Consider the following 121,896-nt stretch of genomic DNA (forward strand, 5'->3'; position numbering starts at 1 on the left):
ACAAATTATTTACCTAAAACTGTAACCAGAATACTTTACTTATTAATTAAATCTAATCACATTACTAATTACTTTTAATTTACTTTCAAAGAAAATTTTCACAGAAATTTGTTCTGCTCAACAAATTCTAAATAATGTCTATATTTCCTTGTTTATTGTTATTTTCCCTTTAGCTGTTACAAAAACATTAACAGATGAACAATTTAACATAATTATTGTTTTAAATGTGTTCTACATAAAATGATTATAGAAATATGTTTTGGTGTTCACATTCTTTGTGCATATCCCCACCAACTGGGCAGGAAGGGGAATTTAAGGGGGAAAGAAAGGACTTAAAGTTGATCTGTTTCTCACTCACATACTTGAAGACACGGATTTAACCACTGGAGTTGTATGGATTACATTTATGCTGCCTTGATGTGCTTTTTTGAGCTTCAAATTTCTGGCCACCATTCACTTGCATTGAATGGAGCAACAGAGCTGAGATATTCTTCTAAAAATCTTTGTTTGTGTTCAGCAGAAGAAAGAAAGTCATACACATCTTAAATGGTATTAGGGTGAGTAAATTATGAACTTTTGTATGAACTATTCCTTTACAAATATAGTCAGAACAGTGTAGTGTCAGCCTATACAGGCGAGCTATTGCACAGTAGTGATTACCATCCTCTGTTGCTCTCCCAGAGGTGCTGCAACAGGTGCAAGTAAGATCCGACCTTTTCCCAGCTTCTCACTTTCATTTAATCCTCCATGCCTTCTTGTTTCTCTTTGTTTCAATTCCTTCCTCCCCACTTTTGGCCTTTTCCGGCAAAATGACTAGTCGAGATTCTCCCGCACGCTCTAGTCCTAACACTTGCCCCTTCCGATCTGCCGCTGCTATGGCAACGCGTGCTCCCTGTGCAAGTCAGACTCGGGTCGCTCTCAACCAGGGAAATCAGACTAATAAATAGCTTTATGCTAATGTCCGGGGCAGTTGGAGAGTGTAGCTGCCAATCCTAATACACTTATTAAATTTTGATCAGATGTTGAGACACAGAGGGCACTCTGCCGGTCTCTGCCCGCTCTGACGACATCATCCTCTTGCTCACTCACTCTGTCTCTCACCCACTCAGATTTTTCAATTTACTCTTCTTCTTTCATGAATTGCGGGCCCTTGAATTATTGGTTGCAGCCCTTTTGAAAAGAGCATATGTTGTGTTTTGGATGCTGGTGCCCTGAATGAGATGCTTGTGTACCTACTGGGCTAACTATAGATCAGCTAGCTTCACCAGCACCAAACCAGCATAAACCAGCCTGGACTGGCATTATAACTGCAGGGGGTTCTAAGTGCTTTGAGCAGAAGATTCTGTTCTGAATCAAATACTCAAAACCTCCTCTGCCCTGAACTTGATTTGCACTTGAGTATTCTGGTTAATGTGTGCTGCTCTCACTCTTCTCCCCTGTTGGGATCCACAGCTCAGTGAGGATGCACCAAAGCTAAAGGTTTTCCATAAACTTCCATGCTGAGGATCTTAGAGGTTCTCTGCAGTGTCACAAAGGCTGAATACTGATCAAGCATTCCACCAAGACTAGTAGCCTATCTTTACCTCAATTGAAAATACACACCATTTTCTAACAGCAACGACAAACTACAGATTCTAGTGAAACATCTGATGCAAAGCAAAATGTTTTAAGGAATGTTCTGGGTTTAATACAATCTGACCTCAATCAACAGCATTTATGGAATAATGCTGATTTCCACAAAAAATTATTTTACTCATCGCTCATTTATATAAAAAAAGAAAAAAATTCAGTTAGAGCCCCATACAGCCCCACTTTATAAATATATGTGAACATTATACAATTATAGTTCAGATATTCTAGCATATGTGTACATTTTCAAATTCCACTATTTGGAAAAATAAAAATACGTAACATACATGAAAACTGCCTTTTCTTTATTTTTTTAACTATTTGTTGCATATGTAGTGAAAACCATTTATGAACATATATTTCATAATTGTGTTTTGCATACATTGCTATATATGAGATTTAAGTATAGCCATAAGACATAAACAATATACACGTTGTACACTAATATCATGTTAGCACATTGTGTATGATGTTTACATCTTGCTTTGCTTAATTTTAAAACAGTGTGTATTTTAATGTTTATGGACTGGCCCCATGGATTGTGTAAAATTATTAATAATAGTAATTACTTCCCTCTCCAACATAATTTGAGGCATCATGTCCGTAGCACAAGTATGAGCAATAATAACAGTGATACTTGCCTTTGCAAGCACCACTAATAATGCATAAAAGTACGTGTCGCAACTCATTTAGTCAAAATAGTTTCAAAATTCTTTCAAATTCATTTCTCAACTCTGTCTACATTCTACTCTGTAGTCACATATAGCTTGTCTTTGTGTAATTATTCAAAGGCACAGCATGAGAAGATTATTTTACTGTTGTTGTTTACAGTCGCTGTTGTCTCTGATCCGCTGCGGTCCAGAGAGTGATTATGAGTTTGATTATTAAAGTGCATATATATTACAATGCATGGCACAGCACAGCTCTGTACTCATTATTAACAACACAGTATGTGTTAGATAGTGGGTGTGAGTGTGCATATTTGAAAAGGGAGAATTTTTCACTGGCACATCGCCTTATACACAAACACACACACACACACACACACACACACACACACTACTCCCTTGAGAGGGCCGATATGTGTGTGCAAGCACCCAAGCAGGACTGACACTGCTGCCCTCTAACGACTTAATTAGTGTTTAAGTGTGAAATACACATTGATTGGCTGGGAGGAGGTTCACTGCAGGCCTCCGCTCTCTATATATTGAGAGAGAGAATCATACACCCGGTCCTCTCTTTCTCTAATCAGTGGTCTCACTCTTAGCTATACAAGTTAATCAATCAATACTCTCTGCAGTCACATCTTGGCAAAGATTAAAATAGCAAAATGGTGGGAAAATCCATGGTCATAAATCATAATAGACCATGATGAACTGTCTTTACGCATGTCTGCTCTTGCTATCATTATACAGTACATGTCACACAGAATTGGAATCATGATGTTTGGTTCAAATATGTAATTTGGTGGTTGACAAATAATAAGTATCCTAAAAACCTCCAAACATATTTTCTTTCCTCTGTAAAACACACAAGGGCCCATTACCTTTACTGGTGCAATGACAATGAATGGTGACTGAGCCTATCATTCTGCCAAACATCTACTTTTGTGTTCCATAGAAGAAAGAAATTCAAATGGGGATGAGAAGAAAAATGAGAATTAGTAAATTATGCTTGGCAAATTGACTTACAATATCTTCAAAACAGCATTATAGACATATGAACAGCAATCAAAACTCTTTCTAAGGCAAGTTACTCAGTAAACATTCAGTGTTTTATCTAATGTTGCGTGCCATGTCCTCGTCAATGTAAAATTATTTCCTCTAATCTCTCCAAAAAGAACATCTAATTTGTTAAACCGCTTGTGCACATCAGTGTGCCTGCATGAATATTCATGATGGCTCTTTCCGAATGGTCTACAATGGCACAGACAATGGAAAAAAAACTTTGCTTTTTGCAAACTACCCAATTTGTAATATGCATGCAAATGCATGTCATTCTATAAGTCCACCCATTTATCTCAGTAAACACTGATTTGAATATGCATAAATGCAGGGGCACATTACTACACATTTTCGAGCTGGTATGCAAAACTCAATTTTGTGCACCATGTATCTGTCAAATGGGGGGGGGGGGTGGTGTGTCATCCATTATAAGTGTTGAGCGGGTGGTGGGTGGGTTGGGGTTGATGTTGGAGGGGTCGAGGAGGCTGATTGCACCACCTTTAGCGAGCCGCTGGCGTCTCACTTTACATGGCACACCTATGCATTGCATACTTGCATATGTGTTTTTTGAGCCTCTGGATAAATGCATGTGATTTTCATTTGCATAAATGTCTGCAAATGTCCAGGAGTATGTGTGCACTAACTCAATATGCGTGTACACGCAAGGCACTCCGTTATGGCTTGAGTTTTCACCCTAATTTGAATAATAAAGCAGAGGGCAGATGCTTATGTGCCGTGGACCGGACTGCTCGGCCGCAGTTATTGCAAACTTCTGTCACTGACTCATGTCAGCCACAGAGAAATAAATGAACTCGGCTCTATCTTACGATGAGAGGGTGGGTTTGAGGTCACGACCCCACTCTCTGATCCCTCCGTCTTCGACACTATGAACCCCACACTTTCATTGAATTCCTGCCTGCTTGAGTTCCCCCAAAGGACCTTACAACAAGGAATGACACAGCGCTTAAGTCAGCTGGAAGGACATTATTTTTCTCTGCCACAAATAATTTAATTATAGTATGCTCTTATTGAATGATCTAATACATGTTGAGAGTAAAGTTATCTGCATACATTGTGAAAGAAAGAAAGAAAGAAAGAAAAGAAAGAAAGAAAGAAAGAAAGAAAGAATGAAAGAAAGAAAGAAAAATTTGTCAAACTGGTAGGTTGATTGACAAATATTTAATATTTACTGTATGAAAAACAGCACATGACTGCTGTCATCAATCATACTTGAGCTGCACTTTTCAAAACTTTTCTCATATACACACATACAAAATACAGAATCACACAAACATTTAAATTAAAAACAATTATCTTTCACTCGTTAATAATGGAGTATATGAAATTAATTCAGAGAATGTAAGGCAAATAGCATGGGAGTGGTTAATTTTGTGATATGATTATCAACATTTAAATCTCTTCATCCACTCCCATGAATGCAATATCCTTCCCAATCTATGACCCTAAAGTCCTCAGAGTGAGCGAAGAAGTTTAGAAGATAGGTTGTTTGATTTCTTTTGCATATGCATACGGACACAATTGTATTGCTAGGTCTTTGGAGAACCCTCCTCTCCTACGCTAGTCACCTTCACTCATGCAGATGCAGCCAGCCACTGATTTCCATGCACGTTTTGATATGTACATAACTCTGCATATCATCCAGAGCCGCAGGGGCTATTTAAACCCAGGATTAGCTTGTCAGTGACTGGGAGGGGTTGTGGAGGATATAGGAAGAATACGTTTGTGTCTGATTAAGCTTGAGGTAGCTCATCTGTCTGCCCAGGAGCAAAAATGACAGTCATTTTCTGCTACACGATACATCGCTCCTCACAATGTTATTCATAGCCTGACACTTTGAAGGACTGATATAGGGGAGAGAAATCTCTTCAAATAATGTGAGAGACAGAGAGATGGAAGAAGAGAGGAAATAGAGGGGTGACAATCGGATGGATGGATGGATGGATGGATGGATGGATGGATGGATGGATGGATGGATGGATGGATGGATGGATGGATGGATGGATGGATGGATGGATGGATGGATGGATGGATGGATGGATGGATGGATGGATGTCTGTCTGTCTCTGTCTGTCTGTCTGTCTGTCTGTCTGTCTATGTTCTCCACCCATAAAAGATAACAGGATGGATAAAAATCTCCAGTATGGAGTCTCTTTATCTGATGTTCTCTTAGTCTGCGTATACAAAGCCTGACCAACTGGCTGCACTGGAAAAGGTCAGATTTAATGATGGGTGGTTGAGGAATTAACCTCTGTCAGTTTAAAACTCTAAATATGTGTGCCTGAACATGTGTGTGTCTGAGCATATATGATTAGTGTGTTAATGATGGTGGCAGCCTTTTGAATGGGCACATATGTGGGTCTGATTTGCATTGCAGGTTGTCATAGTTATGAATAAACATAGCTGGCTGTGTATCTATGCTGTTCCATTTAAAATGCATGCCTGACAACAGAGGAGAGAAGGGTTAAAATGGCTGAGAAATCTACCCAGCTTGGAACAACAGACCCAAAATGGACAGCACACACAATTCTGCCCAAAAAATGCCAATGCTGTTGTTATATACTATCCAGGCCATGCATTATCCAACATGGTTTAAGTGTCTTCTCTAGATCATATCAGAACTAATCTTTCTAATAGCATTTGATAAAAGTTATTATCTAGACATGACAGCCTCAGTTCACAGAGTTAATGATTGACAGACTGGGCAAGGGATGTATTGCTAGTTCATTTTGATTGGCACATGAGTTTTGTGCAAAACTCTATTCTAAAGCATCACTTTATTAATGAACAAATGAGCAACCAGAACTGTAAACATTCCTCATATGTATTTCACACATAGGTCTGACAGATTGCACACAGTAACTAAGATATTTGAACTATCCAAAATTACCATTGTACTGCAGTTATAGTTAGTACTTTTAAAACATCATAAATTAATAAGGGATCTTCTTCAGTCTAAAAACAAATTTTAGACTACTGTTTTTTAACAGTAGTGTTTTTTATTCTTTTTAATAACAGTAGTGGCTAATACCAACTTACCACTGTTTTACTGTTATAACTATAGTATGTATTAACTATACATTAACTATGTAATAACCATGTTATAATTGTGAGGTTTTGCCACAACCTTTGGCTACCATGCTATTTTTTAAGGGATAACTGAGTAGCATGAATAAATTATGTTAACTTTTTTCCTTCTTTTACAGTTATCCATTCATATAAAAGAATGTTAACATCTGGAAATTGATTAAGATGGCAAGCACCAAACCGTAATAAATGTAGGTGGTTTGCTGCATTAAGATACATTGTGTTAACCCCTAGGGAGCAAAAGACCCGTGAGATGGGGGAGGGCTGAGCCCACTTGACCTCTCTGAGCACACAAACACATACATTAGCACAGCAGGATTAGAACACAGCCCTGTTACCCCCGACAACAACACAGCCAATTAGAGAACATGAGATCAGCCCCCTACTGGGGTCTGTGGATTAATAATGGACAAAAAAGAAAATTGGAAAAAGGAAATTGGAAAAAGAAAAAATACAGAGTAGACTGTTATTGGAAGTTATGTGCTTTGCCATTGCTTTTGACATGGAAACATTGGGGTCCCAATGGCAGCATAAAAATACTTTTTAGAACTAAACATAAATAAAATATGATATATATATATATATATATATATATATATATATATATATATATATATATATATATATATATATATATATATATATACACACACATTAAAGAATAGCACAGTATGGAAGCACTGAATTGGCTCGAATCAAACCTGCCATCTGCGTTACTAAGTTATACAGCCTCAAACATAGAGTATCATGTTTGCAAACAAGCTAATTGAGATTTATAGAGCAAGAGAACAGCCTGTCATTCTGTCTGACATACACTAAAACTGAGAGGCCTTATAAATGTGTATATTAGACACATTCACACACAGAACGCTCAATGGAACACTGCATTGACGTGAAACCACAGGATTTCATTGGAACCTCATCGGCATGGCCTCAGGTGCAATGCGGTTACTCACATGACAAAACTCATTTGCTGTCACTATTCATTATAAATTCATGAATATATATTCATTGTCAGATTAGTCATTGAAATAAACTGTCATGACAGGCTAGATTATCACCGAAAATGCCATTTTCTTGCATTGGGTCAATTACCATTCTGAAAAACAGAGAGTGTTATGCAAACCGAATCATAGGTGGTTGGACATTCACACTCTCTAGAGGTGAAGTGGATCTTTAAAAGGGCTGTTTACAATTTCTGTTTTGTGAGTTTTAAAAACTCAATATAGTGGCCAATATAATAGAATTAAATACCTATAAAAGTCACAATAATTGTAATATTATCGGGATTGCCAGATTTCTGCTTTATAAGTGATTTATCTCTGAAAAACAAGGAAAATTAATGTTCCCTTTATCAGGAGTGTAATGCACCTAGATTTTTAAGGGGACAACAGTGGCAGTCCAGATTTACTCTGCACTCCTGCTGAGATATGATATGATGAAGGGAGAAAAAAAACAAACATTTTTAAGCAGAAAAAGATGTGCCAGTTTAGTGGAGCAATTGAAACTTGTTCACCTTTCCCCTTGGTGCTACTGATTGTGCTTTGTGTGAATAATCTCTGAGGCACTGGTTCTGGTCCCGTGGAAACCAGGAAGTAAACTCGTTCATGTTAATAATGCTGAGCGTGATTCTGAGGTTGCATTTTTGCTTTAAAATAAAAATTTTACTCAGCTGATGATTAGGTTTATGATTTGTCATTGGGTTAGGGTGTAGGGTTTATAAAATGTGCAACGCTGTTGACCGTTTTCATTTACAATAAAAAAATCTACTTGCAGTCACGGCCGCGTTATGCCGAACGATAAAAACAAGACATAGATGGACACGTTGATCATCTATGCAATACCACAAGAGAGCCCAATAAACTTTGTCTATGTGAAATCACCATTATTTCCTGGATCTGTTATCAGGCACTTTATTGAATTACCCCCATATTCTATTAGTTTCAGAGAGTTGACAGGCAGATGAGTACTACTCTCATAGAATTCAGCACATCGTATTGGTGACTGCAGTGGACAAGCTTAGTCATCAACACTGATATGACATACACAAAGATAGAAGAGGCTATGAAAGAGCAGGACCAGGTATAATACTCTCTCATCTCTTGGCACAAATGCACACAAATAGAAGCACTCAAGTACCCATAGACACTTACACACAAACACAATGTTTTGATGCTGGCTCTTCCTGAACCTAATCATTTTTTGTGCCATTGCCACAACTTCTGTATACCACTATAGTAAAAGAATTAAAGGTATAGTTCACCCAAAAATTTTATATTGTCATTATTTACTCAACCTTATGTTGTTCCAAACACAAAAGGGATGTTTGGCAAAATGACAGTCTAAGTCACCATTCATTTTCATTGTATGGAGAAAAAAATACAATGAAAATGAATGGTGACGGAGACTGTCATTCTGCCTAACATCCCTTTTTGTGTTCCACAAAAGAAGAAAGCTATACGGTTTTGAAGGGTGAGTAAAAGATGAGAGAATTCATTAAATCATTTTTGAGTTATCTTTCCCTCTAACTATTATAAATAATACAAGTGCACCTCTGTCTTACAGTTACATTTTAAAAATGCTATATGAAACAATGAATAGCACTAGTACAAAAGTAATCAGTTTAGGCAATGGCTAAATATTCATAAGGATCTCAGCAGGCTCAAACACACACAGACGGCCAAACAAAAATGTCCTCAACAATACACACACAGCATGAGGCAAAATTCAAGTCATATTTGTCAGCAGATGGAGAGATGGGCAGAGAGAGGAGTGAGAGAGAGCTAGAGAGAGAGTATGAGAGAGAGAGAAATAGAATGTGTGTGTGTATGTGTGTGTGTGTGTGTGTGTGTGTGGGTGGGTGGTTTACAAGGACATTTTTCTAGATTACAAACTGGTAATTACAAGGGTATTATGCTATGAACATAATACAATTTAACAAAATGTAAAAATGCAGAAAGTTTTTTATGAGGGTTAGGTTTAGGGGATAGAATCTATAGTTTGTACAGTATAAAAATTATTTAAGGATAGTCACATCAATGTGTGTGTGTGTGTGTGTGTGTGTGTGTGTGTGTGTGTGTGTGTGTGTGTGTGTCCTTTCAATCAGTGCTGTGTTGGCAGTGTTTGGGGAAAAGGACAGGGGAGCATTGGTTTTGATCATGTACTATTCAAACTCCCTCTCTCTCTTGCACAGTCATAGTGGGAGTGAGGGTCTCAGTGGTGCTAAAGTCTCAGTAGTCAATGCTCACCAAATCAGATAAAACAACCAGAGATAAACTTCTTTTCAGAGCTACATTTCAAAAGCAAATTTACCTCCTACATGGCAACCTATGAATAGCCCTCCTAAGAAAAAAGATCCTCTCGCTTCTTCTCTCTCTGTCAATATCCCTCTTCTTCCCCCTCTCCCTCTCTCTCTCTCTCTCTCTCTCTCTCTCTCTCTCTTTCACACACACACACACACACACACACACACACACACACTCTCTCTCTCTCTCTCTCTCTCAATCTCCACAGCAGCTGTGGATAAAACTGTACATTGCAACTGACCAGGGAGTCCAGAGCACATTTAGTTAACCATCAGGAGATGAAGAAGAGACAGAGAGGAAGACATACAGACAACATGAAAGGATAGGAAGAAACAGAGGAAATGGACTGATTGCAAAAAAGACAAAACAGACAGAAAAACTTAGATGTTTTAAAAAAAATAAAGAATATAATAAAATAAATGGATGGATTGATGGAAGAAAGAATGTTTGAAGAGAAAATAAAATGATGGATGGATGGATGGATGGATGGATGGATGGATGGATGGATGGATGGATGGATGGATGGATGGATGGATGGATGGATGGAAATATAGATGTTTAAAAAATGAAGAACTTTTAAGAAAGAAAGAAAGAAAGAACAAACCTAGAATTTCTTACAAAAGAAAGAATATAGAAATAAATTCTAAAACCTTTATCTTTTAAAAAGCAGTAAGTGAGTCAGTCTGTCTGTCAGATGACCTTTATCACAGAAAGAGATTTGGTGAGATTGAGACAATAACCTTGAGTGTGACGAGTATGAATGGAGGCGTGTCTGTTTAGGAAGAATGTGCTATTGATCTGAACAGTGTGACATACATGAAAGCTCATTAAATGGGCATCAAGGTAAAATAACCTCCTCCCAATTACCTTAACACAAACACAAGCTCACTCAGCTCTCTGTCATTACCTTGTCTGAGGATAAGAAAACAGCGGGAGATTCTCATTACACACACTTAAGTGCCAAGTGCCAAATAGACTTTGACACATTCTATGACAATGCAAGAAATACATTCATACCAAGTCATTCACTCAAGAGCAAAAGTCAGGAAAAACTGTCCGTTACCACTATAGAACATTTTCATAATGAGAAGATTATGAAAATGCCCCTTTTTGCCCCTATTAGGCATTTTATATAACATTTTGAAGATTTCAGTATATTTAATATTTACGATTCTTTGCAGATATTCAGTAGCATCTATGTTTAATTTATTACAAAATTAAGTTAGCGTCCAGTCAATACTGTATGACACTAAGTGTGTTTGGTATTAATATGGTATAAAAAATACACTTTTTCTGTGCTTTTCAATATTGATGAAACTTATAAATATTTCAAGCCCAAGTTCAGAGTGTTTTTTTTTATGATACATTAACTCTGTTAGAATATGTATCTCTTTTAAATGCAATTTGTGGAAAAGTGAACCAGCAGAGAAATCATACGAGCAGTATTACCAGTAAGCCAAATAATTACCACTAATGTCACCAACTAGCAAACACAATCCTTCTAAACTCAAATAAATATATATAAAAAAAAATCATGAATCAAAACAATCAAATATTTATTGATGCTTCACATACTCTGTTCAATTTAGGGAAACTTTTTTAGAGGATCTGAGAAAGTTTAATATCCCAGATGCACAGTGTAAGATCATGCACATATCTCAAAATTAAAGCCAGTGTTATAGCATTAAATTAAGTTTAAAGAAGTTTTAAGCATATATTTTTATAAGATTTCTCTTAAAATCAAACTGTGACACTGACTCTTAAGTCTACGACGATGATGCATTTAAAATCACGTTCTTGCATCCTCACCACTGAGTCCAGTGAAGTTGGCCCAGTCCAGTAGAGACGAGTTGAATGACGGGATAGAAGAGATGTTGAAGAACAGGTCAGTTCCATTGGTGGCATCACGGATGGTATCTGTGAAAAGGTTCATCTGTAATAGTGTCTTTAACAAGTATCGCAGCATTTCTGCTCTAGCTGCTGAGGGACTCTGCCCCTCTCTTTCTGTTATCTACTCTTCTGCCCCTTTTATAATGTGCTTGATGGTCTTTTCCTTTTCTTGAGTAACGTTGAAAGCAGATATTTGAGTCCTTCTGTCTTCCAGGTTGCACTGAAGAACAGCGAAGTCTAAGCAAAGTCCTTTTTCTCCAATTCAACCCTGTTGAAAAATTCAAATCTTGCTTGAAAATGACAAGAAAAGTCCAATTTAGACATTCAGAGAGAAATAGAAACTTTTCTAATTAGTTGTCAGGACTCACGGGGTGTCTCAATGAAGGGGGCTCCCCTCTTCTCTTTCATTCTATTGTTGTCCTCCTTTTGTGGAATGTGTTCAAATTCGTCTTCCTCTTTTGTTCTTTGTTCTGAAGTCACATAACTTCACACGCGTTTGTCCTTCTGCACAAAAACACCTCGCTGGTGTGAAAGAATCTGGCTATCTGATGACCCTACCAAATGGCTGTTCTTTTTCCCCACCCCTCCCACTCTCCCTCGCTGTCTCGATCTCCTCCTCCCTCTCGCTCTCTCTCCATCATCCCTCCCTCCTTTTCCCATCCTCTGGCTTCCTGTGATGGTGTGATTGAGTCCCCAGAGGTCACCGAAAGAAGGGAGAGCAGGTGCTGTTGGCAATAAAGGTTTAATTATTGGATTAATAATCATCCCTGGAGGCATAGATAAACAGGACAATACACTGTCCCGCCAGTGGATATGTATACATGTGTGCATACATTCACGCAGACGCAAACAAACAAACATGATGCAGCACAAACTCCAGCCGTCTGGCAAGATAGTGAAAGCTGATGCGTCAGTTATTGCTGCATTGTCTTTTCAAAACAAGGAGCCGACTGTGAACTTGCACTGTGATATGTTCTCCTACTACAGTAATAGACTTTTTCCACCAATTTCAGGAGAAATCTCAGAAGGTTCCATTGTGTTTGAAATCCAAAAAGAGTATGGTTTGATATTTTATCCAGAGTAAAACCAGAGTATCATAGAGACTTGTGAGATGTAACGGCAGAATGTTAGGAACTAACAGCCTTTCTTATGGAAAAATATGCAATGAAAGTGAATGGAGACTGAAGTTTTCAGTTAATGATGACAGAACATTTTGAGTGAACTAACACCCAAAAAACAAAGAAAACAAATCACTTGTGTACAACCCCATATGCACAGGACTGAACACTGTCATTCCAGTGAGGAAAAGCTGTTGTGCATGTTCACACAACACTCAGCAGGAGGGCGCTGGGATCGTTGCGTGTGCATGCATGTATGTATGTGAATGTGTGTGTGTTAATTTGAGGTGGTCTCACTGGACTCATGTGCTATGTATGCAGCGGTTGACAGGATCAGTGTGCTGCCCATTAGTGTGGCCCTTCCCCTGTTCGCCGCGAGACAAAGGGATACACCCATGGTACAAAGTTAGCGTGACGACCCCCATCGAGCACTTTCAGAGAGGAAGTTTTCAGCCCAGCCCCCATTTCAGATGGTGATGTTTTGTATTCATGGGGTAGCTGTGCCAAAGGCTTCAAAACGGGGTGCCAATCTTCACAGAGTTAGAGAGGATTTGAGGGTTCCCAAGAGTTTGCAGGTGGTCTTAAACAAAAGCATAGTTATAGTGCTATTGTACAGAAATGGTATCAGGTTGTACTTTGATATATTCCAGGGTACTGAATGATTATCATACTTATATATACCATGGTATGTCCTTGGTACTTCAAGGTACTTCAAAGAAATCTAAGCACAGTTTGTTATAGTTGTGATCTCATCTGAAACTCTAGAGGAGACACATGAGATTACTGTGGTCTTTTTCTCAATGGACAAATCTGTGAAGCTGGAGACTTAAGCAAGTCTCCATTTGCTCTCCATTTAATGTCTTTGCTCTCTAGGAGAAAATATCAATTGAGATATTGAAGAGATCTCATTTTTTTATTTTTCCTCTTTGGACTGCAAGCCACATGAAGAAAAAACTGCCTTTATATTAGTAATCTTTGATAATTGAAATAGCAGTTTACTCTGAATGTACGTCAAATAAATCATCAGCTTGTCAATAGATATTATATACACTGAATGCCGTAGCTATGGAATTGGAAAGACTAGCCTTTCTTAACCCAATTTTCTCAGTAACAAACCAAAAAATGATACAGTAGTCATTCTTTTTGGTGTCAAACTTAAAAGATCTGAGTGATCTTAAAAGGCAGCATAAAATGACAATGCTAGCATGATCTTCACAGAACGCTGCTGCAATGTGCTCTGTCATGAGTCATTAGTCAAATAACCCAATATGACATAAAGAATACAGCTTTATGTCATAATACATAAAAACCTAAATATGCATGTACAATATGCAAAACAGATGATTTTTAACACCAAACAGCGCTGAACAATTTATTTGAAGCATAAAATATGATTAATAAAATTCTCAGAACTGAAGTGCCTTTAGTTACGGAGAGCATAATGATCTAGTTATGGTCATAGACTCTCCTCTGTGAACCCTAGTATGCAGAGTTATTGCTTTCTTATGGGCAATAAGCCATATTATAGTGCCAGAAATTCAAAATCTTTACTGAGGAAGTTTGTTCTCTTTATCTTCTAACAATAAATAGTTCATTTTTGTTGCATCATTCTAATTAAACTACATACAGTAGATGAGTTCAAATTAATCTACAGACTGAGTATACAAATTATTTGATACATGTTTAAGGTCTAAAGCCGAATACGGTAACTGTTAGAATTTAAATTCATCTCAATGGCAGTTGCCTGGCTGGCGCATATATTCCTGGAAGTACACAATTTCAGAATTTGGGGTAAAAAAATTATAATAAAATAGAATAACATTTTATGCAATAAAAATGGTAATATAATAATAACGTAAATTATAATATAATTACAATATTTATACTGTATGTTGCTTGCAAACTAACCAGCCAAACCTGGTTCACACCTGACCCCTTGGTAAAGACATAAATATCAAAACAAGCAATGCAAAGTCCTCAATATGGAATTCAAGGTCCAAAGCGTCACAATCCAAAAGGAGTTGTGGCAAAAGCAAATGATCTAAAACACAACACCTGACATAATTACCATCTGCTCTTAAAGAGCAACATGCAGGTTGGACACCCCTATATAGCATAGTGTATGTTGATGATAAAACAACTAGATTTTCTGAACTGGAGTAATATATATTTAGCCATTAACGATATTTTGAGATAAATTGTGATAAAATAACTTCCGCGTCTATAAAGCACTAACCGGAAGTGACGATGGGCGAGGGAGTCTGGTCAAGTTCAAGCTCAGGTTACAATGGATGCGAATGAAGAAACCGAGTTCTCCGGTGTGGCCGAACATGCCTATGATGGCCCACAGGCCTATAATTATGAGCAAATTAAGAGTTAAAATAATTAAAAGTAAGACTTACTCTGCTAAGTCCTCGTTTTCGTTGCACAGAATGTCTGCTAACGTTAGCACTTTGTCCTCCAGTCCAGCCCGCGCCAAAATCCGGTGTACATTTTGACGGTGGACTTGATTCCATCGAGTGCACCGAGGGAACAGCATCAGTAATCAGCCTCACGTGGTCCTTACTCCGAAATCCCATCCGAGACTCCAACAAATCTCCAGGTCGATAATTCTCCAGAGTGAAATGTGCGCCACAAACGACCGAGTGTGTGGTAACAGACGCGGCAGTGAAGTCTGCTCTCTTCACCTGCACAAAACGCACTCAAGACCGAAAAGCCTTGTTTTTTCTAGAAGGAAAATGATGGACACGATGTCCTGACAGGCTGGAATTCGTGCAACCAGCACAAACACAATAATTTACCATTATGGCTTCTCTAAAACTTTCTGTCTCTCACTACTGCTCTAACTACATCAACACCCACAATGAGAGCTGACCGCGAGCTCTTTTGTTTGCCTCGCCCTACGTCACATGACGCGTTGATAGCGGGAAAGGCGTATTCCAGAGCCTAGCACATTTTCATCAAAATCTCTACATCAAATGAGATTTCATTAGTAATTTCTACATATGTGTTTTTAAAAGACCTCTGCAGACAATATAAAGTATTAATTCAGTTATAAATTCAACCTGCATGTTGCTCTTTAAACGTTACAGGTGTGGTGGTGGTGTAGTGGTCTAAACCACATAACTGGTAAACTGGTAATCAGAAGGTCGCTGGTTCGATCCCCACAGCCCCCACCATTGTGTCCTTGAGCAAGGCACTTAATCCAGGTTGCTCTGAGGGGATTGTCCCTGTAATAAGTGCACTGTAAGTCGCTTTGGATAAAAGCGTCTGCCAAATGCATAAATGTAAATGTAAATGTAAACAGTAGAACTTTATTTAATGCCATTTACCAGGCTGTTAGCAGTGGCACCTCAATGTTTTGAAGACAGATAGAGGTTCAGTTTTTTTGTTCTCTCTTTCTCTCTATCTCTGGCTCTCTAGAATCCTTTATAGTCCTTTAAAAAATGGTCCCTAACAGTCACATCACGACTGGAGAGCTCTGTGAGAGAAATCGATACTCCGCTTAAGACGACAACTGCACTGTTTTCCCTTTACCAGCTCAACACCGTCGCAATCGAAGACTCATTATCACAGATTCTTCCACTCTCTCCTTGGACTCTACAACAATCAGTCTGACTCAATTAAAAGACACATGGACCGGCACCTCATTGATAAAGCTTTACACTGCCGGAAGAGCAGAGAGGAGATACAGGCTTTGTTTTCTTGAAAGACTGTTTGATTTTCTCTTCGTGATGAAGGCTTTAATTTGTTTTTGTGTCACGAATTGATACCATTGAACCATAACCCTACCGCTGTTTTTATAATCACAAGAAAGAAAAAAATTATCAACAGAATGTACAACAGATCTACTCAACTTTGAAAAAGTCAGGGGCCACATAGAAGGATACCTCTCTTTTGTGGCATATAAGATGGTTGTGAAATCCAAGAAAGGTAAGGATATTTAACATTTTCAGAGAGTCAAAATGTCTAGTTGATTCAACTACCTCACCAAAACATTCAGCTAACATTCAGCACATATTATCTTTTTCTTCTAAATGGGAAGATACAAAATATTACATGTAGCAAAACAGAAGGTTATAAACATGATTTAAGAGCAGAATAACCAGTGGGCATGTCGACAAGCATGCTCACACTCTTATAACAAGCTGACACATGCCATCTTGCTCATCGAAAATATAGTTGCATCTGGTCGGTCTGGGGTGTTGACATAGAGAAGGAATGGTCTCAAAAGACCTTCAGCTAAGATTATAAAGATCACCACCAGCATGTCAAGCTGTGCCAGGGCTGTCTGGAACATCTGCGCTCAGGTCTGGTGGCTCTCTGCTGGGATGCTTATGTTAGAGTCCTGTCCTGTCATGAAGTTTGGGCGATGCGTTGGACCTGGTATTGTTTGGCTGTAGCCGAGAAGAGGGAGGAACATCTGATGGATTGGTGATCGTGGGGAGCCCAGAATCCAGGTGCAGCCACCAGCTCCCACAGCTGGATGTGAAAACTCCAGTAGGGTAAAACCCCTTTTGTAATTAGGCATATCTTGGCTTAGGCACAAAAGGGTTCTGACCTTTGATTGGGAAGCATTTGGTCGTCTTCATCATTAGGCGGCTCTGCCCATATGCCAAGAGATATAATTGGTCCTTTCCCTCTCAATCCAGCTGGATACAGACCTGAGCAAAATGTTCGTTGTCTCTCGAGAGGGAATGCCACACCGCAGCAAGGTCCTTTGCCAGTTTCTGACTTCACCAGAGAACACTAGAGTAAACATCACTCCTCAATTTCACGATTATGCTCTTATGTTGACAAGCACATATCCTAATTCCATCTTTTGTGGACATTGAGACAGGGAGGCAGGACGGGGTGACAACAGCAATATGCTTGGGTACCAAGGGACTGTTTACTACTAGGTGACTTGGGGAACACAAGGGTTAAAGGTGGCGAGAACTTAAACAGACACTTTGCTTCAGTCAACAAGGATAACTCTACATAAACCCTGAGCAAACTCTGCGTAATCAAGCAACAAAGGAACAATTACCCGTAACCCCATGGATATTAACTTGGAAAACACGCCCCATGATTCATGCCTTTCAGACATTTGCATTCTCATCTATTTTTTGTGCCTCAATCCCTCATTTTACTTTAATTCAGCATTTTTTCATAAAAGCTAATTTGTGCAAAATGCTAAACACTCATTTAAATATGCATAGAGCACCCCCTTCTAAAATGAGGTGATAATTTAAAAAACCTACAGACCATGTCTGGCTCATGTCTGAGTCTCACAGAAAGTCTAAAGCTTTGAGCTTAAATCTGCAAATAAATGGCTCCACATTCGCAATTTTAAGAGACCTTACAGGTACTTACAAAAGCCCCTCGCTCTGCTTCAGTCAGTGTATCTGGGTTTGAGCAGAAGAGAGTTCATCTCAATCATGACTGGTGTGACAGAAGAGGGCTCCGGATTGATTGTTGAGGAAAGATGAATTCTTTGTTTTCTCTCCAAAGAGAAAGGGAAAAGAGGAGCCTAGTGATTGGCAATACTTTGGGAATAATCCCTTTCAGTGGCTTGCTGAGAAGAACAGACCTCTGCAGGTTAATTAACCTTGCAGAAAATCAATGCTAGTCTGATCAAGTCCCTCGCAGAAGAGTTTCGACTTATTCGCAGTGCAATTTGACAATGGAACTGCTGTTGTAATTGAGCAAATCCTTACAAAGCATTTCCATGCATGTGAGGAATCCTATCTTGTTTGTTCTGTTTGTAAGTCTGCAATAGTGATCAATTGCACACAGGGAATTGAAACAGCCCAGTAAAATGAGATCTGTTTCGAAAGCGTGTGGACTACATGTACATCAGTCTTATATGTTGCACACTTGAAATACAAACAAGAACACTATACAGCAGTTTAACTTAACACTCGGCCCTGAAGACATTTTTTGTGGTCTGCGTGATGTCATCATTGTGGAAACGCCAACTGCAATAAATATGTCTTTTTATCATGTTAATAAGGAGCAGGTTTGGGCAAAAATACCAAATTTACCATACAATAATATAATTGTATCAACCAGTGACAATTACTGAATGCTGTATAGTTTATATACAGCATATGTGAACATGATTAAAAAAATCCAACACCAAGAAGAAAACTAGAATTTACTCTGCACACTGTGTCGCAGTCACTTCCATTGCATAAAGCTTTGTTGAATTTATTGGGAGCTATTTCGTTTTGACACATTGTTGCAATACTCCGCTAGTGTCCAGTGTAAATACAGTATAACTGTAAGTTGTATGGAGTTGCAAAGCACCATTGCAACTTAGTGCATTATTATAAAATTCAACTATGCTTGCACAATATATTGGTGGCTGACATATCATTGGCTGATTAAAGGGAAAATCCAATTATTATTATTTCTGACTGTTTGCGTCTTCTCTTCTTTTCAGGCAATCTCAAGGGTGTGCACACGCCTGAGCGCGGAAGATTGTGCTATAGCCAAGTTAGCTTGTCACGTTGCATTTTAAAACGTGAAAGGTTGCAGTTTTTCATTTTCTGTTTGTTTAATGAAGTAATAAGTGAAGATGCCAAAAAAAATGTGTTTGTTACATATGATGCACTCATGCTGTCACACCATTATTTATTGGCTATTTTACAATGGCTGTGGCTCATCCAATCATATTTTACTGTATAAAAATGCTTTGCTGTTTTGAGTTTTGTTTTATCTCAAGTGTTAATGTGAAGCTTTTTTTTTTTTTTAACTGATGCCAAACTTGTTTTGTTTTTATTATTAATTTCTATCTTTAAGTTTGCATCCATCCAGTTCCAAATAAACAAACAACAACAACATCAAAATAATAAATTAAAGGATCTTTTATTTATAAATTATTTAATTCGATGGATTCTCAAAAATAGTCATTACAACAGTATGTGGTTATTTAATGTATAAAAGGTCTCTGAGATGTATATTTAATTGTTGAAAAAAATATCCAACAAATTCCACTACTATAAGTTGACCTAAACACCCAAAGTATATGAAAATATTACATCATTAGTTGATCCATAGACCTAATATTGGAACCTGCCTATCTTTTGTTCACCAAACACAGAGACAACAAACCGCCCTTCTAGTATGTAAGAAAAACAGTGTATGCACATTGTAATATGAGCACCATGCATCACCAGTCAGCTCTGTCCAGGGGCCCGTCCCCAACAGCTGGGTCCCCTCCACAGAGCTGTCAGGAGGGGTAGAGTAACAGGTAGCATCCCCAGGTGCTGGAGCTTCAGGGGGGTCGCTAACCCATTGCGCGCAGCGCTAGCAAAGCTGCGCTTAATTAGCCGAGAGGGAGCCCCCATTGGCCCATAATGGGCCAGTTTGTGAAGCCGGAATGGGGTACACTGAGGAAAAGATGAAGAGATGTGGGGGCTTTCCTAAACCCTTCTCTGCATTATGGATTTGCCCATCTGGCCAAGTGAGCACAATCCCATCGCAGGACGAGTTAAACAAAGACCGAGGTAGAGGGGGGGGGCGGTTCCGAGATCACAAGCTAAATTATGGTGGCCGTCAGTCAACTATTGTGTATCTGATGGGCTGGGTATTCACAGCTGGGCTGTCCAAATTGTTCTTTTATACTCTTTTATAACCCTTTATTGAAGCCAGAAGGGTGAGTGAATGATTAACAGACAGCACAATGAGTTTTCTAGTCTTCAGCCTTTCCGACTCAATATATTTAACTTATTTTTTCGTTCCCTCCTTCCAAGATGCAAATGTAAAGGGATTGCTTGGTTAACCATGTCCACAGTGATCACAAGCTGAAAAATTAAAAGTGGCTGTGCAGACTATGAAAAGCCTTCTGGTGGTTTTGGTAAACTCACATTTTTTTTTCTTCTTTGCACTCTGTTTAATTTAGTTTCACACAACAATGAAATTAGTCAATTAATACCACTGCCGGGAGAACACACAATTATATTTGGACAAATAAATGAATACAATTGAATGAACAATTAAACATTAAAGATTTTGCAGACAATCACACACAAAAACACACACGCGTGCGCGCACACACATGCACAACAAATCAAGAAACTAGGTCTATTGGGTTAAGTTCATAGTTCACACAAATTAAGATTCTGTTATCATTTTCTCACCCTCATGTCATTCCAAACCCAAATGACATTAATGAGAATATGGTGAAAGTGGAGTTGGAGCTTTCAAGCTTCGTAAAGGCTGCAAAAAAGGTCCATATGACTTTTTTTAGTTTTTAAAACTGTTGTGCTCATTCATTGTAATTGCACGGAAAAGAGCAACCATTACATTTTTCAAAGTTCCTCCTTTTGTGTTCCACTGAAGAAAGGAAAGTCATACAGGTTTGAAATGGCATGAAAGTGAGTAAATGATAACAGAAATTGTATTTTTGGGTGAAGCAGTCCTTTAAATGACAAAGTTTGACTGATGTAAGTATATGGATGTGGCGTCTACTCATGCCTTGCTTTTTTAAGTTTCATCTTGTTCTGTCTGTTGTCCATATTGCTGCCACTCTCAACCTCCTCAGAGTACAAGCAGTAAGCCAGCTTAACTATCCTCTCGAATGAGGCTTATCCCCCTCCCTAAACCCACCCCTCCAGGCCCCAGCTTGGTGAAGTTTGGGGGCAATTATAGAGGAAGCAAGAGGCTCTTTTATTAGTTAAACAAATAAAGGGACATTCTGGTGGGACGCCATCTCCTGCTGACATCCTCCAGGTAAAGACTGAGACCTGCCATTTCTTTTGCCTCAGATCTCTCGCTCTGAAGCGATTAAGACCCTGCGTTGAGACTGCAAGCTAATGATGTTCAGAGGAAATGACCAGGTAGTCATTAAATTTCTTACAGATCTGAGGAACTGCTTTTATTTATGGCTGTTTTACTTCAAGAAAAATCAAGTGTAAAATTCAGCAGTTGCTTCACAGGTACTGATTGTAAATGTGACCAACATGACAGACCATAGTGCAAATGTCTTTAGTTTAGTGGCTTTAGTTTTGAAACAGTGGGTATTTATTTCCTGGCCTCATGTACATCCATTGTAAATAATTTACTCCAACCACGATTTTTGCTTTGAAAATGTAATAAAAACTGAGGGTCGACATAAATATTTTTTTCTGTGGTAATCGATATCATGCTCCAAATGCCATCAATAAAAGCTTAAATTGTAATGAACATGGAACGTTCCTTTACTGTCATCATTTTATAACAGGAAACTATTGTCCCCCCTCTTTCACAAACACAAAAGCTGACAAACTGATTACAGAATAAGAACATAACCAGGGTGAGTGTTGTTTCCCTGAGGACCTCGTCGCACTCCAAACACAATGCTTATTCCCTAGCCCACTCTCACACAATGAGGAGAGCCTTGTAATTAGGTTCACATCTTTTCATTCACATAATCATCACATCCTTGTCACAATTTGACGCACAATCAACTTTCTGAAGAGGCCTGAAGTGCACAGAGCCGAGCTGTGTGTCCCTGCATACACAATCAAGCTTATGTTTGCCAAACACAATTAAAAGTTTGCCTCAAATACGTATTCTGTAAACTCACTGTTGTAATGTTATCTTTTGACTTTTCTAGGGAATAGTAAATCTGGACTTGCTGGCTACTTTCACACACTTGCAAAAGCTATATTACATTTTAGTCACGATGCTCAGTGTATTTTCTTTGTCCTCTATTTGTATCAATTTGCTCCTGTCAAAGAATAACAAAAGCAGTGTTAGAATACCAAATGTAGAGAGGGATCTACCTTATCCAACTCATTACATCAATTCTTTTTCTAATAAGACCCTTTATTAAGGCCTTGTCCTTTATTTGCACTCCTTTGCAATTCATGTAAAAATGTATCCCTTCATTTCTACAGTAAAATTTCCTAAAGGACAAAACTAATTTAGATTGTCCGTAGAGGATCAGGTGAATAATTCCTTCAAAAACAGTAGTTGTAAGGTTGTAAGTAAGGTTGTTCCTTACCAAAAATGTTTGTTCTGCACTCTCAACAGTTTTTGCTTGTACTTAGTTTAGAAAAAGTGGATTAATGAGGGAAAACTTACAACAATACTCATAAAAATGCCACATCATTTGTATGCATGAACATGTCTATTCTGGAGATGCATTATAGGTGTTCATATAATGTATGAGGCCTTTAATTGCCCAGCTGTTCTCACAGGACGCATAACTGAAGGGAATCCATGTGCTCTTTATTAGTGAATTTTAATATTTGGGGGGGTTGACATGGCACTGGCTCCCTTACCAGGGACATTGCCTGTACATTTGTCCTGCTTTATGGGGCTTGTGGGGTTATTGAGTTGAATATGCATGGGCTGGTATGGTCCGGTCCCAAGAGCATCAACCAATGACAGAGTGATGGACGAGGATTCCTGGCATCATCTAGGGGGGTATCAGAGAACAAAGACAAGCCTCCCCCAGACCACCTGACTTTAACATGGCAAATGAAGGGGCCATGTTAATGAGGGGCATGCCAGCACTGGGAAAGAGTTCCAGAACCAAGAGATGGAACTCTGTGACCCCTCCAAGAAGACAACACAGGAGAATTCCAGGTTTTGAGGTCAATATGGAATTAACCCTCAACCAAGAAAAAGACTTGGTTGAGGGTTTTAACAAGCTAGAGAGCAGAGCAGGGCAAAGGTGATGTCTAACTCTAAGGGGAGTATATAGTAGGTTGACCATGCAATGGAGTTGCATGTGAAGATTGAGAGTCCTGCAGTGCCAATGAGTGTTTTAGAATGCTGGCACAAGATGGTGATGAGTCTCATGGATATTAATAAACTGATTGTGAATTAAATGTGACAATCACCTTTTTTATTGCAGTAAGATACGTACAGACCTCTTCAAGTCTCAGTTTCTAACACAAAACCGAGCGTCTACTCAACAAAAAAGACATCACTCTATCAACACTTCATATTGCAGGCCTTTTGATCAATATGCCTACAAAAGGCTGATCTGCCAGTAAAATATGGCAAACCAAGTAAACATTGACTTTTATAATCAACAAAGAGCACCATTATGTTTGCTATGCAATTAGATGCTTTTGAAATAGGGCAGTATTAGACAGTGAATGAGACCACAATGAAAACCCAAGTGCTCCCTGACTTTTCCTAACAAATGGGAGCAAGTCTGCCAAAGAAACAATAAGCAGGTCTTCATGCCACTTCATGGCAGAACAGCCTGATAGTGTGAATACTGACAGGATTACTGTAGCACTCAGGGATAGAGACACAACCCCCTCAGTTATTTTAGGAGTAAAATAACTGAGGAGTACCTGCATTAGAGCTTCTGAGACAAGTGTGCTTCTCATCTGTGACTTTATTGTTATAGGCTATCAGGCACCGATAATGATTAATTTATCCCCCAAAGATACATTTATTATATCCAGCTATGCACATTTCTAAGGATCCTGGACGGAGACCAGCCCTGGCAGCACCGTTAAAGTCGAGAGGTTGATACAGAAACCGGGCAGTTACCTCTTGCTGAGGCAACTTTTTGCAGGGGTTTGCTCAAGGACAGAAGAATTAATAGTTTGAGATGGGGGAATAGTGCAGCTGTGATTAGTGGACTAGCTAACTTTATGAGTTGACCACAGTTGCAGGAGGCTTGGTTGCACAGCCTGAGAGGGAAACCACAGTTGCAGTACCAGGGCAGCCTGATTGCACCTATGGATAGCTGAATGAGCAAAGAACACTACAGGTGCGATGGTTTAGTGCAGCTTGGAAGCAGGGTAGCAGATGCAACATAGCGGCAGTGCAGTTGTGCTGGTGAGAGTTGCAGTTATGAAGCCTAGGCTGATCACAGCTGCATAAGAGGTTATCAGTAGGGCTTTGAAAAAATCAAGTTAAACAATTACTTGACAGAGGGTCTTCCATAGCTTGAGAGAGAGAGAGAGAGAGAGAGAGAGAGAGAGAGAGATAAAGAGAGAGCTTACGGTGGTGAAGCCCCTATATGTTCAGAATGAGGGAGCGCAAAATTTGATTAAAAGAGGTGCCCAGGAATGGACTACAGACTTTTTTTTAAAGAAACGAGCACCTGATGAGCTTGTTTGATGTGCATAGGATCTAATTGGATGTAAGAATGGAATGAGTGGGATGACCATCTGCCCAGCAATTTAATCTGATGTTCGAGTAGACCTTTTTATGCTGCTGTAGTAGCTATGCCTATACGGAATGAATGAATGGAGAACAAATTAGCTAGGATGCCTGATTTCAGGAGAATGGATTTGAGGTGCTTTCTGAACCAATGTCTGGAAGCTGGCTGTTTATTATCATTGACGAATAATGGTTCAGAAGGACAGTTGGTCAGAGTTTTCCTACATGACAGAAAATATGAAAGTGAATATTGAAGATATAAATGTAGTGCCCTTGCTTAATTTGATCGGTTTAACTTTGTTTGATATGAAAGTTATGGTATCCTTGTCTAAAATGTGTAAGTTAGAGATGGTGGGGTTCATATTGGGATCGAATTTAGAAGGGCTGGTGAATTCGGAGCAGTGGAGAAAACCAAAGGAAGTGAGGACAAACATAGAGTCCATGGTTATTGTGGTATTTTGAGAGTGGTAATCAGAGCGTAACGTAGTGAGGCCTTTGCTTAAATGGTCCAGAGTTGGTGGTTGTCTGATGTCAGAGCGGGAGGGCTGAGCTTTTTGGATGCCTTTGATAAGGAGGGTTATCTATGGCTGGGCATGGGTTGCCATAGATTAATTTGAAGAAATGTATGCAGCTGATGTACCTCTTAATTGTTCCTGTTTGGAAGTGTTTCAGATGGTGGAGAGAGGAGACGAACAAGGAAATTGAAATTAGAGAAAAATCCTTAAAATCCATATTGTGCTGTGAGTGAAACAGCTTGAAGCATTTCCAGGATGTAAGGTAAGACTGTAGGGTTCTGGGAGAGACAGCAATCATAATGGTTTTGATAGACAGGTTGTGGAGATATTTGAGGGAATGATTTATTGGAATATTATATCTGAAATGGGAGGAACTGGCGTAGGATGGATGTCTGCCTCAGGAACCAGGATTCTGAATTTCTGTAAGGAAAAACAGGAGACAACATCAGCAATTTGAATCTTACATCCAGGAATGTGTTCTGCTTTAACAATAAAATGGATGCATGCCGCTGTCCAGATCAAACGTCTTAATAGCGGCATTCATTTGGGAAGTTATTTATGCACTGACTTGTTGCCAAATTATTGCAGAAGAAATGGTTTGTGATATCCATTCTTCCCCCCACAATAGGGCTGCTACTCTGATTATGTAGAGCTCATAGAGAGCAGAAGAGACTGAGGACAGAGGGAGGACGGAGAGATCTGCCAAGTACTGTAGATGCGAACCAGCAGCCTTGGAAAAAACCTGAAACCGACGAAGGGGGTCAATGTCGGTGTAAAGACACAAATCGCTGTGATGAGAAATCGTCATAGAAAAAGGTGAGACCATTCCATTGCTTGAGGACTGTAATCCATAATTTATTTTTGTGCGGCAGGATGTGTTTAGGGCCTCTAAGTCACTTAGAGCAGGTACAGAGGACGCGAGAGAGAGCAGGTGGGAAATGAAAGGGTGGCCGTAAAAATAGAAATTGGGAGTGACAGGATGAGGAGGCCCAGTGGCAAGCAGGCTGGAAGGAAGGAGAACCAAGGCAGAGGCCATCATAGGAGGCATTCTCATGCGGGGGTTGACGTCTGGTGCAGGCAAGAAGGAAGAAAAAGCATGAGGAAGGGAGGTGTTTAGGAGAGAGTTAGAGAGGGGTGCCATGAGGATAGCAGTAGAAGGTGTTATTTGATTTACTGTAAGAAAGGTGTGTGAATGGGAGCAGGCAATTGCTGGCTGTTCAGAGAAGAGGAAGTTTATACCAGTGGTGATTTGGAGCATGGTAAGAGAGGCTTCGGTCAGGTGGAACGAAGTTGAAAGTATTTTGGAAGCAGCAGGAAATGAGAGAGGACGATTTGAAGGGGAAGAGATGGTAACCTGAGATGGAGTGGGCATTAATGTGGTATGTGGCATCAGAAGCTTAGGGCTGTGATGTACAGTAGTTGAATCCAGAGTTGCATCTTGGTGATGAGACATGGCAGTGGCTTTGGAAGTGGAAGGAGAAGTGGAAGGAGAAGAATATTTTTGTAATTATTTGTGGCATCTGAGTTTGAGGTGGATGAATGGATATTTGAAGAGCCGCTTTTACATAAAAGACATAAATATTGAACATTTGAGCTGTGATCTGCAGGAAAAAGGGTTTGAAGACCCTTGTCTGGACTTGGGAATCAAGAGAGGAGATTGTAAATATATGCTGATGACATCTTCGAGAAGAAAAAGATGATGCCCGGAGAGGTTGACATGGTTTGTTGGAATAAGGGCAGGGCTAGAGGCCAGAAGAATGTTGCTGGAGCTTATATATCCATGAATATGCATTTGATAGGATTAGATGAACAAACTCCTCCCGAACTTACGTTTAGAACTACATTTCTATTCTATTTTTTAGCTTAATATCTTACTCTTGTCTTGCAACTCATTAAAATATAAAAAAATATAATCAATAAATTGTTTTGTTTTTTACAGGGACTCCCATAGTGACTTTTGGGGAGTCATGCATGCCTCGTATTTAATTATTCAGTTCAAACAGAGTAGACAATTCTGTGTTTTAGCAGCTACCTGACAATTTCTGCAGCCCCGAAGTCTTTTCTCTCTCACCTCGATACCTTCATCACCGTATTATGTTACTAATACATTAGAGTTTCTGAGTGCCGGTGCATTGGCATGGTCAAGATGAAGTTTATTCAATAAACGTAGTCTGGAGCAGAGTTAGCGAGTTACAGAAAATAATTGATCTGAGAAAGACCATGAAGCAACAGTGAAACTATCTGAAGCACAGCTAAATCAGGTAAACAATTGCCCTGTTTACACCTGGTTTTAAGAAGCATTTTTGGTGATCCAATCACATGTGGTTAGCGCTAAATACAGGTATAAACGGGGTCTAAAAAGTTTTGTGATCCAAGCACAAAAAACACATACAAATGTGGTCAAAAACTCATGTGATCGCGTTGCATTTTTGGTGTAAACGCTAATCCATCCTAAATGTGTCCCGGCAGCAGCAAAGTGCCACCCCTCACCTGTCAGTTAAACGCTGTGCTAAAACAAGAGTTTAAACTTCTACGAGCTACCTTTAAGGAAAAAAGCATCCAATTGGAAAATTGCATGAGAATTTCAATGTGTCCGATATCAGGTTTTAGGGACACTTATGAGAGGCACATATGAAACTCAGGTTAATACAGGCAATCCATTAAAATAACGAATAATTCTGCTTGAAATAAGATTAAACTTCAGCTGCATCTGGGAGAAAGAGCATGACACTTTTTTCAGGCTTTCTTTGTCTTTTCTGACCTTCTTTATCTTTGTTGTGTCATGCAGTAACACACTGACATAGGGATTAAATAGGATTCTGTTGTCATAAAACAGAATCCCTTCCCTCCAAAACCGATCACAAGTGGTTACAGGAGACGCATTTAAAAAACCAGGTGTAAACGGCAAAGTATCTCATGTGAGATCCACATGTGATCGGATCACTCGAAACGCATCTTATTACCAGGTAAAAACGGGGTCTATTTTTGTGATGTTTGTGGTCAGATAAACATGTGCTGGCACTAAGTCTCTTAGAGGAGGAACAGAGGATTTGAGAGAGAGCAGATGGGAAATGAAAGGACGGCCTTATGAAATAATGCACATTTTAAAGTTTAAATGGCCGAGCAGGGAGAGTTGGCTGCGAATGCAATGATTCTGTATTTTTCTATCTTAACACTTTAGAGAAGAGAAGAGAAGAGAAGAGAAGAGAAGAGAAGAGAAGAGAAGAGAAGAGAAGAGAAGAGAAGAGAAGAGAAGAGACATCTAGAAATTTGGAGATTTGGATTGGTAGAGATTTTTTTTCTTAAATGTAGTTGCTATAGGGTGTTCACTGGCACAAGTCACAAAGCTCACCCCTCAAGTCTCTTCTGTGATATTTTAGATAGGGCTTGGGTCCCTCCGTCAATGTAAATTCATGGAAGTTTTCTTCTTTGCCCATTTTATAATCCACTAGGCATTAATCATTAGTCGTATCACTTAGGAAAGTATTGCACACCTAACATTTACAACCCATACAGCTTGAGGTATCATTTATGTTTGTAGCTCAACTAGTGCAGGAGAGTTACACACTAAAATGTATTACTTAAGAGTTAGGTGTTTGTTTAAATCCATAAGAATGTGCAATATTAATAGGCATACTTGTCTTAGCATGCACCACTAATAAAGACGGAACCAAATAAAAAACAATAAAATTGTTAGTTTGAGATGTACTGTTGTTTATAGTATCTGTGTATAGTTTGCAGTGGCATTACTGGGTGCTGTTAATCAAAGGCAGGGGAAGAGGAAGAGCCCTGTTGGGCCCCACTGCAGCCCCTCTGTTTCCAGTGCCTTTTAATTAGACTCACAGCAGGGACACTGTGCCCACACACATGCCTCCCTGTCTCACTCTTTCTCTATCACTCTATCATCCGCTCATCCCCTCCTCCCAGTATATGAGTTACTGTCTGTGGGCCCCAGTGGGGCCAGGACATAATCATAGTAATGTGCTCCAAAGGCCATTTCCCTGCCATGGTCTGTCACTAACGAACATCAAATAAGAAAAACTGTGACAAACGGTCTGAATTTCAACCCAAAATGAACTATATGAACACCAATGAACTTTAAATTAAAAAAGAGGGAGTTCTTTGAGGATTTAAATATTTTTTGAGTATAAGAGACTCAAATAATTTGTAATTTCTGTGTCTCTAGCAACACCAAACAAAACTGCACAAATAAAGACGGTTTACAAATGTTTCCTTAACACTTCGCCATCTTTCATTGGTTGTGCAAACAGAACGTCCCGCCAAAATCTCATGTCATTGGTTGAGCCAATGTGGCTAATTCAGTATGATTGGGATGCTCAAACAAACAGATCAAAGTTTTGATAGCACCACAGTCGTCTCTTCCTTATTCGGATGAGACATTAAACCGAGGTCTTGACTCTCCATGGTCATTAAAAATCCCAGGGCACTTCTCGTAAAAAGAGTATGGGTGTAATCCCGGTGTCCTGGCCAAATTCCCTCCATTGGCCCTTCTCAATCATGGCCTCCAAATAATCCCCATCCATAAATTGGCTCTATAACTCTATTCTCTCCTCACCACCAAAAGCTTGTGTGTGGTCAGTGTACTGATGCACTATAACTGCTGTCGCATCATCCAGGTGGATGCAGCACACTGGTGGAGGTTGATGAGAGTCCCCTGTAGAGACCCGTAAAGCACTGAGTGTAGTGTCCGAAAAAGCATTGTATAAATGCAACATTCATTCATTCATTCATTCACAAAGCTATGTTGTTTAATTTTTAGGGAAATCAATGTACAAACCTTTATTTATAGTTGTCTCTGCATATTAAGTTGAGATAGGAGAAAATATTTTAACACTTCACCTTCAAGAATACCTGTCTGTTTCTGTATAACGGGCTGCTTATTGAGGAGATGATAGGAAATGTTGCTGGCCATCTGCCCAGTCCCCTACACGCTGACATTTGGCTGTAGACCTTTAACCCTGCTGGAAAATATCATGGCACAGTGTTTTCACCCCAGGACAATGACCCCTGAACCCAGGAAGACAAAACAGACCTGACATCCCCAATATGGTTTGATTAATTATGTTTCTTAAGAAGACACTGGGTTAGATTTGACATCTCAAAATCAAAGATATTTAAGTAATTTTTTTACAGCTTGAGAATTCTGGACAGCGGCTGTGTCCACCTGAGTTGAGCCTAAAATGCGCAGGAAAGAAAATGTCTTCTTTAAAATCTCAAATGTTTCTCCCAGCTGTGAGATTAAATAGAGAGCTATTTGAAACTTTTGCTTCTCAGGATTTACTCCTATAAATTAATACCTTCATAAACTAACATGTGTCTTCTCTAGACATTCAGAAGATATCTTAGCATTTTCATAAACGTCAAGATAACACAGAGCATGCAATCAAAATTCAAAGATTTCAATATGAACTAAAACATTTCTCTATCTGACCAATGGTATCCAAACATTTACAGCTCTATACAGCTCTATACTCTCTTGTTGTTCAGCCACAGTATCCAAGCATACTATCATGAGTAGTAATAAAGAAATTCTAACTGCTGCAGACAGCAATATACATTAACTGAACTCCCTAAGCAGAGAGAGATAAGACCACAAAGACACACACATTCACCATGTAGCCTCTCAAGCTTCTATTGTGGTTATCAATCAAGAGTGCACAAAGTCAGAGGACAGCAAGTGAGCCAATTTCCACATTCAGAGTGTTCTCATTATGTGGCAGCTGAAAGGTGTCGACTGAATGAATCACCATGCAGAGATTTAGAGAACCGATGTCTGACACGGCATGCTGTGATGGATTTCATACGCCTTAATCACATGCTATGAACTCAGTGTGCCATTTCTCCCACTCTGTAAAAATTATTGAGTTCAAAATTCTCATTGAAATTAAAAATATATCTTTGTTCTTCTATTTAGACTTTATACAATATCAAAGGGATAGTTCACCCAAAAATAAAAATTATATTATAATTCACTCTCCCTTGTGTTGCTTAAAACCCGTATGACTTTCTTTCTTCAAAGGAACATAAAAGGAGATGTTTGGCAGAATGTCAGCCTTAGTCACACCACTCATTTTCATTTGCATCTTTTATCCATACTATGAAAGTGAATGGTGACTGAGAATGTTCCCTAACATTCTTCCTGACATCCTAACTTACATAGAAGAAAGAAGGCCATATGGATTTGGAATGCATGAAGGTTTGTAAATAATGACAACACCTAGCAACTGCATAGCAACACACTGAAAACTAAACAGAACACCTTAGCAACATCATAGCAACACCCTGGCAACCACCCTCAACACCCTAGAATTGTGGTATGAGTTTTGAATGTTGGTCAACTATTTTTCAATAATCAATGTTGTTGCTGAAATCTAGAGATCATATGACCAATATGATTCAGAAATATGATCAAATACAGTTTACAGTGCAAACTAAGATTTTAAAAATTATTTTATATCATATTTACTTAAAATTCACTCAAAAATATTTGCATTATATTCATTATACATTGACAAAGCTGTCAACAAATTTTGGAATTGACTCTTCTGTTACCCAAGCCGGGATGGTTATTGTCCAATGTTGATAAATTCAAATGATCAAATCCACCCATTTATTGGCCTGACCAATTTATTGGTCTATCACTACTTATCCAAATAAATTAAGCTACAGACAAATGTGCCACAATATGCTTTGGCCATGCTGCCTTGTGTTCTGTTGAACCCCTGCTATAATGAGCAGTGACAGAGCCATGGGATATATGAGTGGTCAGTGCAGCTGCTGGGGGTAATGGTGTATTGAACGATGGACAGTGCTGAGGTCAGGGGCCGGTCCCCACGAACCATCTTAGGAATACAGCTGCCTCACACCTGAGCCGCAGTGGCCCACCTCCCGCCCACACCACCATCAGGCCAGTTCATCACTCACCAACTACATCAATACAAACCAACAAATACTTCAGTGAACTCATATATCAAACTCATCGCAATCTTGATGCCTTTATTTAGTCACCCTTCACAGTTATTCAATCTGTCTGAGCAGTATAAGCATTAATTGTGTATCAAAGGGGAATGTGAACAAAAATCAGAAGATGGAAGTGCATTTATGGGTTGTAAAACCTTCTAAACATCTTCATAGGAATAACGATGTTTTAGGTTGTTATAGTGTAATTAATTGGCTTTAATGAGGCTACTTGTGCAGGAAATGCTCCCTAATAAATACTTCAGCATTTGAAGTGCTGGTCATAGAAAATCAATGGAAATGGGTGATTTTCTCTCCAATGATTTTGCCTAGTCTTATTTTATATGCAAATGAAGAGGCCTGAAGAGTTGAAGGGATAACGGGATAATGAGCATATAGCAGCCATCCATAACCCATCACTTTAACAACATAATTTTGAAAGTACACATTTGTGTCAGTTTAAAATGCACCTGACCATTTATATATTATGTTTGTGATTTCAACACAGACCTAAGGACTTGGCTGTGTTTATCTTGATTGGCACCATCTAAAAATTTGATTTGTACATTTACTGAAGAGCGGTGCTTGACGACGTCAACCACTATGTTAAAGTGTTCTGGGTGGATGCCAGGGCATTGTTATGTAGTTGCTAAGGTATTCTGAGTGGTTGATATCATGCTGCTACAGTATTTGGTTGCTTTGTCCAGATAAATTTGAAAACAGTGTTTTCATTTTAAATCACCTTCTGTGATTGGTTGCTGATCCATACTGAAGTACTGAAGTATCTGAAAACGCTTAAATCCCCTTTCTGCGTACACGGAGAAAAGAAAAAGTAAGAAGCATAGCCATGAAACACAATTGTCCTCGTGTTCTGTGGCTGGACAGCAATTTGCAATTAAATTTCCCGACTACAATAAACTTAATGACTACTATACATCATTGTTTTCAAATAAACAATGTTTTCCCAGTCACTACAATGCAAATACAGTGTTTTCAAATGTATCCACTTGGAAGAGCGTTTTCGAAAAGCTCTCAAAAATGCCGTCTCAGTGTGGACGGAAGGCCAAAACTTAGAGAAAAATGTTTTTTTTTTAGACTTAATCCACATTGAAGTGTGCATAGTCTAAGTGGTTGCTAAGGTGCCATTGGTGGTTGCTAGGTAGTTGCTTACTAGTCCAAGTCAAAAGGACCCACTCTCTCTGATCCCTGCATGAATTGGGTCCCTCCATTTATTTAAGTCTTAAGGATTTTTTACCTGTGTTATTGTCTGCCAAGTGAAAATAGATAGTCAGATTGCTTAGCAAAGTAATGGCACACCAAACATATTTTTTCTGGAAAATAGTCCTTTTGTCTTGCACAATATTTCTTGGAAATAGGCTCAACTCAAAAAAAAAAAATTACTCTAACAAAGGATAAAATTACACTACACACATGATTACAGAGTTAAGTCCGAAACATAATTCACGCAAGTACACAAACGCAAGCGCTTGGCCAGCATGTGGTCATGTTGTACATACATTACATTGTTACTCTGGCGGTTACAAACCTCAAATCACAAGGGGTTTCATAGATTTTTTAGGCATGACCACGAAACAAGAGCTACATCCAAAACCAGAAAAATGCTGCTTTTCAAACTTTTCGTGGACCAGTTTCCTTAGAAGTTCCATTCATTAAAAACAGTTGTCTGTTAAGCCATTAATTGATTAGGCAGCAAGTCAGCTGCCTACATTTTCAGATGCGGCCCAGATGAGGTAAATGAGTCGATAATTGATGAGTGAGGAGAGACAAGTTTGTTTGAATGGACTGAGGACAAAAAATTTGTATATATTTTCGAAAAGATTCAAGTCCAATTGCTACATGAGTCCGCCATGACAGTTGTTGATTGAAAGAAGAAAATCAGATCTAGTACCCCTTGCAGCAATGCTGAGAATGCAGCACAATGCGTTGTGTTATGAATTGAGCGCTGACACATTTCACAATGCAACAATGCATGAAATCAAAAGGTGTGTCTATGTTCACATACCAATCATAAAAAGCTTTGATAATAACATTACATTCAAATGCACACTTGTATCCAATCATCCTATAAAAGACAATCTTTTCATAGTCCATTCAACATGGAAAAGCAGCTAGGTGAATCTTAGATGATCTGATTATTAATGTTTATTCCTACAATTTTTGTCTTCTAATTCCACAGTACAAGGTATGGTTTTGATGTTTAATTTTAACTGATTGCAATTTTAATAGGCTTGTTAAAATGAAATGACATCACATCAGCCATAATGTTGGAGTTATTTAAAGTGTGTAGCTCTTCTGTTTCATTTGTTTTCCTTTATTATGTTTTTATTTATTGGTAGCCATGTGAAGAAATTGAATGTAATTTATCTATAGTCATAAATTGGACATGGCTACACCAGCTTTCCGGCACACTCTCGTGTTAGAGACATGAAAACAAACATTACGCAAGAGAGTTCCTGGTTTTGTTCATCGTTTGAGAATTCTTTGGTTAAATATAAAATTTTACACAAAATACTTATAAATTCCATTAAATACTGTAGGTGTTCAGAAGAGTCCTATGTTAAAATTGAGTGTTTGTTATGGATAATCTTAAATATGCCCTTTAATGATAAAACATAAAGATACCTAATATATATCAAACATTTTCAAAGCCAAAAAGGGACACTATACCCACCACCAAAAGAATATACAGTATCTGTATATTTATCCAACATATTTATCCCTTGCCCAACTCATAGACCTTCACTCATCACAATAAACAACAACTCTCTTGACAAGCACCAAGCGACTGCAAACACCAACAAAATCTTGCCATCAGTCTTGAACTTGGATTCCCTCAGTACAAACCTCACAATACTGTTCCTTTCACCATCACCCAGGCGTGACATAGCTTTGGCCCTGACCCTCCTCTGTTATTGCACTTGAATATCAACCCCCCCATCATTATAGCCTGACTCATTATCCTTGGCCGTGTCCGTCGTGCTCTAATGAGACAAGTCTTTAATGTAAAGTTGCTCTCCGTTGAGGGCGTGCTGATGAGGGTGCACGTGTGTTTTGGTGCTGCCGATGAATTACCTTGGCGTCTGACTGAGGGGAGACACCTGGGCCTCGGCGCTGGAGGGGGGTTAACCACGGGTATGGCCCTCCCATGGGGGCAGGTCTCAGCTGTGAGCAGTGCTGAGGTAAATTCTCATTGGGACGGTGGGTGGCCACATAACAGGCCTCGTCTATATCTGTCTGATAGGCATGAGAGGCTTTTGTTTGAAGACATGCAGGAGAATTTGGGATGACGGACTAACATAATGAACTAAAGGACGCTACCCATATGAATTTCTCTGGCATGTGGTGTCATTTTAATTTGTCTGTTTTGGTATTCATTTGGCACCGTGAGGATGTAGGAGTGGTTTTCCACTCAAGGTATAGTGAATGATCACCAACTTACATAAATCAAATGGTTTGTAAACAATAAATGGGTGTTTTGCCAACCAGAGGTTGATTTTATGTGGTATATGAGGACCACACTAAAAATGTCTTGTAAACTTTTTATCATATCTTTATAATTTTATTTTTGTAACTTTTCAAATGACTTTTAGCCTTTTGTTTTACCATGACCCAGACTTGCAATATTTATAATATGAACATCTATCACAATATATAAATTACTAAACTTTAAAACTATGATAGTTTAAACAAAGTGTCAAATAATAATTATTATAACGCATTATTGCTGAAATTATTAAAAATACAAATTTTTACACAAAGAATTACTGTCCTCTGTTGTAGCAACATTTCCACCACAACCAAAAATGTTGCCGCTTATAAGTGTACTTTGTTGACTTCATTTTAGCCAAAAACATTGAGTGTCATTTTATGCCAAAAACATTTAAAATGTAATTTCCACAACAAAATTAAACAATACATAATTAGGATTGTTGCAGAAATAACGATTATTTGGGCAGTGGTGGTTCAGTGGTTGAGGCTCAGGGTTACTGACCAGAAGGTTGGGGGTTCAAGCCCCAGCACCACCAAGATGCCACTGTTGGGCCCTTGAGCAAGGCACTTAACTCCAGGTTGCTCCGGGGGGATTGTCCCTGTAATAAGTGTAATGTAAGTCGCTTTGGATAAAAGCGTCTGCCAAATGCATAAATGTAAATGTAAATGTAACGATGTGGTTAAAAAAAAAGGCAAAATTATATTTTGATCCATGGATTAACACTATTTGACCTTGCCAGTGGGCAAATGAACCCTTAAATGTATTCCTCAGGTCAGTACCTCATCGTTTTTTGAAGTTATATTGGATGGTTGTTTTCCTAAAGCACAAAGGCAGAAAAGACAGATCTACTGTACTTTTCATCTCAGAACTGAGCTCAGAGAAGTCGGTGGTGCTTCTGAACAGTGTTGATGTATGGCTTCTGCTTTGCATATTAAAGCCTTATTTTGCATCTGCATATGCAGCGGCGTATGGTGCTGACTGGAAAAGGTTTATCAAATTATTCCCAAGCCCATGTCGTGATATCCATTACAAAGGCATGATTGTTTTTAAGGATATTATGCACATTCAGAAATATTTTCAGCCTTTTCCTTCACGCACCAAGAATTGACTTTTAACTATATTGTGCATTGTAGTGGGTGAATTCCCCAATTGGAAAAGGGATTGTGTTATTTTCAAAATGTCTTGAAAATGCTTTTTAAAATTTGACACTATCTGGGCATTTTGTAGATACATTTGTGTTAGATATACCTACTGTGCCAGCTCACTAAAAACCCAAAGTATGTTATTGTGATGAGGCAAAGAATGGGGATCTAAGTGCAGCAGGCGTGGGCGTTGGCTCGTTGGTCGTGGCAGGGGTGGGCGTTGGCTCGTTGGCCGTGGCAGGCATGGGCGTTGGCTCGTTGGCTGTGGCAGGCATGGGCGTTGGCTCGTTGGCCGTGGGAGACATGGGCGTTGGCGCGTTGGCCGTTGCAGGCGTGGGCGTTGGCGCGTTGGCTGTGGCAGGCGTGGAGGGACGAGGCATGGAAGGCTGGGGGGTGACCACTGTGGGAGGAAATTTAAAGCCCTCTTCCTCTACACCCACAGTGAAAGGCAAGCTGCTAACTCACAGAGCCTCCTCCACTAACTCGACGAGCGTCAAGTGAGGATCCGCTGGAGGCAATAGCTCCTTTAGTGCACTACTGAGACCCGCCCTGAAGAAAACCAGCAAAAAGTAGTCTGGGTTGTGCACTAAATTCACCTGCTCTAAAAACTCACGGACGTGATCCTCAACCGGACGGTCCCCTTCCTCGAGAAGGAGAATTCTGACGGCTGCTAGATCCATTTTGGGTCAGTTCTTCTGTGACGAGGCAGGCAAAGAATGGGGATCTAAGTGTAGCTTTAATAAAACAAAATATAATCATGGTAACTCAGAATATAACAAAAAGGCAGGAAACCAGGCACAGAGCATGACAACACATGTGAGAACTGACCAACTAACCGGGGGAAACAAGGGAACAAACAAGGGAACAAAGAACACCTGTGAAAACAATCAAGGGAAAACCAATCATAAAATTAAACTACAAAGGACTACAAAAACTAATAGGAAACAGGAACCAAAGAAGAATTTCAAGATAAAAGCACAGAAACAAAAGACAACAGGGAATATGTGACAGTTTTAATGTTTGGTGCATTAAAGGGTTAAATAAACCAGTGATAGTGTGAAATTGTCTTTTAAAAGATTTTGTTTTCTATTAGTCAACAGGTCCAAACGCCCCTATAGTTTATTGAAACACCCAAATATTTTGAGCACATACTGTATGTATTTCATTACGCTGATATCATTGAACCACTCTATTTTTTTATATCACAGACTTGCTGGGTCAGTTATAACATGGGTTACCCCATTAATTAAATGCATTGTTGTTTTTTTCAGTATGGCTTCAAATAATATTATGAATGTTCACAATGCATTTTCATAATAATTTTATAAAAAAAAAAAAAAGAATAAAGATGCAGCTGACATATGCAGGGGGCTAAAGAGAATCTGTTTATCTCTATATATAGATTGTGTAAATATATATAGTGTAAATATATAAATAGTATATTAATAAATTCTTCAATAATTTCTTAAGGCATAAACATGTTCCAGCTCCTCTTTAATGCCATGCATATCACATCAAATGTGTATAGGAAAAAAATCAGATATTTCAGTATTTCTGTGAGTTTTACTAAGGCTTTAGGTGAAAAAGAGAGAAGTCTACTTCATAATGAAAGCCTTTAAACCAAAATGTGCTTTTTCTCTGAAATGGAGTCTGCAGGTGCTGCCATCAGCCATGCCACTGAGTGAATCTAATGATCATTCATTCACTCTGCAGTGATAATGATCTGATCTGAAGCCAGTTGAGGTAGATTAAATGAAACATAATTTAAAGAAGAGTGCAAAAAGCACATTGATGACTCAATTGAAAAAAAAAAAAAAAGAGTAAAGCTTCCAGCAGTATCACCAGAGTTTGTACTTTGGATCTCCATTTCATTCAGAATAGAAACTCTCTTCCATCATGTACTATATGGCAACTTAGAGTAAAAAGATAAACTAAAAGTTATAGACTTTTAGGGTTGTTTTTTGCTAAAAGTGAAAGTATGGAAGGGTGTTGCAAAAAGAATCTTGGCACGCATTGTGAATGTGAATGGACAAGTTGCTCATCTGTGACCTTGTAGGTCAATCTAACACCCATCAAGAACAAAATTGCTGCCTGGCAACAGTGGCAACTGTTTATGAAAATATCCTCATCTTCAAAACACGCTTAAATCACAATTTGCTCTAACTGACTGTGAATGCCTGTGTGTAATTTTGTTAGTGTGGGATACACTGAAATATCTCTGCCCATTAGACATTATGCAAATAAGCACTCTGCGCTTTATGAAATGCAAAGGCATTTTGACTGCCAATCCTAAAAGCAATCTTGCAGATGCAAATTCACTTAAATGCTTCCAGCATCTTTGCTAAAATACTAAATTATGAAATAATAATCATAATTATTTTCACATTCTCAAAGCCCCTTAATGTTTCAGAGTCATTAGAATTTCTTTCAATTCAGCCATTTGAAGGCCTTTTGTGACTTCGGTGATGATAAAAAGTGCTGGCTTGATATCACCAAGAGGTAAGTTAAAATGTGATCTGACTAAGAAGACTGTTTCTCTTCATGTTGGCAAGGCATTTTGAAATGCCTCTGGAGTGAGCCAAATCAGAAGGCCATGGTACTGATCATGGGCAACCATAACCATCCCCTCATTAAGCTGGTATGGCAGACAGTGCATGTATGTAGGGTATAATATGCATATATATTAAGAGATTCCTATTTTAGATTTGCATTCACAAATAGTATGTCCAGTGTTGTAGTACAGAGACAATTTGTACAATATGGTTTGTTGTGGCTCTTTATTATTCCTGGTTGAGAGATTCTTTATAATACATATTGATGAGAAATGAAGTCCTTAGGCTAAATTCATCAACAATTGAATCTTCCACATGAGTTTGCTTTTAATTTTTAAAATAATAGCAAATATGACCTGATCTATTTTTCTGTATTACTGTATCTTTTTGTAACATAATTGTTTATTGTGTAGCTTTATAGAAAAAGAACTGATACCCTTATCAGGTAAGGCAAGGATTTTTTGTGTATAGCTGCAGTGAGTGCGGCTGTATCCTACAGATTAGGATTCAATTTCAATGTCTATAAGATGGTTTATCTTTGCATTAACATATCGTCTTTCTGCTACTTTTATAAACTACAAAGGGTGTAGATTCCAGGGGGGATGGGAGGGAGGTAATACCCCAATAATCAAAACAAGCAATTATTTATAACACGATCAATGGAAATATGGAAATGCTTCACGTGTCTGGTTAGGAAAGATCTTTGTTTTTTTTAAAGGTTACACTATCTCCTGATCCGTTTACATCTAACCTTTATCAGACATCAAACACAAAGAAGTTGTCAAAAAAACACCCAACTATGGACAGAAAATGGTGTCAGAACAGTTCACCACTCTTTGGACAGGTCATAACCTCTGACCTTAGATGAACAGCAGGTGAAGCTGCAGACCAGTAAATATGTTTTCCCTATAGAATGACAAATGTAATTTTTTTCAAAAATTCAGTTAAAAAGCATAATTAACTCCTTATGGGACACTTAAGGAGTGATTAATGCAAGGAGATGTGAGTAGATAGCTGGGTCTCTATGAACAACAACATTTTTAATTGCAAAGAATTACAATATACTGTATAGTCCTATATCAAGAATGTTTTTTTTTTTTAAGAGAGCATATATTAAATTCCTCTTGACTATTTTTTGCTAATTTTTCTTTATTTCTTATGTATAAAAAATAAAGTGAATGCCAATTTTTTGCTTTGAAATTGCCAAGTGGCTCTAAACTACAAACTGGATTTACCAGGATTAGCAGCCCCGCCTAGTGGCCAGAAAAGGCTATTGTTTCTTTAGCGTAGGCAATAAATACAGTATGTATGGTAGGTTAAAAATATCTATCATCTCTACAGGAGAATATATTTCACTAAGAGTTTTTTTTTTTTAAGTATATAATGATTATATATCGCATATATTGCAAATATATGATACTTTTTTAGAATACTAGCCTAATATAAAAGAGACTTTTGTTAAATACTTTAAGTGTTTTTACCTCTCTTTATAAACTAGGCTTATAAGGATTTTTATGAAGGTTTACATAACGACCGAGCTGTGAAACAAGCTGTCAATCGAGCTTAAAGCCCGCGCGCTCGCGCGTCCCTCACGCGCCTCCTCCCGTCCCCCTCCCCTTAGCAACAGAGGAAAGATGGCGTCCCCCAGTTACGCCGAGCGTTCTCCTGATCTGTCAGTGCCGCTCAAGATTCCCAAAACCGAGATTCCCTCCCCAGAATCCGAAGATCTAAGTGACAGCAACCAATACCATTCCAACCCCTCCACCCCGAACAGATTCTCTCCTCTGAACGTCGGGGTCTCGTTTTCGGGGGGCGTAGGCCGGAGTGGATCGGCCTCTGCCTCCAACAGCTTCACTGCCTGTCGAGGCATGTCGTGGACACCGTCTGAAACGAACGCCCTCATTGCCGTGTGGGGCAATGAGAGGCTGGCGGAGGCACGGATGCAGCAGCTGGAAGTGGCCGGGACGGTGTTTTCCGGCAAGGCGCCTGGACCAGCGATGTACGAGCGGGTGTCCAAAGCGCTTTCAGAACTGGGATACGAAAGGACCCCATCCCAGTGTCGAGAGCGGATGAAGGTAAATAAGTCACCTGAACACATATCTGCTAATTATATATGATTATAGAGTTGTTGTCATGTTTATTTGGCAGTTTGTCACTGCACCACAGTTCTCAGGTTAAGCTGTCAATATCAAAACATCAGGTAGTTACTGTGGCATTGACAAGATTATCGCAGTCACTTAATAGTTATGATCAAAGACTGTCAATGATTGTCACTAGGTTGTTTGATGGGGAGGGCTGTCTGATCTTAAGACCTTTCTGACAGTGAATATTGGCCTTATTAACAGGTAATTAGAGTGTGCACTCCATAATCAACATAAAATATTTCAAGGCTTCATTCTCCTAACTGCCCATTAGCTTTGTTGATTACCCTCTGAAAAAATCTCTACTTTACCTTTGCATAGCGAATGTATATCTCACTTTTGGATTGTTGAATTACCAATAGTGTCATCTTTTATTATTGTGCTTTGTGCCCTAAACCGATGGCTGTCACTTGGTAATGATCACAGACCTGTTGTCATGTTTATATGACACTTATTGTTTATAGTGGCACTTATTGTTCATTGTATGTGGTTAAGCTGCTAAAATCAAAACATCAGTCAATGAAAAAAACATTATTCTTCAATAAACCCCATCTGGTGAAATATATACAGTATGTACTCATTGAGCACTTTATTAGGAACAATAAAAAAGTGTCCGACATGGTCTTCTGCTGTTGTAGACCATCTGCCTCAAGTTTCGACATGTTGTGCATTCTGAGATTTTATTCTGCTCACTACAATTGTACAGAGGAGTTGCCGTAGCCTTTCTGTCAGCTCGAACCATTCTGGCATTTCTCCATTGACCTCCCTCATCAACAGGTCGTTTTCATTCACAGAACTGCCGCTCACTGGATGTTTTGTTTTTGGCACCATTCTGGTAAACTATAGAGACTGTTGTGCATAAAAATCCCAGGAGATCAGCAGTTACTAAAGTACTCAAACAAACCCATCACCAACAATTATGTCATGGTCGAAATCACTGAGATCACATTTTTCCCCATTCTGATAGTTGATGTGAACATTAACTGAAGCTCCTTACACATATTTGAATGATGATATGCATTGCACTGCTGCCACACTATTTGCAGATTAGATAATTGCATTAATAAGTAGGTGTACCTAACAAAGTGTTTTTGTTTTGCTATCTTTAAGAATTTGATTCTGAAATGCAAGCCTTTATGGTCCTCTGCAGACGCTTAGACGGTGCTATAGCCGGGTGAAGGAGCATGGCATTGGGAAAAGGAAGAGTAGTTACTCCATCGAGCAGCTGGAGAAGGTGTTTGGGCAGGGAGGCTGGGATTCTCAAAGCTGTCAACCTGTACTGATCAACAGCAGTGGGTTGTACCAGGAGATGGAGTCAGATGGCAGTACCATGGAGGACTATTCTCAGGAAGACTGGTGCAATCAAGACCTTTCTGCCGCCTTCAATGTGGGGGACATAGAGACAGGTGAATGCAATAAAATTATCAGTGTGTAAATGAGTGAAAACTGGGTTTGTGATAGATAGCTACATTTTATCCATCACAGTTTAAACTTTACCTAAGTTAGAGGTTAGACCGTTCCGTAATGTATTATCTGTTATGAAATAGCACACTTTTAAAATCTGATAACATATACATTCCAATGATGTCTTCCACAGAAGAGAACCAGCTACCAAAGCCCAAAGTTCTTCAGATAAGACTGGAGCCATCTGAGCATGCTCAGTAAGTACACTACAAAGGATTTCTCATTTAATGTTGTTAAAAAACATAATATTGGCCTTACCCTGATCACTACAGTAAGTAGTGATACAATAATGATTTAAAATTCAAAGATGTCTGGTTCTACTTGGTGTGAAATTTCAGGCTTACATCATTCATCCTTGTGTGTTTATGTCATGTCCGTAAACAAAGAAAAGAAGGTATGTGCCATTATTCTCTCGGGATTCTATGAGGAGATGCATTTAGTTTTTTCTTTCACCCGTTTCATGGATCATGCGGGTGCTCTGGGAGAGATATGCACAGCTTTTCTCTGCTTGATTTTTTGATGGCAGCAAGGATTTTGCTCTTTTCAGGCAGCTGTTGGATCTAGACATGTTGGTTTTGCAGTCCAACAAAGCACATTGTGTTAAGGAGTACCTTTTTTTAGTTCACCGGCTCCATTTGGACCCTTGATTTTCCCCCGTTGGTCACGCTGGGGAACAAGTTGGTCAAGGCAATGCTTTTGTTTGCGAGGGTGATAGACAACAGACTTTGTGTCTCGTTAAACTATGAATCTTGGTTAGCAAACATTACCCCCATGTTTTGCATATAGAAACGAGCGCTGTTCAAAGGACCGCAGTCTTCTAACCAGCCGAAGCCGGAGTTTATTATCGAGTCGAGTTTGCCATTCTTAGCGCCTCGAAGGCTCGAAGTTATGTCTGTCTTCCCCTGTGAATAACGTTGCGAATTAATGTTGACCAAGCTCTCAACTAAATCCTTTATCCAGTGTGCAAAAGCACTTTGTCTCAAGCACTACACATTGTTCCCCCACTGTATATGCTAGGACCAGTTTAGTGTCTAATCCGTTTTTCAATACACAAATTTAGCTCAGTTTCTCCCATAATTTGTGCTGGCGAACGAGCGTTGCATATTTTCAGCTTGAGTTTTGCCTCTGCCTTCATGACCAAGGGCCTCAGGGCACACGTAATATAACTCAATGTACAATAAAAATAGGTCTACACATGAGCCTGACAGGCTTGCTGTGTAATGAAGGGTGAGCCCCATTCAGTGAACGAAATTGGACCGTATAAATGTATCCGTTTTCCCCCTGTTTGCCCTTTGGTCAGTATCGGGAAGAGTTCGCCGTTTTACAAGCCTCGAAAGCCAGACAACCAGTATATAGTTTATTTTCCCCCTACAGTTTGTGCTGGGGAGTGAACATGGAGAGATCGCATCCCGAACTCAGCCTCTCTCTCCATCACCAAGGGTCCCAAGGCATGCTTAACAGAATTTGATGTTCATCTAGCACAAGTGTACATAAAACACACACTCACAAGCACCACATACTGTCCTCCCATAGGAATTCTGGGGCCGTTGTGGCTGACCAGCTTGTTCCCAATATCCCCCATATTTACAAACTGTTCCCCACTCAAAATGCCTGGGAAGGGGTTTTATCAATGAGCGGCCCTGCTGTATACACACATAAAATACTGGCAAAACATTATTGGCTTTTATTCAATAGGCCGCAGAAGCAAAGGCACAGGGGTCTCCTTCCATTGTGCCGCTGATTATAGAACAGTTGTCAAATGTAAGCCAAGTGCGCCATGTTGTGAGAGCCATGCATTAATTCCTCTGTCTGCCCATCTTGCGGATTGGCAGCAGTTGCACAATGTTTCGAAATGAGTAATTCGAATAACAGAGCATGTTATATCATGGTGACTTGTGTCTCATTTTGGATTTGAGACATTTGAGTTTCACTCTAATGAAATGTCAATTCAGAATGTTGATGCAAAAACAAATAATACAGTATAGCCGGGGACTGGTTTGTGACAATAGATTTGAAGGATGCTTATTTCCATATTCAGAATTGATTTTGCATCCTTCCGTCCGAACATACTCGGGCACCATGCACATTTAGCGAAATGCATGGTTACAGCTCTGACGCCCTTGAGGCTTCAAGGCATCCACATTTTTAATTATCTCATTGATTATTTGTTGTTTGCTTGCTCAGAGAGTCTGGCTGCCCATCACCGAGATTTGCCATTTGAGCGATCTAGGGCTGCTATGTGTCTAGGTATGGAGCTAGGCTTCAGATTGTGTTCTGTCATTACGCCAGTATCTAGCGATGTTCAGAGTGGGGTGTATTCTCCCTGTGAGAACGTTTCACAGGCTTTTGGGGCTCATGATCGCGGCATCCGCTGTCATTCCCCTGGGCTTGTTACATACCAGATCCATATAGAGAGAGAGTTGCGACAACTCCATTGACTCCAATGGAACGTTTTTTTTACAGCAATGGCGGCTCGTGGAGCCTCTCAATAGTTCCCGGAAGTAGCAGCAAACACATGCAGAACAAACCGTTTGCAATGCACTTTTAAACGGTGAGACGTTTAAAGAATAATATTATCTTATTCTGTATATTATCAGTACATCTAAATAAAAATAACTTGTAAATTAAAACCTTATAGTTGAGTATTACTCATTAAATTAGGAGATAAGGGATGTTATCGGATAACTAACAGATTAGGCAAGGATTGGAGCTGGATAAAGTTAGTAACGAACACCCTATTAATTGTAAAATCTGTTCTCTTGATTCAGTTTCATCCATCGTTTTTAAAAAAAGTAATATCGTAATATATTATTACAATTTAAAGTAACTGTTTTCTATTTTAATGTATTTTAAAATGTAATTTACTCCTGTGATGCCAAGCTGAATTTTCAGCCTCATTACTTTTGATCGGCAGTTTATATACGAGTATGCTTAAGTTGTTTTAAAGCTGAATATATTGTGTATATGAATAAGTATTGTAAGAATTATACATTAGATATATAATATTTATAATACATAAATAATTATATTACTATATATAGACTTGTAAGAATTGTAAACAATAAGCTTCATTTCACAAAATTTTACATTTACGTAACTGCTGCTATTAGTTAATAGTTCATTGACCCATTGTGCGGTGCGAGCTGGAAATCACCTGTCACCAGCCTGTCTCTGTACTATCTGAAAAGTCATAAATATGACATTAGTTACCATGAGATTAGTGAAAACAATGAACATGAGGTAACATAAAAAGGCAACAGAAACCCTAGCCTGAAATAAGTTGTGGCAAATAACGGTAGCTGAACACTAATCCTCAAATATTAGCTGATTTGATCTTTAAAAAAACAACATCGCTGTAACAACATACTCATGCTACATACATATGTCGGTGTGTTACATAAATATATAAAATAAATGCATTTATTGACTACTAATTACCAGAAATCGCAGTTCTGTCACTCTACTCTAACAGTTTGAAATGCCCGCCAAAGAACTTCCTGGAACTATCTGAAGTCTACGTGAATCACTTGACGATCAAGCATTTAGAACTTCCGTTGTCGCAACTCTCTCTCTATATGGCTCTGTTACATACAAGACCTTTTTTCAGTGCTGGATGAACTCCACAAAGGGACTTAAACCACTGAGGCATGCGCTTCGTCCCTTCAGAGTGACGCATGGTTGCAACCAGGCTCTGCTGCCATGGAAACAGACCCGCTTTCTGATATCGGACATTCCTTTGGGACAGGTGTGTCACCGCTAAGTGGTAATCACAGACACCTCCTTCGTGGGTTGGAGCGCTGTATACGATAGCGGATGAATTGACGCATACAATGTCTGGAGATGTTCACATCGTCTGGCACATCTTCCTTCTGTGGGCACAGAACATGGTACTGCCTCCCTCTGGTTTTCTCTCTCGCCCCCAGCACCGCTGGGTATCAATGCGCATTTATGGAAGTTGTGAGTGTGTCCTCTTAATGGACACACTTTTGAATGATGGTTTATCCCACGTTGTGGTTGATACCATTCTAAATGCTAGAGCTCCATCAACAAGGAGGCTATACATTTAAGTGGCGTATTTTGCCTTGTCGGTACAGTGCTGGAATTTGTGCAAGGGCGTTTTGAACCATGGACAATGCTTAAAATCGATGTTGCCGCTACAGTGGCTGAACATGCGCTTATCAGTGGAGTCTCTGTTGGTAGATATTCTCTTGTCTCTCGTTTTATGTGCTAGGTACGTGAGGCTTAGAACTTTTCATCCCATCTGCATCCCTTTATGTGATTTATCTGTTGTGTTAGAGTCGCTATTGGATGGCCCGTTTGAGCCCTTGACATCAGTTACTGGTTCGTGTTTGAGCCTTAAAATGGCCCTGCTGGTCAGTTACAGAGTCAGTGATTTGCATGCCTTGTCGATCAATCCCTTGTGGATGGATTTTGCACCAGGGTGTTCAAAGGTTGTGTTAAGACCTCTTTGGGCTATTTGCCCAAGATTATTTCTACGTCATTTCACTTACAGATAATTAATTTACAGTCCTTCTCTCCTCCACCATTTGAGTCAGAGGAGCATGAAAGGTTACATATGTGTGGAGCGGAGGGGGGCGGGGCCGGTCGGAATATCGCGCGCCCGGTCCCCAATCAGCCTGATGAGGCGCGCGAGGGATAAAGGCGGCCGGTGACGATGGCTCGAGAGAGAGAGAATTACGGACATGTCCGTCATGTGTGTTTGTTTATGTGTTTAAGTTTCTCATTAAAATATAATTTATGTTGACAAGCCGGTTCTCGCCTCCTCCTTTCCCATCCTTTAACTGTGTTACATTGGTGCTGAAACCCGGGAAGGAGGAGGGATGCCCGTCGCAGAGTCCTCGACACTGCCGTCCACCCAGGGGAGCGCCGCTGCCATCTGCCGGGTGACGGAGTAGCCCGACCGCCCGGATGCGGGGTATGGCCGTCGTCCGCGGGGCAAGTGGGGACTGGATACCCCGACCGCCTGGAACGAGGGAGCCGCTGCCGGGGGCGGAGGAGTGCCCTGCCGTCCCCAGAGACGCGGAGGGGTCGAGGGAAGACCGCCGTCCGCGAGGGGAGGAGGGAAGAAACTCTCCGACCGCCCGGAGCGGTAGAGCCGCTGCCAGGGGCGGAGGAGTGTCCCCATTTGCCGCCAGAAAAGCGGAGGCGCGTTCTACCCGCTGGGGGTCGGCGGTTTCACTCCGGTTCGCCCGGTGTTGGAGCGGCTGTCGTCCGCCTGAGTGTGGAGGAGTGTTCGAGGACCACGCGACGGTACATCAGAGAACCGGTAAGTGAGCTTTTTCTCTCTCTCCTCTCTCTCTCCCTGTCGCACCGTGTTGGCCTTTTCCCGCACCTATTTTTTTTTTTGTGTTGTTGTTGTCTTCCCCTCCTGTCTCCTCCCAGGGCGAGGAAGGCGGGGATGACCACGCGGGACGCAAGATACACCCCGCCCCAGGGATAGGGGGGGTGTACGTCATGCCGGTGGCACCCCGGCCTGAGATAACGCCGGGAGGAGTGTGGAGCGGAGGGGGGCGGGGCCGGTCGGAATATCGCGCGCCCGGTCCCCAATCAGCCTGATGAGGCGCGCGAGGGATAAAGGCGGCCGGTGACGATGGCTCGAGAGAGAGAGAATTACGGACATGTCCGTCATGTGTGTTTGTTTATGTGTTTAAGTTTCTCATTAAAATATAATTTATGTTGACAAGCCGGTTCTCGCCTCCTCCTTTCCCATCCTTTAACTGTGTTACAATATGCTTTGTCCAGTTCTGGCGCTGCGAGTTTATGTTGACCGTACTAGCCAATGGCATAAATCAGATCAGTTGTTTGTGTGCTGTATTGTTCCCATAGCATTCATACTCAGCTCGAGTTCCTATGAAAGGAAAAATTTCGATTACATACAGTATGTAACCTTGGTTCTCTGAGTGGGAACAAGATGCTGCATAGCTGGCCATACTATCTTGTAACTGCATAGGCTCATGCCTTCTTGCTGAAAATCTGACTCAATGGTGCAAAATCAAGTGCCTTTATGGAGCCTGTGACATAGCTCCCTATGGGTGTTGCTTAAGCACCATCAGCCAATAAATTGGTGTGATTGTATAAGGGCTTCAGACCACATGCCACTCAGATGGTGTCCCATAGCATTCATAAGCAGCATATCGTTCCCACTCAAAGAACCAAGGTTACGTATGTAACAGAGACATTTTCCTTTATCAGGTTAAGATCATAAATGGTTTAAACATAAACCAATCGGCACACATAGATTTTTGTCCATTACTCCACTCGAAACACATTTACAGCTGTCTGTTTACGTTTTGACTTGAAAAGTTGAGAAAATCTGATGACTTCAAATCTCATGTAAACAGTTTTCTTGCATTGTCAGATTTTTTTGAATGAGCTGATTTTTGGTAGCGTTAATTGAAGTTCCTCTGTAAGTAATTTCCTTGCAACTTCATGCTCAACCACAGATGTCAGTAGAGAGCCCAGAATTCTGGAATGTACCTTCAATCCAAGTTGAGCTCAATCGACAGCATTTGTGGCATAATAATGATTACAACAAAAATGTATTTTGACTCATCCCTCAAAATCAAGGTTACAGTGAGGCACTTGCAATAGAAGTGAATGGGGCCAATGAAAGTGAATGTAGCAAATTTTTGGAGGGTTTAAATACAGAAATGTGAATCTTATAATTTTATAAAAGCACATGCATTAATTATTCGTTATTAGTTAAAATTTGTATATTATTTGAACTGTAAAGTTGATTAAATTGCCATTTTTACAGTCATTTTAGGATTTTAGGGTTTGTTTATGTCATGGTAACAAAGTTGTAAAATTGGATATAACTCTACACAGGAAATGTTTGTAAGTGATTTTATCGCACTAAAATCCATTGTAAGTGCCTCCCTTTGTTTTTTTTTTTTGTTGTTGTTTTTTAAGAAAATGAGGAACAAGTTGAAATAATTTTTTGTGGTAATCAAAATTATGCCACAAATGCTTTTGATTGAGCTTAACTTGAATTGAACCCGGAACATTACTTTAAATACATATACTGCTTTTTATAATTTCCATTTTCATCACTGCTCTTTCAACAGACAGGAAGTGATGCAGAATGTGATGCGCATCCTGGAGTCAGTGGAGATCAAATGGGAGCATTTTCAAACATGGGCTGATTTCTCCCGCCTCCACCTGTCTAATAAGCTGGCCATCTTCGGTGTGGGCTACAACACACGGTGGCGAGAAGATATCCGCTACCACTACGCAGAGATCAGCTCGCAGGTACCTCTGGGAAAGCGACTACGGGAATACTTCAACCCTGAGAAGGCCGAGGGTAGGGTTATCATGAACAAGGTGCAGAAGATGAACTGGAAAAATGTGTATTATAAATTCCTAGACATCACTATTAGTGAAGCTCGCTGTTTGGAACTGCATCTGGAAGTAGACTGGATCCCGATTGCACAGACCAGGGTGACAGGTTGCAGTAACGGTTCGCAGTACCTCCTCCCAGGGGGCATCCCAAAAACATATGGCCTATATGCAATTGGCTACAAGGAGATGAGTGTGTCCAATTCGTCTAACACAAAGGACAAGTCCTCCCCCTCACAAGAAGATGAGGTGGATCATTGTGAGAGTAAGAAAAAGGAGGAGAGGACATCAGCCAAAGCCACTTACTGTTACCTCGGCATTGCAGAGGAGAGGACGATACAGCAATGTCTGTTCCAGCACTTTCAGACTTCAGGCAAACACTACAACAGTGGGGTGCCCTCAGCAGTAACCAGGTTCCTGCATGAGAACTGCACAGGCCAGGCCAGAGAGGGCACCCTTTCTGGATTACCCATCTACATTAAATTCATTGAGGTGGAGCTGGACTTTCTCTCTGCCGGATCTTTAGTGGAATGTCTAGAGACTGCAATAGGTTATTCGTTAAAGTTCAACAAGAAGGAAGAACTGTAATGGATACATTTGCCAAAGCCAGTATACTGAAACATAGACTTATCTTAAAGGGGCAGTTTACCCAAAAATGACATTTCTGTCATCATTCACTCACCTTGATGTTGTTCCAAACCCATATGACTTTCATTCTTCCTGACTGAGGCAAACATACTGACTAGTTTGTCTTTTTGTGATAGATGGAAAAAAGAAAGTCATAGAGGTTTGGAACAATTTGGGGGGTGAGTGAAAGATGATAGAATTATCATGTTTGGGTGAAATATTCCCTTAAACTGACCTCCAGAAATTCTTGAATTTAAAAGTACTAATGTGGTATGTTGGGCACAGACAGCTCCAGTAGCAAGGGTATTCTCATTTGCAACGGCAATTGTCTCTATCAGGGAGTGAAAGCTTTTGGTGGTTGATGTCGATGATATCCAGAGAGTTAGGTCTGATTATTTTCAGGAATGCCTTTTTTTAAAGAAATATTCTGGGTTCAAGTTTCATCGGCAGAATTTGTGGCATAATGTTGATTGCCACAAAATTAATTTAAACTCTTTCATCATTTTCATTTTTTAAAAAAGAAGCAGATATTGAGGAAACAGTGAGGCACTTACAACTTTGTTGCATTGACGACGTAATGCCGGAAACCCTAAAACGACCACAAAAACACTCATTTAAATGACTTAAAAGCTCAAATAACATATGAGTTTATAATTTACTAAAATTATATGCTTCACATTTCTACCTTTATTGTGGCAATCAACATAATGGCACAAACACTGTCAATTAAGCTTAACTTATTTTGAACCCAGAACTTTCTCCAGCCAATTAGACTGAGATCCAATGCAGAAACTGTATAAGAAAAATAATTTGCAATATGAGTAATATAAGTATAAAGTCTATCTACATAGAAGTATATATATATAAACATTCCAACATTTCCAATTATAACATTCAAAGAATGTTTTCATAAGCAGTTGATCAATATTTGTTTTTATTTGGGAGTTCACACAGTGTCTATGTATGATTGTTTCAGTCACAGTCTTGTTTACATGTTTGGAAAGATACAAAATAAATGAATGAAATGGCAAACTGTTCATTTCCTTCCCATTTACAAATTATGTCTAAATTGTATTTATTCCTGGGGGTTTTGATTTTGAACTTATGCTATTTTCTTATATTGAAGCGTAGTTGCAGGGTTGTTGTGTAAGTAAGTGATTAAAAACATGGTTAAATATTTAACTGATCTTTAATAAATAATTTAAAATAGCCGAAAATGTAAATCTTCAACAGCACTGTGAAGGACTTGAGCATATAGTGAGTTATTTCTACAACAGGTGGCAGTAAAGATCTGTGGGGAAACTCAGCTACATTCTTAAAAAGTAGTGTCCATTAATGCCACATTCTAGAGAAGTAAATTATGTATTAGATTACTTAAGGCCCTATAAGTAGTAGTGCATGTTGAATGTTCCTGTCAAACATTGATAATTGGCCATAAGTGCATTTTGTAACCCATAAACTTGCGATGCTTTAGTTCAAGTAACTTGGATGCAATGCATTATTATGCCCTTCAAATCAAAAGGCTTTAACTAAAGTACTTTGAACCTTACATTATGGTGTTTTATTTAGTAGAGCATGCGCTTGCTTTATATAACACTGCATGTGTAAACCTTGCATTGTAAGGTTGTTAGAAAGCTAGTTGGAGAGGAGTGCTGGTGTTGGTCAAGCATGTGCAGAGAGAATCAATTATTTAAACGCAAAGTCTAATTTCCCTGCTTAGCCAGTCATATGAGATGAGTATTTCCCTTGGCCAGGAAAAATCCCTATAGAGGTTTGAACATTATTAACCTAAACTCTGTGGAGGTTGTTATACTTGTTAATGTTACAAACAGTATTTATTTATTTCTCTAGACTGGTGCATATATGGTGACTAAATCATGAGCTTGTAGAAAATATGTCACAGAACGTAATAAGTTGATCTTCAGACAATGCATATTTATTTTGCTATGTTCAAAAGCTATGCAGCTTTAAAGGAATAGTTTACCCCCAAAAAATACAAATTCTGTTATTATTTACTCACTCATGTTGTTCCAAACCTGTATGACTTGTTTTTTCCATGGAACACTGAAGATGTTAGGTAGAATGTTAGGGACTGAAAGCATCATTCACCATTCACTTTCATTGCATCTTTTTTTCTAACAATGAAATTAGTTATATAGGGACTGAGGCTGAGGATCTCCTTTTGTGTTACACTGAAAAAAGTAAGTAATTTGGGTTTGGAATGACATGAGTGAATTTTCATTTTTGGGTTAACTAAAAACATGATCACATGGAAAGTCGCAATGTTGTTTCCAAAAGTTCTGGTACCCTAGGATCGGCCACATTATGCCGACTCATCGAAAAGTGCCATCTCCCATTATACATTTTAGCATTGGCTCAAGCATGCTTACCTTCCCTTGTGGCGTGACCGGAAGCACATTGTGTAAGCAGCGAGGGAGCCCTAGGTTTGCGTCGTATTAAAACCAGGAAGTAATCGCGTTCGCTAAACAGTGATGAGCGTGATCTGGAGCATGCGTTATTTCCCCTAATGTTACATTTTTACTCCACTGATGGTTAGGTTTAGGTTTGGGTACAGTTTATAAAATATGAATTCTTCTTCACTTAACTCACTTTTGGCTCCCCTCCATGGATATACACCTGGAAAATGGAGCTAACGAGTGCACATATGGCCAACAAAACTTAGCTTTGGCCACTGGGGGCAGTGTTTCTCATTTCGGAACATCAATTTCAACTAAAGAAAAGTCAACATATTCTTTCTGAATTCACAATGAGATCCATCTGAAACTAACCCTTCAACTGGTATTTACTCAATCCTCTTGGTTTTAGATGCTTATCTTGAGGTTGTTTATAGATGAGCTTTTTGTTCCTCCCATTTTACAGCTCATGCTTACATAATTACTCTTTCTGTGCAAACCTGTTGGGAGATGATTGGAGCATGAGATGATAGTGGCTGTGTGAATTTGCTCTGTGTGCACCTGTGTGAGTGTCGGCAATGACCTTTGGGCTCACATTGCTTGAACAGCTGTAAAATGGCCAGTTACGATAGAACAGAATGACCTCCAGATACATTTAAATTGCATTAAGATGCTTTGTGATGTGTCATTTTAAACTAGTCATTTAGCCATTTTGAAGAGTATAAATGACCCCTTTGTCAGAGAGTGACATTATCACATATGTCCATGTAACACTTGTGGCTTAAACTCTGTTACTGTTCTTTCTCTGCCATACACCCCAGCTCCCTTGTTATCCTTTGAATTTTTCTGAGTACAATTCACCAGGGGTGGTAGAGTGCATTTAAGATATTAGCTTTGACTGCAAAAGCACATAAGCGTATCCTTGTAGCCCAGGGTCTAATCACAGAACTGAGTTCATCTGCCCCTAATAATCCAGCAGTCCGTTTGCATCCACCTCAGCCCTGTTTCTATGGCAACGTGCCATCCTAAAGAAACACGAGTGAGGAGGTATTCACCTCCAACAGCTGAGGCCACTGTAGCGCTGTGACAAGCCCCACTTCCCGTCATGTTGAATTATCATTTCCATAGATATTAAAGAACTACAAACAATAGTGCTGTCTTGTCTTACAGAAAAACACACATGATGGCTATTCTTATTGGTCCTTAGTCGGGTCATTTAAAGAGTTAATTAGAACTAGGAAAGTCAACCAGGGCAACCGACACTGTGTGGCATAGGGTGTCCTGTGACCATAATCATAATGTTATTTTTTAACCATGACAATGTACATGAACTACTGATCTGTATGTTTTATAATATTTACTAATGACTTCTAATGACTTTTGCTAATGACAGTTATTATAAAGTATTTTCCATTTTTGTAGTTACAAAAAGAACACCATAAACATATAATAATATCTATCAAATAATGGTTATTTGTTTAAAGGAAATCTTCAAGGTTCTTACAATACATGTGAATGGGGACAATTCTTAAATGTTAAAACACTCACTGTTTCAAAAGTATAGCTAAGATGTAAACAATAGGCTATGTGTGTTAACATTAATTTAGTGCTTACTAACCATTTTTGTGTTAGTTATTTACAATTTTACAACTTTGTTGCCATGTTAACGCAACATTGGTGAAATTTCGAAGCTAATTAGCCTAGAACAGTAGTTCATCACAAAACGATTATTTAAATATCTTTACAGCTCAAATAATATAAAAATTTTTAACAGAAGAATTAATAGAAATGCTTTTATAAAATTAAAAGCTTTTAAACCCTCAAAAAATGGCGCCATTAATTCCAATGTAAGTCCCTCAAGTAATCTTCTCTTTTATATTAATTCATTATAATTGTTTCCTTTTTTTTTTTAAAGACTAAATACATTTTTGTGGTAATCAACATTATGCCACAAATGCTGTTAATTGATCTGAACTTGTATTGAACCCGGAATATTCCTTTAACATGGTTATTTGTTCATACTGTATATTCCATATGTGCTGTATGGACTGTACTATTTTGGGAATATATTCTTTATTTCTATCTATCTATCTATCTATCTATCTATCTATCTATCTATCTATCTATCTATCTATCTATCTATCTATCTATCTATCTATCTATCTATCTATCTATCTATCTGTCTGTCTGTTCATACATTCCATATTTAAAGGGATAGTTCACACAAACATGAAAATTCGGTCTTAATTTACTTAACCTCATGTCTTTCAAAACTGTAATGGCTTTCTTTCTTTCATGGACCACAAAAGGAGATGTTTGGCAGAATGCTAGACTCAATCACCTTTCACTTTTACTGTATCCTTTTTACATTCAACAAACTAAATGGTGACTGAAGCTAACATTCTGCGAAATATTTTGTTTTGTATTCAATGGAATAAAGAATGTCATGCAGGTTTGGAACAACATTATGGTGAACAGAATTTTTTTTTTTTGAGCTGAACTACCCCTTTAATGGCCATAGTTGGAGCGTGTTCAGCCACCTGTTGCAGACGTGATGACGTAGTTACTGCTTACGAGGGGGCGTTCCATTCGAGTGCAGGTGCAATAGCTCACTAGAACATTACGCACACAGTCCCAACAGCAGATATTGTTTACCTGACTCCTCCAGCACTCTGTGAATATCGGAGAGTATTGTGTAAAGAATCTCCAGCACCGAGGAAACCAACTGGGATATTCGGCACGTTTAACGAACACTTTTTCAGTCCAATATCACCAAATACTGAAGAGTCAGAAATGATTCTCAGCTTGAATGTAGCGCCGCTCTTCTCACGCTGAATATCGCTCGTTTCGAAGAGGACATTGTTTAAGAAGGACACTTGAAAGAGCCTCTTGATTTGTTTGTAGATAACCGTTATCTACTTCGCGCGCGCAGTGTTAATACGGGCAAACGCACGCGCAGAGCGGACACTTTTCACATGCTGAGCCATGGAGACAACAACTTCTGCAAAACTTCACACCTGCCTGTCAATATTCACATTGCTATGCTTTATTTCAGGTAAGCGGCTTTTACACCACTTTATGAATTGTTTCTGTGTGTGTAAAATAATTTAAATATTTTACATTTTAATAAAATATGTAGAAAAATGTCACTTCAGCGTCATTTCAGTTGAGTCCAATGGTAAACAACGGATTATAATCCAATATAAACTTTTTTTTTTTTTTTCTTCTTTTTTTTTTTTTTTGAAATATTAGGGAAACGTATGTTCTTATTTGCAGATGTATAATAATCTCAGAAATGTAACTTAAAGACACTTCACAGTTTTATATGTGGGACAATAAAATATGTACCGGTGAATAAGCCTATAAATTGAACGTATTTGGGTAACACTTTACAAAAAAGTGGTATTCAACAATGAACAGTTATTATTTACAATTTGTATACATCCATTTAATTTTTATTTTATTCAAATGCTGTTGTCCATTGTCGGTTCATATTCGTTCATAAAGCATTTATTAATATATACAACTTTAATAAAAAACAAAAATCAAATGTATTAGTTTATATTGAAATTAACATTAACCAAAATTAGTAAATGCTGTACAAGTATTGTTAATTGCTAGGTCATGTTAAGGAATGTCAACAAATACAATTTATTGTAGCCTAAATTGAAGCATATCATTTAAAATGATTTTAAAATATGCCCTCTATTTTCTTCCCACTTGGAAAAATGGGTCACTAATTGAACCTAAACCACACGTTGGTATGATTTACAAAGAAACTATGTCCCGCATTTGTGAATTGACACCTCGTCTGCAGGTAGAATTGCATGCCCTCATAAAACACCATTATCAAAACAACTCCCATGAGCTCATCATACTGGTTTCAGCTGCTTTTTTCGGCAGTAATGTAATTGTCCATTCTTTATTCTGTGTGTTAATTACAAACAATTGATATTGTTTGGATTTGTGTGATGAAGACAGATTAATGCTGTAGCAGTCATAAGTCACAGGATGTGTCTGCCTGCACTGATGTAGGTGATCTTTGTTTTCACGTACAGTACACGGTGACACATACACATTCGGTATGAACACTTGCAGTTGCGTCCTCTTTTCTACCATAGCCAGAAAAGAGGGAAATGGGTAAAAATGATGTGAAATTGGTTAACAGCAGGATTTTACTATGGCTGTATGATTAGACACTGGAGGAAAAAAAGGGACACAATTATAAAACACAATTCTGTAAAAAGTTTAGCGCTTTGAGTGATTGGCTGCTAAAAAGGACAGCCAAGGTATATTTCGGGGTTCAATACAAGTTAGCTCAATCGACAGCATTTGTAGCATATTGTTGATTACCACACAAATTGATTTAGATTTGTCTCTCGTTTTCATAAAAAAAAAAAATAAATACACAGTTGCGTTTGAATCAGAGTGACTTGTGGGGATTTTGTTGAGTTCCCCATAGACTGACACGGGTAACAATTTCCTTTTGCTCTTTGTCTTAATGTTTTAAAGATCTGAAAATGCATGAAGACCATAAAATGTGGTCCATCAAACTCGTGACAAACCTCTCATTATTTACATTAGCTCAATTCTTGACATTATTAACTGGCTGCCAGCCAATGTGTGATCACTGTAATAGTTGGATTGGATGTGATGTCAAACTCATTTCCCTGACAAACCCATTTCTACTACTAGCTGACGATTCACCAAGCCTGATGGAGTGGAATAGAGTTAAAAATAATTAAATAAAAACAGTATTGCCGGTCGCTATGTTAAGCCAGGTGGCGGGGGTACAATTATTTCATTAGAACATCATGGGTTACTGTAATCCTTGGTTGGTCTGACAGAATGTACAAGACAAAGTATTGCTTTTGGTTAAAGTCCTAGTTAGACTTCTTTTGGCGACGCTGGCTTGAACAAAGTAATTTCAGGCCAAAGGTTTTGTTTGTCTTGCATTTATTAGATATGCGTATAGAAGAACATGGCAACAACTCCAATAATACTGAAGCTATAGAACACAAGTTTCTTCATGTTGACAAAAACACTTGATGTACACTATAAATGTCTGATCATCATTCAAATATATCACAAGCACACTTTTAAGCAAAATGTAGGGAAAAGAAGTCTGTTTGTTTATTTATATATATTATACATATATTATACATACACACACACACACACAGATAGAGTTGAGGTTGGCATCATTAAATCTACATTTTTAAACACTCCACAGATTTAATATTAGCAAACTATATTTGGCAAGCCATGTGACTAAAATGGTCGCAAATGCAACCAAATATTAGTTATTGCAACAATCATTTAAAATCGAGTCGCCATTGGCGACAGTCGGGTTGTGTGCGCTCCTATGCAGTTTCGCCAGTGTGTCTCGCACTGCTTTTCACCCATTCTGTTTCTGATGAGCTGGCTGCACCGCATGCAATAACAAACCCAGAATGAGAGCGTCATGAACAAATTACTCTTTTTAATTTGATCTTTTTCATGAATCACCCGAAAAGAACGGAGGGTTTGAACTCAGGAGCTCAGGTTAGCAGTTTGAATCAGATTCACTTTCTCAGCGAATCAGCCGTCAGAGAGCTCACAACTGGGAGTGCAGACATTTCAAAATAAGAGTCCCATGTGTATTTCGGGTTCTTTATAATTAAACGTCCCGTATTGCGTACCTATTTCTTTACTTATGGTAATTATTGATTGGGATTGGAGTAGCATATTAAACTGCATCTGGGATTTCATTCAATTTGCACTCATGTAGTCTCTGTGTCTGGGCCATACGGCAACAATAAAGAAAGACTAAGGCAATATATAAAAATGGATTAACATATATATATACACACACACAAACCGCTCCGCCACAGTATTAAAACCACCTGCCTAATATTGTGTAGGTCCCCCTCGTGCCGCAAAAACGGCGCCAATCCGCACCTCAGAATAGCATTCTAAGATACTAGTCTCCTCACCTCAATTTTACAGAGCTGTTATCTGATTTATCACAGACTTTGTCAGTTCGAACCAGTCTGGCCATTCTCTGATGACCTCTCTCATCAATAAGAAGTTTCCATCCGCAGAACTGCCACTCACTGGATGTTTTTGCCACCATTCGGAGTAAATTCTAGAGACTGTTGTGTGTGAAAAGAGATCAGCAGTTACAGAAATACTCAAACCAGCCCATATGGCACCAACAAACTTCCATGTGATTATCTAATGAGCCAATCGTGTGGCAGCAGTGAAGTGCATTAAATCATGCAGATACAGGTCAGGAGCTTCAGTTAATGTTCACATCAACTATCAGAATGTGGAAAAAATGTGATCACAGTGATTTGAACCGTGGCGTGATTGTTGGTGCCAGATAGGCTGCTTTGGGTAATTCTGTAACTGCTGATCTCCTGAGATTTTCACACACGACAGTCTCTAGAGGTTATTTTATTTGTGGTTCGAACAGACAAAGTCTACGGTAACTCAGATAACCACTCTGTACAATTGTGGTGAGTAGAATATCATCTCAGAATGCTATTCTGAGATGCGGGTTGGCGCTGTATTGGCGGCACGAGGGGGACCTACACAATATTAGGCAGGTGGTTTTAATGTTGTGACTGATCTGTGTATAAAATTGAGCTTTTGACACTTAGGACTATTGAGGGACTTGCACACAACTATTACACAAACATTAATTGTTGCTCAAGAAGACAACACACTACTATATGCAAACTATACTTTATGTAAATATCTGTAATATACATTTTGAAGAGCAGTACTAAATAAAAAAAAATGTTATCTCTTATATTGGTATAAATTATGAAAGGGGTGTTAAAATTTATGAGACAAAAGGGAATGCAAACTTATCTTCTCAACCATATATACTGTTTATTAAACATTATATTAATGGGTTATCAGCTGTCTTCCTTTGCTTTGGCTGTCTATCTAAATCTAAATCGAGCAATTCTGTGATTTGGCGACTAAAAATAGCCATTTGGCTCCTTGATGTTCCAGTTTAGGAGCCAGTGGCTTTTAAGTCATTTTTTTTAGTCTGGAGCCCTGTACTTTGTGCATGACACAAGTAATTTTTTTCAAACAATTGTTTACAGACAGATTGTTTAACTTTTAATTGACTATATCACAATTCCAGTGGGTCAGAAGTTTACACGCACTAAGTTAATTGTGCCTTTAAGCAGCTTGGAAAATTCCAGAAAATTATTTCAAGCCTTTAGGCAATTAGCCAATTAGATTCTGAAATGCTAATTGGAGTCAATTGGAGGTGTACCTATGGATGTATTTTAAGGCCTTCCTTCAAACTCACTGCCTCTTTGTTTGACATCATGGAAAAATTAAAAGAAATCAGCCAAGACCTTTTTATTAAAAAAAATAATAATTTGTGGACCTCCACAAGTCTGGTTCATCCTTAGGAGCAATTTCCAAATGCCTGAATGTGCTAAGTTCATCTGTACAAACAATAGTACGCAAGTATATACACCATGGGACCACGCAGCCATCATACCGCTGTCGAAGGAGACACATTCTGTTCCTACAGATGAATGTAGTTTGGGGTGCGAAAAGTGCAAATCAATCCCAGAAAAACAGCAAAGGACCTTGTGAAGATGCTGAAGAAAACAGGAAGTCAAGTTTCTATATCCACAGTAAAACTAGTCCTATATCGACATAACTGTGCTGCTCAGCAAGGAAGAAGCCACTGCTCCAAAACTGCCAAAAAAAAAAGCAAGACTACAGTTTGCAAAATGTACATTGTGACAAAAGATCTTACTTTAACAAAAAAGTATGAAATGAAACAAAATGTAACTGTTTGGTCATTATGATCATCTTTATGTTTGGAGGAGAGTAGGATAGGGATTGTATGTGTGGGTGTGTTATGTATCAGGATGTCCCATATACGGAAGTGAGAGGAGTCTTTCTCTCTCTGTGCTCTGTCCCCAGAGGAGCATGTTCCGTGCAGGCCAGGGTCATGAGAAAACCATTGAATGACTTTCCCAACTCTCTTCTTGGCCTATTGACATTCTTGGAAAATACACACACAAATATATATATATCCTCTTGGTAAAGAGGAGTGGTTTATACATCATATGGTTTGAGCACTTCACTAGTTTTTTCTGCTGAATATTTATATACATGTTTTTTTTCCTGCTCATCTACCACCAATTGTCCTTTGATGTGTCCGTGTGTTTCTGTGAACAAAGTTCTCAGATACCATAACCTAAGAATGGTGTGTTTATATTAGGGCTGTCGATTAAATGGGTTAATTCAGTGCGATTAAATTTTATTAAAAATAACACGTTAAAATTTTACGCAATTAATCGCAATGTCACCGGACTGTAATAAGGAAGATTCCTGATAAATGCAAGCTTGTAGTACCACCTGTTTACTCCAGAAAAAACTTAAGCTGTAAGGGCAACGCGCAGTTTATAGTGAATGTTTCGTTCTTGCGTTCAAACCCCTTGATGGAGCGCAAATTCGAACTAAGGGATCTCAAGATATGTTCTAAGTATTAAACTATATTTAACTTAACACAGTGACTAAACATTTTATATTTTATATATTATATATATATATATATATATATATAATATACATATATACAGTATCTCACAGAAGTGAGTACATCACTCACAATTTTGTAAATATTTGATTATACCTTTTCTAGTGACAACACTGAAGAAATGCCACTTTGCTACGATGTAAAGTAGTGAGTGTACAGCTTGTATAACAGTGTAAATTTGCTGTCCCCTCAAAATAACTTGACACACAGCCATTGATGTCTAAACTGCTGGCAACAAAAGTGAGTACACCCCTAAGTGAAAATGTCCAAACCCTCCCTGGTGTCATGTGACTCGTTAGTGTTACAAGGTCTCCGGTGTGAATTGGGAGCAGGTGTGTTAAATTTGGTGTCATCGCTCTCACACTCCCTCATACTGGTCACTGGAAGTTCAACATGGCACCTCATGGCAAAGAACTCCTCTGAGGATCTGAAAAATATGTATGTTGCTCTACATAAAGATGGCCTAGGCTATAAGAAGATTGCCAAGACCCTGACACTGAGCTGCAGCATGGTGGCCAAGACCATACAGCGGTTTAACAGGACAGGTTCCACTCAGAACAGGCCTCGCCATGGTTGACCAAAGAAGTCGAGTGCACGTGCTCAGCGTCATATCCAGAGGTTGTCTTTGGGAAATGGACATATGAGTGCTGCCAGCATTGCTGCAGAGGTTGAAGGGGTGGGGGGTCAGCCTGTCAGTGCTCAGACCATACGCCGCACACTGCATCAAATTGGTCTGCATGGCTGTCGTCCCAGAAGGAAGCCTCTTCTAAAGATGATGCACAAGAAAGCCCGCAAACAGTTTGCTGAAGACAAGCAGACTAAGGACATGGATTACTGGAACCATGTCCTGTGGTCTGATGAGACCAAGATAAACTTATTTGGTTCAGATGGTGTCAAGCTTGTGTGGCGGCAACCAGGTGAGGAGTACAAAGACAAGTCTGTCTTGCCTACAGTCAAGCAGGGTGGTGGGAGTGTCATGGTCTGGGGCTGCATGAGTGCTGCCGGCACTGTGGAGCTACAGTTCATTGAGGGAACCATGAATGCCAACATGTACTGTGACTTTCTGAAGCAGAGCATGATCCCCTCCCTTCGGAGACTGGGCCGCAGGGCAGTATTCCAGTATGATAACGACCACAACACACCTCCAAGATGACCACTGCCTTGCTAAAGAAGCTGAGTGGGTATATATATATATATATATATATATATATATATGTATGGGCTGTCATGGCAGTGTGTCAGTTTTGTCTGTATTGTGCTCATTCAGGGTGATGGTGTGTTGATGCTTGAACTCTGTTCTTCTCTGTCTTGCAAGAGCCAATATAATAACTGACGAGTTGAGAGAAAGTAGATATGGAAGTTGGTCCGTAGGTCAGACTCTAAAACAAGTATCATACAGTATGAGAGATGCTTACCTAATGTCACTGATATGAATAAGTCAATCTCAGTTGGAGAAACGGATGAAACCAATTTATTTTAAATAATATAATTAATGCTTCTGTATTACCATCAAAATATTGATTTGCCTTACTTTGCAAATCAGCATCCTCACTTACCATCTTTTTTGACGAAGCATCTATTTTTTATAACCTAGCATCAAAACTGTTGAAATGAGACTAAATGAATCCTAAAAATCCAGTTAATTTAACTCAGGCCAGGAGTAATCTTGGTGAGCTCGCTGAGCTTCTGTAGAAGTGACAGAGTAATTACCACAGCTGAAATCCAGTGTAATCTCATATGGCCAGTCAGTTTGTCCAGGAATCATACGGTCCTGAAGTGCAGTGACAGCATCTCACTATCTGTTGGCCTGCATGCAAGTATGTTGTGTTGTTCCATTTCACCTGGAGTTCTTACTTTAGTGCATTACCATTCATATTTTGTAATTTTCAAAATGCACTATGATGCATGGCCTCTTGTGGCTTATTGCTTTTATAAATGTATACAGCAATATGGTAGAAGACTCCAACAAATGTTCAATTAGACTTTTAAATTAAAGGGGCAGTATGTACGATTCAGAAACCCTTGTTATTAATGACACCTGTGGCCGTTAAGTGAAGCCAGCTACATGTTGCTCGTGCACACACTCCATAGGGATGCGAGCATCGGCCAAAGCAATGACATAACGTACAAATTGACAACGTGATACACTGGCATCATGTTGATAGGTGAGGTAGCATAATTAAAAGTACACAGTTATGATTGTTTTAATACAAACTTTGAGTCTGTGTACTATATTTGATTTTCCAGTGCTGGAACAGGGCTAAAACAAAGTGCAGATATTGGTCTGACTATGTGAGACTGTAGTTTGAAGTAACCATTTGTCTTTGCATGTCTTTAACCTATGTCTGCGTTAGCTAGCCAGCTTTATCAATAGCTGTTAGCTAAATTTGGTGGATGATGACAGTAGCTGTTTATAAAATAGACTGTACATTATAAATATGTTGACACAGTTTAGTATTAATGTGATTCCATCACAACTTTTGATGTATCTATGCGCTATTGTTTTATAATAATAGATTGTAAATATTTTCTGTGTAATCAAGTTAAGTTACACTAATGTATTATCTTGAACATTGTCTAGCATTCATTTTATGTGTTATTGTAGTTTACCTTGCTGAATAATTACAGATTAACATTGTTTATGACAGTTACTGTGCAGGCAAGATCAAGTTAGCTAAAATTACACAGATCAATCCTTATGGCACTATATTTCACATGCTTTACTGTTATGTAAGCTTACCGTTCAATAAGAATAACGCCAATTTAGGGTCGGTTTTGATCCCCATAACCGAACAAAGTTCTCTCCAGGAATCAAATGCCCTGCTGATGTTCATCTCTAGTTTTCGCTCGACCACGATCACATTTCTGCTTAGCCAGACTAGATTCAGTAGGTACATGTTTTTTTTTTTTTTTTTTTTTTTTTTTTTTTGATAAGATTTTCTGAGTTGTGTAGGAGTCAGTGTTGTGCTGGGAGCCGGACGTTTGCTGGATTCCATCTCTAAGATGGCGTTACCTTGTGCAGTTTGTTGTTGCTGTTGAAAAGCGGAAGAGAAGCTATTACTGTCAGAGAAGCTATTACATATCCTTTGGATTTGTTTGGCAAAAGTGAGCCGCCACCTTCGCCTGAAAATCAGTCTACAGTAGTGCTGCACGATAAATCATATCGCAATCGCGATGTCATATGATGGCAAAATGCTGCGATTTTTATTAAATAAATAAGTGCATGCAATAATGTGACAGCCCATTCTCTGAGAGCTGTTTGCCCATTTTCTACACTGCTAATAAAAAGATGACCAGTCAGTCGCAGTTTAGGGAGTGGCACGTGTGGTCATGTGAGTTTCCGGTGTTCAGCGTGGAAATCAAGTGTAGATGGATGCCGCACAGACCGACACTGAACTGGTGGCCAGAAAAGATAACACAGAAACACAGATCACGGCTTGGCAATATGTCTTTATTTCATCAATAATTAAAGTTAATATAATATGGGAGCGTGGCATGTAAATAAGCTCAAACTCCAAAACTGTTCTGCTTCAACCAGTTGTGGAAGAGACCCAATCTGAGCGGGAGTCAAGACCGGGAGATTTAAAGTTCCGCTGGCTGATGCGCACTCTAACGCTAACAGTTTTAGTGGTTTGAGTGAACCACACTTTTATATCCAGTTTCCTTTTCAAAAGAGTTTATACAAAGTACATGTTACATCCTGCTTAAATGTCCCTGTTTGTTTGGAAAATCTTATTTTCGTGAAAATTGTTATGTTCTTATTTATTGTTCTATTTTATTTAGGTGTAATATTGAGAAAATAACAAGTTTGCAGTCATGCAAATACATTATTTTAATTTTGTAAAAATATTTTAATTTGAAAACACTGTGCATTTATAGTTGTTGTTAGTTTGTATGTTTGAGTTGAAAAATACACATTTCAGCATTATCAGTAATCTATTTGTGCATTTTCCTTGATAACCAAGCAAGTTGACTCATGATACCATTTGTTTATTATATCGCAATCGCATATCGCAATATTAACCTCAATAATCGCAATATGACTTTTTTCCCAAATCGTGCAGCCCTAGTCTACATGCTTTAATTGGCAACCTAGGAAATCCGGGAAGGACTAATTGTTTTAAGTTGCGTTACAAGCCGGTCACACATTGGCAAAACAAATATATTACATATTGCACCTTTTAAAGTAATTCTTCCTTTAACATTGTTCATTAGCCTAACTGTAGGCCGTTCACAGCTGCCAAGCAATTTGGTGCATTAATCTAGAATTCTGTTTTGTTTGGTCAAGAATGTGCATATATTGACTATTTTACAAAAGCTTTTAAAATGCACCATTCAATCAGATTTTATAGCCTGAACTGTCCTTTTTATATTACTCTTTGAACACTGAGACTAAAACCTAAACTAGAATTACTGGCCTAGTTTAAAATAAATAAATAAATAAATGTATAACAAGTTAATATTGCCGTTTTATGATACATATGATCACATTCCTTTGACGAATATACCATGTAATTATTAGGGCAGGGACGATACGCTTATCTCTCGATTCATAACTATCACGATACTTGGGTGACGATTCAATACGAATTGCGATTCTACAGGTATTGCAGTTCGATATTACAATTTATTAAGATTTTTTTAACACTAGGCCATGGTAAAAAGTTGAATCCTACACTTATAGAGACTGTATATGATGAGTCAGATTTACAAAAACAATGCATCACATCTTTCTGAGTTATATTTCAGGAGCATCATACAGTAACTGTATATTTGGTAAATAAAATACATTTTGAAGGAAAGTGCTACAGTTGATGGTATAATGGCTCCAATGTGTAAACCATGTTTCGAAAACCTGTATTTTCTACCACTCTATATGGACGAAGGTCTTTGCAGATTGACTTTGTGAGGGGTTTTGCTTTCTCTGAACCGCTGGGTAGTTTATTCATTGGCATGCTGCTGCTACGGGTTGTTTGGCTAACTCTACGTTTAGCTCTGGATGGTGTCGAGCAAGATGGGCACCCGTGTTGGTCGTATTACCACAATACGATAACAGTGCATGACAGAGTTTGCATACCGATTTAGTCATGTCTAGCTATGCATTTCCATGTAATGTGTAAAATCAAAAGTGTTTTCATACATTGGATTTAAAATGAGAGGGTGCAGATCTCTGACCGATTTAATAATTTTTTTTGCTTTCTCGCATCTGCTTGAAATGGATATGAAGTCACGTAATACTTGTAGATGACAACAAATACATTTCGCCCACTGCTGGAATAATTGCTTTAACTTCTCTCCACCTCGTCTATAAGCAAAGACTAAAATAAAGCAATTGAATATTAATTATATTGATTCTGGAATAAAAAAAAATCGATTTCAAAACGGTTAAAAATCACAATAGTTAATGTTTCCCCCCACCCCCCACCCCTAGTAATGATCTGTTTTACAGATTTTATTTAATTTGGGGGAGACATTCCTATTTAGGTGAGCTTGAAAGAACATATCTTGAACCGCATAAAATAACAGCATATGAAAAATCGCTCCTATTTCCAAAGAACAAAGGCTCATATAATGAGCATTTTGTTTTAGGGATAGCCTGTGTGTCGTAATTAATTTGCATTCACTCTTGTGGAAAAAGTCATTAAGCACACACTGTTACCCAGATGCCTGTAGAATCACTGAGGGTTCTGTTCTTGTTGAGGCTCGGTCACTGATCAAGTGTTTTTTGGGTAAAGTGAGTGGCCTTGGGGTCACTCTCTGCAGAATAAATGTATTCTGCTCATAAAAATACAAGAAAAACAACCTCTTTCTTCAGAGAAATGGTGACATACACAAATAGGATTGATACAATGAGAAACAAAAAACATCCAGACACAGTCATTTTGTGACCTTTGAGAACATCACATGATTACATACTCATACCTCAGACTTCAACTGTGGGGTCCTGAACCTGTGTTTACATTCTGGTGTATATATAACAATAATTTTGGTGCAGTTCTCATCATAAGCTGTAATTATAGGCTCTCTGAGGGAGTGTTAGGATCATTGGCGCACACCAGTGCTTCGAGAGGCTCGTCATGAGGCAGATTAAGACCCAGCTGCTCCCCTCACTAGACCCACTGCAGTTTGCGTATCGTTCAAACCGTTCAACGGACGATGCCATCACCACAACCCTCCATCTGGCCCTCACCCACCTAGACAATAAGGACTCATACGTTCGAATGCTGTTTATAGATTTCAGCTCAGCATTCAACACAATCATTCCCCAGCACCTGATTGGAAAGCTGAACCTGCTGGGCCTGGACACCTCCCTCTGCAACTGGATCCTGGACTTCCTGACTGGTAGACCTCAGTCAGTCCAGATCGGGAACAGCATCTCCACCACCACCACACTGAGCACTGGGGCCCCCCAGGGCTGTGTGCTCAGTCCACTGCTGTTCACTCTGCTGACTCACGACTGTGCAGCAATGCACAGCTCGAATCACATCATCAAGTTCGCCGATGACACGACCGTGGTGGGTCTCATCAGCAAGAACAACGAGTCAGCATACAGAGAGGAGGTGCAGCGGCTGACGAACTGGTGTAGAGCCAACAACCTGTCCCTGAATGTCGACAAAACAAAAGAGATGGTTGTTGACTTTAGGAGAGCACAAGGTGAACACACTCCGCTGAACATCGACGGCTCCTCTGTGGAGATCGTCAAGAGCACCAAATTCCTTGGTGTTCACCTGGCGGAGAACCTCACCTGGTCCCTCAACACCAGCTCTATCACCAAGAAAGCCCAGCAGCGTCTCTACTTTCTTCGAAGGCTGAGGAAAGCACATCTCCCAACCCCCATCCTCACTACATTCTATAGAGGGACTATTGAGAGCATCCTGAGCAGCTGCATCACTGCCTGGTTTGGGACTTGCACCGTTTCGGACCGCAAAGCCCTGCAGAGGATAGTGAGGACAGCTGAGAAGATCATTGGGGTCTCTCTTCCCTCCATCAAAGACATTTACAAAAAACACTGTATCCATAGAAGCAACCAGCATTGTGGACGACCCCACACACCCCTCACACAAACTCTTTACCCTCCTCCCGTCTGGCAAGAGGTACCGAAGCATTCGGGCCCTCACGGCCAGACTGTGTAACAGCTTCTTCCCCCAAGCCATCAGACTTCTCAATACTCAGAGACTGGTTTGACACACACGTGTCCTGAGTTGCACTTTAATTACTGTCACTTTATAACTGTCTGCTACCTCAATAACTGCTATGTGCATAGAACATTATCTCATAGTATGTTATGTTTACATTTTTAGAAACTGTCATCTTTTTGCACTACTGAGTACTGGTCGGCGCTGCACTGTCTATTGTCCTGTTCATTGTCAGTAATTTGTTGTACTGTCCCATACTTTGCACATGTTTGCACGTGCACTTTATATAGGTATATATAGGTAGTTTATATAGGTATTTTATTTCGTTGTGTAGTCTCATGTGGTCCTATGTTGGTCCTTTGTTGTTTTTATGTAGCACCATGGTCCTGGAGGAACGTTGTCTCGTTTTGCTGTGTACTGTACTAACTGTATATGGTTGAAACGACAATAAAAACCACTTGACTTGACTTGACTTGAAGCACTAAGACTTCATTACATTAATGATAGCTCAGAGGTTTAGGCCCTCCATCTAGCTAGATTTATCCTCCCATCAGGTTTTTGCCAATAAGACGCATGACCAAATCTATTTCACAACCCCAAATAAAATTAACAGGGATTGATTTAATTTACATGTTGTTATTGCTAAATTCTCCAGTCCATTGATGGGCTACAGACCACTTGATTTCACCCCCACAGATTCAAACCTTCATGATTTACAGGAAAAGATTCTACATTTATTCAATCAATGGTATCAAGTGGGTGGGTTATGTGTCCTAAAAACAGATTTAGTTTAGCCAATAACCACTAATGGGATTTCCATGAAATCTAGAGAAAACATCAGTTTTGGCCGCTGAAGTTGCAGCATCCATGAATGGCCAATGCCCCACATGCGTAGTAGCACTCTAAATAGGGAGGATTGATCCAGGGGGCCAAGCCTCAGGCATTGACCTCTTCTTTCATGCTTCTTTCATTAGCAATGAGGGTTAAATGCTCAAATTAATGTTTATGTTTAGATTCTAAGCCTGTTGTTTAGCAGCATTGCATCATGTGCCAAGTTTGAACACACAAAGGAAGATGAGAAAAGGTGGCTTTGTTGTGGGCAACAATTGTGACAATTTTGTTTGTATTAAACTTCAGTTTTTACTTTGTCAAATCTGACAAAGCTGTAGCTCAGTTGGTAGAGCGGGTCGGCCACTATTCACAGGGTTGGTGGTTTGAATCCCACATGGTGGCCCACATGACTCCACATGCCGAAGTGTCCTTGGGCAAGACACTGAACCCCAAGTTGTTCCCAATGGCAGCCTAGCACCTTGCATGGTAGATCTGCCACCATTGATGTATGAATGTGTGTGTGAATGAGTCACAGTGTAAAGTGCTTTGAATACCGATTAGGTTAAAAAGGCGCTATATAAGTGCAGAACATTTACAATTTACCAAAAAATAGACACTTAAACCAGTCTTAAAAATGTCTGAAACAATGTCACTACATTACATTACAAAATTGGCATCTTCAAAAAAAAAACATAATCTTTTCTCTGAACTAACATATCTGAGCCATTTTTGCAATAACTTTTAATTAATTGGTTGAAATGTCATTTTTAGTGGATGTATGAAGTCAGTTCCCTTCATGTTTACACAGTTAGTATGTTCCACTAAGTTCCACTAATATTGAGATTGCAATTATAGCTGTAGCAGTTAACACATTTTGAAGTGTCTTTCATATTTCCAATGTAGTTTTGTCCACTGTGTGCAAGAATGCAAAGACAAATCAGAAAAATCTAAAATATTCTGTAACAAAAACCTTTTAATATTGTTGCATTGCTCACTTTCAGTTTATCAATTTTTCAAAATTTGAATAACGCTTTTGTTTTCATACAAATAAAGTAATTTATGAAAACAGTTCACATATTAAAAATATGGAATGCAGTTGTCAAACACAAAATGGGTATTTTAATGTAAATTCCATTTATTGCAAACATAATAATAATAATAATAATAATAATAATAATAATAACACTTATCAAGGGAAATAATCAACAATTATGATTTTTGTCATTATCGTTCAACCCTATTGAAATGTTGCTTAAAGTGTGCTTCTGCTATCTTTCTTTAAAAAATGAACTGACATTTTGTTATCTAATGCTATTATTTGTCTACTTTCTGTAACTGACATTGACATTTGGTGAGAGTGTTTCTTTCCTCATTAGTGATTGATCATTACTGTCATTGATTGTCTCGCTTAAATCCTTCAGTCATTAAGGTGGATCCTCTTTGGCTCATTATTTTTGGCTCTCATTTGTAGAATGAATGATGTTTGGATTTTTTTTTTAATTGAAAATCTTATTGCTTTTCATTTCATTATCTGCCAGTTGCCAATGCAATTATAAGTAATCCATATGTTTCCCCCACATTTCTGTCTGTAAATATAAGCATATATAATATTTCTATGATGATTTATGATAATCCCGCCTTCTGAGGGAGCCCAGGGGAGATTATGCATCTCTGCGGCATATCAAGCCTTATATCTCACACACTACTGCTTGCATCAGCTACATCAAGCATTTTGGATGCAGGGTGTGGTGACATGATTCAGTATGTGTTAAGACAAGCAGAGACTCCTACAGTTGAAGTCAGAAGTTTACATACACTTAGGTTGAAGTCATTAAAACTTTATTTTTTAACCACTCCACAGATTTCATATTAGCAAATCATAGTTTTGGCAAGTCGTTAAGGACACCTACTTTGTGCATGACATGAGTATTTTTTCCAACAATTGTTTACAGACAGATTGTTTCACTTTTAATAGACTATATCACAATTTCAGTGGGTCAGAAGTTTACATACACTATGTTAACTGTGCCTTTAAGCAGCTTGGAAAATTGCAGAAAATTATTTCAAGCCTTTAGGCAATTAGCCAATTAGAATTTTGAAAGACTAATTGGAGTCAATTGGAGGTGTACCTGTGGATGTATTTTAAGGCCTACCTTCAAACTCTGTGCCTCTTTGCTTGGCATTATAGGTAAATCTAAAGAAATCAGCCAAAATTTTTACCTCCACAAGTCTATGGTTTATACTTGGGAGCAATTTCCAAATGCCTGAAGATACCACGTTCATCTATACAAACAATAGTATGCAAGTATATACACCATGGGACCACACAGCCATCATACCTTTCAGGAAGGAGATGCATTCTGTCTTCTAGAGATGAAAGTAGACTGGTGAAAAAAGTGCAAATCAATTCCAGAACAACAGCAAAGTAACTTGTGAAGATGCTGGAGGAAACAGGTAGACAAATACCTAGACATGTAGCTGCCATACAGGACAGCTGCCTGTAGTTCTCTCTCTCTCTCCTGAACTGCCGCCTCCGGCCGCCTTTATGCCTCTCGTTGACTTGATTAGCCTGATTAGGTGCCGGGCCTGAGGCCATCGATATTCCAGCCATTCAGAGTTCCACAATTCTCAGATCTTGCAGTTGAGCGTAGGCTTTCGATTGACACCAACCTCGGCTTTGCATCACAATCAAACACACACTCTTAATTTCCTCAGCATGTTGCAATGTCTTTCTCTGAGCTCCACCACAGATTATTTTGTCTGTATTCTGCCACTACAATCTCTGGGGTTGCAACTAATTTTTATGCTTTATCTTACCCATATATTTATTTTCTAATGTATATGGGCAGCACTACATGCGTACTTCCATTCCCAGTTTGCTTTTGACATTTGTGGAAACACTTAAATAATAGCCAGGGTCCCCCAACAGAGAATGGTATTGAAAAACACATTAAAGTGAATGAGAGAGATGTCCTTGTCTTACCCTGTGCCCAATCCATTACTGGCAGTCACTGTCATTAGCCATTCATTTCCACTCTCCACTCAGAAATAATCAGTACAGGAGGTGCACCAGGGAGTTCATCATCTCTCCATCAGTTTAAAAATAGCCAGAGCTGTCAGGAACAGGCCCTACTTCTTCCCTCCATTATCGATAATTCAGGGTCCTAATTACTGTGTGATACATAATTGAGCACTTGACGAAAACTTGAGTGATCATTTAAACAGTTTCACCTTTAACCTGCTGCCTCTCAGAATATGGCATACTTAGAGAGGTTCAGAATGCTAATGAAATTAGGAATAATTGAAAATTACAGCACCTATCTTCCAGAACACACTGTCTACACCACACACAACTGATGTTATGCCACATTAGGCTGGTTTACACTGGAAGCGTAGAAGCGAACATTCTAAGATGATTGAGTGCACAGAAAATCATTTATCAGCTGTAGCAGCAAGAATGTGCTGCTTATCAGAAATAGAACAGGGTGCCCGTAAACTGTAGCTGTGTCATGACAGTACAGTTGCATCCAGTGATGGAGCAGATGGAGGGTGATGGGTCCCTTGTGTCCATAATAAATGTTCTCTACCAGTACAGCACCTTTTGAATAATATTTTGTTTCTAATCACATTTATAGTACGGTTTAGCAACACGCACATAAAAATAATGATATAATAATGAAATGTTTATACCAGTAAATATTGTAGGTTGTAAATATTGTAGGATGCAGAGTATTTTCTCATTTAAATGCTACTCAAGCTCACAGCTGATTGGTCTGTGCTTTCCACACGTTTTTTTGAGCATTCACTTCGACGTGTCCAGTGTAGACAGCCTCAAGCCTCTATGGCACATAGCATAAATGGACGTGCCCAGTGTAGACATGGTGTAAGAATCGTCTAGGCTTCTGAAGATTAAAACGCTATTCTGCTGACAAATCTTAGTTATGTACTCACCAGATATTTATAATTACAGAAAATAATTATGACTTTTCATTACTGTGGAGTATCAAGAGAATTGATGCTGACATCAGTGCTCTTTGGAAGGATTAGTTTTCTAAACAAATTTTGAGGTACAATTTCAGTATTTACATAGGATGTCTGTCATTTAATGCACTTACTTTGTGCATGTGATGGGATGCCAGCAGAACCACCAAATGTTATTTTACTCTAGAGTTAAAGCCAAGTCCATAATGAAGGTGCACCAGACAGTGCAACAAAAAACATGTCAAAATGTAAAAATATGCATTGTGAGAAGAATTATCCACAGAAATTTCTTTCTGGACAGAATGGACTTTTTCTGAGGATGCATTAGTTAACTGAAAATAAATGTAATAATAAATAAATTATTTGAAAGAAAATGTAAATGAAAAATATATTTGCAGCATAATTTTGCACGAGAAAAACAGATGTTTGATTCGCACAGAATTAAATTACAAAGTACTGTACTTATATGAAGCACGAATTTGCCTAATCTGCTTAGCCTGACAACGGAAAAATAGTTATGTCTGAATGCTGTAATAGGCCACGTCTGCACGTTTTTTTTTTTGTTTGAAAACGCACTGATTTTGCTACGCATCTGATCCACATTGGAACAGTGTTTCCTTCACCAAAAACGGCGAATTTTTAAAACATTTTCCATAACCGCATTTTTTTTAAATGACATTAGGACGTTTCAAATTTAAACGGATTAGTGTGGACATGGCCGTAGTCTATTGGGGCAAGTATTATCAGGGGTCAGTGTTTTTGCTGAAAGCGGCGTTCTGAAATGTCATGCAAACAAGACCGCTGATTTCCTTACGCTATTTAAGGGATTAAGAAAAATTCCTCTTTGTCATGTAATGAGGAAACAACGTTCATATTGAAGTCTTCCCCGGATACCATGTTTGTTATTTTCACAAGCATCGTGGGAAAATTGCGTAGCTGTGGAGAAAGCGAATATCACAGCTCATGTAAACGCATACACCAATTTCGAGCCTTAAGCAGATTTTTTGCTTTCTCGCCAAATACCAGCAGGCACTGTCTCGCATATCAGCGAGTATTGAAGTTAGGTGTCTATTAAAAACAGAGATCCTGAGCTCCAGATTTGACCATTTAATTGTGCCTTGGATTAGGGTTGGATTATACAGGCATTGCGAAGAATCAGCAAATTAACTAGTGGGTTAAATCCGTGAATAGGACAAAGCGTAGATACTGTTTGTGTGTGTGTGAAGTGGGGCATACGTCATGAAATGTAATATGAAAGGGTTGACAGATTATTGCTTTCCAATCCCCCCTCCCTTTCTTGAATCTGTTCTTGGGACTTTTGGGAGCACAGCTCTTAATCTAGGATCTATACATTTTTAGAAAACGGAGTTGGCTTTCTTGACACTGAAATCATCATAAATGTGCACCTGGGGCTTTAGATATACCGTCTTAACCATCAAAGCCACAATATCCTCTGCTGTTCGAAATAGCCTTACTGAATATTACATCTTGTGCAGGTTAATAACTTGGAGGTGACACTGAATTCATTCTCCACAGCTTTATAAAGACATGAAAGATTTTAAATGAGGTTGTAGAGGATTACGGCAAAGCAGGAGGATTGCATACACTGTAGTACTTTGCTTTCACACATTAAAATGTAACTGGAAATGTATACCATCTTTGGAAATCCTATGCATGGAAATCAGGGATACATGAAGAAATACCATCAGATTCAACGTATTAAGCTTTCAGCTGCCGCAAATTAGCTAAAAGATCCATTTTTTTAACTAGTTTCTTTTTGAAGCTCCAATGTTTTGGCCATGAGTGATAGTTTGAGTGAGGCAGGCATTGTAAAACCTGCATGTTGGTGATAAGGTGTGGGCCTGAGAAGCAAATGGATGGCCAACTCCTTCCCTCAAGTGAGTTTTCCATTTCTAGTGGCAAAATGAATGTAAATCTCATGCCACTCAAATCTCATGACTAACTGAGCAGTGAACATCCGCAAAAAAGTCTTCAAGTAGAACATCTGAAACATTATTTATTAATGCAGCAAAGCTGACTATGGAAATTGCATACCCAAGTTATTTGGGCATGGCGTCTAAGCACAGTACATAAGTTTGTCCTGGGTTGTCTGATCAAATTGTCACAAAGGGGGGAGAAAGGCAAGGCAGAGTGGTTGCTGACTGTTCAATCGTAAGGAACAAACAGACTGTGACAATCGCCTCTCATTTGGTCACAGCGTTGTTGTGGTTCGAATAGCAGTGCTCTCAGCTCTTTCAGGCAGAGGAAGATGCACACAGCATGCCTTGGAATCATAATTTCTCAGAACCCCTTTTATATGATGTTCAAAACAAAAACATTTGTTTTGTCTGAAATGGCAATAGAAAAATAGCTGGTTTATAAACGCTTGCGTCAGGCGACAGCTGCGTGATGTGTAAACTGCTTGCAGGAAGCACTTTTTAAAAGATAATAACATTTTAATTATCAATTTGTTTTTACACAAACATATTGATTTGCCTCCAGAAGACATTCATTGATCAACTGGAGTCACATGGATTACTTTAATGCAGCCTAAACGTGACTTTTGGACCATCAAAGTGCTGGCACCTGTTTATTTGCATTATAAGGACCTGACAGAGCTATATCATCTAAAAAAAATTATTTGTGTTCTGCTCAAGAAAGACAAAGTCATACACATCTAGGTTGGCATCAGGAAAATATGAGAGAATTTAAATTTTTAGGGTAAACTATTCCTTTAAAGAACTAGCTATGATACTGGAAGTGTGCCCAGGCCAACAGCGTTCTAATTCCTTTGTTATTATTTACATCCTTTAAAAGGTCTATAGGGTCTGTTCCAAAACCTAGTTGGCTTCCTCAGGATGCTTTATTTGAAGGCATCACAAGCATGCTCCCGACATTTCGGTATCTTAATTATGCTGCCTCTTAAGACATTTAATTTTGGCCAAATTCGAAGGTAGCATTGTACAGTATGTATCCTTCCCTGGGAAGGTGATCTCAGTATGCACTGCGATGAGCGCAGTAGAAAAATAAGTTCAAGATGACGGACAAAGCGAGAGAAAATGTGATGATAAACTTAAAATCAGATCTAAAATTTAGGGGGGCTGGAGGGAGGCCAGGACCCCATAAGACCTTAGGGACCCCCCACAAGAAGTCAAAAATAGACTGGGGGGGATGTCTCCAGATATTTGTATTTTATTAAATTTAAATATCATAAATACCATTTAATTTACGCAGTTAGGATACAGTACATTTTGTGAAATATTTACAATAATCAGGACCCATAAAGTGCGAGCGTTTAACTTGAATATGTGAGTTTAAATTACTGCTTGCAAATGTGGATCAATTAATTGGCCGCACCCGTATCATCGTCCATCGTGATGGCTGACAGACATCACGATGTTTAGCCGACATCGCGATTGCCCCCATGGTTTCCATGGTGACGCGTCATGCTTGGCACGTGATTCACCACAGCCAAAATAGCTCTGTTTGGGAACACACACACAAAGGTTCGCAAAAGGCTCACAAATGTAAGAGTGGAAAAACTGGTTGGCATTCGGGCAAACCTAAGGCTCTTTGAGCCTGACACAGAGCCATCCTCAACAAGGCTGGAAAGTGACACTGAAGAGGAAGAGTTGGAAGTTGAGGAAGTGGACGTGCTGTTGGATGTTGATGAGGCCCACGAAGAGCCCACTGACTGAGCAAAACTGCAGAGGATTGCTTGAAGGAAGATTTGCATGTTTAATGGGACGTTTTTGAGGGAGTTTTTTTTTTTTTTTTCATTTAACATTTTGAATGGGACTTTGTGGGGATTTTTGGATGGGGGTGCATTTTTGATTGAGTGGGGTTGGGGGATGAGTAATATTTAACCCAATATTCCTGTTTTTGTTCTTCCATTAAACAAGTGATCGTTCAGTAATATAATTAAAACTTGTTCTGTTCTACTTACAAATAAATCTGTTGAAATATCTGTTGAAAACATTTTGCATGGATGTTTTCTTATTACTTCTGTTTATATTTATGCTTGGATATGATACAATGATCGATTACATTACAATGAATTCCCAGTTAGTTCCCCTAAATTCCCATTAATTCCCATTATTCCCATGGAAAGTTTCTAATATGGAATATTTCCAAAATTCCCCAGCTTAACTTCCCATGGAAATTTACCGGAAACTTTCCGGAAATTTACTGGAAATTACCCGCCCCTTTGCAACCCTAATCAGAATACAAACTGCCTAATGCATCTTCCCTCATGTAGCAAATACTTTAAAAATAAATACTTTTAGGCGCATTAGTTATTTTTGCATTAAAAGAGCCTTTTTTTCCACTCTCACATGGCTGCCAGTACTGTCTTCTCCCTATCTCTCTTTCTTTCACTTGCATGTAGAGACCGATGGAGAGATTTACAATGTGAAGATTGTTTAGCAGAGTTCCTTGCTTGTTTTTTACGTGTCAGAATGACAGTGTTTTGAATCTGACTGATTGATAGAAGTCTTAAAAATCTTGTGCTCGCATGCAAGATTCTGAGGATTGAGTCATACTAAAATATGCGATACCAGTAAACAGCATGTCAGCGACCTCGTCTAACGCAACGTGAAAATCTGAAACAAAAAAAAAATTAAAAACAAAATGTCACTATAAGAGCCTCTTTGCACAACTGCGTGAGGATGATGTGCACCAAAATTATGGTATTCTCCTTATACGCAGGTGTGCTGGCTGTCACGTGGATAAATGCTAGTGGGTTTGTTTTTCTTGGATCTTCAATAGTCATGAAAATTCTATAACATCTTAACCACGCACTGCATGACTGCAAAAACCTCTTAAAATGGCATACCTTGTTGATGCTTTATAACGAGACCATTAAGCAGCTGCGTCATTGTGTAATAAACCAGTAGAAATGTCAACTGCTAGAAATGTATCAAGTATCATGTCTATTGTAGTTATGCATAATCAATGGCAATGCAAATTTCCCAAATTCATTGTATTATAATCATCATTTTGCATTTCTCACGGCCATCGATGATGGTGCTCTCTCACACAAGCACACAAGAAATTACATAGTGTGTGAGGAGAAAGAATACACATTCATGGGAATGATATACTGTATGTGTAGTGGTGGTGGCGTAGTGGGCTAAAGCACTAAACTGTTAAGCAGAAGGTTGCCGGTTCGATCCCCACAGCCACCACCATTGTGTCCTTGAGCAAGGCACTTAACTCCAGGTTGCTCCGGGGGGATTGTTACTGTAATAAGGGCTCTGTAATTTGCTTTGGATAAAAGCGTCTGCCAAATGCATAAATGTAAATGTGTAGACTTGCAGTGTGTGTGTGTGTGTATGTGTATGTATGTGTATACACACACACACACACACACACACACACACACACACACACACACAAGTAGAGGGGTCTTCAAGGTAAAAAGGTTGCGAACCACTGGTCTGGTGCATATTTTCATGAAAAAACAGTAAAAAAAAAAAAAACAGTATATACAGACTAGGGCTGAAACGATTAGACAACGTTATCGACAACGTCGACAAAATTGACATTGTTGAATAGTCGTTTGATCTCATTTAACGTAGCTTCACATTAAACTCTAATAATGACGCACGAGCAGCAAAGCAGCTCGCGCCTGACTGAGGAGAGGAAGAAAACGGCTCCCAGTAGCACTCCAAACCTTCCAAACTGCTTCAGGTGATGTAGATCACAAAGTATGAGGAAATTATAATGCAAAAATACAAAATAAGTTAATACAGAAGCACTCTTATTGTGGAATAAGTGGAGCTAGAGCTGCCGCTCCGCTGAAGCAAAACTTGCGTGTCTTTTAAAGGAACACCCCGGCATTACATCTTAAATGCAGTTATATTTAATGCATTATAGCTTTTTAAAGTTAAAATAATACAGAAGCAGATCATGTAAATAACTACAAACTGGCATTTCTCTGTGCGGTCAGCGTCTCTTCCATGAGTTGCACGAATATCCCGATCTAAGGGGGAGAGCACATTCCAGCGGGGACGCTCATCCCTTGTTTTTTTGTGAGTTATAGATGGATTGAAGTGAACAAAAAGGTGAGAGGGGGGTAGTCTTCACCCCATTATAGACTGCAAAGAATACGTTTTTAATCTTTGTTTTGTATATTTCAGATACATTCTCTTAAAGCAAGTCTAAATATTTCATATGTTGCTTCAAGTTTTAAGGATTTTTAGATAATTTTTATTTGTAAAACAAGATAAAAAATACTTGATAACAATAGGATTTTTTTCAGTGAATTTCGTTACTGAATTAATCTTTAGTATTTTCTTTCATTTAATTCAGTGAATGTCATTTAGAGGTATTTTTAAAAGATGATTTTGTCCTCTTTATTGTTTCTACACACGTTTAATACAACCTTTTAAGTCAGGTAACAAGCTAAATAATCGGTTAAAAGCTAATGATTAATTGTTGCAATAATAGCCGAATAATCATTCTAATAATTGTTAGATTAATCAATTATGAAAATAATTGTTAGTTGCAGCCCTAATACAGATGCAGAATTGCCTCTTTGTGGTAGTTTGTCATATAAAATATATTAACATTTTATATCTCATGAAAACTCATTAAGCATTATTGCATTATACAACTCTTAATAGAGAGTTAAAATGGAAAGTACATTAATGTTGTCATGAAAGTTTGAGTTGATAGATTTAAATGTTGATGTAGCTACTAATCTGTTAAGAATTAGGCCTACCTACAGTATGTTTGTTAATGGCAAATGAAAGTAAAAGTGTCATCAATATTTAGTATTAGTAGTTTATTAGTGGCTTAAGGAGATCCATCAGTTTAGTGCCTGAATAATAATTTCAAAAAGGTTTATCAGAGTAGGTGTCCTTTTGAATTCTGTAGTCATTTTAATGCATGCTGGTGTATATGCATGCTCTGTTGTGATACTTTACCAGTTACACATAAAAAACTGAACTCTGACTGTGCCCCTGAATTTTGAATCTTTAAAATTGTAAATGTCCCCGACCCCACTTCCCAACTCAAAACCTCAAGGTGTGTGGACCCCCCATAAGATTGGGGGGGTCCATCCATTAATTAAAAAGTATTGATAAATACGTTTAATGTGATACAAAACAACTATTTTACCCAAAATGTGTGTGTGATATGGGTATTTATCCTCATTAGAGGATCGTATTGTTCCTCTTGCATCACCTGTATTGAAATCAGTTGCGAGTTGAGTCTCCCGTGTGCTGAGCGTAAGGAGCACTATTCGAATGATGCAAGGAGTTGCTGTCTATTTAGAGCATTCCAAATTGCTCTTTTGATGCTTCATTTCAGTTAGGATGCTGCCATAGAAAACGGCTATCTATGTAGGCAGGAGACAGCAAAGCAGCTTGCTAAGTCTTGGAACAGATCTATAGTATAGTAGATTTGCAATAATCATAATGCATTAGTATCATGTTATGTCATTAGTGCGATAAACTGTGTAAAACGCTGTTCAGTTTAAATTAGTTGTAATTTATGCGCTCTTGGACCTTCGGAAAAATTGTTTTTTACTTAGGATAACCCAGCCTATCTACTAGATTTGTTGCTAACAGTTTACCTTAATACACTGTGTTATGTAAAGCACCTTATATCATCATAGCAGCATTTTGCAAATGTTTTCTTTTGAAATACAGAATGAAAGAACAGAAAAGCAGCAAAAGGGTGGGAGACAGAAGCAGAGGCAGAGAGATAGAGCCAGCATTAAGGAAGAGACAGCATTTAGGCCTTTCCTTTTTCTGACTCTCCAGCTGCCTGGCAGTCCCTGATAAGCTCCAGCAGTCCCTCACTGAGCAATTCCACTGCTCCCCGATCACCACGATAACGCCACCACATAAATAAATGAATTTCTCTGCCCTCATGAGTGGTGACTGAGTAATGCAGAAATCACCACAGTGACTGAACATTGGAGAAGCTTGTGTATCTCAGGTTCACTGGTACTAAAACTGTTCTGTCTGATGGATTTGTGGTTTAAAAGTTGACTTTCACTGCTATGGCGTGTGTAAAATATTTGAATCTTTTATCAGTTTTTATTAGAAAATTGGCACGTTAAGTCAGCCTTCAATAAGACGATTTCTTCTACCTGCTTTACAGAATAATATTTCTATCATGATGCATAAACATGCAACAAAACAAAATGTCACTGCAGATTATCATGGTCGCTGTTTGGAAGGTTTGGAATCTAATCTCCAAAGTTTCAAGGAAAATGTGACCGTTAACCTGGCCTCCACCCATCCTTCCTGAAAATGGACCCTTGTTGGAATGAGAGCACTGTAAAGGAAAGCTTTGTTGGGACTCTGTGGCAGTGATATTGTTTACTGTCCCTTGGGGTTCACTAACGGAGACCGGTTAGACAACAGGCAGAGCTATGATCTTCAGACACACAGTAAATGTGTTCTGTAGGCTATGAGACAGAAAACATTTTTATTGGTTTATCTGGCCAGGTGGAATCTGCAGACTTGTTTCACATTTTCTTTGCTGATTTTTTTTTTAGGGGAAAATCTGAGGGACTTGTTCAGTGAGGGACTGCTGGAGCTTATCAGGGATTGCCGGTACTTAAATAACAGAACTGAGAGTACTATACTGTTATTGACAGTTTTAAGCATAAACTAATTAGAATGTGAATTCGGCAACAGAATGCAAAACATTTTGCTGCTGAAATTAGTCTGTTCTTACTGAAATTTGAATCACAATAGAATCTCCAGTGGCTGAAGCTGGAAGTTTCATTGAACAAATAATTGCGTGTGAACTCCAGTTTGCAGGTTAAATGTCCACAGAGTGGTGCCAAAAGTGGGTTGTCAACATGACTACTGTGTATATTTCGTTAACGCTACACCCTATACCAAATCCCAACACTAAAAATATGTAGAAATGATTAAAAATTGAATTTTAGAGTGATTATTCAACCTCAGAATCGTGCTCACTATTGTTAATGTGAAGGTGATTACGTCCTGGCTCCCACAGGACTAGAACCCCTGTCTTGGAGATTGCTGATGTTACATGTAATCAGTAGTGCAGGAGGGAAATGTTTTCACACTTGAATTGATACAAATATGTCTGAAGGGATGGTGCTTGTCAGTAATTCAGTTAAATAGGGTTGATTTCAGGTTTCATGAACTTTCAAGCAACATATCGATTTTCCATGTGATCATGGTGAACAAGTTAGCCAAAATATTAAATGATTGAATACAGAAAGGGCAGGAGTGTGTACGACTTTATTAATGACAGCCAGTCAATTTTGCATGATGGCGCTAGAGAGTTCTACCAAAGTCCCTTTCAAGGCAAGTCAGTCCACTCGGCGGCCATCTTTGGAATGCTGGTAGGCAGCTATTTACTATGGATCCAAGTAGAGGTCTACCGATTAATCGGCCGGCCGATTAATCGGCCGTTTTTGTTTGCATTTTTTACATAATCGGCATCGGCCAATATCCACGCATATCAAGCCGATTATTAGGCAGGCGCATCTGTGGGCAGCCTAGTGTTGTTGTGGAACACGTGTTCGATGCACGCTGCCCCTAGAGTCATTTTCCAGCAGAGTGAGCAGACCTCAAGGAAGGAACTAAGTTCCTTGGAGAAAACAGTAAGGGTTAAATTTGTATAACTTTAGATTTAATTAAAAAATTTGATATGTTACTGCCAACTTCAAGAAAAAAACGTGACAAACGCGATATTTGACATGACGTTCGGCTACTTTGGATATTGATAGCGTAGTTGAAGTTGCATTATCACAGCAGAAGGGTTGCTATCACGTCACAATAAGGAAGCAAGAATTTTGCAATTACAGACAGTGAATCTGAGACTTTTATTTGTTCTGTTTGTGTGTCTTATATTTGAGAGGGTTGTCACTCAATGCAGATAAATAAGTAATAAAAATATACCAACGCACTATAGGCTATTGAAGGACTGGCTTTGGTAAGCTCGGACGTTATCGGTTCTGCTGTCGGTACTGGAGAAATTAAGAAAATACATTCTTTATTGCTATAAAGAGAATGTTATTTTATCTCGCCAGCCATTTCTATGTATAATAATATGAAACCATTTGTCTGTGATGCAATTTAGCTATTCACTGTCAGAGAGAGAGAGAGAGAACTCGCTCACGCGGTGCCACAGCGAGCACAAAACGAGCCCTGCTTAATGAGTGACAGAACTAAACATTCAAACATAGCCTGGTTTAGATCTGTGATTATTAGTCTGATTTTATTTTAGATTTCGCCTTCCAAAAATTATAAAAATAATATTTATTCATAAGCCGCATTCTGTCTTGCACAACTTCCTTCCCTTCACAGCGGTGCACTGACATTTCTCCCTAAAACTCAAACTTAACGTCAGAATCAGCACGATCGGTGATTGTTGTAAAATGCTACTGTTGCTAAATTGCGGGACGCGTTTAATAATAAAAAGAGCGCAAGAGATACCGTTCCCAAGGCGGCGCGCGCTCCGAAGCACACCGCAAAGAGACGAGCAAAGTATAGACTACTTTGGGTTTCATGCGTCTAAACGATCAACTATACACAAAAATATGTCAAAACGACAGGTTTGGAGATTCACTTAAACACAGTTTATGTCTTAAATGGACGTAGTTATGGAAATAGTTGGGGAGAAAATGTGCTGCATCAGGAGCCTATTAGATCTGAACTCGGTCTTAAAGGGGAAGCTGTCTATTAAACATGTGACGATTGAGCCATTACTGCGAATCAAACAACAAAAGGCAAAGAGAAAATCACTTACAGCTCTTGAATGAATAACTTCTGCATTAATGAGCATTAATCTATCTATGATAAACTATGCAGTATTATTTTACAATTGATTACTTTATTAGATTTCTTTTTAGACCACACCTGAACAGTAATGTTAGATTTTCCTGAAATAAAATTATATATATATATAAACAAAAAGAACCGTTAAGAATACCGTTAAAGTACCGGATCGATAAGCAGTATCGGTAAGATAGTAATACCATTAAAACCTTAACGATACCCATCCCTAGTTATGCCTGTGCTTCTCTTGGATGCTCTGAATATTGGATTTCGTGTCTGGATTGCCCCTTAAAGTTGCATTTGGATCTCAACCTTTGTGTCTCGGAGCAGTTCGTAACACCTGCTTTGTTTATTTAATATATTTGTTGTACATTATTTATACAATATGTTTTTACATTATACATTTTTAATTTTAAGTGTACAAGTGCAGATTGGTCAAGTGTTCAATAAATGTATTTGTTGAGAAATGTTGTCTATCTTAAGTAATTATTTGTGTTACATTTTATCTTTCAAATAAAAGGTTCAAATAAGAGGTTAAAAACAAGCACATATCAGCCAAATATCGACCAAAATTAATCGGCCATCGGCCGACCCGGATTTCAAAAGATCGGCCTGAAAAAACCAATATCGGTCGACCTCTAGATCCAAGCCACATATAAGTTCAGCTCCTATATATTTGAATGGGAAAAGACGGATATCTCCAAAACGGTCGCTCAAAATTACAATAAAAGAGCGTATTTCAAATCAGCAGGAAAATCTAAAAATGGTGTCACTTCTTTAAAATGATTATGATTAAAATTAAATTTTTCTGGCTGGTCCAGTCAATGTGCATGTGCATTCATGAGTTGACTGACAGGCAATGCCTCTATCTGAAAGGTGATTGGCCTGAAAAAAGTGGTCTGTCTTGGGCTAAACATTCTTTGGTTCTACATAAATGATTCCATGTGAATATCGACCTGACTGTGTCAGTAGAACATTCTTCGATTGTGTCCATCAGATCATCAGTTCATAGATACAACAGTGTTTCATTCTCTTTATTTCTATAAAGGTCTTGTTAGTCTGATCCTCTTAACACAATTAGCCTAGCTGCTTGGACACTAGTTTGTTGCTAATTCTGTGTTCTCAACTTCAGATTCAGTCACGAAGTGACTTTACCATTTGTCTGGTCATCAGCACTGTGACTGTAATCTCCACAGGTATTTGTGCTTAGATATGTGAGGAGCCCTCTTGCATCTAAAGACAGCCTAGAGCAGTGAGGAAATTATAGGGAAGAGACATGGCTTAGAGACTGCCAGAGAAGACAGAGCCCAATCTAAGTTAATGCAGTAGGAGGTCATCGGGGGGAAAAGTGTGGTTGGACATCCAGAGACTTATCTCACCTACAGCTAATCATCTTAAACACAACACTTACAAAAGGTACACATGTTTTCTATTTTTCACATGAGAAATTTGGCACACGCAAAAACTCCACTGCTTAATTTCATGTCATTTCGTAGAGGTCAGACTCTTGGGAGCATTGTAGTATGGATTTCAGACAAAGAGAGATGCAAGTGCTCTGTGTACCATGTCAGTCAGAGCAGATCTGAAGCCATGAAGACCTTCACATTCTGTCTACATGGCCACTCAATGTCTGTGGCTTAGTGTCTGAACTCCAGATGTGTTGAACCATGGTGCTCATGTTGCAGGTTTGAATCTGGCCTGCATTAAGACTGATCCAATTCCCCCCTTCTCGGCACATAGCTTCCTGTCATTTCTCTAATGCGGCTTTCAATATAGTTTTGCAAAATGCCCAAAAGATAAGTTAAACCACCCATCTATTAGTATATTATATTAATTTTTGTCAAAAGCCAAGTCCCACTCTCTAGTACAATATTTTGTTTATAGTCGTGAACAAGACTTATTCTATATTAGTGTGTGGAACCCCAATTAAAAAAGGTTGGGATAGTATTCAAAATGACAATAAAAACAAAATGAGTGATTTGTAAATTTTATTCTCCCTTTGCTCTATTGAAAGCACTACAACTAAACATTATATGTGTTTACCTTGTGAATTTCATAGTTTTTTTTTTATTTTATGTACAGTAATTTCAAATAAGTTGGGGAAGTCGAGAGTTTACCACCGTGAATCCACAATTTCTACTAAAACTTATTAAGCATTTATGCACTGAAGACACAAGTTTAAGTTTAAAAAGTGGAATTTTCCCCCATTCATCCATTAAGCAGGTCTTCAACTGCACAATTGTACGGGGTCTCCGTTGCCGTATCGTGCGCTTCATAATGCTCCACATATTCTCAATTGGCGATGGTCAGGACTGCAGGCAGGCCAATCTAGCACCCAAACTCTCTGCTTATTCGGCCAATATGTGGTTTGAAGATGTCCTGCTGAAAATACCGGAACGTCCCTGGAAAAGACTGTGCTGGATGGCAGTATATGCTGCGCCAAAATTTTTACATATCTGTCTGCATTAATGGTGCCCTCACAGATGTGCGAGTTACCCATGCCATGGGCACTGACACACTCTTGGCCCATACAGACACCGGCTTTAGGCCCTGACACTGATAACAGCTTAGATGGTCCTTTTACTCCTTGGCCCAGAGAACACAATAGATGTGTTTTTCAAAAACTATTTGAAATGTGGACTCATCGAACCACAAAACATGATTCCAATGTTCTACTTTCCATCTAGGATGAAACCGAGCCCAGAGAAGTTGGCAGCGCTTCTGGACAGTATTGATGTAGGGCATCTGCTTTGCATAGTAAAGACTTAACTTGCAACTGTGGATGATTTAATTCATTCTGCCAGTGCAACATTGTGTGATTAAACGATGGCAAAATGCGATAAATTGTAAAACTATATGCGTTTAAAACCAATCAGTTTATGAAAGTTTTTGATAATTATTTATAATATGTTGATATTTATTGCCAGCCTGTAATATAAAGCAACATAATGTAGTATTTTTGCATAGTTAAAATAGCTGGAAGTGGCTGATACTGGAAGTGGTCCACATTCAATGTTGCTAATGGCGGCACCATAGTTTTGCTGAAAAATAAGGTGAATATCAGGGCTCCAGACTGCAAATAAAATGGTCACAAATGCATCCGAAAATAATTTATTGCGACTATAATTTCAAATTGTCACCATTGGCGACAGTCTGGTTGTGTGCGTTCATATGCCGTTTCGTCAGATTTCATCTTGTGAGTTATTGAATACATCTTTTATAGTGCTTACCAGGTGTCTCGCACCGCTTTTCACCTGTTCTGCTGTGATGACGAGCTCGCTGCACCACACGCAACAACAAACGCAGCGTGAGAGTCATGCCCAAATGACTCTTTTTGAACTAGAACGGAGGGTTTGAACTCAGGTTAGCAGTTTCAATCCGATTCACTTTCTCAGTGAATCAGCCTTCAGTGAGCTCACAGCTGGGAGTGCAGACATTTCAAAATAAGAGTCCCATGTGTTTTTCTGACTTTTGTAATTAAAAGTACTGTATCATATATGAGATCAAGCTTTTGACACTTAGGAAAATTGAGGGACTTGTTCACAACTATTACACAAGGTGCAAACATTCATTGATGCTCAAGAAGACAACACACTACTATATGCATACTATACTTTATGTAATTATCTGTAATGTATATTGTAAAGAGCAGTATTAAATGAAAAATAAATCTTTTATCTTTTCACTTTTATATTTTACATTGCCTTAATTAATCTCGTCAATTTGTTATTAGTCTTAAATGGCCCGTCTCAGCTTTTCTGGTGCATGTTGCAATCATCCGATTTGAAATTACTGTACATTTAAAAAAATATATAAATGTCAAAAATTGTATGATGTGTAGTTGTAGTGTTTTTAATTTAGCAATGGGTGAATATATTAGAAAGCACTACTTTTTGTTTCTATTTGCATTTTTCATACTGTTCCAACTTTTTTGGAATTGAGGTTGTAATATACAGTAAAAGAGTTAAAAGGGTAACAGTTGTGCACAGTGTGCTTTTTTGTAGGTTGTAGTCTTTGTTGATCAGTGGCCATTAACATGCTTTGTTTTATGCTGCATTCATGATGTGGGCAGCAGTGGAATGTTTGTTCCCACTCATCTATTATTTTGGAGTCTCTGAATCATATGACACATTTACTTTAAGACTCATATGTACTGTTAAAGCAGCATTTCAATTTAATATATTTATTAAATAAGCATATAACCCTATGTCTCCATGTGTTAAGTGGCCCACAAATGCTGCTGTGTCAAAGGAGGGAGCTTGTGTGCAAGGGATTTAACAAACAGGTTACCTTTTGGGATTTCTAGATCAGATAGACCATTTACGCTGATTGGTCACCAGCAAGCTTTGTGGCTTATCTTGCTATTTTCTTAATTCACACAATGTAATTAGTTTGTTTGCCGCTGTGTCTTTTCATTCTAATCATACCAGATTGAGAAGTTTAGATTCTCTCATCTGTTTCAAGAAACATAGCAGTAGAGAACATATAATCGATTTATATGCTAATAAGCTCTCATTTATAATTTTTCCCTCTTGTCTTTCATATTTTTTCAAATATCTTAGTGATAGTTCACCTAAAAATAAAAAGGACTTAAGCATAATGACTCATTCACCATTCACTTTCAGTGTATCTTTTTCAGTATAATGAAAGTGAATGGTGACCGAGGCTAACATCCTGCGGAACATGCCTTATTGTGTTGTTCTTCAGAGCAAAAAGTTATGGGGATTTGGAACAACATAAGGGTGAGAAAATTATGACAGAATTTACATTTCTGGGCGAACTATGCCTTTTATATCTAAATCCTTGCATAATCCTTAATGGCAAATTTGTGGTTAGCTTAATTTTGCTGAAGTGATATGTGCATGCCTCAAAGTCTACTGCTGTGTCCCAGTGGCTCAAACCCTCTTATTATGTGCAGTATTTACTCTGGAGATTGAAGGAAATGTTGACTAAACACTCATAAATTCAGCATTAAGGGATCAAATCCAATAGCCAAGATGAAGTGTCAAAGTTATTTGTTGGTCCAGTGGGCAAACTTGAAATCTCATGCAGTTACCCCAAAATGGCATTCTGGGTATTAAAAAACATGTTTTGCATAGACTTGCTGGCAGCCCCTGTGTGGAGGCTCAGCCAAAAATGACATGAGCAGGTTGCATTCTGTGCAACCAGCCGGTTTTCTGAACACCCCAACCTCAAATATTAAACTTCAGCACTTAAAAGGAATATTCTTTGTTCAAGACAAGTTAAGCTCAATCGATAGCATTTGTGGCATAATATTGATTACCACAAACAAACAAAAAAATTGTATCTGCTCCTTTTGTTTTGTTTTTTATTATAATTTGTGTTACAGTGAGGCAAGTGAATGGGGCAAATCTTTAAATGTACTTATACTAAAAAGTATAGCCTCAAGATGCAAGCAATATGCATGTTAATATTTTTGTGAGTAATTGTGAGATTTTGTGAGTAATAAAATCACTTACTAACCGTTTCTGTGTAGAGTTGTATGAACATTTTCAACTTTGTTGCCATGGCGCTGTAACGTCTGTGACAAATAGCTAGAAGTAATTTTTCCTAGTACAGTAGTCCTCTGCAAAAACAACTATTTAAACCACTTCACTGCTCAAATAATACACAAAGTTTAAGAATTATTAATGTGTGCTTTTATAAAATTGTTAGCTTCACATTTCTGCCTCTAAATCCTCCTTAAATTGGCCTTCATTTGTAAGTGCCTCACTTCAACCTCGATTTTAGTGTTTTTTGTTTTATTATATATATTTTTTATATATATAAATAATGGAGGGAAGGGTCAAAACACATTTTTGTGTTAATCAACATTTATGCCACAAATGCTTTCAAATGAGCATAACTTTGAACCCAGAATATTCCTTTAAAGGGGTCATATAATGCCATTTTTGTACAAGTTAATATGAATCTTTAGGGTCTAAATGAAAACTTTGTAATATGCTTTTATTAAAAATTCTTATTAGTATTTTAAGATAACACTAATTTTACCTGCTCAAAAACAGCTCTATTTTCAGCACGCCGTTTCAGAGCATATGACTTTAAATGATAATGAGCTTTGGTCACCCCGCCCCTCCGTTCTGGAGTTATTCTCCGTATAACTGTTTTTTTGACATTACTTCTTAATCAGTAACATATTCTATAGTAACATACAAGTAAACCAGGTGTAACTTAGTGTTACCATGTTAACTGTAACACCTGCGTACACAGTTTTTAATAACACAATAACCATAACGCATTGTTCATTATAAACGTGGGATTATGAATTATATTGAGAACGTCGTAACGTTATGGAAAACATGCCGTAATGTACCCTGTGTAAACATTAGCCACATTCATTGTGAAGCATGCAAGCGATTTGCAAAGATTAATATAAAGGTTAATAAAACGTTACACTTACTACTTCTGGAGGTGCAGAGGGAATATAAATAGTTGGTACCGAATCTTTTTTCAGCAGCAGCTTCTTAGCAAAACCGGCTTTATACTGACCCTCGTTTATAAAGCAGTCTGGTGAAAAATGATTCGCGCAAACATGAACGCATTGACGTTGCTCGTGGGGAATATTCCCATCGTAAACAAAACTCAGCCACTGCGTCTTCAGCGGTTCAGATTTAGGAACATCAAAATGACTGCTGTGTTCGTTATTACACCTAAGAACAGAACACAACAATCGCTTAGGCGTCATTCTGCTCCAGTGTATCAACAGTGATGACGGACTATGATTGACCGCTCGCTCACGAGCGAGGGCGGGTCTGTGTTGAAACACTGCTGTCAATCAACAATCCTGAGGAGGCGTCCGACCGTGTGACGCCACATGGTCGAACGGCTCGATTTGAGGCAGGGGAAAATATATAAGGAGATTAAAACAAAAACACTGGATGGATTTTTATCATAATAGGATGGTTGTGTACAGGCACAGCCAACACACATTTCAGAACAATCAACTTGAAAAAGTGCATGTACCATTATTGTTTATTTTTGTCCTGGTGGATGCAGTGCATTTACATTGAAGAAGGGACTTGAACCCTATCTTAGGGACAGGGATCTGTTGATCTTAGTTATAAAAAATTTGGAGGTGTAGGGTCCGTCATGGTCTGGGGCAGTGTGAGCTGTCATCGGACTGAGCTTGTTATTGCAGCAATCTCAACACTGTGCGTTACAGGGAAGACATCCTCCTCCCTCATGTGGTACCATTCCTGCAGGCTCATCCTGACATGACCCTCCAGCATGTCAATGCCACCAGCCATAATACTCGTTCTGTGGGCGATTTTCTGCAAGACATGAATGTCAGTGTACTGCCTTGGCCAGCGAAGAGCCCAGATCTCAATTCCATTGAGCATGTCTGGGACCTGTTGGAACGGAGGGTGAGGGCTAGGGCCATTTCCCCTAGAAATGTCTGGGAACTTCCAAGTGCCTTGGTGGAAGAGTGGGGTAACATCTCACAGCTCTGGTGCAGTCCATAAGGAGGAGATGCACTGCAGTACTTAATGCAGCTGGTGGCCACATCAGATTGTGACTGTTACCTTTGTTCAGGGACACATTATTCCATTTCTGTTTTCACGTGTCTGTGAAACTTGTTCAGTTTATGTCTTAGTTGTTGAATATTTTATGTTCATACAAATATTTACACATGTTAAGTTTGCTGAAATTAAAAGCAGTTGAAGGACTTTTTTTTTTTTTTTTTGCTGAGTTTATTCATTTTATTGATATTTGCCTTTTTATCATTAGATAAGACAGTTAAAAGTTACAGGAAACTATTGAGAAGAAACTGAGAGTATGAAATTCCATGAGCACTTTAACATTATGAGCTCATACATGTCTGCTGCTGATATTGTAGAAACTTAGTAGTAACACAATGGCATGTTTACATGGGTTTAACATGTTTATACAGGAAATACACTTTGAATTTAAGCTTAGCAGGCAAGTGGGCAGTGCTGCAAATAAAGGTTTAAAAATTATTTTAAACAGAGATTTAAATGTTTAAAAAAATCTAAATATTGCATGTTCAAAAGTAGAACACTTACACATTCTAGCATGAGACTAGTGTAACAATCATTGTAAGTGTTTTACAGTAAACTTGTTTTTTTTTTTTATCCAAATTAATGTCTGTGGAAATCGACAAAATGCTACTGATGCAATACATAGAAATTGAAAATAACCTGGAATATTCAGCATAACATTGTTATCTTTTTTATTTCTCACTGTAGGAACTTTGCCAAGGGTGGTGACACCCTTGTAATAATCATTTTTTCATAAACAGGTCCTCTGTGTTCTCTCGGGGACCATGTTTTCATAGCTCATTGTTTTCAAATGAAATAGTTTTCCTTGTCTGAATGCTTGCTCTGTGCTCATTGGCTGCTTTTTCCCTTTATTAAAGCTGCCACCACAAACATTCTCAATGTGGAATATATGTACACATCTTGAAAGTTTGATCATAGCCATGACCTCAGCAGAAGGAAACATGACCGGCCGCAGGATGTGCATCCTTGTGTGCATTTGTATGCCGATGTATGCCACAGGATCTACATCCTCTCGGCTTCTGTTTGTTTCTGATGATGGTCCTTGGGTTAATTAGCGCTCCGTTGGAAGCTTCAAACACAAAACAGAGATGATTAATTACGGACAAACACAACATCTCGACCTGCCATCTTCATGCCCAAAACGTTTGTGTGCAGTATTTCAATGCAATGACCTGCGTCTTATCCACCAACCACAAACTACAGCCACTAAATGTGCTGAAATAGTGCTGAGCCATGAGTATTTAAATTAAGTGACTGTTATTCTTGTATGTTTGGCTTTTTAAAGCATATTCACAAAATTCTGCACCTTTTGCCTGCAACAATTAATATTGCGCTATTAAAGTCTGCAGAAAACAGGCGGTAAACTGAATTTAATTAAAAGCAGATGATTGGTTAAATGTTTTAATGATCATGACAGAAAATATTTGAGAAGTGTAATTCAGTAAACGTTCTGCATATTAAAGAGGCGATTCACATGTCTTGATCACAGTGGTCGAGTTATGCTATACAATGCTATAAAGTATGACAAATAGCAGTAGCTGTATCTTCCATAACAAGTACACCGAACGGACCCACAAGACCCCGTGCAAATAAACAACGCTCTCATCATTAGTAAATTGCTCCCCAATATCTCAACATATTGTTCTCTGCATGTCCAAAACCAAATGTTCTTGTGGTCTCCCCAGCCACCCCTTCATCCTACCATGAGCTTTACTCATCAGTTATGGCCGTGTGTTTTTAAGACGGGTTTAATAGTGCAATTGCAGTGGCAGATCAAAGCCGGATGTGACCGTGTATGGGAATGTGAAGTCCTCACAGAATGTAATGTAATCCATCCCCCATGATGCAAAGCCTGTCTTGTGGTGCAGCTAATTGTATTGCTTGTTAAGATATGCTGCTCTAATTTTGGCTCAAACGTGACTTTTTCCACCACATATGAAAATGTTTTTAAGCAGCATTGTTGGTACTTAATGTTTTGGTGTTATGAAGATAAGGGACAGAAAAATGACACAAAGAAAGCTTTGTGTTTTTCTAACTGATGGTATTCACTGCCATTTGCTATAGTTGTACCTTTAGGACAGTTTCTCCTTGGATTGGCTGGTTCTTAATTCAGCTTAACAAACATTTGTTTTATCGGTTCTCATGTCAAATTAAGATTAATGCTTCAGCCAGCCAACCAAAAAACCTTTATCTACTGTTGTGGTCAACGTCCAACGTATTAAGAGCCACATTTAAATGCGAGTCTTAATCGAAAAGTCCATACTGCATCTGGAATGCAAACCAATAAAAGGCAAGGTTGAGCTGCTGGAATCCAAATGAAGTTGTGTCTCTCCGTATCTTCCTTACATGATGGAAAGTATTGCACTAATTTTGGATTGTGCATAGATAATGCTTTTAGTCTTGTGAATTAATCTGCACTGTGTTCTATTTGATTTAGTGGACCACAGGTCTATGGTAATTACATTGTCTACACAGTTCGGTAATTAGTTTTAGTTTTAATTGGTCTTTATCAGAGTTTTTGTTCACTCGATTTTTTTTGGGGTGGGGGGGTGTGTAGCTTCATAGTTTGAATGTTTCAGCAGTAGGCTTGAAATGTGAGAACCAGTTTCTTTTTATAAACCAGAAGCGTATGATTTTCATGACAAACAAATCATATGAGCCGGTTGTTTTTAGTGAATCAAAACTATTCATCAAGTCCAGTGTAGTACTATTCCAGAACCAATGACTCTAACGAACAATTTCTTTTGAATCTACAGTGGGCAACATATAGCACTACCACTAATCCCCAAACATATAACTCTAATAATCTGGTTCTTTTTAGTGAATCAAAAACCCACAGCATGACCAGTGTAGTGTGGCTCCAGAACAAATTACTCTAATGAGCTGGCTGTTTTAGGGAATCAAAAAACGCTTGTACATCAGTCAGAGTGGTAACTGGATCAATTTTACTTGTTGACAATTATTTCAAAATGAAATCAGAACTAAAGTTCTAAAAGAATCATTAATTGAAACTTTAAGGAACCAGAATTGGAATTGGAATTCCTTCAAATGTACAACCTATTGAACAGACTATACTTCCTTCCAAAATAACTTTATTTTTCTTTGTGTCAAATTATAATTCATGCAGCACAGCTTATCAATGCATCAATGAAAGTTTGAAAACAATGGACCAATCCGATAGGCCAGGTTAAGGGAAAGTAATCTTGATTCGATCGATTGTATCAATTCTTTACAGATGCAAAAATCTCCTAAATGTCTTATGTTGTCTTAATTATTTATAACTGTATTCTATTATGGATTCTATTCTATTTGCGCTCCATCTAGCTGTTTTGAACGAAGAACACACCATTCGTGTGCACCTACTAAGTCTGCAAATCATTCATCTCACATCACAATGTACTGCCAAACACCATTGTGTTCCCACATATCAACATCAACGTCTTTCATAGTGCACTTCTGGTGACACCAGCAGTGCTGTGGGGTTTGATTAATACTGCCTTAAACACAGGGAAGATAGCCAACATTGCTTGCACTGAATCAGATTAAAGGCATGAGGTTTGTGTGTCACGGATGATCACAATTCGCAGCTCCTGTAAAACATTCGGTAATCCCAGCAGAATTCATCATGTTAATCCAATGTCTCCAGGACAGATTGCATCACTTGCCACCTCTCAGTGTTGTATAGATTTGTCTCTCAGCTGTAAGTCACTGCATAGGAAAGATCAGATCTGGACCAGAGGAGCATCCTGGCTGTAATTAAAACATAGGAAAGAGAGAGACTTTCATCACTGAAGTTATTTCAGGATCTTAGATATGGAGTTTACAGGTGTGTGTGTGTGTGACCCTGCTTCCTCCTTAACGTGCTTTTCACTAATCTTGGAGTGTGTCCCAGTCTTTGTCTTATCTGGCCCAGCTTGCTTTCCTGTCTCCCTGTTTTAACACAATGTATGGCAAACAGGAAGGGAAAAAAACAGGAAGGCACTGCAGGATTTTAGACTAAATGCTATTGAACAATTTGCAAGATGAATGGGACAAATGCGTCACAAACAAACTACACGAAATCAATGCTGCAGTTGAAAATTGATGCATTTTCCACTTCAGTAATTGCTGAACCAGATCATTTATGCCGCTGCCGACATTTCCAGCAGCCATCACTCCAACACCTTATCCTCGAGTAATCATGTTAAATTGCTAATTCGTTACTAGAAACTCACTTGTTATAAAACACTGCTGAAAGCTATTTGGTTTGTTAAATGTTTTTGTGTTGTTTTGAATTGTCACAGTATGCAATAGACTAGCATGTCTTAAGGTCAAATTTTAGGCAAAAAATTTCAAAGAAAGGCTATCTCTAGAAACTTCTCAGTCAATTATTTTTTGAGGAATGAAGGATATACAATGCTTGGAATTGCCAAAAGATTTCATACAAAGGTGTACACTACAGTCTTCAAAGACAAAGGACAACTGGCTCTAACAAGTACAGAAAAAGATGTGGAAGGCCCAGATGTACAACTAAACAAGAGGATAAGTACATTGGAGTCTCTAGTTTGAGAAATAGACACCTCCCATGTCCTCAGCTGACAGCTTCATTGAATTCTACCCGCTCAACACCAGTTTCATGTACAACAGTAAAGAGAAGACTCAGGAGTTCAGACCTTATGGAAAGAATTGCAAAGAAAAAGCCACTTTTGAAACAGGAAAAACAAAAAGAAAAGGTTAGTGTGGGCAAAGAAATTGGTGTCATTGGTAAACAGATAATTGGAAAAGAGTGTAATGGATCTTAAACCCATTGAGCTTTTGTGGGATCAGCTAGACTGTATATATATATATATATATATATATATATATATATATATATATATATATATATATAAAACATAATATAATCTAAAATAGCCTATTTTTAGGATCATTAAGATTTGGTGCATTGTGGCATTATCTTCCCCATTTCGTATTGCTATAACATGTCTGCATGGTTTTTACTTTTGTAATTCTTGTTATTCTCAGTGGTGATTCTTATTAGATTCTGACTACTGAAATAAGATAATAATTTGTCATACAATGATTTTTTTTTTTTTTATTAAATCGACATGAAGACAATACTACTAACACTTATGCAATTTATAAACACTTTTACATTTTGATATTAGTGTTAATAATTTTGTTTTATTTTTTATTAATCTTTATGGTCCAAAAAGAAAATATTATTTTTTTATATTTGTTTTGGGCTGAAATATGACCCAAACATGTTTCTTATAGGTTTAATTTCCTTTTAATGCCCCATTTCCCACCTGTTATGACTCTAAATCATTGATCGCCATATAGACATAACTTTGTCAGTTGTCTTGATATAAAAACTGTCCTGTCCACATTTTCCGATCCATAGGACTGTGGTGTACTTCTAAAGTCAGATTTCTTTCTCTGCACCCTCATTACTGCCTCAATTAACCTTGAGCCGCTCAGCTTCACTAAAGCCGATTGGAGAGACACTTATCAATCCTTTTCATCGTTACATCCACCCACGCACACACACACACACAGACAGATGTTGTGGACAACAACACAATCTTGCCCCTGCAATTAAACTAATGGCTTATAAATATTTCTCAAATGAACCAAACAGAGTCACGGTTTGATGGAACTGATGTTATATCCACTCTAGTACATTGTCTGTAATTACACAAAGTGGTGGAAAGATGGAAGAAGAGAGAGGGAGTCTTTGCATTAGAGATGGGGTAAAGAAAAAAAATAGAATTGGTAGAAGCAAAGAGGAAGAGCGACAAAATGAGGCAAGGGAATAAGTCTTTTCTTATCAGATGAGTGTACTTCTTTTTACATTCTTTATGTAGAGGCACTTTCCACTAATACTGTACACTGGTGTCCCATGACTAGAGCCCAACCGGGCTCTAGTCACCAAATCTTTCGCAGATATATCGGTATCGGCGTATATGTTTACCGATATTCGCAGAGATAGGAAAACTTTTTTTCAGAACATATAATGCAGAAAACAATGCTTTAGAATTGGTGTCATAATGTAGTTTGTCCAGCAGAGCTTGCTCCGACTCCACAGTTTACAGAGCTGAGCTGACAGTGTTCTGGTGACGATGGTTCTACAGACAGTGCGGAGTTAAGCTGTGCGGTGTTAAGCGGTGTCTTCATGACAAGTTGCAAACTAGTTTGAAATACATACTGGAAAGTTAATAAACAATGACCCCATCATTTTCCCTTTTCAATATAACTAATATAACGTTAACCTTGTCCCTGATAACCATGCCACTCATGTTTATCACACCTGTTTGTGTTAGCCAGCTATAGTTTGTCAGTGCAGTCAGTAATGTAGCAGATTGAAAGGTAAACATCAGAGCATCTTATTGCAGCTCAGCAGACAACGGTGCAGTGTTGGATTGTGTCTGTTGAGTTTTGATTTCACGCTACGTTGTTACCTAGTTGGTAAGACGCAATGCTGGAAAGTAAATAAAGTCTATATTTTGCTCTCCGTGATAACAAGCTTAAAGCTCACTACCAAACCACGAAGCTAATGTGTAAACATGTATTCACCAAACTGTTTTGTTCAGGATTCACAGTTTGGTACCCCCTTCAACTGAACAATTCCAGTCCTTGCATTTACAAAATTTTATATTTAAAAGTCTGGTTTTCCACCATTTGAAAGTTTCCCCTGAACTTGTATAGCAGAATATGGTGCAAGGCCGCTGTTTATCTGTTGACTCAGCAGGTGTAAATGATTCTTGTTCTACAACCTGCCCCTAGTTGACTGGCAGAGTTAAAATAGTCAGCATTTGACTTGATACTAAACAGTACTACTGTATAGTATCACTGTATATATTTTACATTTACATTTACATTTATTTGTTTGTATTTATTTTATTTGTATTTATTCTTTATTTAAGTGGTCATCAACTGACTGATACTGAACATACAGTACTGATGTTTTTAAGCTATTTATTGTGTTTTCATTTATTCATTCTTTATTTTCTCAGTGTTCATTTCTAGAATTTGTTGACAATGTATAATAATAATAATAATAATAATAATAATAATAATGTAAAATATTCTTTGATAAAAATATTTGTTTAAGAAAGCAGCCTTCTGAATTCTTTTGCATAGTCATATCGGTGCACAATCCACATAGAAAAGGTATGTTTTCATTCCTGATCAAAAATTAGCTATATATCAGTAAAAAATTTGCTATAAATTAGCTATATAGCTATATACCACCATATATCGGTAATCTGTGAATTTTCATCCTCTAAAATCGGTATCGGTCTCAAAAATCCCATATCAGTTGGGCTCTACCCATTACTTTTTTGTAAGTGATTTGAGGTCCAACAAAATTTCCATGTTTTTTTTTTTTTTTTTTTTTTTAATGAGAACCATTAGATATGTAAGATGAATAAAATTAACCTAAAATGAAAAGTTGCCAGATTAAAACATGCCAGATGTCAAATCTAATGCACACCCCTTAAAATAGTCATTTTGGCCTTTTCTACAGAGGTCTTGACCTTCTCAACTTCTAACAATTAGTTAAAAGCATAATGTCATCATTTTGACATAATCTGTTGAACTGATAATAGTAATTGTATTAAAAACTATTTCTAATTAACCAATTTTAACTACAAAAAAAGTATTATTTAGCTATGTCCTACATTTTGTAAGCAACCCTATTACTGGCCATTTTTCCCCCCATTACAAAAATATAACATTTCTTAACAAAAGTACGTAATCCCACAAATCAGGGATTTAAAATGTAGTTAGACATAATATATTAAAACCTAATACAATTTATAGACCATAAAGCAACTCATTTAATATTTAGTTTCTCCTGTGCTTGACAATCAAATTTTTTTGAAGGTTAAGCACCTTTCACTGACCTTTTGTTGAAAAAGTAAAGAAGTGATGTCATTTTTAGGAGTATCAGGCCTTTTTTTTTTACCCTATATGGACAGCATATTACACTGCTGATGTGTGTAAGAGTGTTTCCTCTCCTCAGTATTTCAAATTTCTGAACCTCAGACAGTGATTTGCCCTGAAGGCACACAAATATGATCCTCCCCACCACATCCAAAGTGTTATTTGCTAAACCACTTCATAAATGTTTTACCAGTAAAATGAAAGAAATCACTCAGATCCTTATATGTGCATCAGAGTGTACACTTGTTTATGTCCCCACCCCAGTCATCAATTCTGGGGTCCATCTGATTAAGGCTTTATAGTCAAGATTAGATTAGTCATTTTCAGTTGACTCATTTTGTCAGTGCTTCTGTAATCATCGTGGGTGTTACCTTGTCTTAAATAGGCTCACAGTCTCTGATATGTAAGACCTAGGGCAGGAATGTTTTTACATAACTTTGCAGCATAGATAGAGGTCAAACAGGAAGCGCTGGCCTCCACCCGTTGCATGACATCCACGCAAACTTGAAATGCATCAAAGCGCTTTCCCAAAACCTTCATCAGAGCCTTGTGACAACCACAGAAAAATAATAGTATAATTGGTGCTGTTCCTGCAATTAAACGTGCTCTCCCTAACTCAGTCTTATTAAAGGAATGTTCCAGGTTTAATATGAATTTAGAACACTTAAAAACACTTCAAATGGAAGTGAATGGGGCAAGACTATAAACATTAAATATGTTTCAAAAGTAAAGCCACAAGACATAAACAATATGATGTACATTTTAACATGATGTTAGTGTTCTAAAATTGCTTTCTAACCTTATCTGTGTAAAGTTATTTCCAATATTAAACCTTTGTCGGCATAACAAGTTAAACACTGTAACTGGTAAACGTCATAACGCCAGTAAATCCATAATTTTATTCAAACCACATATGTTTGCATCCTCATTTTAAAACACAATGAACACTATGTTTACATCTTGTGGCTGTACTTTTAAAACGCTGTGATTGATAAACATCTCTAGAATGTTTGTGGGCTGTCCCCATTCATTTCCATTGTAAGTGCCTCACAGCAACCTCAATATTTGCTTTAAAAAAAAAAATTATTCTGTGGTCATCAACATTATGCCACTATTGCTGTTGATTGAGCTGAACATGATTGTTTAATCATGTTTCGTATGATTCACTCATGAAAGTTACATTTAAGCTAGTTCATACTATTTGATTCAGTTAATTGTCTCAAAATTGACCAACATAGTACATGAATGGGAACATAGGTTCTTTTTCAGCAATGGACCTCTGCATCTGCGTTTACCATATGAATAACATGGATGTGTATTTTTACCCTTCTTTTTATGTTTTTAACTTGCACAGGATTCATCAAAAGTCCTGTATTGTGTCACCACAGCACTTTAGCATAATTGATTTACACACATAATGGAACTACTTGCTGGATAATATCTCTTGATTTGATATGGTTCTGCTGGTATTTCAGAATTTAAGAATCAGCTAAATCTTCCACATTGCAGTTAGTTTTAAGTAGGTGCATTGCATAGAAAGTTTTAATTAATAGACTGGAGGTTTCTAGGAAATCTATTGCATCACATATTCAGTATGAGGGAAAAAAAGGGATGAAATCCTCAATATTCTTTAAATGTCTCTTTTCATCAAATGTGTGGCATAAACTAGATTAATTCATGGCACATGTCACTCTAATTGACGAACATTCCATCTTTATTCCATCTCTGTGCCACCCTCTAACATATATTATTCAGATCAGACCCATAGGAATGATGTGAGCAGATGGTGACATCACATAAGATGAGTAAAGTATCCATGCTTTCCATCTCTCTCGCTGTCGTCCCTGACTTACAAATTAATTAAGGCCATCACTCCTCCGGTATAAGGAAGATTATGAAGGTAAATGTCTCTTCTTTTTTTTTTTTTTTACATTTTAGCTGAATTCATTAATCCATTTTCTCACTGTTCCTACCTGCCCTCAGATCTTTCTTTGAAACTTTCCTGTTTAGACAAAAGGAAGAACAAACGAAAGCACATTCGCATTAGCAAAACATTTGTGCACACAAATGAGAGATTTCAAGGACTCTAATGCTAGAAATCATTTTCAGGCTCATTAAGCTGATGGGATTGGGACAGTGGTACAATGTCTTGTCATTAATGTGCACAAACAATGCCTGCTCATCAGAAGACACTGTGATGTTATTCTGCATTTGTTTCCGCAGAACGTGTGAAGCATTGCAAAATAGGCTCTTTCCTTGAACCTCTGTTTTGTCCCTTTTCATTTTTACTCCGTTATTCTCACAGTAGAAACAAAAAAACCTTTTCCCTCAAAACGTCTCCCTGAGGAGTCATTTGGAGCTAAATGCCTCACATCTTTGAAGTTCTCAGAGTTGAATGACTATAAACAACTGGCAGTGGAGATTCACTTGTATTGATTGTTGTGAGCTTATGGTAAGCACACACTGAAAAGTCTTCCATATGACATCACATGCTAATAACAGCCCTGATGCTTTATTCTGGCCTCCTGCAGCATGTTAAGACGGTCATGTTTGTAATTTTTTTTTATTTTATTTTCCCCTTTTCTCCCCAATTTGGAATGCCCAATTACCACTAATTACCTAGGTCCTCATGGTAGCATGGTTACTCGCCTCAATCTGGGTGGCGGAGAACAAGTCTCAGTTGCAGCGAGACAGTGAATTCCACGCATCTTATCATGTGGCTGTCTGTGCATGACACCTCAGAGACTCACAGCATGTGGAGTCTCATGCTACTCTCCGCAGTCCACGCACAACTTAGCACATGCCCCATTGAGAGCGAGAACCACTCATCGCAACCATGAGGAGGTTACCCCATGTTACTCTACCCTCCCTAGCAACCGGGCCACTTTGGTTGCTTAGGAGACCTGGCTGGAGTCACTCAGCACACCCTGGATTCAAACTCACGATTCCAGAGGTGGTAGTCAGCGTCAATAATTGCTGAGCTACCCAGGCGCCCCTAGTCATGTTTGTTATTGAGGTTTCAAATGCTAATGAGACTTCAGTAGAAGGCATTAAATTCAGCTAAGAATATTTTTGGATCTGAGAGTCTATATGTTCACAAGAGAGAGAGACCAATCAAACACTCCAGAAAGTGCTCTGATAAATGAGAGAGGCTGATGTTGACACAGGCTCCCTATTGAGCATCAGCTACTAGTTTAATCTCTTAAGGCTTTACTACTCAATAATTATTGAAAGTAATGTATGTGCAATAGGCAATGTGTAAATTGTCTTGTTTACATTTTGAATTAATTGAGCTAATGAGCTAACACGCTAATACGTAGCGATTGTATGCACCAAATACACACTGCTGTTGTGATTTTATTATGACACTGATAGTACTGCAAAGTGTTAATGGTCAGAATACAGACAAAAGAATGATGATGATAGAGGCATATCTTTCTTTGGCCAGATTTTTAAATGGCTTTCGCTGCAGAAGGCACATGAGTGAAGCAGCATATCAAACAACAAAGTGAATGGGCACTTAAGAGTACTTGAGTAGATTTGATTCCTTTTGTAGACTTATTAAACCAACAAAAAAAAATCACATTACACGTTCTTGGAAAATGTTTCTATGTGAACGATCGTACAGATGGACTGTAGGTGAATTTACACCAGCTCGCTAATAACCCTGCATTTTCATGGTGACTGATCTTAACTGAGTGAACAGGGTTGAGCTATCGGCCTGAAAGTAGGTGGAGCTCAAGGTCACACCCACAGATGACATTAAACAATGGCAGTAAGACTGTTTAGCAGCCTGTAAATGTTTTCCTGAAAGTTCGCCCCGGCAAGCTGTAACAAACCACTGAAACAAACTCAAAAACACCTTCTTTTGGACAGATTTTGTTCTTTATGACGTCACGCCAGTTCATTTTTTTGATTTGTTGGAAGGCCATTAATCCCCACCCACTGATTCAGAATTAAAGATATATTCCTCATTCAATACAAGTTAAGCTCAATTGACAGCATTTGTGGCACAATGTTGATTACCACAAACATTCATTTAAACCCGTTTAATTTTCTTTAAAAAATAAGGAACAATCTGAGTTACAGTAAGATGCTTACTGTACATTGGAAATGGATTGGGTAAATCTGTAAACATTCAAATATTTGAATACTTACTATTTCAAAGGAACTGTATAGCCTCAAGACAAACATTATGCATGTTAACATGATTTATGTGTGATAAAATGACACAAAACTGCATTTACAGTACAGATACTTGCATATAAACTATTGCACTAGCTGTGACAACATTACTGAGTTGTTGCCTTTAATGCCAGTCTTATTAGTGAAGTGCAGTGAACACCCAAGTTTTTTTTTATAACATTTTCCATTTGCTGTTCATAACTAAAAAAATTGTTATTAGTGTTTTACCTATGAAACACAAAAAGGAGTATTAAAGTGAAAGATGATTCACCAGAATGATGATTGAAGTTAGCCATGGTTGAGTGTTTGCTGCCCTCTTCTGCTGTTTATATATGGAGACAGAATGATCTTAAAAAAAAAGTGTGTGTGTGTATGTATGTATATAGTATATATATATATATATATATATATATATATATATATATATATATATATATATATATATATATATATATATAAATACAATTCATAAATGCACAAGTGATACACAAATACATCTCACTTTTATAAATTCAAAATGTTTTCACAAATCTGTGTCTATCAGGTTCTTTAATTAATTTGTGTAATTGTGAATGTTTTTACATTTATTCATAGATTGTTGAATCTGCATTTCTCTATTCTGCAAATTGTCACGTGTGTGTGTGGATCGCTTTGGATTTGTGTGTGTTTGAGAGACCTTCCTGCCAGGTTGTGATTTCACGATTAGCTTTTTTTTCTTTTTCTTTTTTTTTGGAGAAGACCTCTTTAGCCAATCTCATTGAGCTTTTAATCCACCAATCATAACACACCATGCATTGTTTTGCACAATGTGCCTGCAATAGTGCACATCGAGGGACAGTTTCAGCATGGCAGCAGATTTTCTGTGTCTCATGGGATTTTATAACTGAAAATATATTATGAGGTTTGTTTTAGATGAAGTGTGGCATTTGCAGAGCTGCAAAGCTAATGCTAATGACTTGTAGCCACATATTCTGAAGATAAGTCAGCTATCGTTAAAATTAAGAGAAACGTATTTTAACTCTAGTGTAGGAAGGTCGTAGTAATCACAGGTACCACAAGAGTGGCGAAAACTGAAAAATGTGTTGATTTAATGATAACAATTTTGATAAATGTAACAATTTCATCCTGTTTTAATTATGAAAAATAAAATTTGCAATCACATAATATGGATTGAATTTACATTAGTTTAGCCAGAAATCCATAGGTACCACATTTAAAATGACTAGTAATTGAAAGGAAATTGGTACAATTGTAGCTTTACACCATTATGTCATGATTATTCAGTGATCTGATTGCATGTATAGTCAATGACTACTTGATGTATCTATTTTTCTTTATTTAGAAACAAAAATGTAATACATTTATGGATGTTGAAGGATTGTTTTATTGACAACCCTTATAGCTTGTCATCCTGAGACAACATCAGCAGTTATTTGTTTCAAGCTCTGAAATGTTCAATAAGGACTGAATGTCTTTTTTTTGTGTGCGTGACAGTGGATGTGGAGAGGGAGGGGGTCATCCAAGATTTAACATTTTAATAAACTCTCTTACACACCTTATTGAAATTGGGCTGCCTCTAAAATGTGTTGCTAAAGTACATGGAGTCTCTTGAGCAACATTGTTTAGGAGATTGTCTGACAACAATATGTCAGTAAAAGCATTGTATAGTCAAGTCAAGCTTTATTATAAGACCAAGGGGCAATTTTTGGTGCAGCATAAAATAATTTGTGAACATATAATACAAATACAGTAAAACATACATTTTAGCAAAACACAACATTCAAACACCTTAAAAGTTTTAAAGCCATACATCAGTGACGATAAAGGAATTTCAGTACCGATTAAGTCTAGGCATAATATAACGAATACCATAAGAAAGCATTACGAATTCATGAAACAGTGGGTGATTAGGATTGCCAAGAATGGCTCTGGCTTTCTATAAAACCAACCGTTCAAAGATATCTGATAATCCAGTCTGCTTAACACCTATGATCTTACCACATTGGTTGACAATACCATTCAGTGTGTTACAATGTTTAAAATTCCCATACCAACAGCAGATTGGAAAGCAAAGTATAGATTTGATGTAAGTTTTATAATACATACTAATAAGAGCCCTATTGGTATTAAAAGAAGAGCGTCTCTGTAGACAATATAAGGCTGCTGGTCTTTCTTGCATAATGCCTCTGCATGCGTGTCAAAATGTAGCTTGTTGTCGATGATGGTTCCAAGGTACTTGTAAGTACTAGTCCATTCCACCATTAGACTTTTATGTATGTTGGTTTAGGGACAATAGGGCTAGATCTAAAATCAATTACCAAAAGAAATAAATGTCTTTTGTACATTTACTTGCAAATCACTGGACCATAACATGTCTCATCCTTATTCAACAAACTAACCACAACAGTGTCATCTACACATTTTTAAATAAACCTAGATGTGTATTTGCTCACATGGTAATTAGCATACAAAATATAGAGCACGGGTGAAATAACACATCCTTGAGGTGAACCCGTGAACTTGGAAGAATGTCTGAAAAGTGTTGTTTAACCTGACTCTCTTAAAAGCGTTTTACACTGAATCGCATTCACACACACACACACCCTAATGACGGCAGAGCTGCCATGCAAGGCACTAGCCTGCCATTGGGAGCTACTTGGGGTTCAGTGTTTTGCCCAAGGACACTTCAGCATTCGGAGTCGTGTGGGCTGGGAATCGAACCACCAACCCTGCGATTAGTGGACAACACACTCTACCACCTCAATTTCTCAAAACATTTAATCACCAAGGATGTAAGAGCAATGGGTCTGAAATAATTAAAAACTTTAGGATAGCTTATCTTTCCAACAGGCACAATGATGGCCTCTTTCCACAATTTAGGTATTTTCTGAAGATTAAGCGACTGGAAGATATTATAGAAAACAGGACCCAGCTGATCACCACCTGTACTGATGATGAGCTGGTGACAAAGGTGAAGAACTCTTAAACCAGATTCTGGATAATGGATTGTCCGAGGGGCTCTCCTGGCACAAGTACACCATTTGTTTCCTTTAGTTTCAATATCTGTAGAATAAATATTAACAGGTGTGAATGTAAATTCATAAAACAGAAAACTTATTTAAAGACAGTGATAGTGCAAATAACACAAAAAATCTTACCTTTCACGAATATCTATCTATTACCCCAAAGAGTATAATGTTGTACCTAATAAAACATGACATCCCTTGAAATGTTGAAAGTGCCAAGAAATAAATTGCTCACAAACATGACATTTATTTCCCTTTAGAACCCACTGTTGAGTTTGTAGCATCTCAGGGTGTTGAGTCAGAACGCCATTGTAAATAGCAGTAGTGTCAGTCAGTCATATTTATTTATAAAGCACATTTAATTAAAATTAGGACACAAAACGCAATCACAGACAATGCACAAAAATGTTTACCACTACACCTACTTATAACCATATGCAGTAATAAATAGATGAGTTTTAAGGAGAGATTTAAAATCATCATATGTTGATGCAGTTTTTATGTAAAGTGGCAAATTATTCCAGAGCTGTGGAGCAGCCACTGAGAAGGCTCGATCTCCTTTCAGTTTGAGATGTGTCCTTGGAACAGTCAACTGTAGACTATTGGTTGATCTGAGGTCTCTGGATGTATTGTGATGAAATTAAAGAAGATCTGAGATATATTGGTGAGCCAAACCATGCAAAGCCTTATTAACGAACAATAATGCTTTGAACTCAATATGATGTTTGACTGGGAGCCAGTGGAGAGAGACCAGCACTGGTGAAATATGTTCCCTCTTCTTTGTTCCATTCAACATTCTAGCGGCAGAATTTTGGACAAGCTGAAGACGTGACCGTAGAGACTATTGTAAGTAGTGTATATTTGCTGTACCTGAAAATGAGAGATTTTTATTTTTACCAACTACACTGAAAGTACTTTGCAATCATTCCCCCAATGTGAATACACATTAGAGTTGTGATATAAAGAATGGCATGCAGACATATCTGATAAGTTTGTGGACACAATCTGTCCCACTGCACATTTAGTCCTTGTACCAGGAGAGCCCCTTGGACCATCTGTTATCCAGCATCTGGTATAGAGTTCTTCAACTCTGTCACCAGCTCATCATCAGCACAGGTGCTATGCAATGCTCTTATTGACAAATTGTTGTCAGCCAACCTCCTAAACAATGATGCTCAAGAGACTCCAAGTAGTTTGGCAAGTCGCTGAAGAACAAAACTCTTTAGTGATTCCTAAGGAATTAAGTAAGAAAAGACATTCAGACCTTATTGAACATAGGATGACAAGCTATAAGGGTTGTCAATAAAACAATCCTTCAACATGCATAAATGTATTCAATTTACAGACACTCAGATCACTGAACAATCATGACATAATGGTGTAAAGCTAAAACTGTACAATTTTCCAGGCACATTGCGCAAAACAATTCAATGTTATGCTTCTCGAGTCAGATCAGCATGGCGTGTTATGATTGTTGGATTAAAATCGTAATAGGATTGGCTAAAGAGGACTTCTCCAAAAAACAAAAAATGCTATTTGTGAATCGCAACCTGGCAGGAAGGTCTTAAAAACAGCCACACACAAATCCAAAGCGATCCACTCATGTGACAATTTGGAAATTCAGATTCAACAATCCATTAATAACTATAAAAACATTAACACATTTTTTATGCAAATTAATTCAGGTACTTGATGGAACATATTTGTGTAAACATTTTGAATTTATTAAAGTGAGATGTATTTGTGTGGGCAGTCATGGAAATATCTGTGCCATCACTTGTCCATTTTATGAATTGTATTTTTAATGTGTGTGTGTGTATATGTATATATATATATATTGATCATTCTGGCTCCATTGTTAGGCTGTATGACAGTGACTGCTTTGCAGTTGACTCTTAAGTAGGATTAGCTGCAGCCCAGAGATTTGTAAAAGGGGTGGAATCTCCTAAATAGGGTGGGGTAACTTCAGAAGGGGGTGGGGGGTTACTCCAGAAGGGGATTGGGCCAACTTTAAAAGGGGGCAGCACTTCCACACGGTTAGGTTTATGGAAGGGTTAGGTTAGGGGCTCTGTATATTTTTGCTGGTGAATTCCCACCACTTTTTGGAGCTCGGCCTGCAGCTATAACCTTCTCATTGACTTTTCGCTAAGCTCTACCCCTTGGTTACTTTGCTCTGGCCAGCATTGCACAACTTCCGATTGGAATGAATGGGAGATTTTATTTATTTATTTTTCATAAACTGAATGGATATGATTCTTACATGGGCTGAAATGAAAAGTGACATTGCAGAGCATATTAAATTAAATTACACAATAAAAACTGTAGAGACTGTATCAGAATCGAAGCAAACGTTTTTCAAAGTCACCTGAAAGAGAAAAGCATAATTTGATAGCGATTACACACCAGATAGCATTACTGCAGCACACTTACTGTGGCGCCATGAACTCTTTATTTACAATCACCTCTTATTTCACCTGAATCTGAAGTTTTTAGCTTAAATGAACCTTTGAGCAGATTTAGGTGTCCTTGCTGATGTTATACTCATTTGGGAACGAAGACTGACATATAGTTTAATCCAAAGCATGCTCTTCTCAAAAACATCTGTGTGTATCCTCTGTTTACCTCATGACCCGACAAAAATACTTTTCACATATTTTTGAATAATTTCTATAAAATTATTTATAGATTGTTCTTCTTTTGGTACACAAAACCAAAAGATTTTAGTATAAATCTGGATGGAACACTACCAGAGATTGGGACCTTGACCCATAAGATGAAATGTTGATAAAGATTTTCTGCGAAAGCAGATTAGTTTGAATCTTTTAAACATCATAATGCGTTTTAGTTTTTATCCAGCACTCTTATAGGCTACATTTCTGAATGGACCGTAAACAATGGCTTTATATTGCAGAGTTGCACCACAGGGTCAGTCAAAGCAATTATTCTGTCCCTGTAGATAATTTCTAATCAGGCTAGAATCAGCCTGCAAAGGTAACATAACATACAGCAGAACAAAATGTTAGAGAAACAAGTGCAAGCAGGATTCTTGTTGAAGGATTAGTGGGTTTGCACTTAATGGAGGGGGATTCAACGTACACAAGGCTTTGAGGGGCATTGCAGTAAGGAAATGCTACTCTCTCAGGGTCCGTGGACATCATTTTTGTGTCTCTCTCTCTCTCTCGCTTTACCGTCCACTAAGCCTGAAACAAGATGCTCACCAGCTGCATCACTAATTCTTTCCCCCTACTGACTTTCATCTGAAGTCCTAAAGGACGAAAGGATTTTAGCAGATTCTCTCATATGAGTCTTTGTGTGTGGTACGTATCTATTTCTCCGGGAGCCGAGCCGAAGCGCCCTGGCCAAGCTGGCGGACCAGACTGACAATAAGGACAGCTGGATTCAGCTTGTTTACCTCTACTTGGGGGAGTGTACGTTTCTTGTGGATATATTTTAGGGTGTTTCAAATTAGTGCTCATGGACTTGTGCTGGATTATGAAGGACATACTAATGCTGAGTCCATCAACGGGTTGAATGTCAACATTTTGTGGTTTACAAGTTGTTAATTGATCTTTCTTTTTTTTTCTCTCTCTCTCATCCCAGGTGACCTGGCCCAAATTCAGATGCCTCAAAAAAATGTAGAAGTAATCCAGGGAAAGACGGTAGTGCTGCAGGCTTCTTACACTGGTGCTGAGATTCAGAAAAATACTGTCGTCTGGAACTACATGTCCAGCAACACGGAAATGGTGACTTTCATTTTTTAGATATGTGTTTGGGTAGCTGACAGGAAATTTGAAGCCCACTTTAAAAGTGTTATCCTACAAAATATGCCTCATGTGGTAAGATCTAAATTAACTGGTTTTATTCAAGTCAAAAATAGTATAACAAAACCAATTTTAAGGGTTGGGTCAAGTAGAAATAGCTCCTGATAGTAACAATTGCTAGTTACCACTTTTTACAGTCTAGTGACCGCATTGTCCTTTTGTGTGATATTGTTTCATCTAAAACTATTTAAAAAAAAATATTATTCTTGTACAATTATTATACATACACTATTAATTACTTATTATTAATTAAGAGACTACAAAGAATATTTTTACTTTCAAAAGATTAATTTGGTACACAGCAGGACTAATTAAAGGAATAGTATCAACAATTTAAATCACTCATCATTTACTTACCCTCATGCCATCCCAGATGTGTAGGACTTAGTTCTGCAGAACACAAAGATTTTTAGAAGAATATTTCAGATCTTTTGGTCCACACAATGCAAGTGAATGGTGACCAGAACTTTGAAGCTCAAAAAAGCACAAAGGCAGCATAAAAGCAATCAATATAACCAGTGGTTGAATCCCTATCTTCAGAAGTGATATGTTAGGTGTGGGTAAGAAATGCATAGATATTCAAGTCCTTTTTTTATGATAAATCTCCACTTTCACTTCCACATTCTTCTTTGTTTGTTTGTTTTTTATACATTTTTGGTGATTCACATTCTTTGTACATATTGCCACCTACTGGTCAGGGCTGGTCAAAGGTGGAGATTTATAGTAAAAAGGACATCAATATCTGTTTCTCACACACACCTATCATTTAGCTTCTGAAGACATGAATTTAACAACTGGAGTCATATGGATTACTTTTATACTGCCTTTATGCTTTTTGCAGCTTCAAAGTTCTTGACACCATTCACTGGTATGTAGGTATGGACCTACAAAGCTGAGTTTTTATTTTGTTTAATCTTCATTTGTGTTCAGCAGAAGTAAGTCAGTCAAACTCATCTGGGATGGCATGAGGGTGAATAAATTCAGGGCTCTTTAAAAAAAAATTAAAAATTGAGTGCAGTCAAAAATTTAGGAGAAAAGTTGTTTTATAGTGAAGGTAAATTTAATGGGCCAAAAGATAATCTGCACTGTTGAACACAATGAATGCTCCTGTCACACAATGTACAACAATCAGATGCTGTATATTTAAGTAGGCCGGGCTTTGTAAACTTTTTTTATCTTTATACAACACTTCATGAGTTTTAGTCTAGGGTCGGGGATCTTTAGGCACCTCACGATTCGATCCGATTCTGGGAGTCATGATCCGATTTCAAAACGATTCCATCTACAGTTTTTTCTTATTGATTATTCTGCTGTGCAAAGGCAAAACACAGTAACTTCACATTTTGATCAAAATTGAAATTCTTAGACTGTAAATTCCCCAGGAACAGACAGGTCTTGCTCAACTATAACCAGGTTTTGAGACTATTGCAGTAACTACAAAATCCTCATTCAAATCAGGTAACTGTTTTGTTGGTGTACTGTGCAGACATTGTGTGGCAGTATTGTCATCATAAAAAGTGATTGTGCTCCAGGTTGATTACATGAGATATCCGCTTCTGTGAGAGTAAAGATGTCAATTTCTTCTCTCCCACCACAGATGAAAAAGCTGCAAAAATATTTAATGTTTTTTGTTGACATATAATCAAGAGAACAACTCTCCCTTGCCATGTGTGCGAGTTTGTCAATTAATTTCGAGATCGTAGCTTCATTAGGAGATGAATGGTGTGTGGTTGATGCATCCAGTGTGCGATCAGTTTTGTATGATGCGCTTGGCTTTAGGATATGCACGTTTCTAATATAACCGCCACTGCGCTGCTGCGTTCTTAGAATTGATTAATTGGAGAATAGGTTTTTTTCTCTCACACCTACTTCAATCAGTAGTCACACCTAGACACTCGCACCGGTGCACCTACATATTTTTTCAGTCGCGCAGTGTAGAGCCCTGAAATTATGAGAGAATTACATTTTTTGGGTGATTACATTACATTTACATGACAAGAATTACATTTTTCTGCCGATATGAAGACTTTTAGTGCAATAAATTGTACTAAAACTATTATAACAACATGGACATGAACTTCCAGAGCTCTAGAAATTAGAGTCATAGGGTTTTCACTAATCACAGGGTTGGTGGTTTGATTCCCGGCCCACACGACTCCACATGCCAAAGTGTCCTTGGGCAAAACACTGAACCCCAAGTTGCTCCCAATGGCAGGCTAGCGCCTTGCATGGCAGCTCTGCTGTCATTGGTGTGTGAATGGGTGAATGAGATGCAGTGTAAAGCGCTTTGAATACTGCTAAGGTTAAAAAGGCACTATATAAGTGCAGACCATTTAACACTGATACTCAACATAATTCTTCACCAAATCTTGCACAGTAGTTCAGTCCGTAATGATGCTTTATAGTATTAGATTACATCTCAGTATGTAACATGACATATGAGTAATGTAATAAAATGGTTATACCAGCTCTTCCTGGTTCCACGGGCTCTTGAGTTCCAGAGTGTGGCAAAGGTCAAGAGTGCACATGAACTTAATCCCAGACTTCATTATCCTACACCCTTATGTCTGACTCGTGTGAACACGTTTCCAGTTTAGCACACCACCAAGGATTCTGCATAGATTTATAATGAAATCCGATAATGTTTTGTCAGTCCAAATTAGATTTCAAAATGGTCTGGTATTATGAGGGGGATTGTAGTCATTTGTGAATTTTTGTGCAGATGCCAAAAAGTTCAGAACCATCTGTGCATGTTAAGATTTGGATTACCAATAGAAGATACTTTATTGCATATTATTTGTTAAGAACATTCTTTTCTGTTCCAACTGTTATAAACTGATAATAATACAAATGTGCTAAAAGTACCTCTCAAAAATATTCTCAATATATCTTTTATTGCCTTATGTCTTTCAATTACATAATTTAGTGTTTTGAACAAGTTAAGCATGGCAGCAAAGCAGACCACACTCCACTTTCGTATGCCTGCTCATCTTACCTAAAGAACTCTAATAAAGAGATTGAAATGTCCACTCTTGGCAGCTATTATCTTTCATTATGAATGACATGGCATCTCATTACTTAGTAAGAAACAGTATTATCTGCAGATTGTAATATCCTACTTGAGTTGAGATTAACTCCACACACGGAGGGTTCAGCTGATACGATGAATCCTTTAGACCTGTCCACAGGCAAATTCTGTCTCCGCATCAGAATGATTATAACTTGAACTTTCATGCATTTTTATTATTTTTGTCTTCATGCATTAATTTTTTATTTTATACATTAACTGTTTTGCAAACTAGCTTTTGTACATTCCCTTTTACAGTCTTCGGAAAGGGTGTTTGAAAATAATCTTTATTTTTTACAATTCTGTTTAATGGCGCAGAAATTACACAATTAGCCACGCCTCAAGATGATGTATTGTAATCTGAATTTAAATGACAGAAAGAGGAGCACATTAACACACAACACAGAATATCATTAGTCCAACACATATGTTAAAACCATCCATACCATATTTCTAATTACCTCCCCAAACCCCACTCCCTCTCTTTTTCTTTAGATCATCTCGTATGTTGGTGGAGAGTTAAGTCAGGTCAGATCCCAGTTTTCAGGTCGAGTCGGTTTTACCCATCCAATGCCCAACACCAACCTGTCCCTGTTTATCAACAACACTAAAGCGTCAGACTCAGGACGGTACATGTGTCAGGTGATCATCCCTGGGGCTCCAGGACTCACCGGGGAGCTGACCCTCAATGTGAAAGGTCCGTATGTACTGCCTCATTGTGGTACACACGTGAAAAATGTCAAAAACACGCATTCCTAAGCACGTCAGATGCATAAACAAACACATCATCCCCTAATCCTCTTTCAGAAGTAGTAGACACAGATCACATACAATCACACATACATTGGTTGAAGTGTTTCCCTTAAAGTGCATTTATGTTACTGGACATTCAGTGACTTCTCAAACATATCTACCTACCAAGGTTGGGCAAAATGCTGAATTTAAGAACTGGCTTCCTTTCAATGCATGAGTTGGAATGAAAGGATGAGGAATTTACTGAAATTCAACACAATCACAAGTTCTGCAACTAAACAAATAGTAGCATCATTAATTTTAACACACAATGCCAATTTATTTTATGCTTAGTTATAATTTGACATATTTTTAAATCTCTAATCCAAGTTCGATACTGTCAGAACAATTAACAGTATTGATTAAAGAAGAAATGTACATATTAAATCATTTTTTTAAATCATTAAAATGTGTATATATATATATATATATATTAGGGCTGTCAATTTAACGCATTAATTCAGAGTGAAAAATAACGTGTTAAAAAAATTAATAATAAGGAAGATTCCTGAGAAATGCAAACTTGTAATACCACCGGTTTACTCCAGAGGGAGTAAGTGAAATGTCAGCTGTATGAGCAACGCACAGTTTATACAGTGAAGAAAACACTTCAACAGTTCAATGGACAGCCCTAATTATAACATGTTTATGGGTAATTCACCAAAAAATGTAATTTGAAGATTTACGCACTTCAATTCCATAACAAAACTCCAGCAAATTGAATCGAGTATAACAAAATAAAATAAAGAAACTAAATAGTTTACGTTTTATTAATTTATCTGTGTTAAATATTACCCAATTAAATTTGATGTAATTTTGTTATGAAATTGAAGTGCATAAATCTTAAAAATAGGCAAAAAATATTTTGAGTGAATTGGAAAACTAAACTAAATTAAAAACTAAACTCATATGTATTTCTTTGAATACAATTTTCATTACATTTCCTTAAATTCAAATACTGAATTTTCAGTCCTGTTTGATACCTGAATACAAATTAAAATTGCTGAATTCGATTGGATTCCAAAGGGCATTCTTAATTCAATTGCACAACCCTGCTGCTTTCAAATGTCTTCACTCATCACTCTAAATGTTGCAGATTTAAGGATGTTACTACACATCACATGACCCACCCTGTCTCTTTCAGTCCCTCCCTCTGTGCCGGTGTGTCAACTACAAGGAAAGCCGGTTCTCAAAGGAAACATCACTCTCGCGTGTAATTCCGATGCTGGTAAACCTGCCCCCAAATACAAGTGGACAAGGACCAGCCCCACCTCAGAGGTCTTCTTTTCTCCCTCGCTAAGTGAGCCTACCTCCAATCTTTTTATTTTATTTATTCATAATCATATTGCCATGTTGTGTCCCTCTACCTAGTAGCACCTCCTAATTTTCACCATGTTGACAATGTTTTTGTAAAGCACAATTGGGAAAAGGTTAGGGGCTGAGATTAAAGTCTTAAAACCATATATCAGCAGGTGTCTATTATGTAAGTCTTGATTCACTGGTTATCCAAAGCAATATATATGTTCTTAGCCAAAAAGCCGCTTTAGGGGACATCAGATGGTGGGCCTGTTTTTTGTTTTTTTTTTAAATATCTGTATGGATTTAGATTTTGTAAAAGGAACCAAAGTCAGTAAACAAGCAAGGTGGCACATCATCATCACTATCCAGTTGCATGCAATAAGTGAAAGAGGTTTTGAGGTGCATCATTACTTATGAGTGGCAGTTATCTTGTAGATAATATATCTGAAAATTCCTTCTGGAATAAAGTTTTGATTGGAATTACAGGCAGTGGCCTAACAGGTCATTAAAGAAATTGTTCACCTAAAAATTTTAAATCCATATCTTCTGAAGCGAAATGATGGGTGTGGATAAAAAAATAGGTTCAATATTTAGCCCCTTTTTTACTATCAATCTCCACTTTCACATTCTTCTTTAGTTTTTGGCGATTCACTTTGTCCGTGCGCATCACAACCTAGAATTTATAGTAAAATATACCTGTTTCTCATCCACACCTATCTTATTGCTTCTGAAGATATAGATTTAACCACTGGAGTCTAATTGATATATTTTTCTTTGTGTCTAATGATCCAAAATTGTCAATAAACCTGCTCTTCAGCACAGTTAAAGTTTTTATTTTACTTATTTGCTCCGCAATCTCTACACAGGCTTTGGCTCCCATATTTAAGAATGACCAGAGCAACATCCGAGATGCCATGCAATGATATTGGTCTGCTAGTTTGTCCAGTTATGAACAAATTATTCAGTCACATTACTGTTTTTTTTATCTGTGTTCATATATAAATTCTACTGCAGTTTATTCTGTAAATGTATTTCAATCATACAGTAGTTTATGCGCGTATCTTATAAAAAATGTATACCCACTTCAAGCAAATGTTTACGTTTACGTTTTTGTTTTATGAACATTTTGGAGATATTATTTGCATCTTGGTGTTTCTATCCAGAATTTTTTTCATGCAATATCCCAACAGTTGCATAACAATATGTGGATGGAAATCCAACTATTACTAGTCACTGAGTTCCACACCTTTGGCCTTTTCTTTCTTTAATTTTTTGGGCTGAACTATCCCTTTCATACTTCATGATTCATCATCCAACTGAATTCTGATTTCTGGCTTCTAAATATTTAAATCTTACTGTGTTTTTTTTTGTGTTTAATCAAGTTTCTTTAAGTCTGACTTTAATCTTCTACAAATCTTGTGTTGTAGATGAAACAGCAGGAACTTTGAAACTGAACAATCTAAGCAGTAACATGTCAGGAAAATATGTGTGCACTTCATCCAACTCTGCAGGAGAAGAGACATGTTACATCAACCTAGAGGTTATCACCTGTATGTACTGCTTTTTACTTATTGCACAAATGTCCGGTCTCTCTCTGTATGTAGGACTTTGTGTAGTCCATTTGTCAAAAGCACAATGCTTAATATTTGGTGACTATAGTAGTCTAAAGATGAAGACTTTGGTATAAATAAATGCATGATGTGACATTAATTGTGACTATTACAGTATTTAAGAAAATTTGCAATACAAAAAAATGCAATTCTCATCAAATTATAACTTGACCTCTTCTATGATGAGAACAATTTCTGAGTTCAAAGTCATTTTGACATTATGAAATTCTAATAAAAAGCTGAAATTCTTGTAAAACTTGTTGGCATGGGTAGTGCAGAATAATCTTTTTTTTAATGTTTCTTGTAAAAAACAAAACTAGCTGTGAAAGAGTTGTTTTAAAATGTGACACATTGTCATGCAGGTCGCCATTTTGATGTTTATGTTAACAAAAACTATAAAACAGAGGAGACTCCTTTAGACCCTCAAGACTGAGTGTAAAGTTTTAAAAAAGTCCAGAGTATATTGGTCTAATAGTCCAGAATTTTGTCATTTTTAATAAAAAGGCACATTTTGTTCAGGTCATATGGTGTAACCCTGAGAAATCTTCTTGATTCTTGAACACATTAATTCATGGTATTTGTAAAAAAATGATATGTGTACCTTTGTAGTTGTGTACACAAGTATTCAAGATGCAAGGAAGATAGTTCAATACGTTTTACATTCAGAAAGTCGTTAAATTAAAAAAAAATTTGGAAATGTAATAAACGTTTTTCAAAAATGAATGAAACCAATTTAGACACAGATTAAATTTCTACAAATTTGAACTAGATTTTATATATATTTGTTTTTACCACCTTGGACAACCTTAAGTCAAAGACCCATAAATATATTTGTATTATACTTTTTTTTTGTGCAGCGACCAATGCCGGGGTGATCGCTGGTGCTACGGTGGGTTGTGTTGTGGGTCTTCTTCTGATCATTCTCTTCTTCGTCTTCATGTGGACAAGAAGGAAAGACACAGAAGAAGATCTGGCCAATGATATCAAGTAAGACGATTAGTATCAAGTAGTTATTTGTTGTTACATTAGATAGAATGAGGAATGTGTGTTTATTCATGTGTGGATAAATCTGAAAAGGATGGACGCTAACTATTGTTGTGTGTAACAGGGAGGATGCTCAGGCCCCCAAACGTGTCTCATGGGCCAAGAGTGGCACTGGATCCGACATCATCTCTAAAAATGGCACCCTGTCGTCAATTCACACCAACTCACACCCACAGATCATCCACAACCACCTCCATTATCCTCACTCTCACCCGGCTTCAGACACTGCTTCCATCATCACGGCTACAGGCAGCACAGCCGGGTACTGCTCCCACCCTCCAGCCAATTCCACCCTGGAACGCACATTGCCAGGGTACAGCTCCAACCCCACCCCTCCCCGTGAGCTCTGGGGACCCCCAAGCACCAATGGAGGATCCCTGCACACTTCAAAGCCCCGGACAGCCTCAGCCCAGCCTCAGATTCCACGTCCACCCATACTGCCCACTACGGTAACTGCTTCCAACATCTCCCGCATGGGAGGCGTACCCATTATGGTGCCAGCTCAAAATCAGGCTGGCTCTCTTGTTTAGGATTTTCCTGAACCTCTGAAGGTAAAGAGAGAAGAGAACCTTATATCTGTGGTCCCACAAACTGAAGGACATTAGATTTGTCAGAAAGGATGAATTTGCAACCGATAAACGTATTGCCCCTGTATGGAAACTTTCTTTATTTAAAAGTAATTTTCTTTATTTACATTTTTTTACATTTTTAATATAAGTAATGTAAACAAATATATGTAAAGATGTTGATGTAATAATGCTCATTAGATTGTTTTATACATTCATTGGCAGATTTTTCAAATGTTTTTCTCCGAAGTATTCCAGAAAAGCCTCTACTTACTGTAAAGTTGAACTTTGTTATACACTGAACGACTAGACACTGAAAAAATGGTTTTGCTTTTTTTTTTACTTCATGAAATGAATACTCTACATTTATTATTTTTGTTACTGTTACTGCTGTGTTGATTGTTCTTTTGCAAAAGATGCTAACTTGCCTTGATAAAAACAAATGAAAGGTCTATGCCATATAATTTACTGACTCCTTTTGTTTGTCATTTCGAATAATTACGTTTACGTATGTTTAAAAGGAATGTTGCAGGTATCCACTTAAAGAGTGATGTTATATCATTATGTTACTGTACATTTGCCTTTAAATATTTTTGGCCAAATATATTTAGAAACTAATATATCAGTAGCTCTTAGAGATATATGGTAGCTCTCTTTTCAATTTAGACGTGTTCAATTTGGATGTTGTTATTTATATTGTGGAGAAAAAAAGTTTTTTTACCCTATGATGCTATTTTACAACTTTATTAGTACTGATAATATACACAGTGACTAAATAGACTTTAGATTCCTCTACCTTTCTGTTAGTAAGGTATTTATTTCTCATTCTATAGTGGTAATCATTTCATCACAGCAAATAAGTTGATTTTTATGTGACATTAATAGGATTTTTCGCCAAGGATAGTATACTGGATACGAAACCAAAGATTTCCTGTTGAATGGTTGTCAATATAGGGCAACTCATTACAATTGCAGAGTTTTCTTACCAGCTTAGATCCACTGATATCTTTCTGTCATCACATTTACAGTTGAGAGCTGTCTGCCCCAATACAATGTATTAAGAAATATGTGACAGACATACCAGCATATTACGTTTAAAGGCTGTATTTTGAGGTCTCAAGAATACTTCAAATCAGACCAATAAATCATAATATCATATCTGTAAATATGCAACCAAAAAAATCTAAGTCTTACTGTATTTGGTTTCTTAATTTACCAGATAATTCATTAATGCTCATAAATGCTGTATTTCTTCAAGCAAATGATAAACAGTGCAACTGGCTGTTTTGAAAGCACAATCTTCCCATTTCATTAATTTTTTATTTTATTTTTTTTAAAAGACAGCATTTCTTGTACATGCTAACAAAGAGTATATTGGCTGTATTGTCAATGACTGTCATCAGGAGACTGGAGAAACTCAGACTGCTTTGTATATAGGACATCTACTGTCAAAGGACATGAAGACACTTTGTATTCATATTTTTGAATAAAAGAAACTGGCTGGAAAAATGCAGTCTTTCATTTTTTTAGTAGTGACTGGCAACCTGTACTGTAGCTGGGGAATGCGAGCGGGGGATAAGCCCTCTGTTAAAGGAATATTCTTGGTTCAATACAAGGTTAGCTCAATCGACAGCATTTGTGGCATAATGTTGATCACGACAAAACATTATTTCGACTCATCCCCCTCCTTTAAAATATGACAAAAATCAAGGTAACAGTGAGGCACTGTCAATGGAAGTGAATGTGGAGGGTTTAAAGGCAGAAATTTAAAGCTTATAATTTTAGAAAAGCACTTCCATTTATTATTCTGTGAAAACTTGTGTATTATTTGAGCTGTAAAGTTGTTTAAACCATAATTCTTTACAGTCATTTTAGGGTTTTTTGACATTACATCATCATGGCATTGTCAACGAAGTTGTAAAATTGGCTATAACTTTACACAGAAAAGGTTAGTCAGTGATTTTATCACACCAAAATCATGTTTATATGCATGTTGTCAATGTCTTTTGGCTATACTTTTGAAAAAGTGTGTATATTAATGTTAAAATTGGCCCACATTCACTTCCATAGTAAGTGTCTTAATGGAATACAGATTTTAGTTTTTTATAAAGAGTCAAAATTGACTATTTTGGTAATCAATACTATGCCACCAATGTC

The 121,896-nt window shown here is 38.1% G+C and overlaps 2 protein-coding genes across 2 annotated transcripts; both read left to right on the top strand.

The window, feature by feature from the left end:
* Positions 1–41,205: 41,205 nt before the first annotated feature.
* Positions 41,206–52,186, top strand: LOC127636075 (myb/SANT-like DNA-binding domain-containing protein 2). Its single transcript, XM_052116454.1, has 4 exons — positions 41,206–41,646; positions 42,863–43,118; positions 43,310–43,373; positions 50,265–52,186. The coding sequence occupies exons 1-4, from the start codon at positions 41,206–41,208 to the stop codon at positions 51,121–51,123; spliced, it is 1,620 nt and encodes a 539-aa protein (XP_051972414.1). The 3' UTR covers positions 51,124–52,186.
* Positions 52,187–56,189: 4,003 nt separating this feature from the next.
* esama (endothelial cell adhesion molecule a) lies at positions 56,190–121,418 on the top strand. The gene is made up of 7 exons (XM_052115449.1): positions 56,190–56,631; positions 111,141–111,283; positions 114,924–115,125; positions 116,365–116,520; positions 117,947–118,069; positions 118,987–119,116; positions 119,238–121,418. Exons 1-7 carry the CDS (start codon positions 56,562–56,564, stop codon positions 119,701–119,703), a joined length of 1,290 nt encoding a protein of 429 aa, XP_051971409.1. The 5' UTR covers positions 56,190–56,561; the 3' UTR covers positions 119,704–121,418.
* The last annotated feature ends 478 nt before the right edge of the window (positions 121,419–121,896 follow it).

The sequence above is a fragment of the Xyrauchen texanus genome, chromosome 43 (genome assembly GCF_025860055.1).
Source record: "Xyrauchen texanus isolate HMW12.3.18 chromosome 43, RBS_HiC_50CHRs, whole genome shotgun sequence".
Taxonomy (NCBI): domain Eukaryota; kingdom Metazoa; phylum Chordata; class Actinopteri; order Cypriniformes; family Catostomidae; genus Xyrauchen; species Xyrauchen texanus.

Coding starts and splice junctions, on each gene's coding strand:
- esama (XM_052115449.1), top strand. CDS start 56,562: ATGGAGACAACAACTTCTGCAAAACTTCACACCTGCCTGTCAATATTC. Junction 115,126..116,364: donor GCTGACCCTCAATGTGAAAG/GTCCGTATGTAC, acceptor TGTCTCTTTCAG/TCCCTCCCTCTGTGCCGGTG. Junction 119,117..119,237: donor GATCTGGCCAATGATATCAA/GTAAGACGATTA, acceptor TGTGTGTAACAG/GGAGGATGCTCAGGCCCCCA.
- LOC127636075 (XM_052116454.1), top strand. CDS start 41,206: ATGGCGTCCCCCAGTTACGCCGAGCGTTCTCCTGATCTGTCAGTGCCG. Junction 43,119..43,309: donor TGTGGGGGACATAGAGACAG/GTGAATGCAATA, acceptor TGTCTTCCACAG/AAGAGAACCAGCTACCAAAG. Junction 43,374..50,264: donor GAGCCATCTGAGCATGCTCA/GTAAGTACACTA, acceptor CTCTTTCAACAG/ACAGGAAGTGATGCAGAATG.